The sequence below is a fragment of the Wolffia australiana genome, chromosome 16 (assembly GCF_029677425.1).
Source record: "Wolffia australiana isolate 7733 chromosome 16, ASM2967742v1".
NCBI lineage: Eukaryota > Viridiplantae > Streptophyta > Magnoliopsida > Alismatales > Araceae > Wolffia > Wolffia australiana.
In genome coordinates this window covers 7,769,553-7,887,500 of record NC_135850.1, presented here as the reverse complement: position 1 = coordinate 7,887,500, position 117,948 = coordinate 7,769,553, and the positions used below count along the sequence as shown (strand labels likewise).

The 117,948-nt window shown below is 43.3% G+C and overlaps 5 protein-coding genes and 1 non-coding gene across 9 annotated transcripts in view; 3 read left to right on the top strand and 3 right to left on the bottom strand.

Annotated features, from left to right (window-relative positions):
• The window catches only part of GCL1 (GCR2-like 1), a 2,998-nt gene extending 1,436 nt beyond the window's left edge, over positions 1–1,562 (top strand). The window contains exons 4-6 of the mRNA XM_078588139.1: positions 1–204; positions 331–460; positions 1,124–1,562. The exon at positions 1–204 is cut by the window's left edge and continues 137 nt beyond it. Coding sequence (XP_078444265.1) covers positions 1–204; positions 331–460; positions 1,124–1,465 — 676 coding nt within the window. The 3' untranslated portion in view covers positions 1,466–1,562. The remainder of the gene's footprint in view (positions 205–330; positions 461–1,123) is intronic.
• A 20,643-nt stretch (positions 1,563–22,205) lies between these two features.
• Positions 22,206–25,067, top strand: LOC144714022 (pentatricopeptide repeat-containing protein At4g21300-like). 2 transcript variants are annotated; one of them, XM_078588765.1, is made up of 2 exons: positions 22,206–23,464; positions 23,751–25,067. In XM_078588765.1, the coding sequence occupies exons 1-2, from the start codon at positions 22,639–22,641 to the stop codon at positions 24,719–24,721; spliced, it is 1,797 nt and encodes a 598-aa protein (XP_078444891.1). In that variant the 5' UTR covers positions 22,206–22,638; the 3' UTR covers positions 24,722–25,067. The 2 variants fall into 2 exon arrangements, with proteins under 2 accessions (XP_078444891.1, XP_078444892.1); XM_078588766.1 differs by having other exon boundaries at positions 22,211–23,404.
• A 630-nt stretch (positions 25,068–25,697) lies between these two features.
• On the bottom strand, positions 25,698–28,652 carry ABC4 (UbiA prenyltransferase family protein). The gene is made up of 10 exons (XM_078588689.1): positions 28,241–28,652; positions 27,259–27,362; positions 27,107–27,178; positions 26,883–27,021; positions 26,669–26,781; positions 26,517–26,589; positions 26,390–26,428; positions 26,211–26,321; positions 26,067–26,132; positions 25,698–25,980 (listed from the first exon to the last, which is right to left on the bottom strand). The coding sequence occupies exons 1-10, from the start codon at positions 28,547–28,549 to the stop codon at positions 25,852–25,854; spliced, it is 1,155 nt and encodes a 384-aa protein (XP_078444815.1). The 5' UTR covers positions 28,550–28,652; the 3' UTR covers positions 25,698–25,851.
• Positions 28,653–31,203: 2,551 nt separating this feature from the next.
• On the top strand, positions 31,204–31,303 carry LOC144714063 (U6 spliceosomal RNA). The gene has a single exon (XR_013584224.1). It is a non-coding gene; the product is annotated as a U6 spliceosomal RNA (small nuclear RNA).
• Positions 31,304–33,003: 1,700 nt separating this feature from the next.
• Positions 33,004–64,063, bottom strand: LOC144713481 (uncharacterized). 3 transcript variants are annotated; one of them, XM_078588073.1, is made up of 17 exons: positions 63,937–63,992; positions 63,771–63,830; positions 62,182–62,375; positions 44,370–44,458; positions 43,928–43,994; positions 43,739–43,854; positions 38,897–38,963; positions 38,738–38,786; positions 37,870–37,955; positions 37,459–37,721; positions 37,316–37,371; positions 36,991–37,076; positions 35,532–35,624; positions 34,493–34,794; positions 34,038–34,422; positions 33,434–33,671; positions 33,004–33,350 (listed from the first exon to the last, which is right to left on the bottom strand). In XM_078588073.1, the coding sequence occupies exons 3-17, from the start codon at positions 62,365–62,367 to the stop codon at positions 33,100–33,102; spliced, it is 2,334 nt and encodes a 777-aa protein (XP_078444199.1). In that variant the 5' UTR covers positions 62,368–62,375; positions 63,771–63,830; positions 63,937–63,992; the 3' UTR covers positions 33,004–33,099. The 3 variants fall into 3 exon arrangements, with proteins under 3 accessions (XP_078444199.1, XP_078444197.1, XP_078444198.1); XM_078588071.1 differs by lacking the exon at positions 63,771–63,830 and having other exon boundaries at positions 63,937–64,063; XM_078588072.1 differs by lacking the exon at positions 63,937–63,992 and having other exon boundaries at positions 63,737–63,830.
• Positions 64,064–94,131: 30,068 nt separating this feature from the next.
• LOC144713780 (protein-protein interaction regulator family protein) lies at positions 94,132–98,855 on the bottom strand. The gene is made up of 10 exons (XM_078588463.1): positions 98,713–98,855; positions 98,516–98,620; positions 98,367–98,432; positions 98,096–98,287; positions 97,899–98,012; positions 96,570–96,641; positions 95,673–95,756; positions 95,032–95,132; positions 94,659–94,743; positions 94,132–94,573 (listed from the first exon to the last, which is right to left on the bottom strand). The coding sequence occupies exons 1-10, from the start codon at positions 98,806–98,808 to the stop codon at positions 94,193–94,195; spliced, it is 1,296 nt and encodes a 431-aa protein (XP_078444589.1). The 5' UTR covers positions 98,809–98,855; the 3' UTR covers positions 94,132–94,192.
• Positions 98,856–117,948: the final 19,093 nt, after the last annotated feature.

Here is a 117,948-nt window from a genome sequence, read left to right as displayed (position 1 = left end):
GGACGAGCTCGTGGCGCCGGTGGTGGAGGCCGTGCTGGCCGGCGGGCGCGCCGGCGCGGCGAACACGCCGGGCTGCCCGCTGGTCTACCGCCGGCACGGTACATGCTACTGGGGAGCCGCCCACGGCCTCGCAGGAATCCTTCACGTCCTCCTCCACTTCCCTCTCTCCGCCTGCGACCAGGACGCCGTTAAGGAAACTCTGCGGTAACTAAGCTCTAAGAGAAGAAGAGAGATTATCTACTATTCACCGACGGAGGGAAGATTATAAGTAATAATAAACATTATTCGTGGAGGTCGGTTTGAGCTTTGAGCCGGCTTCCTTCTTGGCAGCTACATGGCGAAGAACAAGTTTGCGAGCTCCGGGAATTATCCAGCCAGCGAAGGGAGTCCCCGGGATAGGCTCGTCCAGTGGGCTCATGGCGCCGGTGGGATGACTCTTGTCCTTTGCAAGGCCTGCGAGGTTAGGACCCCCTCCCCCTTGCTACAAGAAAGTGATTAGTGTTGGAGAACAACGTAATGCATGATAGGAAAAGTAGCAACGTTGCTATTAGCTATAGTTTTTAGCAAACAGTGATAAATGTTGACTTAAGAGGAAAACTAGCTACCTTGCTATTAGCTGTGTCCTTTAGCGCAGTGATAAGAGTTGAAGAACAACATCCTGCCTAATAGGAAAAGTAGCAACCTTGCTATTAGCTACAGGTTAGTGTACTATGATAAATGTTAGCTTAAGAGGAAAACTAGCTACCTCACTATTAGCTGTGTCTTTTAGCGCAGTGATAAGAGTCGAAGAACAACATCCTGCCTAAGAGGAAAGTTAGAGGCCTTAGCATTAGCTATAGCTTTTAGCGCAGCGTTAAGTTTTGAAGAACCACATCCTACCTAAGAGAAAAGTTAGATACCTTAGTGTTAACTAAAGCTTTTCGCGTAGTGATAAGGGTTGGCAAACAACATCCTGCCGAAGAGTAAAAGTAGCTACCTTACTATTATTTATAGTTTTAGCGCATTGATAAGTGTTGAAGGTCAACATTCTGCCTAAGAGAAAAAGTTGCCAGCTTGTTATTAGCTATAGCTTTTAACGCAGTTGGTATGCTCTCAAATTCTAACAGATGAGAGGGAATGTCAGGTTTTTCAAGGAGACACGGAGCTTAGAGACGCGGCAGTGGAGGCGGGGGATGTGGTGTGGAGAAGAGGGCTGGTGAGAGAGGTTGGCCTAGCCGACGGCACCGCAGGAAATGCCTACAGCTTCCTTTCGCTGTATAGGTTGACGGGGGAGAGCGTTTTCTTGGACAGAGCAAGGGCATTCGCCGGTTTTCTCTTCCACAATGCAGACAAGCTCATTGGCCATCGTCGGACATATGAAGAGGAGGAAGAGTTTTCTCTCTTCCATGGCGTCGCGGGAGTAGCATGCCTCTGGTTCGACATGATTGCTCCTGAAGAAGCCAGGTTTCCTGGCTTTGAGATATAACCGTACCTGAGTTTATAACGACGCCATGCTTGATGCAGAGTTTCGCCTTGTATATTTTGGTTTTTTTATATCATTTTAAGACGAGTAAAACTGGATCAGTCGATATGCCCATGGTCAACCTATATTAGCTCTACGCCGAAGCAAGTTTGCAGCACCCCTTCAAGATTTAAGGCAACATAAATGGACAAAAACAGTAAGAAATGATGAATCAACAAAATGCAAGAGTTCCTGAGGCAAGGTTTTCATTGCTCTGTCATGCCAAGTCCATTTCAATTTCTTAAGCTACCTGGTTAAAATAAGTGCAAGAGAGTTTGAAATTCATCTAGGTACCCTAGGGATGACCATAGAAACGTGACTGAGGCGGAAGGCCCAACATGGAGGTTGTACCTCCCTGCGACGACCTGAACCATCGCATGAAGAGAGAGGCAACCCCACGGCCCTCTCGGAACTCTGTCCCGCGATGCCCGTAGCTGGTCCATCAAAACCGCCTACAGAGCCCGTGCTGACCGCACCCGCCGATGCGGGTGCCCCGAATCGTCCGGCTTGTGTGCACACACCCATGCCTTCCGTGGACGCCGACGATCCCCACATGGTTCCCCACGGTCACTAGGTGTCACGGCACCTACTGACATTGAGGATAGGGCGACGATGAGTCGTCATCCACATGGGAAAGCTCCCATTGACGAGACTACACCCTAAACTGCTGCCGCATGTGGCCTAGGAGCAGGACGTGGCCGAGAAGGACTGCGCCGACAGCACTGACCCCGAGAAGACCTGTCCGAAGAGCAAGGGGCGTATCTCGGCACCATGGCCGCCATGGTTGAACACGTGGAGCAGATGCTCTCACGCCCACGATCTCTAGTACCCAACGCCATACCGACGCCCGTGGCTCGAGAGCGAGCCCGCGACCCGGCCCTAGTCGCGCGACCCCCGGATTGTCCAAGGAGCCCCTACGAAGATGATGAGTACGTGGAGCACGACGAAAGGCCAGACGAGGGGCTACAAGATTGGCCCCCGCCCGACACCCAACACATGTCCTACAAGGCACCCGTACTTGAGATAGACGATACCCACGGGACAACTATGACCGTGAATATGAGGCCGACCGACTGGCCAACCCGGATGACTACATCCAGCGCTATGATCATGAGTACAACGCCGACCCACCCGCCCGCCGTGACGACCATGTCCAGCCCCACGATTGCAGGTACGATGTCAACCCACCGACCCACCATGAGGCCTACGTCCGGCCCCACAACCGCCGGTAGGAGGAGCCTAACGAGGTTCCTCGATACCCCCTGCGTGCGATGCCCGACATCCATGCGCCGTGCAATGGTCGTCCCCAGAAATGGGATGATCACTATCGCAACCCGACCCCGCCTCGACGACGCATTGACCCGTGTTACGAAGAACACTCAGTGCCCGAATGGCGCCCAGACTACGACGAAGGCCGAGGAGAGGAGCACCGCGCTCGGACCCAGAGAAGCATGTGTGCCGATGTTGCCATTTTCGAGGGGTCGAGAAAACCCAAGGAGTTCATCGACTGGGAGTCGAGCATGAATTCCTACTTCCAGTGGTACCGCATGGATGACGACTTGTACGTCAAATATGGGGAGACAAGACTTGGCGGACAGGCCAAGATCTTTTGGGAGAACGAGCGTGTCACCGTCGAGCGACGAGGACGACCTATCTCATCATGGCCTGATATGGTGCAAAAGCTGAGGAGCAAACACATCCCTCGGTAGTATCAGATGTCCCTATTCCTCACACGGGTCGACCTTAGGCAAGGTCGGCTCATGTGACAGAATACATAGAGGCATTTGAGGAGTGCCGGATGCGTTGTTGATTCGTGGAGGACCTGCGAGTCATCATTGATCTATTTGCCCATGGGCTACGGTCGGCCCTGTGCAACGAGGTTCTTAAATACAACCCGTTAGAGGTTGACGAGGCATACCATATGGTGGAGTACATGGCACATCCGAGCGATGAGACCACCGCACCGAGCGCCCACACTATGCCCTAAACCCCATCTGCTCGACCCACACCAGCTCAAGTTACACTACTACGACCGTAAGGACTTTCCAGACCACCGAGGGGCAAGGAACCGCCCTCGCTACCACCGTGGGATCTACCCCACATGCTCGGGCCATCACAAACGACACTCCGCACCGTAGCACCACCATAAGCCAAGCGCATGTAAAGTGCTTCAAACGCCAGGGAAGGGGGCATCGAGCCAACCAGTGCCCCTCGTCAGCACTATTGATCAGCGTGGGATATGTCGACCCCGGACAGTTGAACAATATGGAGCCGCCACACGACGACCACTACCATGTGGATGAAGCGATCGCACAAGAATATGAGGAGCCGGATGGACAGGTCGGGTATATACAAATCACCGTACCTTGTGCAACCCCACCCCTCACTTCGCGAGCTGTCGGCCGACCATTAGCCAACATTATTGTTGATCAACCCAACACTAGTAGGGCACGACCACCACTCTGGACCGCCCCACCTGCTTGATCGGCCTGCACCAATAGAGCAGAGACCAGAGCTGAAGGCTGACGTTGTTGGGTTCTATAGGCCTTGACATGCATGCGCAAAATAAAATGATACGCATCGGAAGACTTTTGCGAATCGAATGGCATCAATAGAACCATTGAAATGAGATACCTTTCCACTGATCGCATCCGTGATTTCTTGCATCTCGGAGTGACATAAGTCGAGCTGCTCTTGTGTGCAGCCTCTAGACATTTCCACGTGGTCCTCGGCACGCCGGATCTCCTCCTTTTCATTGACGAGCCCCGTTCTTTCTGCGTCGGTGTCATTACGTCGTCCCGATCACATCAGGGATGGAGAGGGGGTGTGGGGGGAGTGGAGAAGAAGGGGAAGGCCCCTGAAAAATTCTGGCCTAGGTGAATTTCGTTTAGTGCCTTCCCCTATTTATACTAAGTGGGTAATTTTTAGAAAAAACTCCAAAACTTAAGTATATCTTCTGACGTCCAAAAGACCATTTGTGTGTGACCCTTTAGGCCCATGTATCAGTCTACTTAACGACTCCAACGGCCCGATAACCTTTATTGATCTTCTAAGTTAATTAACTATATCATCATATAGATTAATTAAAGTTAGATAGATTTAACCCAGTCGATAGGTCGAGACTCCGACACGTGGGGTGCCAAGCTACACCTCGTGTCGTAGAAGATACAAAGGAGTGTGTATCGATTCACTCATGGAACCTGTTCGTCATCGGTTACCGTGTATGTATAATCCCTCATCCACTTGACGCTCCTTGGACGACTTAGGGCATGGTCAACTGTCAAACCCTAATTGGTCATCCGAGTTAGTACTGATGCATTCGGAAATCATCGGAGAACTCTTCTCCGATATTTCACTACCTTGGCCAAGGACTTCATCGCATCATCTTCCTTGAGTTGTCACCTCTTATACCAAGGATGGACGATCCCATCTTGACCACTCAATCATCTTCGTGAACTTCTTGTTGTACCCGAACTAAGACCATTTAGAATCCCATGATTAGAAACTCGTTGGCCATCGCCAAAGTACAATCGTCCATCCACAAGACGTCTTTGGTGTCTCACGTCTAAGGACCACTTACACAACCGTGACATGAATCAACCTGTTTGACAGTTTGGTATAATACCATTCAGGGATTCGTACAGATCAATTCAGTTAACTCTTCACAAAAGAGCACCCACTATCTATCCTTAGTGTCTCCACACTAATGGCTATGAGACCGGCCATACTTATCATATGAGTGAGGGTAGATAGTGATATTCTATCCGGATCCTTCGATGTCCTTCTCTTGTATCCTTCGAATAGGAATGTTTAGAGCACATGCTTAAAGACTAGTGATCTATGTATTACAATCTCATCATAGTTCACTAAGTCCAATCATGTATTCACGGACTTCATTATAAGCATCACACATGCACTATAATGAATATGTTATATTAATGAACATGAAACGAGAAGTGGAATGTGTGATTGGCTTTCCGGTCCCACATATATTTCCATCAGACAAGTCACTTCGCACCTCAATCTTCTATACCTACGTCAAGATCGATGACAAAGTGTGTAAGTTGATCATGGACACTAGTAGCTGCATTAATGCCTTTTTCGATACAATGGTTACCCGACTAGGGTTAGCCACCATTCCACATCCGACTCCCTACGATGTGTCGTGGATAGACGCTTCATCGCTACCGGTGAAACGTTAGTGTTGCGTTCCGTTGAAGGTGAGTGGCTATGATGAAAGTGTTCTATGTGACGTACTCCCTATGAAAGTAGGGATCATCATCTTAGGCCGTCCCTGGCTGTATGAACACAACTTCACTCTAGCGGGAAGGACAAATATGTGTTCGTTCATCTACTAGGGATGAAGGGTTACATGGTGCCCGTACACCATGAAGCCGGCAAACAAGCCGATCACGACCAACCTAATAGGGCTAGTGGTCATTCGAGGCCCCTTTTTCGCTTGAGATTTGGGCCGCACGAGGGATGACATGCTGCTGTGCCTTGTCGTCACCCTCAACATTCCTACAAAACTGCCTATAGCCCCCTGACCACCCGAGGTCGAGGCCCTCGTATCAGAATTCGGTGACGTTGTCCCAGATGAGTTACTCATCGGGTTACCATTGATGCGTAATATTCAGCACGCGATCGATCTTGTGCCGGGCGAGACATTACCGAATCTGTCCCATTACCAAATGGAGCCGCAGAAATATGAGGAGCTGTTACTACAGGTCCAGGAACTTCTTGCAGAGGGTCTCATCCAGGAGAGCCTCAGCCCATGCATGGTTCCCATTCTCCTGGCTCTAAAGAAGGATGGCACGTGGCGCATGTGGTGCCACAGCCATGCCATCAACAAAATAACGGTCAAGTACCATTTTTGCCATTCCCAATATACATGACCTTTTTGATATGATGGCCGGATCCACTATCTTCTCGAAGATAGCCGTCCCAAGTGAGCATCTTGACCATCTCTAGTAGGTTTGCACCGTCCTTCAGCGTGAACAGCTATATGCACATCCTAAGAAGTGTAGCTTCTTCACCTCGGAGGTTGCCTTCCTCAGATTCTTTGTATCTGCCTAGGACGTTGCCGCAGATCTGGAATAGGTCCGAGCCATCACGTCATGGCTACCGCCGGTTAACATCAATGATGTACGGAGCTTCATAGGACTCCCTACTTTCTACCGGCATTTTATACAGAACTTTAGTTCTGTCACGGCTCCAATTACAGATTGCCTTAAAGTGGAGCCATTCCCTTGGACGCAAGCAGCAGAACGAGTTTTCTAGCACGTGAAGCTCATGATGATCCAAAGGCCCATCCTCCGTCTACCTGATGTTGCGAAGGTCTTCGAGGTTACCTGTGATGTTTCGGGCGTCGGAATCGGTGGTGTACTCAACCAGGAGGAACACCCCATCTATTATTTTAGTGAGAAGGTGAATGACACAAGGATGCGCTACTCCACCTACGATAAGGAGTTCTATGTGGTCATCTAGGTGCTAACACTCGCGGCCTATCTCTTGTCAAAGGAGTTCATGCTCTTTTTGGACCACAAAGTGTTCAAACACCTGCACTCTCAGTAGAAATTGAGCGATCTGCTCGTGAGGTGGGTCGAGTATCTATAGGACTTCTCTTTCGTCATCAAGTACAAGAAGGGCAGGGATAATGTCATCGCTGACGCGCTCAGCTGGAGAGCCCACATGCTCAACATAATGAAGGTGAAGATCCTCTGATTTGAGACCATCTGGGAAGGGTATGCGAGCTGCCCCGACTTCGGGCCTATCATCACAGAGGTCCAACGAGGACCGTCACATGAGTCACAGGATTACGCCATCATCGTTGGTTTTCTATTCTGCCAGAACAGGTTATGCATGCCTCGCACATCCCTTCAAGACTTCCTCTTGTGGGAACGTCACGCTGGCAATCTTAGCAGCCACTTCAAAGGCGATGTTGGCAACATTGTGCCCCAATGCTGCATGTGTGCCTTGGGCAAATGGGTCAAGAAGAGCGTCGGGTTATATACCCCGCTGTTGGTGTCCAAGCATCCATGGGACGATGTCAGCATGGACTTCGTCCTAGGGTTACCCCGGACCGCACGACGCCACAATTCCATCATTGTCGACATCAACAGATTTTTGAAGATGGCTCACTTCGTGCCTTGCGCGAAGACGTCTGATGCCACACAGGTTGCACAATTTTTATTTTGAGAAATTTTGCGCCTCCACGGCCTGCCAACTTCGATCGTATCTGACCGAGATGAATGCTTCACAAGCTACTTCTGGAAGACTTTGTGGAGCCTCCTTGGTACGAATCTCAAATTCTAGACGGCCTACCACCCTCAGACGGAGGGTCAGACGGAGGCGGTCAATCAAAGTTTGGGTAACCTACTCCCGTTCCTAGTCAGCAACCACCTTGCGACATGGGATTTGATAATCTCTCGTGCCAAGTTTGCGTATAACTCCTCAGTGAACAGAGCCAACGGGTTGAGCCCCTGTGAGATTGCATATGGCCAATCCCCTCGTTGCCCATTCAATCTAGCACCTATAGACCTTCATGTTAGGGTAACCGAGGACAGTCTCACATTTGCCTAGCATGTTTCAACTTTGCAGAAGCATATCCATGGTTGGATCACTAGTCAAAATGCATTGTACAAGCAAGCTGCCGACTTGCACCGCCGACCCCAAATCTTCAATGTGGGAGACCTAATAATGGTAAGGCTCAGGCCAGAGAGATACTCTCCCGGGATTGATGGGGGACCAATGCGTCAACATCGGGACAGAACGTATCCAACCACACCGAGTCGCTCGTGCCGATGCTTGCAACCCCGACTTCAAGTATTCGGCTTAAAATTGCTCGTAAGTTTTCTATATTGTTTTGGTTGTATTTCTTTCTTTGGACAATCGGATTGGGCCATTATGTGTTGGGCCTTGTCTGTTCATCTTTGTTTTCTCGTTGTAATGCTTGTCTAGGGGGGACTTCGTCTCGCGATGGTTTCTTCCCTTAGGATCGTCCGCTTGGCACTCATCCTCCCTATATAAGGGGTTGTCATGCCCAAGCGAGGCAGGATTTTGAAAATTGAAAGATTGAAAGTTTTGTCCTTGTTCTCATAGAGATAATTTAGATAGGGGTTAGATTTCTAGAGAGTAGAGATCGTGGATCCTCATCGACATCTCGGCCCACATTGAGATCACTCTGTGGTTCGTCTCACCACTTATTGGTCTCCTCCACGCCCCAGTTTTCTTGGAAGAATCACGATTCAAGAAACCTGAAGTCGTTTCGGTTACTCGCCCAAGAATCATCAAGAATCAACCTTAGGGCTAAGCCTTTAAAGGATTCTGGCCGATATCGCCACTCGTGCACGCTATGTCCTAATCTTGTCCAGCGCTGCTGCCATTGCCGCCACCGCCGACACCATTGCCGCCGCTGTGCGCCACACCCGCCGCATGCCGTACCCTTGAGTGCCATGCGCCGCATCCCGCCGCGCGTCGCGTGCCATCCCTCGCCGCGCGTCATGCCCGCCGACTCCGCGCCCATCGCGCACGTGGATAGCTGGGCCTGCTACGCGCTGCACGCCACCCACTGTGCCCAGTCGAGCGCCAAGCCCGACACTCGCAACATGCCACCGCGCGCCGCGCCCTGCTACATGCCGCATCCCGCTGCGCACTGCATTCCTCTATGCGCTGCACCCCGCCGTGCTCCGCACGTCTACCGTGTGCCGCGCCCCCTCCGCATACCGCCCTGCCTCGCACGCCATCCTGGTCTGCCCATGCATCTTCTGCCGCTGACAGCATCCTACCACGTGCCACCCCTTCCAGCCATATGCGCATCATGGTCGGTCTTCACGTCATCAAACATCTGAGGCCCAACGGTTGCCTACTACCAGGTCTTACCCTCATCTTCTCCCTTTTAATCCAGTATTATTACGTCTTTGCAGTGTCGTCTTCCCCTATCAGTTCCTTTGCCGTTTACTTGACATCTGATTGAGTAGGATAGCCACATCTTGTCGAGAGGTAGGATAATCACTGTGATAGAAGAATAAATTTTCTGATATTAAAGTGCAGACAACCACAAGCCGTAAAATGCTCCTTACGTCATAGGTGTTCTAGTAGTCTCAAGGGTCATTGAAAGTCTATCTTGATTCATTCCCTCCTTCGAGAACTTAGTAGATTGTTCACTTAGTCTGACGGTATACTTTGTTGCTCATTGAGGGGTTTTCTTACTAGCACTTGCACGAATACATAATTGCCATTTAGTACCTCGCCTTTCTAACTATGTTGTAATACGAGCCGTCGATCCCGACATTCTCATATTACATCAGGGATGGCTACCAAGCTACACGTTCGTAGTGTCGGCCCATTCTCCATCCTCCGAAGAGTGCGCGATAATGCCTACGTCGTCGAAATTCCCCCTACGTAGAAAATAAGCTCCACGTACAACGTGGCGGACTTAGCTCCATACTGAACCCCTTCTCACCCCCTTGACCTATCCTCTCTAGACCCCATCAATGTGAGTTAGTTTGCAGCGAACACTCCCCTGATTGTTTCACCCGATTGGCACGAGGCAATCGATTGTGTACTGTAGGAGATAATTGACTATGCAGGGGATGAGGTATCGAGAAGGTTCCTGGTGCGGTGAATGGAACAGACCAGTGCGGACAACTCATGGATCACAGAAGCAGAGCTCCGCCGCCTTCAACTGGATCTACTACAGCCACTACCATTTATCCCCCCCCCCAACACGTCAGAGTAGAGTTCTTCCAACCCTAGGAGGATTGATGGCACGAAGCAGCCCGAACCCCAAGGAACATCTTTAGAGATGCCGCCATCATCAAGGACATCCCCGCCGGCTCACGTTCAGCCTGCCCGGCAAGCCAAGGCGACCATGCGAATGCCCGCATTCAGATATTCAGGTAAAGTGCACACCGTATTTGTTTTCTCGTTGTTTTTGTCCGTGTATTTTGAGTTTGTGTTTTCGTCCGCGTTTCTTACGTTTCCCACTTTCAATTCCATCAGTGGCGGGAAGAGAAACTCTGGTTTTAGCCCCCTCTTTCTCGTCCCCTCCTGCCCCTCCATCCCAATCTTCCCTTTTATTTTCCTTTTTTCCCCTTCTCTTTGCTTTGTAATGAGGGGGGAGTCGATTCTACAAGGACTTCCCCTTAAATGGGCCATACCTCCCCCCACTCACTCCCTATTATGGTACTACTAGGGGCCCATTCACGTCCCCCCCTTTATAAGGGAAAGGATGGGCGCCCTAGCCACCCTTGGACTTGTTTGTTAAAGAATTATGTTGAGGAAGAAAAGGTCCTGTTCTAGCAGAAGAAGGAGAGTGGAAGAAGGTGGAAAAGAAGAGGAGAGGAATCAGCATGGAGAAAGGGTCAAGGTTGCTCAATTCATCATGCCCCCCCCTCTTCACCCCTCGCCACACCGACTCCCCTATAGTAGCGCGGTGCAATACGGCCGTCGCGTCCTTCTCCATTATCGTTGCTGGCGTCGCCTGACGACGATCGAACGGCATTTGGAGACTTGCAATCTCCTGTCCCTATGTGGAGCGTCCAGGGCGTGCCAACAACTCACATGAGCTCCCCACGTCGGTCCGGCTGAGCTCTCAGCCACCCTGCGTGCCACTCCCAGTCCACCAGGATGCCCTGGCCACCGGCTATCTCATGTTGACCGGGACTCGCACTGACTGTGACCTGGTTGACCTACCGAGGGGATATAATTCCTTTGATCAGGTTGCTCTGGTTGAGGATCTTTGGCCATGCGGACCCGGTAATAGCCTTTGAACGGGATCCCTGAACCCAGGCAATGCTCAACCGGGATTCCCCGCGCGACGTCTCTCTGACCAAGTCCCTATCTTGGTCGGGGTTGTTAGGACGGTGCTCCTCCCCTTCTGAGATATCGCTCGGTCGCTGCTGCCACCTCGACCCTCCCGTTTATCCGTTCCAGCCCCCATGGCTGTCACACCTCACCGGCCCTTTCTCCGGCATCTCTCGACACTGACATCGCCCGCGCTTGATCCAGACGTAACGAAGCAGAAGATACTGGCACACAGACAATGACGAGGTACGTCACCTCTCTCTGCCCACCCGTCTCTTATTTTCTGCTATATACTTTCTGATTGTCTCCACCGCACTCGGGTTAAAGATAGGTGAGAGAGAAAGGTTGAGCATGGGCTATGACAATACTTGAGTGTCTTATTGGTACGAGTTGGGTCCTCCCGCCACGTGTGGGTCCCTACGGATTCAATCCGTTTGGCACCATAGTCGACCTCGTCACTTCCGACGAGGCTCGAGAGGTCACCCTTCCCCTACCTGGCGACTCCGTCAGATTTGGAATTTGACACCTCTTGTTAGTCGGCACTTGCATGTACAAAATTTAGACACATCACACTTTGCATCTTAGAATATTACCCATTTCGGTTCTGTCAGAGGACGACGCCGTCGACGTACAATACCACTACCCTTTATCGGCATCGAGCCATCATACTCGGTGTCGACCGGTGATAAATTGCAAATTAACAGGATTAATTGATGAATTTTACATTATATTTATGTGCTTTAATGACCATATTTGCATGATATCATATAAAAATGAAGATTAATGACTTACACTTTGATTGTATTATTATTTCTAATTTTTTATCATTTTTACATGGTATTTAACCTCATTTCATTGAAGAAATATTTTTTACAGGGCTCTAAATACTTGGCTAAAGGTTGGTAAGGGCTCTCATGATTTTTCTGGAATTTATCCATATTTTTATATAATTTTGTGACCAATATTTAGCCAAGAAATGATTTTTTCCTATTTAAATAATACATATTTTATTTATATGACATTTTAGAAAGTTTTTATTTATTTATCAAGGGTCATCCACGTCATTCGCCCAAAATTCAGGCGAATAAGTGGATAAATATTATTAAAATCATTAAGAAAGAGAGAATGACCATTATTGGCTCATTATGGCATCGCAAATCGCGATGCCATAACGAGCCAATCATTAAATCGAAAACCTTTACGATGTGGCGCCGGCAAAGAAGAAAAGGTACGTTTTTTCTGTGCATTTATGATTACTTTTTAGTCGTTAGCGCATACATTTAATGTACGTGCTAACAACACACGTAAATCCATGCACATGCAGTGTCGATTCACTCTGTGCATTTAATGCATGCGGCAACCGACACACGTGTGTTAAAAAATCAAAAATTGCGGCTGATTTCGTCATTTTATGCTTTTTTTAAGAAAAATAAAATGAAGGGCGACGTGGCTTCTTTATAGCCGTTCAAAGAGACGAATCATTCTCCAATGATTGTGGGCGGTGGACGCGAACAATCACGTGTCAGAACACGATCCGAGAAGGCGAAAAACGAGAAAAATAATGCAGACCAATCAGAAAATGCCAATTTTTGAAATATTTTGAAGAGAGATAAATGATTAAATGGTGGAGATTAAGCGCCAGTAAAACCTTGATATCTTGAGATCTAGACGTCTGATTGGGCTGAATGTTTGGGAGCATGTTTGTTTTCTTCCCCCCTACATTTGCTAAGGTTGGATCTTTAAATAGAGGTCTGGAAAAGGGCAAAATTCAATTTTCGAAGCTCTCTCCAAGGATTTGGTCAGGAAGGACACAAGAGTTGCTTTGGAAGTCGACAGTTCTTGATTCTGCACTCAAATCTGTAAGTTTCTGATTTGTATTTCAACCTTCTTCTTGAACGATTCTAAAATGCAAAGGCACGGGCGAAATGTACATGCCCTAGAAGTGGTTTTGAATGAAAATTAGCATTGCATTTTGATTCTGATTCAAGATCTGGTTTTTAATCTTTAGTTCCGCATCAATTTTGAACATTTTTGCATTATTAGATTTTTAATTTAGGGTCGGATTTCATCTTTTACCCAAATTCTTTAATTTCTCTCTCTAGGTTTATTTGTCTAGTTTCTCTCTCTAGATTTCAATTTTTATTATTTTGAAATTTAATTTAATATATAAAAAACCTGAAAATAAATTTTTTTTTGAAAATTCGTCCATCTTGAACTCCAATTTCAAAATCTCTTTCTTGATTATTAAATTCCCAATTTTTAATTCATAAAAATTGTCTTAACATTTTATAATAATTGGGAAATTAATAATCCCAATAAATCCAATCTTATAATTGAAATATTTGTATCTTGAGCTTTTTGACCAAAATATTTAAAATCAAAATTAAATTGTTTTACTTGTTTTTGATTAATTAAAAAACATTATTAAGTATAATTAAGGCTTATTAATTGAAAATTTAATTCTTCCTTGAATTAATTCATTAAAATTTGGACAAAATTCTGGCTTGCTTCCTTCCTGTGGTTCGACCCTTGCTTGCTCTATATTCTATATTTAGTGATTAAGGGTATTTATAAATTTTATTGTATAAGTCTAAACGTCAAATCAATGACATATTTACACGCATTTTAGGCTTATCAACCGGACGACGTCCCAGGCGACGTCTGACTTCAGTTATTGATAAATGGGGGTTAAAATTCAATAAATAGAAAAAATAGTAGTTTTATTTTTCTAAAATTACTAACACATGTGAACAATGATTCTCGCGTCATGATCTTTCAATGAATAAAGGGATGATCGATGATGCCTCTCCAAACCGTTAAAGAGTATGAAGAGAGGTGGCATGGCCATAACTATTACTTCGAATTTAATAGCTATAACTTAGTGCAAACAATAAGCATAACCCCCAACTAAATTTGGACCCAATAACTTCATGTCATCAATAGCTACACACATGGTTCAAAGGCCTAATGATGTCAATTCCTTCAGGGAACGAGGGCATTATGTTAGAAAACAAGGATAATTAGCCATATCATAGGTTTGTATATTCGATGACCCCAAACTCTAAGGCATACCACATTGGAGTATAAAAATGGGAGTAAGATATAAATTCAGATAATGGTTTAGACTATAATACCTCACGGTGGTGGGAGCGCCCAAGTATAAACCTTAAATCTCTATTGACACAGCTGTAATAAAGTAGTTGTTGAAAATATTCACTTTAAAACCATAAATCTTGAGTATGATAGAAGAAAATAAGTTTTTGAGTCCTCCAAATCACATGCTTCCACCTCTCTCACAAAGAACTCAAAGAAAATAAACTTCTCTTAATAAATAAATATATTGAGTGTGCCTAACAGAGTACACTAGATGCCTTTAGAAATACTAGAAGAAAATATAGCATTATAAAATTAATATGTGACTTAAAGAAGATTACCCATGAGCGCAAGAGACACAAAAACATATGTTGCAACAGACTCAAAAGACTTGATAGGAATAAATTTGATGTCAAACGTCGTCTAGGACGTCGTCCAATCGGCACCGAGTATGATGGCTCGGTACCGATAAGAGATGGTGGTATCCAACGTCGACGGTGGGTGGTTTTATTTTTTCACTGAGTTTCATGTGACCTGAGCTAGTAAATGTTTGGCGGCGAGCGCCAACTTGAGCTGAAGTTAATGTCACTACACCGTCTAAGGTCGTTGTCTGACGGATAAACCCTAACGGGTCGATGTGACTACGATGCAATAAATGAATGCCCTATGTGTCGTGCGTCAAGCTCTGACTCGAGGGAGGCAATGAGTTCCAAGCTTGGATGGAGTCGCCGGTGACGGCGACGGTGGCCTCTCGAACTTTGTCGGAGCGACGAAGGCGTCTATGGCCGAACAAAGTCAATCCGCAGGGCTCGCACGTAACAGACAGTCTCGCCTGTATCGGTAAGACACTCAAATATGTCGTAGTTTCTGTCAAAACTCTCTCACCTGCAATAGATAAGTAAATGAGAGATGAGAGAGGACGTCCTACCTTGTTGGCAGGCTCATGGTGCAAAATTCGATGACAGTCGGCGGCGGTCGAAGCGGGTGCGGCGCAGAGGAGCATAAGAGCGGGCAGCTGCTCGATGGGTGATTGATGATGTCGGAGCTATAGATAAAAGGTTGGAGGAGAGGAGGACAGAGGTGCCAACGCGGTAACAAGCGTTGCAGCCCACAAAGGCACCTGACCGAACAGGTGGAGTGCGTTAAGCAAGGGCAACTCCGGCCGCGGCTAGGTCACAGATGCGGCTATGGCGTCAACAGCTAGGTGGCACGGGGCGTGAAATTTGTTGCACCACGCCTACGGGATTGTCCAATCAATGAAAGAGACTTCATGCATCCGAGACATGATCGAACGGAGGGCATTGTCCTGCATGCTAAGGAACTGCGCGATGTGCAGGCTACATGGCCAAGACGTCTGTCGTAACACCACGGCGGTCAACTGTGTGATTTGACCAAGATGCAGGGAGACAGGTAATATGCAGAGCCTATCGCACGATGGTGGCAGACTCCCAAACGGGAAGGCGTCGACGTCTTGCAATTCTGTCGTGCGCTGTGGAAGGGAATCCGTCGACTGAAGTGTACCACGCCAGTCTGGTGATGCCCAACATACGTGGGAAAAAGGCTTCGCGAAGGTGCTGGGCCACGGGTTGCTACGCCTGGGCTGTGATCACCGGAACAACCGGGGGTATTCCACCAAGCTTCAAGTAATGGTGGATGGAGGTGCAATTCCCCCTACTTGTTCTACTCCTCTCCTTCCTCCTTTTTTCTTCTTGTTCCTGGTGAGACCTGGACGCTGATAACTTTCAATACACAAATTCCAGAACAAAGCAAGAATGTGGGACCATCATGGCCTTATATAGGGCCATGATGGTTCCTTACAATGGGTCCAACAAGGGGGAATCTGGTCCATTATGGGGCCCTTATATAATGGCCCCCCCATTACAAAGAAAGAAGGGAAATTAAAAAAAACATAAAAGAAAAGACAAAGGGACAAAGGAGGGAGTCCAAAATGACTAAGGGCCCCTCCCCAAAGACAAAAAAATACGGACATGGGACGCGTCGCAATGCGAGGAAAACCAGAGGACGAGAATGGAAAAACACAAAACACAACAAAGAAGCAGTGAAAATCAAACTACGATAATCAAGCACTATCACCCGGCTGTTAGCAACGGTGGCGGGTGGCGCAGACGACGTCATCGAGGATCTTTGATGGCATGTGACACCAAAAATAAGCTGCCAAGACAGATGTGCCTGACTAATAAGTGGATTGCTAATCATTAATTTTTTAAAAAATAAATTCAACATTATCTGAGATCTCTGATCATGCAGTTACATAAAAAAAATGTAGAATTTTTTGTAAAATTTACGAATGCAGAAAACCTTAGGCAGAACGCACCGTTGATAAAATGTGTTTCATAATCATAGACCCATTATAGTTAGTACCACAAATCATAAGTGGAGCTCATATTGGGCGTTCTGAGTCTACATTGATAGAGGTACCGGCCGGCGCCCGTGCATTGTCACTTGCGCCTGCGGGCCCCTCATCCGTGCATTATCGTGCGCCCGCAGCCGGTCCCTCGAGCCTTATGAAAACGCCACCAAATTCAGTCGTCTCTGATATCCTGCAAGCAGACTAGCTTCACTCAAGGTATCTTCTCGTCTTCCCCTTTTACACATCAGCTTGATTACTTAGTGCAGTGCAGTCTTCCCCTATCAGTTCCTCTGTCTAGATTGAAAATGTTCCAGGTTCACCACAAAAAAAACCTGTATTTTGATCTGGTAATAGGCCAGTTTTCTATCCAATTTAGAAATTATGTTCTTTTCATAGAGCTCCTCTAGCCATGCATCCATCATAATAATTCTAAAAGGTTTGGAACTGTGAGGCTCTTCGATGCATGGTAATCGACACACTTCAATGGAATCACAAACTTTCATATTTCTTGTTGAGTAGTGTGTCTGGGCAGGTTTTAAAAAAATTTCAATATCAGACAAGGCTTTCTTATAACAGGTCACACACAAACGTTTCAAAGGTATTGTTATGAAAGGAGTTTTCCATGGGATGTGTCTTGTTGATGCACTAGCGCCCAGCTTAATGGGCTTTCAAAGATATTCGTGAAAAAATATAGTTGGCCTAAAATTCATGTATCAGCCTGTGTAAAATGGATGTAGAAATTTTAACTTGAGGGAAATTGAGTAACTTTATCAGGTGTTTTAGCCAACTAAACAGATTTAGGGATTTAATACTTTATTGAGGACTCTGGTTTATGCAACAAAATTTATGTTATTTTACTTAGTATTGTTTGTTGAATTTTTTTATATTTTAATTAATTTATAATATTATTACTGTATTCAGTAATAGGAAAATAAATACTCAAAATATTTTGTTACTGTATATTCAGGCGTTTTATTATTAAATACAATAAAAGTAAGGCAATTTGACTTCTCCCTGCACTCTGGAAGTGTCAGGGGATATTTGAGTTGTGATCTAGCATGGTTGGTGCACTAACTAATTGTAGCATGGCCTGCAAGCATGTGGCAAGCAGTGCCTGGGTTCTCAGGCCATTGGATTATGGGTCGTGGATACTAGCTTGTTGGGCAGCCTGATTGATTGCAGTTGCATCCATCAGATGGTCACACACGCTCCACAATGGTGGAGCAGTTGCATGATGAAAATTTGAAAAATTCACGTCCATTATGAATATCAGAACAGTGTGTTGTGTCTCAGCTAAGATGTGGTAGGTAGAATCCATGGAATTGTTTTTGCAAGATTTTATTGGCTTATTTCCTATGGATCTTAGCTATCACTAGGATATTTTCTAAACTGAGGCAAATATCATGACACTCAAGGAGAAGGATTACTCAAGCCTCATTTTTTATCAGCATCTTGAAAATATTTATCAAAACTCCATGAACAATAATGGATCAACGGAAACATTATTGCACAAGCGTGGACAATGTTTGGTAAAAATAAGAAGTTAAAGAAGAAATATAAAGGGAAAATAGGATTGTTAGGCTCCTTGAATTCTCTGGACACCTTCTAATTTGATACAAGTGGTTAAAATGGGAATAATTTGTTCCCCAAGTCCACATCTATACTATAAGTACCAAATCAAAAGAATGTGATCGACAAAAGTTGTCTCTTTTTAATTCATTCATGGGCTTCTAAACAAAATTTATTGAGGCTTCAAATCCTCTATTTTGTGTCATGGCCCTGTTTTTCTGGTCCAGTCATGTCTTCAGCTTCAGTTTTCTCCCATTTTCCCTAAGAATTTCTTATTACATTCACTGAAGTGTCTGCATTCATGTTAACTTTAAGAATATGTGAGAGAACTACCACTTGACTTTAAGAAATTCAAACAAGGTTAATATCATTAATATCCATAAATACATAAAATAATCCAATTTAGTCTGGACAGGTGAATGTTTTGAAGACATTATTCTAGGAAATAACTCAAGGGTGGAATTAGTTCTATATAAGGTGATGAGATCATCTACTGTTGCATATATCAATGGTGCTCTGAGTTTTATCTTTCGCCACATGAAATATGATTTCCAAATAACTCAATATTACCTATTATCCATACACCCAATACTAGCAGTTAAATTATTACTCCACTCTACATCAGGGACTACCACCCATATTCACACACCTAGTGCCGATCATTGTCCTAGAATAATACACTCCATGAGAGTCCTTATGTATCTCTCCATATCAGCCATGTGAAGGCTCAAATCCTATCATGAAGGGACTCTCATTATTGCTCTTAAGTGCTTGATGCTTCACCTCCATGTAGGGGTAGAGTGCAAAGTCCTCTAAAGTAAAGTCCTATAAAGTTCATTAGGCTTATTTATATGCATCTCTCAGAATCTCTTCGACTCATTCATCCCCTACTGGATATTTCGCTAGTGTTTGTCTTAGGCCTACATAAAGGCATTTTTATCTCATTTCTAGATTGATCAATTTTAATATATTATTTTAATCCCTGAACTCTCTTTTCCCTTGGGTTTTCCTTATGGTGCTCTCATTGATGCACACAGGGCTCTTCTTGTCACGTTCCCTGCATTTCCATTAATTTACTATGCTTGCCAATGGATTAAATTCAATATGGTTTCAAATAGGTACATCAAATTATATATGTATATATATATATTTATCAATAAGGACATTATAAGTAGAGGAAATAGACTCAGATTTACCCTTAAAATTTTTATGCGAAACTTCTTGTGAAACATTATGAAGTAGGATAGTTTTGAACTGTTGATGCTTTCTCCTATTCATCAACAATGTGCCAGATTACCCACATGTCAGCTGGATATTTTAATTTGATTTTCCTTTGGTGAATAGTGGATTCTCAACTTCTACAAACCGGAGAAAAATTTTGGCACAAAATCTTGAGTATTCTTCAATCCATTATTTATGCATGTCTTTGTAAGATAGTTTAAATATAAGTCCCCATTATTGCATTTAATATGGTGGCGACCATGACAACGCATCAGCACCAGACGTGCTTCCACCTTCACACGAGACATCCCGCGTCATGACATATCGTCAATGCCAGCTTTAGAACTGTCCTTTGACGTGACATGGCGACACCATGCCGACATCATTTAAATATTGCATCGTTTAAATATTACAGTTATCCTACTTTCTCTTTCCTCCATGGCCTATACATAGGCCAATGTTTTAAAAAACACTTGGTTAATTTTCTTAAGGATTGAAGTGTTCTTCTTCTCAAGGAAATTTGGCCCTAGCTATCTTCCCTTCCAAGCCGCCGCCGATGCTACTTGCCGCTACTGCCGCTGTCAAGGGAAGGTCATCTTCACTGCTCACACCCGCGTGTGCACGGCAGCTGCTCCTACCTTCGACTCGTAGGGCTGCCCCCTGGCCCCACCACACACAAGGCTATCCGCCCCACTCTGCCAACAGTTTGCACACGCGCGCGCACACCCGCCGCTCATCGCCGCACGCGCACAGCCGCCGCTCACGCCTGTGCGTGCACGGCCACCACGCGCATCGCGCGCGTACGCTCGCTGCCCTCGCCGACTGCACGCCGGGCTGTCCCTTGCCCCCGCGCGCGTAGGGTTGCCCCTTGCCTTGCTGCGCCAGTCACTCGCGCCCACGCGTGCAGGGCTATTGCCTAGCCTGTCACCCACACAGCCACTCGTCACCACGCATATAGTTTCGGGGCACTGCCCCAAACCCTGCAAGGGGGTGACTCCCCCATGGACCCCCTGCCAACTGACCCCGCTGTAGGATCTGTGACACCCTATCGAAGCGCATGCCACTGGCCCCAGCCAACATCGCGTCGAGAATTTCCCCCATCGCCATGATGCACTACCCTAGTACTGAGGCACTTTCTACCCTCTTTGGTGTTAGTGTTCTTCGTCCAGTGTTCTTCGATTGTTTGTCCACCGCCATCGAAATTAGCTTTGGGCTTTTGAATCTTCTAGCGATTAGTTGATTAGGCCTTTGAATCTTCTAGTGATCGATCGTTTGAATTTATTCAAATTGTTACTTTGTTTTCACCGCGGTAGTTCTAAGATAGTACTCCCGCCCTCGAACAAGGAAATGGGCTGCACCATCAGTATTTACAACGGACTTTAAATCTTCATATTTGATCGTGTGACTTGTGGTTTTGTTTATCACACCCTACAAGAGATAATCTTTCCTACCTGATCTCCCCTATTCATCCTGCATCATAATACCTTTTTTTTTTTGAAATTTCCCATGTCTACATGCATGTGAAAACCCTCACATTTGCATTTCTTGAAATTTTAAAAGCTGACTTTCTTCTATTGCCATGTATCCTACTGTCTAATCTCATTTAATATGATATTAATCACATGCTTTTCTTACCTCGTCACGTCTGAACACATTATGTTAATTTTTTGTGAATTTAATTCCTCAAATTTTACCTTACAGCCATGTCTTCACATGGAAAATACTTGATAAATGATTGACACATTATGGCATCACAAATTCCAACGCCATCATGGCCTTTGTCGTATTAAATCTGAGTCTCCTCTAGACTTCTATTTCTTCATCAGACAATTTGACTCAATAGTGCTAGGTGAAGATCCAACCTGGTGCTGATACCAATTTTCACTCAATTAAGTTTGGAGTTAAGAACAATGGTTGAATTGAACAAGCACTAGCCTCAACGCTTGGGCAGGAACATTGAGCAGCCTTCACTTGTGCAGTGGAAGTCTCTTTGGAATGCTTGAAATTGTTTGGGGCTTAAGCTCTTAGAAGAACTTCAAGATGTTTTATTGCCACACAAGTAAAGATACATTGGTGGCCGCAACCATTACATTGGCACAAGGTCAGAACAAGAAAGTTGAGAAGAGGTGCAGTCCGCGCCTATGGGTAGTGACGCTCTAGGGTCTTGTAGCAGCAATGCCTTAGGCCACACACTCATGGGCCATGGTCCTTAGCTCATCTGTCCATACACACCCTGACATTCACCCCTACCATCACCATACTTTGGGCCCAGCCTTGATGTTCCATATTCACCCATGGTAACACCTCCACTACTTTGGTCCACATCGGCGTCACAATGATCGTGCCCCAAGCATTAATGACTGTGCGCAACGGCACTAAACATAAGGATATGCCAAGTGATCAAGCAACTATCTCGGAGCTCCGAGTGCCATGGCTACCCGCTGTGGTAGCCCTCGCGCACACGACCTACCCTGATTTACACGCGAGTTCGAGCACTGTGTGGGCGTTGGGTTTAAATATCATGGATGAGTGTCATCACCCATAATGCGTCTGGCTTACATGTGATGAGCTCGGCTTCCTATCCCGGGTCCAAGTCTGCGGGGTTTCCCCACTGATAAGTGTGCACTCACACTCTCTTTTATTCTCTTTTATTCCCTTTTATTCGCACTGATAAGTGTGCACTGATAAGTGTGCACTGATAAGAGAGAGAGCAGTTAGTACGGAGGCCTTACACTCTCTCTATCTGCATATATGTCTCTCTCCCCAACTCTATCTCTATTTCTCTCTATATATGTATGTCCCTCTCTCTCTCACTCTCCTTTTTTGCATTCTGTCCCTCCTCTCTCTCTCTCTCTCTCTCTCTCTCTCTCTCTCTCTCTCTTTTATTCTCTTTCTGTCTGTCTGGCCATCTCTCCCTCTGTTTCTTTCTCTTTCTGTCTGTCTGGCCATCTCTCCCTCTGTTTCTTTCTCTCTCTGTCTGTATGTCCCTCTCTCTCTCTTATGGGATTGCACTTGCTATCTAGGAAAGCTTAAGTTAAATCAATCATTCTCTTTGATGTTCTTAGCCTGGAAGTAGATGCCCATCTCCATCCGTTCACACATCAAAGGGGCAGCCTTTCACTTGCTCCGAGGCCTCTCCCGTCGCAGTAAATCATCATCCAAGATATACGAATCCAATCTGAATATCAACAAGCTAGTGCGAGATGGCGACATGGATGGCGCTTGCAAGCTGTTCGAAGAAATGCCTATGAGAGATGCGGTGTCCTGGAACACCATGATCGCTGCCTACTGTGGTAGAAGAGATTTCAACAAGTCGAAGTCTCTCTTCCAGCAGATGCCTGAAAAAACTATAATCTCCTGGAATTCCATGATCTCGGCATCCTTCCAAAGCGGAGACGTCGACCAGGCTTTTCAGTACTTCCGCCAAATGCCCAGAAGAAACACATCTTCTTGGAACGGTATGATCTCCGGTCTGGTTAAATGCGATCGAATTGATGAAGCGGAGAGACTTTTCCTAGAGATGCCATTAAGAAATGTGATCTCTTACACTTCGTTGATCGATGGGTTTTGTCGATGTGGGAATATCCGCCGTGCCCGCCACCTGTTTGATAAAATGAAGAGGAGAAATTCCGTTTCCTGGGCAGTGATGATAAATGGGTACGTTCAGAATGGACTGATTGAGGAAGCAGGGAGCTTGTCTTGCCAGATGCCTGGGGAGAACGTGGTCGCAGCGACAGCCATGGTAGCGGGTTATTGCAGGGAAGGAAGACTAGAGGATGCGAGGGAGATTTTCATGGCCATGCATGGGAAAGACGTTGTTTCCTGGAATGCCATGATGTCTGGTGAGAAGAACTCCATGGTTGCTCTTTTTACTGTGATTTTTGGTCCCTTTTGTTCCATGGGTAATTTTTCTTCTCTCTTTAATCATTAAAACTTTAAAAATAGATTTATTGATTTATATTTGTGGGTAGATGATAGATAGAGGAGGATACATTAATAGATGCAGATAGATGGATAGATAAATAGAGGGAGAGTTGATAGGCTGATTGGTACACTAGATTGATGAAAAAGTATATTGGTATATAGATTCACATAAATTGGTAGATAAATAAATAGACCTATAAACTTTTTGATTCAAAGAAAGAATTTAAAATCTAAACATCAAAGTTTCCTAATTTCATCAAGCAGGTTATGTAAACAATGAGCGGGGTCAAGAAGCTCTCAGGCTGTATGTGCAAATGCTGCAGTTGGGTATCAGACAAGACTGTTCCACTCTTCTCATTCTCTTGATGGCATGTTCAATTATTTCATCCATAAGTTCTGGAAGGCAAATCCATGCCACTGGAATTAAGACTGGGCTCAACTCAGACATTTCAGTGAGCAACACATGCATCACCATGTACAGCAAGTGCGGTAGTATTGGAGACTCAAATTTAATCTTCAAAACAATTCAAACTCCAGATCTAGTTTCCTGGAACAACATCATCAGCGCATTTGGCCAGCATGGTCTTTATGAGGAGGCCTGCACAATGTTGCACAAATTGACAGCCAGTGGATTCATCCCAGATAATGTGACATTTCTATCAATATTGTCTGCATGTGGGCGTGCTGGGAAGGTTAATGATAGCATTATCTGGTTCAAGAAGATGGTCTGTGACTATGGGATGTCGCCGAGGTCGGAGCATTTCTCTTGCTTGGTTGACAGTTTGAGCAGAGCAGGGCTGTTGACCAGGGCATGTGAGGTGATCAAGAGAATGCCTTTTGAAGCGGATGGATCAGTATGGAGTGCTTTGCTAGGAGCATGTCAGGGATATCTGAACATAGATCTCGCTGAAGCAGTGGCAAAGAGGCTTGCTGAGCTAAAGCCACTAGATTCAGGGACTTATGTGATGCTGTCAAACATCTATGCTGCTGTCGGAGAATGGGCAGAGGTTATGAAAGTGCGGAGATTGATGAAGAAACAGGGAGTTCAGAAGCAACCCGGGCACAGTTGGATTGAGTTAGGGGGTTCTGTGCATGTGTTCTTGGGTGGTGATACATCACATCCAGATACCAACAGGATACACTCAGACCTGGAGGTTTTACATCTACAAATGACCTTGGAGAATGTAGAATATATAGATCTTGCAGATTTTTCTAAAATTTCAAATCAAAATTAAAATTATGCTATAAGTAGTGCTATCAAGGATTGCCTTGTTACAACCACTCCACTAGTGTGCTAATTTATCTATTAATCGCTATAATTTATACAGATTATATCAAACACTCTCTAGGACTTGATACAATTTAGTTTCCTCTAAACCTGCAAAACCTTATTCATCTATGTATTTTGCCCTAGGGTTAGAGGTTGGTTTTAGTCAGCTGAGCCAACCCTTGAGTCAACCAACCCTAAGGCCTACACATGTATTGAGAGAAATTGATTAACAACATAAATTACTGTTATAAGTTGAGAATATATAGAAGAATAGAGTCTAAAATAAGATATAAACACAATGAATAAAAAATATGCACAACATTGGTTATAACTTTTATTGATTAAGCTCAAATCAACAACATACTTTTAACCACAAATTTGAGTTTATCACCATCCACTTCATCATAAATCACTATCTCTATCCTTCATCCTCCATCTCTTTCTTACTCATTTGCTTCTTTAATCACCGTTTTATAGTTTCTATTCTTCATATTACTTGCCTCAATTTTACAATATAGTAACTTGCACCAACTCGCCTCTCCATTTTCATAGTCCCATTATCTTGTATAATACCATCTATTGTTGAAAATTGCCTTATTTATAATTGATGTATAGCACCATCTATCTTTCTATAATGTCTCCACAGGAATGGTTACAAGATCAACCATTCTCATCATGTGAATGTGAATAGATAATGATATTTCTATTCTGATATTTTGATGTCATTATTGTAAATCATATGAATAGGATTTTTATAACATTAGTCAAAAGATAACTAGTCATTGTGTTATGATATTATCATTATTCTGTCATCCTTGCACATATTCTTGGACTTCATTATAAACATCAAATGTAAACATTAATGTTCATGATTTCTTTCAACGAACTTAAGCAAGATAGAGGAGTGTGACTGCATTATTGGCCACATAATTCTATCATGATTGACCATCAAATTGAATTAAATATTGCTCATCTGGCAGGGTAAAACATACAGGGGCGCCAGAAAAATCACAACTTCGAAACTTTTTGTCAAGACGACCAACCCACCTCTTAATGAGTGGATTGGTTTAATTTCTATACGTTGTTATACTTTATCTATGATGGGAAGGGAAATCGAAAATCCCAAGGTCTTCTGGCCAGCACCAATCCAAGCGCCAAGAGAGTACCAAACATTATATGCAGACGAACGCAGAAGTATTTCCCCATGAAGATTCTAACTTTATCCTGTTGTGGCACACCAGAGGCAACAAAAATATTTTAAAAATATAAAATCTTAGCATAACGAAGAGAATTCTTACTTTCTCACTTACATCATGGTTCTCGTTCACAAAATCTGCCACTAATTTGCCAACAGGTAGGGAGAAAGCGCCAAGGAACTGCCATAAAAAATCAGGAGCATGAACTAAGTTTGAATCAGAAACGGCGGTTGATGGTTGTTCTAGAGATGGTCTCACCACACAAGATGGTGGAAGAGCTTTTCCGATGCAGAAGACAATCAAGAGAAAGTAGAGCAAGTAAACGGCCACCATCACAACTTTTGATCCCGTCAATGTGCCAATCCTCACCTGTGATTGTATTTCTCACATCTTTCAGTAAATTCTTACAATCAAAGAGAGAAAGTAAGAACGGATACCAAAGGAGACATCTTTCCAACAGCTAAGTCGCCCTCAATCTGACAAAACAAGCATAAAAATAAGAAAATTCATACATTGGTTGCAGAAAAAAATTATGAATTAAAATGGGTCAATAAAAACACTTACCTGATGAAAATGACTGCAGAAGAGAATCAGCGTTGTGGTTATCCCCACGAGGAGTGATGCAGACAAAACTGACCTGATAGAGCAAAAAGATTATCTTTAAATTTTAATCATTAAAAATGGGATGACAATTTTTATTTTTAAAAAGCATTTACCCGGACAAAATACCTCCCATGGACAAGGAAAAAGCTGAAGTAGCAAACGGCCCAAACGCTGCAAAACACAGCGGTTCTCCAAGGCCTTTGTACCCAAGTCTAAATGGCGGGCACTGAAAAGAAAAATAGAAATACTCCCTATTTCAGTTAATGGCAGCCTCAACTTAAAGTAGAAAATAAGAACCCATGAATGACAAGGATAACAAGGTTGTACCTGATAAATATAACCGCAAAAAATCGAAAAACCCAGTAAAAAAATTGACCGGATATCTCCAGATTCGATGCACGCTTTCACGAGGCCGGCGAGGCCAAGCACAAGAGAAACGTTGGCAGCAGCGAGAACCCACTCCCGGCTTTTTCATGGAGAGATTAATCAGAAACTCCAGGAAAAAATTAAAACCTCAATTAACTTATTTAATGAAAAGAAAGGGGTTAAACCTGCCAGTCATGTTGACCACAGACTCTTTCTTCTGCTTATCTACTCCAGTGATGGAATCATAGACATCATTGCTAAATCACCAGAAAAGTTGGAGGTCGGGCATCAGTAGGTAATTCCACCAAGCTAAATGAAGCAATTGAGTTGATTTTACCTCAGATTTAACCAAGCAATTATAAGAACTGATGCGCCCAATAGCATAAGATAACGCTTCCCCAAGAAAACTCCACTCTGAAGATAAGCAGCACAGCTCCCCACCTGCAGCGGAAGATCAACTGTTTCAATGGAAAAGAAAATAAATAATTCTGTTCATTGTTCTCCGCTCTTAGGCCAAGGCACAAAAAAACCATCCAGATTAAAGGCAATATCTTCGGAATTAAGACATTAAAGACAGTCTCTTCTAATTTTGTTCATTGTTCTCCACTCTTTGACCAGGAAACAAAAAACCCACAAGATTAAACACAATCTCTTTGAAACTGAGAGAGCAAAAGCATCCCTTCGAATTTTGTACATTGCTCGTCGCTCTTTGGCAGCGGAAAAAACACCCACCTAATTAAAGGCAAAATCTTGGTAACTCAGAGATTAAAGACAATCTCTTCGAATCGTGTTCATTGTTCTCAGCTCTTTCGACACGGAACACAAAACCCACCAAATTAAAACCAAAATATACACAAGTGAGAGATCAAGGACAATCTCTTCCAATTTTTTTTATTGTTCGCCGCTGTTGGGCAACGGAAAAAAAACCCGCCAAATTAAAGACATTATATTCGAAACTAAAAGATTAAAGACAATCTCTTCGAATTTTGTTCATTGTTCTCCGCTCCTTGCCACGGTTCAAAAACCCCACCAAATTAAAGACAATATCTTCGAAACTGAGAGATTAAAGACAATCTCTTCCAATTTTGTTCATTGTTCTCGATTTCTTGGCCACGGAACAAAAACCCCCACCAAATTAAAGACAATATCTTCGAAACTGAGAGATTAGAGATAATCTCTTCGAATTTTGTTCAGTATTCGTCGCTCCTTGACCACGAACAAAAACCCATCCAGATTAAAGACAATCTCTACGAAACTCAGATACCCAAATGACAATTCAGCAAAAAACAATAAGAAGAGCATGCGGTAAAAACACTCACAGTGAGGGGGACGAGGGCGACGGAGTAGATGGGCAGCTTGACGGCCCTCCAAACGAGCACCGACTTTGGAAGATCTTCCCTATCTTCTTCTTCCTCTACCTCGCTCGGCAGCTCATGTTCTTCCGCTCTCGAGAGAGCGAGTCTGGCGTGGCGTTGTAAGAGCCTCGTCGACCTCAAAATGGGGGGTTTTATCCAGTTCGCCTTCCGAGCTTTCCTGAGAGAAGAATGGCAGCAGAGAAGCGTTGAAAATGGGAGCAAAGGCGTAGTCTGAGCCGCCGTTGAAGCCGAGACGAGCCAGGGAGAAGTCATCCGTTCGTTCTTTCCTCGCTTTCTCCTTGCCCAGCTTGCTGATTCGATTCGCTATTCAGGATTTTAGCATTCCCGTTGAGATTCGGAGGAGTTTTTTTTGGTGGGTACCCACGAAACTCGTCAGGATTGGCTTTGCTGCCATGGAATTGGTCGGCGTTCTTGCATCATCTTCTAATGATGGTGATGGATGATTATGGATTCATGTTTGGTGCATGAAAGTAACAGTTTTGGATCTTAAATCGTTGACTTGAAGAACTATGAATCGGTATGGATGACGAAATTATTGCGGCCTAAACGTCAACAGCTGTCTGCCTTGACGTCAACTGTCTGCAGAGTCTCAAGTATAGTTCAGGACTGCCAGCGGCATGGACTATGGATGGGACGGGACGAATTTTGTGCCATCCGACGTCCGGATTCAGTGCACGGACAAAACACGGGACAAATTTTTTGTCTGATGGTACAAAAACCGTCCCATCCAGTCCTCCCGAGACTAATTTTCGTCCGGTCCCTTGTCCTGGACGAAAAAAACCCGTTCTATATTTTTAATATATTAATATAGTTTTTTCTAAGTTTTTAAGGGAAATACGAAGAGAGAATGCAAAGCGACATGTACAATTATTTCTGAGCGGCGTCAGTTTGCACGCGCATAAAAACACAGGGACTTTGATGCAAATTGTCATAGCGAGGCCACGTGGCTACATCTCAACTGTCAGATCTGAATCCTGCGGTTTTTCGTCCAGATTCGTCCGTCCATCGTCCGAGACCTTCGGACTGATGGTTTTTCGTTCCACGAGACAAAAACCATCAAGTTCGGTGCTTCCCAGGACGAATTTGAGTCCCAAATTTCGTTCAAACCCTTGGACGGGACGATTTTTTTATCCTGGGACGAAAAAATCATCCCGTCCAAGGCCCTGCACTATAGTCCCAAGACTTCAACATCAACATCAATGTTTTCACCGCCATCATCATCATCTTCCTCCGTCATCGTCATCGTCATCATCAACATCAACATCATTAGTGGAGTCATCATTGTTGTCCCCGTTGGCGTTAACTGTCTGCAGAGACCCAAAACTTCAATATTTACATTAATGTTGTCACCAACATCATCATCATCATCATCCTCCATCGTCATCATCATCATCATCAACGTCGACATCATTAGTGGCATCATCATTGTTGTCCCTGTTGGCATTAACTGACTGCAAAGTCTCAAAACTTCAACATCTAAATCAATATTGTCACCACCACCATCATCATCTTCCTCATTGTTGTCGTCATCATCATCGTCAACATCGAAATCATTAGTGGTGTCATCATTGTCGTCCCCATTGGCGTTAACTGTCTGCAGAGTCCCAAAACCTCAACATCTACATCAATGTTGTCACCATCATCATCATCATCATCTTTCTCATTGTCGTCATCGTCATCATCAACATCGACATCATTAGTGGTGTCATCATTGTTGTCGCCATTCTCATAATCATCGTTGTTGACTTCATCTTCATCATCATTGTTGACATAGTCATCAACGTCATCATCGTCCTTATTATTATTATCATCATCACCATTGTTGTAATAATAATAACCATCGTCATCATCATTGTCATCATTATGTTATGCTCCCAATGAATATGAAGAATTTGAAATGAAACTTGGCTCAAGAATTCAAGATAGTAGCTTGAAATGGTCTCGAGTGATCTATGCAATCACAATCGTAGTTCGTAGAATAAGGATGCAAGGAAAATGAAACAATGCGGCGAACCGAATCAGTCGGTTGTCCTCTGGAAGGGAGTATCTCCCTGGTCCAGCCCTCAAAGCGTCGGCGAGTCCAGAGGTCCTCCTCATGAAAGTCTGTTTTACTTGCTCGATCCCCCGCCTTCTTGCTCAATCTTGATTCTAATAGTCTCCCCCGCGCGGCTCCGCACGGGTGGTCCTGGTGCGTTTCTTGCGTCACGTATGTATGTGGAAGAGTCGTATCACATTATTGTTGTCATCATAGTCATGCTTCAACATTGATGTCATCATCACCATTAAAGCATCGTTGTCATTATCGCCATTTGTCGACAAAGCCATCATTGTCGCCATCATCGTTTTCATTGACATTGAAGTTGTCACCATCGTCGTCATCATCACCATCATCGTTGTTATTGACATTATAGGCTGCATCATTATCATCATCATTTTCGTTGACATTGAAATCATTGTTGTTGCTGCCATCATCGCCGCCATCGTCAATATCAACATTCTAATCATTGTTATTGTCACCACTGTTCATGTTGTTGTCAATGACCTTCATAGAGAACAGAAAGATGTAACTGACTGATAGTACATTTTTAAAAATAATATGATTTCAAGGGAGTGATTTGTAAAGAGAGTGAAGGTGATGAGAGGAGACATTATTTGTTCAATCCGTGGGACTTTAAACATGCCTGAAAGTATAATGTTTGGCTGCGAGTCAATTACTCTCACGACTTGAAGGGCAGAATATTTAGGTGACTTAATTCCAATAATTTGACTTCTAGTATTATCGGAAATATGCTTGATGTATTTCATTGGTCATTGCTCTCCAATTTAATCGATCAATAAGTAAAAGATGTGTTTTATGTAGTTTTATTGTAAACCATTGCTTGCACTTAATCTAATAATTTAGCTAATTCCTTGTGGAAATCTGATAAATTTGGAATGATGCAGAGAAGATTGGCATGGCTCTGCACAAGAATGATACATACAAATCAAGAAGTGGTCCAACAATTTAAATCAATAAATTACTTTCTTCTTAATTCCAAATTCAAAGTGGTATTGTTATAGTATTGTCATAGTCCAAATATTAAATCCTTAACAGAAAAGAGTCTTTACCATATTACTAGTAAAAACACCTAAAATAATTATTCTTGGAATCTTCAATGTAGTGTCGAGGCTTTTTGATTTGTTTCCTCAAAGTTTAACCAGGTCAGTCATACAAAAAAAAATTCAGATCAGATCGGATCTTCTTTTATTAGTCTGTTTGTTTTCATTATGAATTACCAAATTGCCTCCTGCTACTGGTAACTCCATATTCTTCTGAGTTGACTCACATAAATATTCATTTTTTTGAAAAGATAAAAATGAAAGAATTCACAAAGATATTCATTTTTTAAAAGATAAAAATAAAAGAATTCACATATAAATTCATTTTTCAAAAATGGAGAAAATGAAAGAATTCATATATATATTCATTTTTAAAAAATGGATAAAATGAAAGACTTCACGTAGATATTCATTTTTGTAAAGATAAATGAAAGAATTCATATAGATATTCATATACTACGATAGCGTAAAGATTATATTCTTAGTTGTATGTCAACCAACAATAAAAGTTCAAACGGTTACTCTTTAATATTGAGCCATATTATTGTCATTGACTCTCAAGTGGATTGTATAACATGCCATTTCGGGTTTGTTAGGTGTTTTACAAAAATATTTACACAACACTGGCATTATACATTTCACTTTACTAGTGTTTCCGAAAAAAAACATGATTTCTTTCATGTGGGATTGACATAACCTTAGTACACAAATAATGGGAACAGGACTTGAATCCACAAGCGTTGCTCTACTTGAAGGAGCAAAGTCCTGAATCAACAGAACTAGCTTCTCCAACCGTTGAGCCCACAAGGGATTATGTTTAAATCCACAAATACTAAAGAACTCTCTAGCAAAGAGAACACTCAAAAGGGAGAAACAGCAGTTTCAACAAAACAATATACTTCAATAATGCCCCTTCAAGGGTGCATGAGGGCCTTATATAGGCCACAACAAGTGCAGGGTTGTCCATAGTGACTATACCCATGAAATGAAAAGTCAAATCATTGAGAAAACAATTCTGACAAAGCTAAAACAGAGGATAAGCAGTTTGACAGCCCTGAGCAGAGATATCCTGCGGATTCTAGGGCCTGTAAAAGCTGTCAGGAGATATTTGTGTGGCTTATGAAGATCCTAATGAGACATGACAGAAGATATGCAGCTCTGACAAGTTAGAGTAGATATCCTGACAAAAGAACAATCTGCCAGAGGATTCTGTCATGTATGAATTTGTTAGAAAATCCTATTAAAGAAAATCCTATCAGTGGATTTTGAGGGGCTCTAGGTAATTTTCTGCAGATCTTGTTAATCTAGAAGAATCTCCTTCTTGGGTCACAAGTTGCTAATGGGCCTCAAAAAATAGGCTACTGCGCTACATCGGGGATAAACATAAAAATCATTTCAACTTTCGAGATGGATTCAAAATCCTTCCATGTATATAAAAATGTTTTCAGTTTGGCCCACAAGTAGTCTGAAAATTTCAGCATTTTATTTAAGCATTTGTGCTTGAAATTCTCTACTAACTACGACCATAGCCTTTACTGCCTATAGCTGAATCCCACAATTGACCTTAGACTTTATCATTCCTCAAATCTAATGAAAATGCACAACCCTGAGAATAAAAATTCCTTGACATAAATATAACAAAAAAATCATCTACAAAGATTAAATAAGTCCAAATGAAGAATACATAAGAAATCGTCTACGCTTCAGGCCCTATCATCAGTCTTCTCTTCTTCATCATATTCTATAACTTGGGCCGCCTCATCGACATCCTCAGTGTTGCCAATGTTAGTCGTAAATTCCACTCCATTGATGCCTTCAAACTTATAAGATAACCTCCCCAACAGTTCTTTAGAATCTGTTTCGGAAACCATTACGCTCAGGCTTGCCTTACCCTTCCAACATCCAATCGCAACCGTCGATGCATCCACTATAAAGTTCTCTACTGCCTGATCACCTGTACATATTCACAGCAAAATAAACATAGTCATTTTAAAATGCCAATAAATTTTAAGTATAAAGATCTGTTCATGAACCCACCATTGTTCAAAACCACAACGCAACACCCCGGCATCAAATCTGACGCCTTTTGCGCCATATCACTGTCAATGAAGTCAGAAAGTTTTACGCTCCTGTTCTTGAGGAGGTTATCAAAGTCCGCCAACGAAGAATATAAAATCTGCTTCTTTATGTAGGGCAGAAGCAGCGGCAATCCTTCAGAGGATATCCGGAATGCACATGATGAATCGGCATAGGCTTCTTTTGATGTTTGTCTCTCCTGAAACGTAAGTCAGAGTCATGATACACATCAATACAGTAAGCCTGTTCAAACATGTAGATTCTGAAAGAAAATTACCCATGTGATGCAACTGTAACAGATAGTATGTACAATTCGAAAATGGACTTTACCAATAATTTCCAAAAATGGGTACAACTATAAAACAACTATTATAAGGAAATACACAAATACATTTAGAAAAAAACTTTTACCAATAATTTTAAAAATGTAATTCGGAAATAGAATCCCTTCCTAGTGCACCTTTAACATAAATATTATAAGGAATATATATATATATGTCTAGAAAAGAATTACCCATCGGATAATAGGGCGAAAAATATACGATGTAATTAGAGGGGAACTTACAAAAATCTTCAAGCCAAGAGATGTTATCTTGAGTGCTTGATCTGCCATGAAATTCAACTTGACGGTATTAATAGCTGATGTCGATAAGTAGTAAATCCTTTTAACATGATTCAAATCAAAGTTCCTTGTCACAAGGTGGCCCTCAAGTGGAAATGATTCATCAATGCCGTAGAACGTTCTGATGGCCTTGATGACATGTTCATCTTCAAAGAGAACAACAGGATCAATCCCCTTCCATTTTCTTTCATTCTGAGACATGCACGAAGCCAAGTTTCCAGACTTAGCCTCTGAGAGATTTTGTTCACTCTGGGAATCTCCCTTGGCAATTTCTTCAGACGCACTTTCAGCTGGTTTCTTCTTCTGTTGAGGAGGATTATTCTCCGAGCTGACTGAAAAATGGTGAAATATTCATTGTCATGAAGGAAAAAGGAAAAATAAGATGAAAGGTAGTTTACTTGCCTTGCAAGGGTGCCAGTTTCTGAAGCACGGCTATAAAGAAAGCACCAGTATTTTGATCATGAGGGACAATCCTCATGCAGCGTTCAAGGGGAAGATGTTCATGCGCCTTAGTTTCTGACTTGGAATTGTGAGTCAGGGATGAAAATTCAACAGAAGTATCAGCCCTTGGTTCGTCCTCTTCCTCAACTGGCATATCAGATGAACGTTGAAGTGGAGGGAACATGCTTTCCACAATTATTCCTCTCCTAGATGAGGGAACATCCTCGAAAGCACCCAACCAAACCCCTTTGTCCTTAACCTGGGCCAGCAGAACAATTACATATCTATCAGGTATTTATTTTAAGATTAAAGAATAAAAAATTTTCTAATACAGACCAGGCAAGAAATCCCAAGTTTGCAGCAAAGATGCTTTAAGCTTTAAAGCTAATACAGGTTTTATTGTTTCACTTGTCGAGTTCTCATGAAACTTGTTACTTAAATAGCATAAATGGACCAAACTGCACAATGGGCCAATTTAGAAGGGGCAAGAAACCAGGTGTTTTGGTGTTAAAACTATAGGTTTAGGTGCCTTTTTAAGGAGGAGCTGGAGAAGTTTACTTTGTAAGCGATTTTTAGGATTGGTTCATGTGAATTTACCTTCTCAAATCTGTAGTTTGCATTTTTCATAAAATATAAAATATCTAAATCAACAGCTACAGGTTTAAATGCCAGGATTAAATATATCATACGTATGTCTCTCTGATACCAATTTATTGCAACCCTAGGGTTACTATAGGGAAGAGAGGTATCAAAGACGAAGAGAACTAGATGAAAGAGATTGATGAGCTGAACACAGTTTATATTAACTTCCTTTTTGTCCTCCAAGGGAAGAGGGCCACCTAATTTCAAGGAAAATACAAGAGAAACGGAAAAAGACAGATATACTCCTGGAGGGGTATATTACCGTATGGGAAAAATAAAGATAATTTTAGAGCTTAAATATATTCCTATATTTAACGAAAATCCCTTACAGAATAAGAAGGAAAGCAGAAATACCTTCCAGGTCTTCAGGCCTTGACGACGAATCAATTGTGGGAGACCTTCCGATACATCAAGAAGTTCCACAGAATTGCCAGACCTCCGAAGAATCTGATCACAAATGAAAAGGTGGATTATGGCTAAGAAGAGAATCAATCCACAGATGCTGATTAGTGGGCAAATACAAAAATTAAACATTAAGAAAGGATAGCAGCCTCTCTTAATCTTGTTAACATGACTAGTATGTGCAACATGTAGGGTTGGACATTTAGGACCAAGGACCAGTTTGACCAGACCGAACCGGGACCGTTGGTCCTCCACTTGAGGGTGGACCGGTTGGTCAAATAGGCTTAGGTCCAAGGGACAAACTGGACCGGAAGTAAATTATTAACTATTACTAAGTATTTTCCCTAAAATTCTAAAAATATCAAATCCAACCTGCCGGAGAGGTTTCTATTGAGCCCAACATAGCCACCATATATTTGACCATCCGTGGGCATTGATGTAGAGTATATTTAACATAACCAAGACAATAAATTTTATACTTTGACTTTGACATTGACCAGTCAACCTGACCAGACCAGGACCAGTCCAGATTAGAGATGGTCGTGCGGTGCGGTGCGAAAATTCGCACGGAGCGTGCGAATTTTCGCATGCACAAAATGCCCTGCGCGGTGTGCAGTGCGCTTTTGTGCGGAAAAGCGCACCGCACGGCGCACTAAATTCGCACATTTAGAAGGAGGAGGAGGAGGAGGCAGTCACACTGAAAATTCGCATAACGGCGAATTTTCGCACCGCACCGACCCCTGTGCGATGTGCGGTGCGGTGTGCGAAAATCCTGTGCGATTGACCGCACAATCGCACCGCACATGCGCCCAACCGCACGAACGGGATTCGCTTGCACGGTTTGGATCATGTCTAGTCCAGATTGAACCTGGTCCGAACAAGAAAAGATTAGAACCAGACTGAAGTTAAGGTAAGTTTTAGGTCTTTGCTAAAAATTCGGACAGTACTGGGACCATCAAACCATAGCAACACGTTTCTCAAGAAGGCATACGATCGTTGTCTTTGTTATGGGTTCACCCAGACGTATTACTGGACTGTTGCCCATCTCAAGGGCTTAATAGTCATACAACCAAATTCTGTCTCTGTATATCTATAGCACATTCCCGTAATTCATTTTTTGCCCTATTCTTGTCTCTCTTCCCGAACATGCTCGGGAAACTTGACAAACCTAAATAATGGCATTTAGCTCGCAAACTATAACATCGAGAGCATAAGAAACGACAAAAATTCATCCACTTAAGAAGGATTACAACAAATGCTTTCACAGAGACAATTCGTTGGCAGTCTTTCTCCATTCAGAGAGAGAATCACTGAAACCAGTCATTCTGTATTCATCAAACCTTTTTATTTTGAAAGAGTGTATTCATCAAACCTTACAAAGCAGAGAATAAATCTCCAGTAACTATCGCACCTCAGCCACAACAGCCTCATTTTCAACAGGATTCATGGAACAGGTTGAGTAAACCATTCTTCCTCCAACTTTAAGTAATGCAAGGCCTGCACGAAATGATTTCATTGTTTTCTGTTAACAATAACTAAGGAAGAATCTATGGGAACAGATCTCAGGTAGAAGAAAAAGAATGTTACTCAAAGAGATTTAGCCTAGAGAACTTCTATAAAATGATTCCATTTAGAAAGAAATAAACTAACGATGGACATGAATCCCAAAAAGCAAATGCCTACAATAAAAACTTTGGATAATGAATTAACAAGTTCTTGAGAGACCAACAATTTACCTCGCATTGCAATTTGGATCTGAAGGCGATGTAGCCCATTACCCATTCCCGAATTCCTGCAATACAATATTCATCTCTTTGTTCAAAATGTTGCAATGTGGGATAAAAAGCCCATCAATTTAAAGGGAAGTTTCTGCAGTAACCATTTTCGCCAAATATCTGGAGCTTTGCGAAGTGTTCCATCTCCACTACAAGGGACATCACAAAGAACCCGATCAAACAGCAACTGGTTAATCATTGTCTCTTCTGTGGCACACAACTTGAAATATTTTTTTTCTTGGTTAAAACGGCAACTAGGGAAATTTTGCGCTTCATGATTGGTCACTATTAAATTGGCACTGCACATTCTTTTGGTCTGATGGATCAAGAGATTGCATCTCTGGACATCAACGTCATTTGCTATCACCTACACGATGGGGAACAACGAATTTAACAAACTTCGTAGACAAGTTTTTTTTTTTTAAGAAACTTGTTAGACAAGTTTCCTCCAGTTAATTGCTAACACAGAAATTAACCTAAACGAAAAAATAGGATAAAGAGATGAGAAATGCAACCAGGCCTCTGGGAAGCAATCCAACATCAGACGGCTGATGCATCATCTCGAGTAACTGAAAAGTTTTTGACCCGGGAGCGGCGCACACTGCATTTAGAATAAGCAAAAGTATAACCAAAAGATTTCAGCCACCGTAATGTTTTCTTCCCAAACAAGCACAGTAAGAGAGATTAAATAACAATCCGGTTCTCTTCACGGAGTCATACAAGAAGAGTCTGATTGTTTTTGATCAAATAGAAGAATCATCTGATTCTTTTTTTTGAATAAGCAAAAGTATAACCAAAAGATTTCCGCCACCCTAACGCTTTCTTCCCAAATAAGCACAGTAAGAGAGATTAAATAACAATCCGGTTCTCTTCACGGAGCCATACATGAACAGTCTGATTTTTTTTGAACAAATAGAAGAACCATCTGATACATTTCCACAATGTATAGAACAACTATTGCGGTAATCCATAGGAGACTTCTGATTCGCTGTGAATTGTTTTTGATATACATCAAAGATGTCATGTTTCGGTCAGGGTTTGCCCTAGGTGAACTTTTTAGTACTGTTTGGACATTGAATTTACACATGTTGAGAGACGATGTAAATTTTGACCATGCAACAGTGTTGCCAGTGGACTCTCCAAATGGAAGAGCAATCATTGAGGAAGACAATTATTTCAAAGATTTTTTCCATTTTTTTGGTTAATTAATAAAGTTTTTGACGTTCTACAGGATTCAAGGAAACAGTTCAGGATTCATTTGTCTTGCCTTGTCTTGAAAGGCCATTGCAGACCCTTCTAACCATGAAACAAAGGCCTCGCCGAGATCCATAAAAACGAGAAATACCAAAGTAATGATCATAATTAAGTTCCAAGAGGGCTTACTATCAAGTATATGATGATCTGGCAAAACATCCAAGAACAGAGGAGGAACCTACGTCGACCACCAAGAGAAACGAAATAATGCAAGTCCACGGGGTCAATAAATATCCTTGCTTAGATACAAAACGAAAAAAAAGGAAGAATAGACAAGATAAACTTTACCATGCTGACAGCTTCTTGTCTGGTAATATTACCCGTTTCATTTTCAAGCTTAAGAAATTCATGAAACCTGCAATTAAGGATCAGTATCTATGGCTTACAACAAGGAAACATTATATGGAATGGAAATGAAATACCCTAAGAACCTCATGCTCAAACTTCAACTTTTAGACGATCAGGTAAAAAATAACTGGGTTCACCATAGAAACTTAATGCAAGCTACAAAAAAAATGGGTCTGAACCTCTAAAACTACAATTATTTCCCGTTCTTTTTCACAAAACGCAAAATGACTTGCCATGAGTCAGGCACTGAGAAAAATCTCATAGATACTTGACAACATACAAAATTCTAGCTCATTAAGAATGAATCTAGTCAAGCTGCGACACTTCTCCTATTTCTTCTAACCTCTCCGTTATAATTTGTACTTTCCTGCAAATACCGGCATTTATATTTGTATCTTCTAAGTGGATTTCAAGGCTTCAACATTGTGAGGTCTTCGATAAGACTTCCAATACTTCTGTCTAGTATTGCTTCCCCGTCCACGCTAATCAAGAGCCCCTCGATGGATCTTGATGCTGTAGATCTGAGAGTTACCAGAAAAGGTAACAAATTTAAGAACGTGCTGAGTTCCAAAAAGAGAGATACGAATGAAGAAGTACAACATCTGATAGAAGATACAAGAAGGTGCGGGATGTCGAGAGTCATGCAGTATCAGTCATGCTCTCTTTGCCCAGGAGAATCTCCTAGCCAAGCCAAAATTGCCACCACAAACTTCAAATAAAATTCAGTGCCTGGCGCCTTCTCTTCTTTTGCAAAAGCCCTCTGATAGAGACCTTGAAATAGTTTTCTATCAAGGAAAGGAGTTTTGAGGAAAGATAGAGAACGACGGATCAGGAAAGTAGGAAGATAAAAAGGTAACATGACGGGTTACCAGCCCATACTGGCACATGTAGTTCTCAAAGGAGCATCTCCCATACCAAACCAGCCTCTTTCCTGCATCTTTTCTCCTTTATTGCCAAATAAGTCAACTGACTACTTCTTGAAAATGGTATCCATGTCAAGGGTATCAGAGTGGTACATCATAGAAGTCTGAAGGGGATTATAGAATGTTATCAGAGTGGCAATCAGGTCTGTCCTTACCATTTCTTGTCTTCTTTTTCAAACGCTTATCCCAAACCGCATTCCCTGAACATTGACTAACGGGAACAAAGGGAGAGTTACAGAGTTAACCACCAGGCAACAACAACAAGCGTTGTCAGCAGAAGGTGTTGGAGCTCAGGTATTAACCAAGCCAATGCCCTCAGGAACCACAGTGTCACAGTAATCTGCTTCTGAACTAGAGATATTTCTTCAGATGATTCCCCCGAGTACTCAGGAGCAACTGAAGTACAATGGGAAGAATCTCATTGACTGGACAATCCAGAACATCAATGGGGAGGGAACTAATGTTCATCTCACAAAGGAAACTGATCCGTTGGATGCGAAATAGACCACCCGGAACGCGGATAATGCAGAGAATACATTTTTATTCCGAGGATGTCGATGAGATTAGAAAAAAATAAATGAACTTTGGGATTAGAAAAAAGGTCATTGTTTTCATGGAATTGTTATCAATTTTCACAGAAAAACTAATGACAAAATAAAAGTCAGAAGTTCCTGAAGTTCAACTCCTCCATTCGCTAGAGTAAATAAGTACCCTGGAAGTCGCCAAACTGCCCCAGGAAAAAATAAATGCACCAAAATATCTCTTCCAAATGCTGTCGATGACTGTATCTTCTAAGTCACTGATACAATCCAGTAAGCCCACTAGGGGCATTTCCGTCTTTAGACAGTTCCTTTACGTTTCCTATAAGTATGTAGCCCTCCTTGTGGGAGGGCAGGAGAGGAGTTAAGTGTTTCCTTCCAGTAATATCTCTCTCTCTCGCTCTCTCTCGACGACGTCCACCCCGTCGAACCCTCCAGCGACGTCCACTCTGCCGGTCCTCCGACCACTCTTGACCCTCCGGCAACGTCCACTCCGCTAGGGTTCACCCCGTCTTCGATACGATCCTGGTTGGGATCCTATCACTGGTATCAGAGCCATTCTGCACCGCCGTCATGGCACCGGCGCCGCCATTCCAGGCCCAATGTCGTCGCTTGCGGTGCCTGCCCCGGCCTCCACGGGATCCGGCGAAATCCCACCCCCGACCTTGGAAGCTCTGGCGGCCAAGGTGGCCGCCCTCGATGTGGCTCAGACCACCACCCTCGAAGGTCTCGAGCGCCACCGAGAGGTCTGGTCGGAGCAGCTTAAAGCCGTGGTGGGGGCCGTCACCCACGAGCTCGTGGCAGTCATCTCCGCTCAGCTGGAGACGGCTATGTTGATGCTCCAACTGCCCCTGCCGGCAGAACCCCCACCGCCCACGCCTCTTCCGCCCTTGGAGCCCTACCCGGCTGGCGAGGCTCCGGCGCTGCTTGTCTTTGTGCCGTCCTCCTCCACCGCCCTCTGGCCATCGCTCGCCGAAAGGGCACCTGCAAGCACGACCCCTGCCGATCTGGAAGTCGAGGGTGAAGCTGCTGCCACCCTTACGAGAGCCGCCGCCGCCACTCCGGGAGCCTTGGGCTGCGCCACGGCTGCCCCCCAGGAGGGGAAGGAAGAAGGGCGGCAACGGTGGCGACCACCGCCATGGGTGGCATTCCCCACCCCTCGACGGCCGCTGCCGCTGGGGTCTCGCCCTGGGGGCCACTCGACCAGGGCATCTGCCTTTGGCCGAGTCGGGCCCCGGAGAGGGCCCATCCGGCCCATCCCGCAGTGAGAAAGCCCGCCAGCGTGAAGCTGGCAGGCCTGATCCACGGAAAAATGGGCCGGCCATGGGGTTTCTCTCCCTGACCAGCCTGCCTCTCCCTCAGGCGGGCCCGTTTCTGGCGGGCGACCCTGAAAACGGGTCCGACAGGGGGTATTTGCCCACAACGGACCCGTTCTGAGCCCCCGAGAACCCAGATCGAGAGGGTGACCCTCTGAACGGGCCGGCAATGGGTCTAACGCCAGAGACCAACCCCATTGGCCCTCTGGCCGGTCTGTACCCGAGGGACGACCTCAGTTACACTCGTCAAGACATCGTCCACTCCCGCCCCGGTGGCTTCGCCCGGACAGAGCCGCCACTGGCGCGATCCATCTCCCCATACCGCCGACCTGGTCAACCAGGACTCCAAGCAACCCGCTTCAACCCACGCGGGGACAATGCCCTCGATATCCGGCCACGACATCAGGGGCCCCGCCAGCCACCTCGCCTCCCACCGGTCATGCCCCGCCATGATCGTGGACTAGTGCACACCATGGAGGACGACATAGGGGACGACGACTACGAGTTTGACTACCACACCTAGGACATCCAGTTCACGGCCGCCGAGGACGTGTCGGCCACCCACCTTTGGGACACCGCCACCGCATGGCTGACCTTCCCGTCTTTTTGGACGGTGATCCGGAGCGCTGGCTGCAACGCGTGGAACAGTATTTTCAAGCTTACCCCGCGGATGATGCGGAACAGATTCGCATGATCTCATCTTACTTGGACGGGACCGCATCTGCCTGGTTCTGCTACCTCGACAATCGCATCGGTTTCCAGAGTTGGGGGGACTTTAAACATCAATTCAACCGGCGTTTCAGCACTGTGGATGAGCTTGTGTCCGAGTTCATGAGCCTACTGCCGCCTGGTCAACCTGCGCCAAACCGGCACTGTGGATGAGCTTGTGTCCGAGTTCATGAGCCTAGTTGGCTACCTCCCCGCCCTTGCCGAAGAAACGGCCATGTATGCCCTCTATGCCGCCTTGCAGCCCAAGATCCGATGTGAGATCAACCGCTATGCTCCTCAGACCACCAACGACCTCATTGACTGTGCATTTGAAGCCGAAGCAATCCTCCGGGAAATTGCAGATGACCCAGCCGCCACCTCCGACACCGGCGCCCTCAAGGATTCCACGGCTTCAACACTCACGACAGCGACCAGCAACCACAGCCTGTCCAACCGCCCTTGCTGGCTCAACCTGACTTAAGGGGAATTCCTCGCCTGCAAGGCTCAAGGTCTGTGCTATCAGTGCAATGAGAAGTTCTTGCCAGGGCATCAATGCTTCAAAACGCTCAACATCCACATTGTCATGCTCGACGACGCCCCGCACGCCGATGACATCCCGGCCGAACCGACAACGGATGACGACCCACCAGCTTGAGGACAAGCTGTGTCTTGAAGGGGGGAGTAATTGATACGATCCAGTAAGCCCACCAAGGGCATTTCCATCTTTAGACAGTTCCTTTACGTTTCCTTTATGTAGCCCTCCTTGTGGGAGGGCAGGAGAGGAGTTAAGTGTTTCCTTCCAGTAATATCTCTCTCTCTCGCTCTCTCTCGACGACGTCCACCCCGTCGAACCCTCCAGCGACGTCCACTCTGCCGGTCCTCCGACCACTCTTGACCCTCCGGCAACGTCCACTCCGCTAGGGTTCACCCCGTCTTCGATACGATCCCGGTTGGGATCCTATCAATCACCTTTCAGAAAACAGAGAGTTAATTTTAAGCATGCAAAAACCAGGTTTTGCTGTTTCCCTCAAATCATGGCGGATAACAAGTAATAAAAATTAAAAAGCCAGAAGGAGATCCATGAAATCATAATTAACAAAACTATGGTTAACTAAATAAACTCAGGGGCACTTCAAGCAAAAAATGCAACGATAAATGGACTGCTGTAGTGCCATCAAATTCGATGAAAAAATCAAGCAAACAAAATGTAATGTGATGCAATCGTACTCTTTCAAAGGAAAAATATTTAAGTTCAAATGTAATGGTTGTGATCATTAGTCGTACAAAAAATTTCACCTCTCAAGTGTCTGAGTTTTTCGAAGCTGCATGCGCGAAAAGTTGGAATGCCAGGCTAGATTCCCAGGATACCAGGGCAAAGGCATGATAGACTTTGCACCAAGCTCATGCTCAAGCTGCCAACGACATATAAAATAAGCAAAAAACTGAAGGAAAGGGAAAAAAATTGTGGAATCACCCGACACATACATCACCCTCTGGCAACTTTGAGAAGTCATTCTCCAACTGCGATTGAATATCTTCATAAAACTGAGAGCTGAGAGACAAATAAATGTTAAAAACATTATATTAGAGATCTTAGAGGAAAAACTAAACCCTGGAACATAATCTAAGAGTATATGTCAGAAGTAAAAGCCTAAGTAATTATTTCTTGAACTGAACAAAAATCAGAAATGAATTATTTACCAAGAAATCACAAATATTATGGTAAGTGTGTGGATATATTCAGCAAAGCAGAAATGAGAATTATGGAAAGAAGTCCTACACGGATCAAACAAAATGATAAATGATCAAGGAGGAACTTTTGTATAATTCAGTGGTTAAAAGTCATCCCCAATCATTAAACAAAATATTCAAGGATCAAACATGGATATCTACGGCTTACGAGAAAAGTAAAATATTTTTCAAATACCTAGAATTGATCCTGAATGCAGCCGGTAAAGGCGTCCGGAGAAAAGATATAAACTTGTCCCACTCCTCTTCAGATACAATGCTTTGTTCCTGTCAGCGGAAACATGAAACAAGTAGAAGACTTTCAACTTCGTATACAATACAATGAGATACTATGGTGGAGAGAGAGAGAGAGAAATAAAGGAATAGATAACTAGGAAAGCCTAGAAGAGTATGGGAGAGACTGCACAAGCTATGTCCACTATGTTTTTCACAAAACGTTAACGGCCCTCACAGCAACCTCTCCCAAACACATTCAAGCTGACACGACCTTCTGGAAGGGCTAAATGACAATGCTTTGCCAAGGCATCTAAAAGATTTTGCCCGAGAAGAATGACAGGAAGCACTTGAGAGTATGACAATAAGCAAATATGAAACATCTAAATAGCATGAATCCGATACGAACATAACCAGATAATACTTAAGGAGAACATGTGGGAGACATAAACATGCCGACTCAAACAGCATGTGAGAAAGACACGGTGATGAGCAAGATCTTTTGTCTATATATACAAGGGAAGGGAACTGAGAATTCTCTGTTCCTGAAGACTACTTCTATTGCTGGAAATTCTTGGAGTTCTTGGCTCAGATCCACACTGTGTATGTTCAATCTCCAGAGGGTGTCAACTTGTATCAGAGTCTCAGATCTTCAGAATATTTCATGGAAGATTACAGTTCCGAGTTTGGGCAAATCATACAAGATCAAGGCAACAGTCAGATGATCTACATCGTGTAATGGAACAGAAGCAGCTCTCAAGGAAAAATAGGAAGGTAAACTTTCTACCTCAGTTCCATTGATAAAATTGGAAACACATCAGTCCGCTCAAGATTATTGAAGTGCACGAGATAATCATTTCAAGAAAGATATTCTACCGCCATTCTGTGGCTTTCAACTGAAAGCTTGGATAGAACACATGGAAAGATTCTTCCAACTCCACACTATAACTTATAAAGACAAGTTGCATCTGGTTAGGTTGTACCTAGAAGACTGTGTTGGACTGATTCTTCTTCTCCAAAAGGCATTTCAGAATACAGAATTCAGAGTTCACAAGATTATAAAGTTCAATTTGAAAAACAGTATGGCTTATCTACTTGTTCTATTAGAGATGCATTATTCAATTTGCATCAGCAAGACGTTATTCAAGAATACCAATTTGACTTCAAAAGATTGGCAAGGAGTATTTCACATTTGGGATCTAATGACTTAGAAGATGCGTACATCAAGTTATAGAAACCAGAAGTCAGGATGGAGGTCATTAGGCACATACCATATGGCATGCAAAGAATTATCCATTTATCAGCTCAGTCTGGCAAGAGCGACAATTCTTTCTTTCTTGTTATACTCATCGAGCACAGACCAGTGGCAGTACCATTAGACAACATGATCAAATTAACAGATCAAGGAGGCAAAGCAAATTCAAGAATTCTTGAGCCACGATCAAGATCACAATAATGTGGATAATGGTGAAATTCAGCAGTTTCTCCAGAAGAAGAAGCATGTAAAAGGCAGTTGGACCCATAAAAACATTGTTGAAGTGTTGAGAATCAGGCTCCACATTCAACAAAGAGGATTTGAGCACTCATTTTATTTTACAAATTGAACACAGCTTGCATCATCTTGTGGCAGAGCTACCGACTTTGCAAAAAAGATGTTGAAGGAGGTTGAAGCTTGTTTGGATGCAAAAGGTACAGAGATTGCTGAAATTGAGGAGCATAGGGAAATGCAGAAAAAATTTGACTCAACCATGAAAAGAAGCACGTCAAAATGGATAAATTGATGAATGTAATGTCGGCACATTTTGATGCCCTATATATTCCAATCCATGTTTGAAGGTATATAATTTCAGATTCTATCAGCACTTCGACACTTCTTATAGTACCTTCCTATGCTGACTAAATCGATGGTATGAGAAAATTTTGCATTATCAGTGGCCTGCGAGTCTAGAACCCATGGGGGGTCTTTACTGACCATACAGCTTCTGGAAGTCAAGGAAGAATGATTAATCATAGGAGAGATGAGATAAATCATTCACCCGAACGTGTCAAAGGAGTGGAACTTAATATTATCTTCAGCTGATCCAGATCTTCTTTGAGCTTTATGAATTCATCTTCCCAGCACATAATGTGTAACGACCCTCAATATTCTGGCTCAGATATACGCGATTGATGAAGATATATTCAAATCCCAATGAGAGAAATGAGCTCCCATAACTCCCGATCCAGAGAAATCAAGAACCAGGTGTCATACAAGGTAGATGTGGAGAAGAACAGAGGAAAAAGAGAATAGAGTAGACATTCCAAATAGAAAGAGTACACCTAGAGACACCAGATCTGTAATCCCCTTCTGGACAAGAGGATCTCTCTGCTCCAGTCAAGTCAAGTAACTGCTTCTTGGAGATTCTTTTTATCTGAAAAATGATTTATGGCAATCACCTGACTAAGCGTTAACCACCCAAAGTTACAGGTGAAGAGAGCTAAAGCTCTCCTCTTACATGGTCAACCCTTCCCTTAACTGTTTACACCTTGAGGGAACCATGATGCCATGAGACCCTCGACCTCTTGGGCGAGCCGTCATTGGACACCTTACTCCCGCCTAAAAATTGCCCCATTGCGGTGTAGACAGATTGCCTAGAGCACTGTCATTGCTTGGCCCCCATCATCCCTCATCCTAGAGACACCTGTCCTTATGAACTCCCAAAAGACCACCTTCGACGTCACATTCGTTTCCAGCTATGCTTGGGAGGCCCAAAGAGAAGAATAAATGGTTGCAGTCTTCATCGCCTCTTGTGCATAAAGTGCATGTCGCATCCTCTTGCAATAGATGTATGTCACCAGTTTCTTGCGCAGTAAAAGCCTTCCAAAGATCTTAACCTTTAGAGGAACCTTAAGGCGCCAAATGGTCCGGCATGCCTGGATAGTTGATTGGTCCTCATTTCCCTGACGTAACCTTGTGTAGGCTTTCCGAACTGAAAAGGGAGTGCATGTTCAAACCCATCCGTCTTTTCTCCATGGCTTGGCCGGCACTGAATCAAAGCTTGCTGCATGCCTAACAGGGCACCTGCTTCTTCGAGATTTTTCGAAGTCCAGTCGCCAGAGTTGATCTCCTCTTTATTTAAAGGACAAATGCGGCCAGTCCCACATTTATTTGGATTGGTCCATGTGGGATTAATTTGTACTGTGCTGGCAGCTTCATCTTGCCCTTTTGGAGTGACAAGTCCTGGGAAGGACCTTATCATGATGGCAGGAGGAGTTATCTCAGTTGTCGAGGATGCTAGAGTTCACTAGCTGTTGGCTTGGTTGACCCAACCCTAGGTCGTGAGGTGAAGAGAGAGAGAGAGGGCAGAACAGAACAAAGAACACAACTTTCATTAAAGATGTCTCCCGAGTACCCTAAATATAAGGGGTGCACGGATTGGGTACAGTTAATGGGCCCATTACTTATTACACAGATTGGGCCCATTACTCATTAAGTAATACAAGATAAAGGAAAATAAAAGAAAACTCTCCAGTTAACACCGAGCTATTAGGGGTAGAACCAACATGTTGCAATAATGTACGGGATGCATTAGTTGCACTCAGATGTCTTTGACTCTGCATCTTGGACTTATTATGTAACTTCCAGAGCTGATATTTTGGACTGATTATTCTTTCTTCTCACAGTAAGAACACCAGAATAGACTACACAGCTCTCTTTCCGTGCTTCTTATGTGTTACAAATTTTTCCTTGAGATGCATGTGAGAGAGGAAAAAGAGAGAGAAAGAGAGCGAGGGAGACAGCAAGATCCAGGATATTTCTCCTCCTAGATGGGCCCTGTCGTTACAGTAAATCAATCAACTGCGCTGTTTGCTCCATGAACATAGATGATTGATCCACAGGACCCCCCTCGAAGTTCGGGACCAAAGTAGATTGGACCAATCTATGGACAGATAGGATCATACGGATCATTTTTTTTTGAAATATAAAAGGGGTGAACACCCGATGAATCAGTGAACCCCCCATCAGGACCTTACAGTCCCCTCACCATATATCCGATCAAATTTGAATCCTTCCCTCTCAGCTAATCGCTTGCTGGACCCATGTTGCTTTTAAACCCTCCACTTTGTGTATCGAGGATTGTCAGCTTCCAGCTGATCTTGCAGTCGTGGAGCTTCTCCGCCTGTTCAAACCCTAGCCGCCAGAGAGAAAGAGGGAGGGAGAGAGAGATTCAACTCAAACATCCAAAAAACCCTTAATGATTCAAAAAGACATACCAGTATTTAAACTGGGTTTACAGTTATTGGGTCTCACAGATCCAATATGACGGATCTGCCATCATAAGGGCATTTCTACAATAACCAGAATTATAGGGTTTAATAAAATAAAGTAAAAAAGGAAAAAATTAAACGAGGAAAGTGGTGGCTGTCAGCTGACAACCCCCCTCAAGAGAGGGAGGGAGAGAGAGATTCAACTCAAACATCCAAAAAACCCTTGATGATTCAAAAAGACATACCAGTATTTAAACTGGGTTTACAGTTATTGGGTCTCACAGACCCAATATGATGGATCTGCCATCATAAGGGCATTTCTACAATAAGCAGAATTATAGGGTTTAATAAAATAAAGTAAAAAAGGAAAAAATTAAACGAGGAAAGTGGTGGCTGTCTGCTGACAACCCCCCTCAAGCTGGGAGATATATATTCTTCATGCCCAGCTTGCTAGTCAGCCTTTGAAATATGCTTCCAGGTAAGCCTTTGGTAAGAATGTCTGCTGCCTGATCTACTAACTGGACATACTTTGTCTTGATTATGCCTTCATCAATTTACTTCCAGATGAAATGTCTGTCAATCTCGACATACTTTGTGCGATCATGTTGAACAGGATTAAGTGCAATATCTGTCAAGAGAGGAAGGAAGAAGATAATGACATAACTCAATAGAGTACATGGCTGGGTATACATATACCCTAGGAGGGAGAGAATGATAAGAGGGCTAATAGGCTTATAGAATAGGGCCCATTAGCCCATAAGGCTGACTATCTCACTAACACCCCCCCGCAAGCGAAGTATGGATGTCATCCATGCCGAGCTTGGACACTGCACGTTGCAGGAGAGGTCGAGATAGTCCTTTGGTAAGGACATCAGCAGCTTGATCAGCGGATGGAACAAATTCCAAGTCAAAGATGCCCTCGTCCACGCGCTCCTTGAAGAAGTAGCGGTGGAGTTCCATATGCTTGATCCGTCCCTGTTGGCCAGGGTTCTTTGCCAAGGCGATTGCCGACTTGTTGTCGCAGTAGAAGTGGATCGGGCCGGAATACTCCACACAAAGGTCATGGAGAATTCCGTATATCCACTGGCCTTCAGAGGCCCCATCGGCAAGTGCCCGGTATTCGGCTTCAGCACTGGAGCGGGACACTTTGTCCTGCTTGCTGCTCTTCCAACTGACAAGACTGCCGAAGACAAAAGTGCAGTACCCCGTGGTGGAACGACAGTTCACAACTGAGCCGGCAAAGTCCGCATCAGTGTACACCTTCACGGTCCGCTCCATACTCCGAGGAAAGAACAAGCCCTTCCCGGGGCAGCCCTTTAGGTACGCAAGTACCCGGTTGGCCGCCTGACGATGAATCTCCCGCGGAGAGTGCATGAACTGACTGAGGAGGTTGACGGCGAAACTGATGTCGGAGCGGGTGTGGGTCAAGTACAGGAGTTTCCCCACCACCTGCTGGTATTGATATGCGTTCACCGGTGCTGAGTCCTCCCCCTTACCCAACTTGACGTTAGGGTCGATGAGAGTAGTAACCGGTGCACACTCAGTCATTCCGGTCAAGGCCAGTAGGTCAATACTTCTGCCGTGACACAAAGATCCCCCGGGGGGAGTAGGCCACCTCAAGGCCGAGGAAGTAGCGAAGAGGCCCGAGGGCCTTGATTTTGAACTCCTTGGCCAACGCAGAGCTGAGGCAGCCGGCCTCTGCAGAATCGGACCCCGTGATGAGGATGTCGTCGACGTACACGGCCAAGATGGAGACACCCGCGGAACTGTGACGGAAGAATAGGGAGGCATCCCCATTGCTCTGAGTGTAGCCCTCGGTCTTCATGACCGAAGAGAACCGACCGAACCACATCCTCGGTGACTGTTTCAGTCCATAGAGAGACTTCCGCAGCCGGCAAAACGGTGCCCGGGGGGCCAAGGGTATACCCGGGAGGTGGCTGCATGTACACCTCCTCCGTCAAGTCACCGTGGAGAAAAGCATTCTTCACATTGAACTGTCGTATCGGCCAGTCGGAATGAGCCGCAAGCGCCAAGAGGAGACGGACTGTTTCCATCTTCGCCACAGGAGAGAAGGTCTCGAAGTAGTCCACGCCATACGACTGAGTAAACCCCCGAGCCACAAGTCGAGACTTGAGGCGCTCGAGAGTACCATCAACATGATGCTTCTTGGCATGAATCCACTTGCAATCCACCGCCCTCTTGCCAGGAGGAAGTGGGACGACTTCCCAAGTGTGGTTCTTGAGCAAGGACTGCATCTCCTCATCCATCGCCGCTTTCCAATGAGGAGAAGCAAGAGCATCAGATAGGCGACGAGGGAGGGGATGCGACTCGATGTGAGAAAGAAAGGACCGGTAGGAAGGGCTTAGCCGATCAAAAGAGAGATAGTGAGATAAGGGGTAGAGAGGTGTGCGAGTGCACTGACGAACCCCTTTCCGAAGGGCGATAGGCCATCCCAACTGAGCATCATCATCAGTAGACGAGGGTGACGCATCGTCCGACGGAGGAGCGGAAGCAAAGGAGGGAGAAGAAGATAGCTCCCCGGGGGTAGGGGGAGGCTTCCCGGGGGAAGATGGTGCACTAGGAGAAGGATACGGTGCACCAAGAGTAGGAGGTAGCTCCCCGGGGTGAGAGATGGACTTCCCAGGGTTAGGAGGTGCACTAGGGGGAGGATACGGTGCACAGGGAGGTGAGACGGTAGGAGGCAAGGGAGAGAAGGTGGCTGGGGACGGCGACGGTAGAGGAATGGGTCCCACAAACGGAAAGGGTTCCAAGGAAGGAGTCGAAGACGCCTCAACCAGCAGAAGGCGTGGCGAGGTAGAATCACCGAAGTAAGACTCATGCTCGGCAAAGGTGACGTTTGCCGAGATGAAAAATCTCCGAGACGGAGGGTGGTAGCAACGGTAACCTTTCTGGAGAGAAGCGTACCCGACGAAGACGCACCGGAGAGCTCGAGCATCGAGCTTCGTGCGAGTGGGAGCCGTATCGTGGACGTACGTCGTGCACCCGAAGATGCGAGGGAGAAGTCCAGTCCGCAGTGAGAGATGGGGGAACGCCGTGGAGAGACGATCCAGTGGGCTGACAAACCCGAGGGGCTGGGAGGGGAGACGGTTTACGAGATGGGTACTCGTTAAGACCGCCTCACCCCAATACGCCCACGGAACAGAATAGTTCAGCAGAAGGGTACGGGCGGTCGACGTGACATACCCGATCCGACATTCTGCCATACTGTTCTGTTCAGCAGAGGACTCGTGGAGAATCCCATGGTCAGCAAAGTACGTGGCCAGCTCGGTGTTGACGAAGTCCCGGGCGTTATCGGAGCGGAAGCGCTGAATACCTCGGCCAAACTGAGTACGAACCATGGTGCAGAAGTGACGGACCGTCAGAGCAACCTCAGATTTGGCGGTCAACAAGTAGACCCATGTGTAGCGGGTGGCCTCGTCAACAAAGATCTGAAAGTATCGGTGGCCCTTTAGGCTAGCCTGCGGGGCGGGTCCCCAAACATCACTATGGATGCGAAATAATGGAGTGGAGGAGTGCGAGGTGGACGGAGAGAAAGATGAACGACGGTGCTTCGCCAGTTGACAGGCATCACACACGATAGTCTGAAGGTCCAATCCAGTACACATCGAAGGAAAGAGACGCTGTAAAACTGAAAATGGCGGGTGACCCAGCCGTTGGTGAGCCAACTGGAGACGTCCCATACGCTGCACATCCGCCGGTCGGAGTTGGCGGTGAAGCAGGAAGCACCGAGAGCGCCCCCCATCGTCCAACAACAGCAACCCGTTCTCCCGCCTAATCGGTGTAGTCCGACCCACCTTGTCAGATAGAAACATCCCGTCAGGCTGGAGGTGAAAAGAACAGGACAAACTGTCAACCAAACGCTGAGGAGACATAAGTATAGCTCGCAGGGCGGGGACATGAAGAACATTGCTGACCACTCCGAGGCCGTCTACAAACACTGCCCCAATTCCAGCAACACGCAACCGTCCACCACCGGCTGTAAGAACTGTACGGTCCCCACTATGCCTTTCGTAGGATACAAACCGGTCATTGAACGGGGTCATGTGTTCGGTTGCCCCCGAATCAAGAACCCAGCTCGTATCCGATACGAGAGGCGAGTAAGAAGCCGTACCACAATGCCACTGTTCAGACTGAGGGAGAGAGAACGCACCAAATCCACCAAAATGTGCCGTCGACTGAGTCGGAGTCTGCATAGTAGCCACTTGGTCACGGAGACGGGCCAAGTCGGCTTGGAGCTGCTCAATAGTCGCCGGGCTGGTAGAAGAGGTAGAGGAGGAGGCAACCATAGCTTTCCCTTCGGTAGCCTCCTTTTTCCGGTTGTCGTACTGACGCTTCTTGCACCACTTGCGGAGATGTCCAGGCTTGCTGCAGTAGGAGCAAATCAGCCCAGAGGGGGCCGCCTCCGCGGGGGGAGCAGGAGCGGGCGAGGGAGGCCGGGCGAGGAGGGCAGTCGAGTCACGAGCTGCCTCCGAGGAGAGAGTGCCAATGACATGAAAATGACTCTCCTCTTCCTGGAGTTCCTTCACCAAGTCATCAATGGAAGGAAGGCCTTCCTTGCGATGGAGGGCACTGCGCCGAGTGTCGTCATACTCCTTGTTTAGGCCATAAAGAAACCCCAAGAGGCGTAGGCGAAGAGTGTTCTGGAATGACTTGCACGTCGGATCATCCGTCGGCAAGTACTAGTCCACCTCGTCCCACAGCTTCTTGTGTTCCAGCACATTCCGAGATGGACAGTGCGCCTTTGCGAAAGTTGCTGGCTTTAGCAACGAGCATAAAGAGGCGCCAGTTGTCCCCTTCGCGGCCGCAAAATTTGTTGGCCTGGTCCCAAAAACCCTTCACGGTGGAGCAGCGAGGGAACCTTTCACGGAATGAGGGTGCCAGGGAGGTTATGTAGAGCCATCCAAGGACGAAGTGTTCCTCGGCTTCCCACGCCGCATAGTGTGGATGGGTCGATGGAAGCGGGGCTTGCGTGCAATGCTTGAACAGTTGGCGAGCCTTGAGAGTAGTCTCGACAAAGTGACGCCACTGTAACAAATTCGGGCCCTGGAGACACGTCGTGTCGGGAACCGCCGGCAGAGAATGAGTAACCTTGTGTGACAAGGGTTCTCGTTGAAAGTCTGCATCGGTGAAACCATCATCTGGGACGGCCGGTTGACGCGTCTGGCCCGTGGAGTAAAGTTCCTCCGACATCAGAGCTGTGGTCTCTACGGAGACGGCTGTTGTGACTGAGGTTGCGGCCCGTGCTGCGGCTGCGGCTGCGGCTGCAAGCTGCGGCTGCAGCGGCGGCTGCGGTTGCTGGCAGTGGCTGCGGCTGCTGCTTCGGCGGCGGCTGCGGCTGTTGGCTGTGGCTGCTGCTTCGGCGGCGGCTGCGGCTGCTGGCTGCGGCTGCGGCGGCTGCTTCGGCGGCTGCTGCGGCTTTTGCTGCTGCTTCGGCGGCGACTGAGGCAGCTGGCTGCTGCTGCGCGCGGCTTCGGCTGGCGCGCGGCTGCGGCTGCGGCTGTGCGCGGTTGCAGCTGGCGAGCGGCTGCGGCTGTGCGCGGCTGCGGCTACGGCTGTGCGCGGCTGCGGCTGTGCGCGGTTGCGGCTGTGGCTGGCGCGCGGCTGCGGCTGTGCGCGGCTGTGGCTGGCGCGCGGCTGCGGCTGTGCGCGGCTGCGGCTGCGGCTGCGGCTGTGCGCGGCTGCGGCTGTGCGTGGCTGCTGGCGAGCGGCTGCGGCTGCGGCTGTGCGCGGCTGCGGCTGGCACTCGGCTGCGGTTCCGGCTAGGGCTGCGGCTGCGGCTGGCGCTCGGCTGCGGCTGGCGCTCGGCTGCGGCTGCGGCTAGGGTTTTGGCTGCGGCTGGTTCTCCGGAAGCTCCGCGGGCTGGCTACAGCTCGCGCTGTGGCTGATCCGTCGGTCACGCTCCGGGTTCGCTAGACAGCGAGAGGGTGATGTCAAACCCTAGATGGAAGAGCTCTGGAGCTCTGATACCATGTCAAGAGAGGAAGGAAGAAGATAATGACATAACTCAATAGAGTACATGGCTGGGTATACATATACCCTAGGAGGGAGAGAATGATAAGAGGGCTAATGGGCTTATAGAATAGGGCCCATTAGCCCATAAGGCTGACTATCTCACTAACAATATCGATAGCTGACTTGTTGTCGTAGTGAAGTACAATCGGTCCCTCTTGGTAAGCTCTCAGGTCTTCAAGGACTCCGCTTATCCAAAGTGCTTCGCATATTCCTTTGGCTAATGCCCTGAGTTCGGCCTCAGAGCTCGATCTTGACACAACATCTTGCTTTTTACTTCTCCATGTAGTAAGGCTTCCTCCAATAAAGGAACAATATCCTGATCTCGATCATCTATCTAGGATTGATCCTCCATAGTCTGCATCGGTGTACATTTCTAGAGACGTATATCCCCCTCTTCTAAACAGTAGGCCTTGTCCAGCTGTACCTTTTAAATATGACAGGATTCTGTGTGCCGCAATCAGATGAGGTTCCCTTGGGATATGCATGAATTGGCTCAGAATCCCCGTCGCAAATGCTATGTCTGGTCTAGTATGACTCAGATATATCAGCTTACCAACTAAATGTTGGTACTGATCTTTGTTGACCAGAGCAGCATCCTCACAAGGACCAAGCTTGCTGTTTGGATCAATTGGAGTACGCGAAGGTTTGCACTCAGCCATCCCTGTCTCATGTAAAAGATCTACAGTATATTTCCTCTGTGAAATAAAGATCCCTTCATCAGAGTAAGCAATTTCAATTCCCAGAAAATACCGTAGTTGACCAAGAGATTTAATATCAAAGAGCTTGCTCAGCTGGCTGCTAGGTGCTGGATCTCTTCATAATTATCACCTGAAATTATGATATCATCAACATACACCAAGAGGACCACAATTCCTCCCGAGGTGGAATGCTTGACACAGAGAGTATGATCCCAGTTATTTTACCTATAACCCATTTCTTTCATAGACGTAGAGAATCTTCCAAACCAGGCTCTGGGTGATTGTTTTAACCCATATAGAGCTTTCTTCAGTCGGCACACCTTTCTTCCCCCTTGTTCACTATTATACCATGGGGTTAAGTCCATATATACTTCTTTGAGATCACCATGTAGAAACGCATTTTTAATGCTATCCCTTCCTGCAAAACATCCTGTGGAAAAAATAATGACATAGAGAAATTTTTATTTTATTTATTTGACTTCATAACGTTGGATAACCTCAGAACCTTAGAATGAATTTTTCCCGTTCCCAGTGGTATCAAGATGCCGATGTGCCTGGATATCTTATCTGTCTCTCCAGGAAAATGGATATCCCCAGAAAGAGGAGTTCAATACTTTTTTCTCTCCACTTCACCTACTCGGCTTCTTGTATTTAAAGTGAGTATTTGGTACATCTGCCATCCCAACTTCGCAGCTGCTGCTATGAGAATTCTCACAGTGTTTAACTTCGCCACAGGAGCAAATGTCTCTTTGTAGTCAATTCCATAGGATTGAGTATAGCCTTTGGCGACCAGTCTAGCCTTATAGCGTTCAATTGAGCCATCTGAATTATATTTGATCATATATACCCATCTACAGCCTACTATCTTCTGGTTGTTTGGCACAGGCACTACCTCCCATGTGTCATTCTTTCGTAATGCTTCCATTTCTACTTCCATTGCTTCTCTCCATCTTGGCATCTTCATTGCCTCTTCAACATTAATTGGTGTATCTTCTTTGTCAACATTGGTAAGGAAAGGACAATTGCTTAGAGTGACTCTTTCATAGCTAACAGCATATGATAGGGGATACCTGCCATGCTGAGTGAATGTTCGCTTCCCTTTTCTAAGGGCAACTGGCCAGCCCAGATCTTCATCCTGTAACTCTTCTTCGACCGATATCTCCTCATCAACGCTGGGACTTTCTGCTCCTCCTCCAGGCAGCGAAATATGTGTAGGAGAACTCTCTACATTATCGTCTTCAGAAATAATTGGACAAGATCCTTGTCCTGATGCTTGAGTTTTATTCTGCCATTGGCTCTCCTGACCTGATGTAGATCCCATGTTGTAGTCATCTTCTTTTTCATGACCCTTTTGTTGTAAGAGAATCTGGAATATGCCCCAACTTCACTTCATTGTTGTTGCTTAATGGACTGTAGTATATATTATCTTCATTGGAGGTCACATCTGCAGAGATGAAGAACTTCCTCAAGGTTGGGCTGTTGCATTTGTAACCTTTCTGGGTAGGTGAGGATAGCAAAAATACACACTTAATTGATCTTGGAGTGAGCTTGCTACCAGGGCTATGAACATGAACAAAAGCTGTACATCCAAAGACTCTTAGTGGAATGGATGAACTTATCTTGACCTCTGGAATACTTTGACATCAATTCAGGGGGACTTTTATATTCTAGTTTTCTGGACAGAATCCGGTTAATCAAATATACAGCTGTAAGGATGGCATTTCCCCAGAATTGACGTGGAACATGGCCTTGGAAGAGTAATGTCCTGGTAGTTGGAATCACATGCCCAATTTTCCGATCTGCAATCCCATTCTGCTGGGGAGAATTTAGACAAGAAGACTCATGAATTATACCTTGATCGCTAAAATAGGTGGTCAATGAACTGTTAAAATAATCTTTGGCATTGTCAGATCGAAATTTCTTAATAGTGATAGAATACTGATTCTTTATCAATGACCAGAAATCTTGAATAATCTTGGATACTTCAAACTTGTATTTAAATAAGTGTGCCCCTGTCAGACTGGTACAATCATCAATGAGAATAAGAAACCAGCTCTTCCCGGTAATAGATGGATTTCTGCACGGTCCCCAAATATCACTATGAATCATATCAAACGGACGATGCCTCCTTTCGTTACTGCCAGAAAAAGAGGCTTGCTTATGTTTTCCAAATTGACATGCATCAGAAAATAAGTTTGATAAACCACTGGTTTTTACACAACTAGGAAACATCTTTTCCAAAATATCAAAAGACGAATGTCCAGTACTAGAATGCAAAAGTTCGACTTCTTTATGCTTCTCAGGTTCTGCGACTATGCTCCCTTTTGGTGTAGACTTGGAGCTGCCCACCATCAGCGCATCTCCAGGATTATCTTCCACTTGAATAAGCCCATTCTTCATCTTAACAGATCCAATCCTTCGGTTGAGTACCTTGTCAAATAAGAAACACTCATTAGAATTTAAGATCATAGCACATTTAATATCTTTCACTAGCCGCTGAGGAGAGATGAGTTGAGCTCGCAGTTCTGGCACATGCAATACTTCTCTAAGAAGCCCCAGGTGATTGATGTGGACTGTTCCAATTCCGGTTACAGGAAGTACCTCTCCACCGGCAGTGATAACCTTCCTTGGAGTACAACACAAGGAGTATGTGGTGAAAATATGCCAGCTTGGGGTCATGTGATATGTTGCCCCTGAATCGACTATCCAGTCTAGATGGAGAGGATAAGTGTAAAATACTGTTGAAATTAGATGATCACCTGATCTCGCCATAGACGTAGACCCGAGCATACTCTTCAGCCTTTCAACTTCTCCTTTTAGGATGCTTTGTTCGCTTCCTGGGGTAGCTTGAGAGATTTTTCGATCTTCTGAGCTTGTTTCTTCAAAATCGTCCTTGGTTTCTTTCTGGGAGGTAGCATTGTTTGCTTGACCTGTGCGTGCTGGTCTTCCATGTAGCTTCCAGCATTGGTCAATGTTGTGATTCCGTCTCTTGCAGTGCTTGCAGAATAATCCATCCTTTGGTTGGAATTTTTTATTCTTCTGACTGTTCTGGGTCGGTTGAGTCTTTTGTAGCACCGTCTCGGACATAAGACTTGTGCCGCTATCTCCCGCCAGCAGTTCTGAAGCCACACCGAATCTCTCTTCTTCTTCCCGAATAAGTCGAATAGCTTCTTCGAGGTCCGGCACTTTTTCTCGGTTTAGAATTTGGCTACTCACAGCTTCATATTCACTATCAAACCCATAAGGAATTTATATAATCTGTCCTTCAATACATAAGCCCACCCCTCAGAATTTGGATTCCTCATAGGACGATAGTGGTTGATTTCTCTCCATATAGATTGCAGCCCATTAACATAGGACGTTACATTTCTCTCGCCCTGAGTCAGATTGGCTGCCTTGGTCACCAAGCGATAAATCCTCCAGTCTCTACCTTTGGAGCTTCCTGTCTGTGCATGATCCAAAATGTCTTTTGCTGTCTTGAGGAGCAGAAAATTTTTGTACTCTTCTCCAGCCATACTTCGTAGGAGCCATGCACGAATCAATGCATCCTCCTGTTTCCAGACTTTGTATCCCGGATCTGTAGGATTCCTGGAAACAAAAAAATGATCTGAGAGATCCATACCTTCTAAATTGAGCTCAATGTATTGGCCCCAATGTAATGTGTTGAGTCCATCATATCACAGCTGTTATGGGACTCCAGGAAAAATGATTTGAGTTGACCGATCATATTCTTGGAACAACTCTGGCATTCTTCTGATGCCTTGTGTTGTCCGGGAGCTAGCTCGATCTTCCAAGTCAGCCATAGGTTGATCCTTCTCCTTCCTTGCAGATGAATCCTACTCTGTCACGTTTCGGACAGGGTGGAAGAATAGTTTGGCAGTCAATGTAGGGTCTCGCCTGTAGAATGTAGATCCTTGCGAGGCTCTGATACCATGTCAGCTTCCAGCTGATCTTGCAGTCGTGGAGCTTCTCCACCCGTTCAAACCCTAGCCGACAGAGAGAGAGAGAGAGGGAGAGACAGATTCAACTCAAACATCCAAAAAACCCTTAACGATTCAAAAAGATATCCCAGTATTTAAACTGGGTTTACAGTTATTGGGTCTCGCAGACCCAATACGATGGATCCGCCATCATAAGGCATTTATACAATAACCAGAACTATAGGGTTTAATAAAAGAAAGTAAAAAAGGAAAAATTAAACGAGGAAAGTGGTGGCTATCTAGGATCATACGGATCATATAGCTGCTTAACCACTCAACCATTTTGATTAAATCTCCGACTTCTCCGCCTGACTCTATCATTTGTCAAACTTTTTCAAGAATGCATACTCGCAGAAATATACGACTTTAATCAAAATAGTTTTAGAAGAGGAATCCAAACAAGATCAGAAGAATCCAGTTGGATTTTCCCCTCCACCGGCTCAGCTGACTCGTCCCTGCTGCCCTAGCCCTCAGCTGCCATGCAACCACCCATCCTTGAAAGTCTTCGAGGTAAGATAACAAATGAGTCCCCCCTCTTTCTCTGTCTATTTAGAGGTTGTTCACAATGCGTCTTGGAAAGCACGTGACTGCAATCGACAATTCGTCCCTTTATCCTTTCTTTGGTAACATCTTGAATAGACTGTATCATTTTCAATTACTCTTGACTTTAGCTAATGCTAATAAGTGACTTTCATCAAGTTTTCAAATACCAACTCCTTTCAAATCCAGACAAATTCATGATTAATCAATTGGATAATCAATGTCCAAACTTGGAATTAAATCCTACCAGAAAACATAATGCAAGAAATTAGATCTTTATCTGATACGAACCTGGTTGGTTCGTATCGGGAGAAGACGAGAAGGTAGAGAGAGGGCGCCGGGATGGACTACGGCGTGCCGGGATAGACAATGGCAGGTGGGGGCAGGCGGAGTGGACGTCGCCTACGTGAGGGGTCCGGCGGAGTGGACGTCGCCTACGTGAGGGGTCCGGCGGAGTGGACATCGCCTACGTGAGCCAAACACATTTCTAGCGTACTTCTTGGCTGGCTGCCTCTCCTCAAGGGAGGGCTGTTCTATTTAAAGGAATTACAAAGAGGTCCAAATGACCTAAATGCCCCTACTGGGCTAAATGATGAAAAGCCTAGATACGTCGGGGTTGTATCATTATATAAGATCTTCATATGCTATTTGATAAAAAAGATCTTAATGCTAAATTTATCACCACAGATCTTCCAATTCAAAAGAATATTCAAAAGTAAATTCAGTAATTTGCACTTAAGTCTGTTACTTTGCCAATATATTACATATCTGGATCACATAATGTTTTTTTTAAGCAGCTCATGGGCTTTATCCTGTATCTCTACAACAAAAATAATATGCAAAAAATAGACCACTGATTAATGGGTCTGAATCTTTATAAAAAAAATCTAAGGGTCTTATATGATCTCAGCACTCTTTGGGTCAGTCCTGTCTTTCGGCCACTAGAGGCATTCACGGTGTTTCCCTACTCATGTTTCCTTTAATAGTGCATCCCTTTCTTTAGGAGGACATCCAAGAAGAAGTATGAAGTTAAAGCTCCTCATCTCTTCTCCCCTCAACATCTCACTCCAATCTCTCTCCCTCCACGATCCTTGCCCTCATAAACGTTTCCTTTTCACCGTACCTTCAGGTGGTTCATCCCTGGTCAATCCCTTCCTCGGCCATTCAACTTCTCCTCCAACCATTCCCGTTCAACTCTCAACCCCAACCCATGGAACCTCTCAATCTCGCATCCCACTCAGCTTCTCGATTGCTGAACATGGAATGGAACCAAATTGAAGCACTTCATTACTCGTTATTGTGGAATTACATAGAAGAAGACGATATGATCTACTGAGATCATATCAGGGTCCATAGGCTCCCACAATTATACCTTGATGAGTGCATCTTTTTCTCCCCAAATAGAATATGCACAAAATTTTGTCAACCCATAAGGATCATCTCATAATAACCACCATTGAAGCTGGTTAGACACGTTGAATCAAAACTTATCCAGAATCATGTGATGCTATTGCAACAAGTGAGGCACTGTATCAGGCATGGCAGGGACAGATGGCCTCAGTGTCTTCTCAAACTTTGTCACAACCTTTTTGGCCTCCATGATTTTGAGGCAAGATAATGTGGGCAATAATAGGAGACTAGTCAACCAGAAAGTTTGCCTAAAATAGCATTCACCGGCACCAACAGCATTCAAGCCCTAATGCTAGAATACAGCCAGAAGGCCTGGCAATTTATGGTCAGAAATATCATTTCTGCAAGGCAAGGACGTACCTCCAACACATGGTTGCACTGCCGACTGAATTCAGACGCAAATAGTGGTTTTTATACCATTTACCATTAGGCATAGCAATGCCCGACTGGCTGCTCCACCAAGAAGACTGAAAACTAAAAGGAGAAAAATATTCCCTATAGTTCATCCATTTAGGGTACCCACAGCTGGAAGTGTAACTCATGATTTATTGGGACAGTTACTGGGCTAATGGGTTGACCCAATAATATGAAAAGAAAAGAAAGATGAAGAAGAACAAATAATAAGAATATATGAGTAAAAAAATAGAACATGGCTGAACTGTTACATTTTTAGAAAAAAATCATGCAAACAAACAAAGATGAAATCAAGTTCTGTAATTCCACAGGAAAGATTGGTTAACGAGAAGATGGAGTAAAAAAGATAAGTATCTTCATAGAAACATTTTTTTGAAAGAAATCTCCGCAAAAATGTTAATATTCAACCATCGGTTAAGAGCGAGTTATACGTAAAGACAACTAAGATGGTTACTTTATAGTACTCATCAAATGCTGAATTCTCGGTGTTGAAGGGCTCCCATGGTGAATGTTGCTTCTTGTTTTCAGAGTCAGCACCCCCAGCTCTCTTATCATCATCATTGTTGTACTTCCAAACATTTTCCCTGTTCTCCTTGAAGTGCTTTCTCTGTGTTCTCCCCCGCTTCTGACCTCTCCCCATCTATTACCCTGCACACGCGTTAAAATGTTGAAGAATTAGAAGGAACGACAACTTTTCCAACCTGAAAGATCATGGAGGCATATTTAAAACTACGTTTAAAATTACACCAAAAGAACAAGCAAAGTGTCGAGATAAAAGAATCATAAAATGTATTTCATGTTCTGATACAGAGCGAGAAACCTCTTGGGTATAACCATCATTTTATTCTTCAAAAAAAGGTACAGCCGCCATACTTGTATAATGACAAGAAACATCACGCAAAAAATGCCTCACAGTAAAAGAAAAAAGCAAGAACTTTTGATTGGAAAAAGACACTTCAAATGCCTCGGTCAAGAATTTAAAAAATGGAAAGGAAATATTGTCATTATTCAATGTGAATTTGTTTCATAGGAAGTGGCCAAGGGAGGCTCCCAAATTAAGGGTGACCTTCAAGATATACTTCCAAAGGCACCACATGAACAGCTATCAATTAGTATCCCAGCCAGGACAGACACTTCAATAAAAAAATACCACAAACGAGCATATCAGAAGTTATCAGAATAGGAGTTTTCCAATCCATCCAAACCCAACAAGAAAAACTAATCATGGAAGTTATTGTTGCAGATGACTTTAGTCAGAAAATGAGTTTTCCGAACTGCCCAAAACCATTAAGAACAACAATTGTTATAATAGATGACGCAACTCTCAGTGTATTTGGTAGTTGAGTAGATTTTTCAATACATCGGAAAACGACAGAGAAAATCTAATTTATCACACAATAGTTCATCGATTACCGCCCAAGAAATAGATAAGTTTCAGTGATTATGATCATCCGTCGCCCAAATTCTAAAAAAAATCTGCTAAAGACTGTCACCCTCTTTCTGACTAATTTCAATCCAAAGTGACAATAATTTCAAATTCAATCAGAGCCCATGCTCTGAAACCTTCTGTATATAGATAATAATTTCATTCAGCACTAAGCACATTTTTATATGTTCTTGAATGCGGCAAAGCATTGGGTTCCTTTCTGTACAGGATTTTGGCCCCCATCTATTTAAGATTTCGCCTTATTTGGTCCAAAGAAAGTGGAGAATTAGGCAAGGGTTAATGCGTATCGTAACTGACCTTGTACAGGAAAAGCAGAGAGACGCTTTAGAAGAAGAAGTTCAATGACTGTTCTTCCTTTGGATTTGAATACGAAGAAGAATATTACGAATTTGATATTCGACAGTGTTCATCTTTGGAAAACAAGGATTCAAACGCCATCCACCAACGAGAAAAATGTGTATTTACGAATTAAAAAGTAAACAACCATTGAATCACAAATATGAAAGCCTAGGATCATCCACACAAACAACTAACTGAGAATGATAAAACTAAAAAGCTGAACCCGTGATAAGACAAGGCTGGGAGGCTTTCGTTACTATTCTTTGTCTATGAGGCAACACGATCAGGGACAACGAAATTACTTCGAACAACGATACCTTTCAAATTTACAAATAACAGATAGTGAGAGAAGAATCAACGAAACAAGCCCTCACAAAAACCGTGCAATCCAGCAGATTTAAATCACAGGTACCGTGATCAGACCTTGATCTGTTCGTATAATGGCGAAGAATCTGGCAGCACAAGGACAGCGCCGGCAAACTCCGGAGAGGCGAACAAGCCGGGTTGTGAAGAGCGGGAAGGTTGAAATATCCTACGAACAAATATAGATTGAGAGAGGTGGACGTAATGGGCCGGATAGCCAGCCCAATGTTTATTGGGCGGGCTTGATATTTGGCCCACTTCGAGTTTGACCTGGCCAGGCCTGCTATCAACTTGCTTAGAGTTTGCTCCGGGTACAGTCCTGTCTTCTCTGCTCTGGTCAGGTTGACTACTAAATGTCAAAGTAAATATAGGAGAGTCCATGTTTATGCTTATGTTGACCATCAAGGGAACCAGTTATTGAATGGCTGGTTATGAATACGCCTTCTTCCCTTACTCTCTCTTAGGCATCGGGGATCGGATCGGATCGTTCGAATCTTGATCAACAGATTCGAACGAACAAAAGCCGATTCGAAAGATTTTTTCGAATCTTTCGATCGAATAGACCCTTTGTTTGTGTTCGATCGAAAGTTTCGAACGAACAATTTAGTTCGTTCATGTTTGATTGCCATTTGTTCGACCTTGTTCGAACAATTTCGAACAAATGGCCAGTGACCGCCAGCGACTCTCTCTGGCAGCCGCTGGCACCGATGGCAGTCGCTGGCGACCGTTGGCGGCTGCTAGCCGGCGTAGGCGGCTGCTGGCCGGCGCTGGCGACCGCTGGCAGGTGCTGGCGGCCGCTTGCCGGCGCTGGTGGCCGCTGGATGGTCGATGGCTGGTGCTGGGCGGCCGCTGGCCTGCACTGGGCGCCGCTGGCGCCGCCAGATTCAAACATTCAATTCGATTCGATTCGAACAACGTGTTCGAATCAGATCTTATTCGAACATTCGATCCGAACAGCCACCTTGTTCGAACAATCCAATCCGAACATATGCTTAGATCGGGTTCGGATCGGATTTGAACGGGGCAGATTGGTGTTCGGATTCGATCATTCGAATGCCCGATCTGATCGAACATTCGAACGATCTGTCCGAATCCCCGAAGCCTACTCTCTCTCTCTCTCTGACTCTCGGTCTCTCTCTCTTTGTCTCTCTGTCTTTCTCTCTCTCTCTGTCTCTCTCTCTCTATCTCTCTCTCTCTCTATCTCTCTGTTTCTCTGTCTTGCTCTATGCCTCTCCTTGTCTCTCTCTCTCTCTATCTCTCTATCTCTATCTCGTTCTATGTCTCTCCTCTCTCTCTCTATCTATCTCTCTGCGTCTCTCTGTCTCGCTCTCTGTCTCTCCTTGTCTCTCTTTCTCTCTATCTCTCTGTCTCTCTCTATGTCTATATCTCTCTCTATTTCTATCTCTCTCTATGTCTATCTCTCTCTCTCTATGTCTCTCTCTATGTCTCTCTCTCTCTGTCTCTCTCTCTCTCTCTCTCTCTCTCTCTCTCTCTCTCTCTCTCTCTCTCTCTCTCTCTCTCTCTCTCTCTCTCTCTCTCTCTCTCTCTCTCTCTCTCTCTCTCTCTCTCTCTCTCTCTCTCTCTCTCTCTCTCTCTCTCTCTCTCTCTCTCTCTCTCTCTCTCTCTGTCTCTCTCTGTCTCTCTCTCTCTGTTCTCTCTCTATGTCTCTCTCTGTGTCTCTCTCTCTATGTCTCTCTCTCTGTCTCTCGCTCTATGTCTCTCTCCCTGTCTCTCTCTCTATGTCTCTCTTCTTCTGTCTCTCTCTCTCTGTCTCTCTCTCTATGTCTCTCTCTCTATGTCTCTCTCTCTGTCTCTCTCTTTGTCTCTCTCTCTGTCTCTCTCTTTGTCTCTCTCTCTTAGGCATCGAGGATCGGATCGGATCGTTCGAAACTTGATCAACAGATTCGAACGAACAAATGCCGATTCGAATAATCTGTAAGAATCTTTTGATCGAACAGACCCTTTGTTCGTGTTTGATCGAAAGTTTCAAACGAACAATTTGGTTCGTTGGTGTTCGATTGCCATTTGTTCGACTTGTTCGAACAAGTTCGAACAATTTCGAACAAATGGCCAGCGGTGCCAGCGATCGCCACCAACTCTCTCCGGCGGTGGCTGGCAGCTGTTGGCATCCGCTAGCCTCCGCTGGCGGTCGCTGGCGTCTACTGGCCGGGGCTAGGGGCCACTCGGCGGCGTTGGGCGGCGCTGAGCGGCGCTGGCGGCCGCTGGCCAGAGCTAGCGACCACTAGCCTGTGTTGGGCGTCCACTGGCCTGTGCTGCGGCCGTTGGCCGCTGCCCGGCGCTGGCGTCCGTTGGCCGGAGCTGGGCAGGCGCTGGCCGGCACTAGTGGCAGCTCTCCGAAGCTGCCAGCCGTTGGGCGGCGCTGGTGGCTGGTGGCCGCTGGCATGCGTTGGCTGCCGCTGATCGGCTGTTGGGCGCCGCTGACCTGCATTGGCCGCTGGCTGCTGGCGGCCGCTGAGCGGTCGTTGGTTGGCGCTGGCCGGCCATTGGTCGCCGCTAGCGGCCGCTAGTGCCGCCGGATTTGAACATTCGATTCGATCCGATTCGAACAACGTGTTCGAATCGGATCTTATTCGAACATCCGATCCGAACTGCTATCTTGTTCGAACAATTCGATCCGAACAGATGCAGAGATCGTATTCGGATCGGATATGAAGTGGACAGATCGGTGTTTGGATTCGTTCGTTCGAATGCCCGATCCGGTCAAACATTCGAACAATCTGTCTGAATCCCTATTCCCTACTCTCTCTATGTCTCTCTCTATATGTCTCTCTCAATCTCTCATGTCTCTCTCTATGTCTCTCTCTCTATGTCTCTCTCTATCTCTCTCTGTCTATCTCTGTCTATCTCTCTCTCTCTATCTCTCCTGTCTCTCTCTCTATGTCTCTCTCTATCTCTCTCTATGTCTCTCTCAATCTCTCTCTGTCTATCTGTGTCTATCTCTCTCTCTATCTCTCCTGTCTCTCTCTCTATGTCTCTCTCTATCTCTCTCTCTATCTCTCTCTATGTCTCTCTCTCTCTACCTCTCTCTCTATGTCTCTCTCTATGTCTCTCTCTCTTTATGTCTCTCTCTCTACCTCTCTCTCTATGTCTATCTCTATGTCTCTCTCTCTCTTTATGTCTCTCTCTCTACCTCTCTCTCTATCTCTCACTATGTCTCTCTCTCTGTCTCTCTTTATTGCTCTCTCTCTGTCTCTGTCTCTGCCTCTCGATCTATGTCTCTCTGTCTATCTATCTATCTATCTATATATCTATCTATCTATCCAAATATAGAGAGAGATATGTCTCCTTGTATGAGTTCGGGGCGGGGTTTTAACAATCCCGACCATAAACTCATACATAGACAGTGGCAATGTGGGTGCATGCATGTGGCACATATACATGATGATAATACACGAGTTCATGCACTATCATCATGTAACTTATACCTAATTGTGATGTGTATTAAGTCTAGTATTCATTATATCATATGATTTAATGGGTTCTTTCATGTTTACACAATTTAATGACATTGTTCTAGACCTAAAATATATTAACATACAACATATGTTTGAAACATGTATCAATCGTTGGATATAGCCCATAAGCAGGTGCTTTTATACATACAATATTGTCATGATTATAGGCAGGCATAAGAAATATTAAGTGAATGTAGGCAAGTGTAACACCACAACCAAACATAAAGGGAAACCAGGAGACCTTTGCATCATTGGAACATCACAATTAACGACTAGTAATGCATACCTCAACATGAATATGAAAATGTCCAAAAGAAAGACACACACAATGTGATTCCCTGATAAAGCCCATGAGGGTAAAATGGTTCAGGAGAGTTTCTCTCCTTTCTAGCACATCTAACTCCATATAGAGTAATGAAAAATAATTTAATTGACACTTTGGAACCCACCCCAATAGTGGTTAGCCTGGATTAGCACACCAAGTTGCTGAGGTGAAAAACCTTATTTCATTTATTAGACTAAATTATGAGTTTATTTTTTACTCTATAAATTTTCCTCAAATGCTTGTTACCAAAATTCCAAGCAAAATCAGTAAGAACATAGTGTTCTCTAAAGATCAATATATTCATGATAGAAGAAAAAATATTTAAGTGAGATTTAGATAAGATTACCAAGAGAAAATGCATTGGATTAAGATAAAAATTTTTAAATGTTTCATCATAAATTGAATATGTTATGATTAAAAAAGTCTCCACAAGATCCTGCATAGTGTTTTAGGAGTTTGAATGCTTGACATTAAGTTGTTCGCCTATCTATAGCATCTTTCATGTGGCCACCAACTCCCGCCATAAGTTCCAAATATGGGGAGAGATAAATGAGGTACTTTTAAATATTGGGTCTTCTAGTGAAATTTCAGCTCAAACACTGGTTTCTCTCCCTTACATTATCATGAAACCCCCTTGGATCAATGCTCCAACTGCTTTTCAGTCTTGGAGTCCATTCATTCTTTATATAGCCCATCAACAGCTCACGTAATTTACTTTCACATTTTGCAGGTGAAAAAATCAGATGTGGTTTTTGTCCCCTTGATAATGTTCTTGATCAGATATGAAAGGCCTGGATAAGTCCTGAAGAGATTTTCCACATTTTCCAAGCCCAGCCTAGAAATTCAGGTCCATCATCCTTCTAGGCCAGCTGGTCATGGATCATTTGGTAGCATGTGTGCATAGCTCTGCGGCATTCTTCAATTGTCACCCAATGGCATACTCACAGCTCCTAGCAGCAGTCACACTGCTCCTAGAAATGCTTCACTAGAAATCCACTTGAGATTTCTCCTTCATTACCGCCCAAGTCCTTAACATCATTAAAACTTGAGATAATTTCAGATATCAAACATTTGGCATCTAAAGTACCAAATGGAGTTAGTGAAAGCAATCCAAAATAGTAATAGATGTCCAATCATTTCATTTTAGGTCAAATACTTTGATGATGCATGATTAAATTTTTACCTAAGTTCAAAGGTGATACAAGTATCTTGGCAAAGATAGATTTGAGCATGGATAATTTTAGGTGGAATGGAGAGAGATGGAGGGCTGGAAAGCAAGGGAATTTAAGGAAAGAAGTGTTGGGTTCTAGGGGCCTTGACTTGGATGAATAAATCTAAAACGATGCGCAGCAGAAGTCTTTTTGCGAGTCGAACGGCATCCACAAAAACATTGAAATGGCGTACCTTGCACGAATCTCATTCGTGATTTCTTCGATCAAGGAGCGAGACGAGTCGAGCTGCTCAAGTGTGCAGCCTCTAGACGTATCCATGCGGTCCTCGGCACGTCGGATCTCCTCCTTCTCGTTGACGAGCCCCATTCTTTCTCCGTCGGCGTCGTTACGTCGTCCTGATCACATCAAGGATGGAGAGGGGGTGTGGGGAGAGTGGAGAAGAAGGGGAAAGGCCCCTGAACAATTCTGGCCTGGGTGAATTTCGTTCAGGGCCTTCCCCTATTTATACTAAGTGGGTATTTTTCATAAAAACCCCCAAAACTTAAGTATATCTTCCAACGTCCAATAGACCATTTGCGTGTGACCCTCTAGGCCCATGTATCAGTCTAGTTAACCACTCCAGCGGCCCAATAACATTTATTGGACATCCAAATTAATTAACTATATCATCATATAGATTAATTAACGTCGGATCGATTTAACCCAATCGATAGGTTGAGACTCCGACACGTGGGGTGCCAAGCTACACCTCATGTACTAGAAGATACAAAGGAGTGTGTATCGACTAACTTATGGAACCTGTTCATCATCAGTTACCGTGTATGTATAATCCCTCATCCACTTGACGCTCCTTGGATGACTTAGGGTATGGTCAACTGTCAAACCCTAATCGATCATCTGAGTCAGTATTGATGCATTCGGAAATCATCGGAGAACTCTTCTATGATATTTTACTGCCTTGGCCAAGGACTTCGTTGCATCATCTTCCTTAAGCTGTCACCTCTTATACCGAGGGTGGACGATCCCATCTTGACCACTCAATCGCCTTTGTGTACTTCCTGATGCACCCGAACTAATACCGTTTAGAATCCCATGATTAGAGACTCGTTGGCCATAGCCAAAGTACAACCGTCCGTCCACAAGACGTCTTTGGTGTCTCAGGTCTAAGGACCACTTACACAACCGTGACGTGAATCAACCTGATTGACAGTTTGGTATAATACCATTCAGGGATTCGTACGAATCAATTCAGTGAACTCCTTCCACTAAAGAGCACCCACTATCTATCCTTAGTGTCGCCACACTAATGGCTACGGGACCGACCATACTCATCATATGAGTGAGGCTAGATAGTGCTATTCTATTCGAATACTTTGATGTCCTTCTCGAGTATCCTTTGAATAGGAATGTTTAGAACACATGCTTAAAGACTTGTGATCTTCGTATTACGATCTCATCATAATTCACTAAGTCCGATCATGTATTCATAGACTTCAATATGAGCATCACACGTGCACTATAATGAATATGTTTTATTAATGAATATGGAACGAGATGCGGAATGTGTGATTGGCTTGCCGGCCACATATATTTCCATCAAGAAGATGGAGGTTAGAAGAATATGTACATATTAATAAATATAGTCTATCTTGAGAAGTAGATGACGGAACCCAAAACAGATCAGAACTGCAGAAAGAGTGAAGATTATTGACATGAATGTGAAAGGAAGAAATGTAGCAAAAATATTAGGAAGATGTAGCTGAAATGATCTCAATATTTATTTCAAAGAACTTATAATGACATGGAAGTGTGATTATATTCATTGCCACATGATACCCATCAATCATATCTGTAAGATAACCTAAAAGTAGAGACCATAACAAAACATCTCAGTTGAACTTTGAATTGTAGAACAAAGGCTACAAACTCACGTGCAGTCCTACTTTATTATAATCTCAGGATCAGAATTCATGTAAGTTGGATTGGTGAAATAGACCCCAGGCCCACTTATTCATGAGGAGAACTAAGCACTAGAGTATGACGTGAGGCTGGGAAGGAGAGCCGTGTAGTTTGGTGGAGCAAACTCTAAGGCTACATGTAAATCTAACCCCATTAAGTAACAAAAGTACAAAGCAAAGCAATTGTTGGTGGAGCAAAATTTTGGTCGTAGGAACATGGCAGACTGAACTATGATCACATATTGTAATATCTTGCAGGTCCCATGAGACGCTCTACAATACATTATGGTTTCTGGAGAAGACTCCAAGCTGTTGTATGGTTACTGAGATTTCGGCATAGTTACTGTAGTATAATAATCAGAGATTTTCGTTCAATTACTGTTGTATAGTATATTGTAATAACTTGCAGGTCCCATGAGACACTAAAAAATATATTAAGGTTGCTGGACAAGACTCCAAGCTGTAGTATACTTACTGAGATTTTGGTTTAGTTACTGTACTATAGTTATTGAGATTTTTACTCTCAATAATATAATTTTGGTTTATCATTTCCATGCATTTGAGGGTTCAACAGAATGATCATTTTTAGCAATAACAAAGTTCTTCAATGAGTGAAAATGTACTAGTCATATTTCCTATGTCCTAGGGAGTATTGGCCTTACTATGCAAGAAAATACCACCAAATGGTATATTTTAGAGTACTAGAAGTGGAATGATGATTCTATCATGATCCATTGCTTCATAATAGCTACTTTAGCAATCATGTTGAAGAGTAAAAAATGTGGATATGGACACAAGAACACTACTATTGAGCTGCTAATCATTCTTACACTATCAGGTGAACCTTCAGGAGGACTACTCATTTTATTTTCATGTTAAGACTACTCATTTTATTTACATGTTTTACAAGCCTAATCATTTTTATGCAAATAAACTTTTAACATGATAATATAAATGGATTCAATAATTCTCCTTAGTTTATTATTTTATTACAGGGCTTAAAGTAAATAAAAATATAGAAAATGAAGATGTGTTTTATGGGTGCGGCAACGGTGGAAGCACTCAAGCCACCCATAGGCGAGCGAGTACAAGAGCACTAAAGCCTACCCATAGCTGGCAAGTGCCATTGCTTAGGCACCTGTTGATAGAACCTAACATAGAGCCCAAGGATCCGACAAGCGAGCCCACAAGTAGCCACCTAGGCCCATTGGTAGAGCCCACCACCAATGGTATGAATAAATCATAACACATTTTTTATTTAATTTTAGAAGAGTTTAAGAATCTGGGTCAAGAGAAAGAGAATAAGAGAATATAGAAGGCACTAATAGGAGGGCTTGAGAAGTAATTATGTTATTTTTTATGAATAAGAGGTTGGTAATTGATGGCGAGGACGCCAACACATCACCGTCGAACGCGTCGCCACGGTCAACCGGAGTCAACACGCCTGCTATGGACCCAACGACACAGTCAACCGGAGTCAACCCGCCACGGTCAACCGAAGTCAACACCAAAGTCAACACGCCACAACCGTCGACAAGCACGTCTCCACCCGCGCACGTCCCTACGCGCGTCATGACACGACGCCAGAGGCAGATCCACAACTGCCCTTTGACGTGACATAAAGCACGTCTTTAATTTCTCATCTTCAATTTCTCGTCATTTTCTCTTTCCACCAAGGCCTATATATAGCCCATTGTTTTCAAGAAACATTTAGGCAGTCATAATTCAAGAATCGAGTTTTTGTTTAACTCTTCTTGGAGGACTGCCCAGCCTCCCCTATCCTTCTTCTTACCCTAGTGCCACCGCCACCGCCGCCGCCACCGCCGCCGCCGTCGTCCTTGCCGACCATCCACCCGATCGTCTCCTCCACCCTCTTCGTCCCTTCTCTCTCTCCCTCCCTCCTTCTCTCTCTCCCTCTCTCTCTTTCTCTCTCTCCTTCACCCTCCTGGGTTACCCTAGAATGTCCAAGGTCGCCCATCAAGGTCCGCCCAGGGTCGCCTCAGGCCGCCCATGCAAGGCTGCCGAAGGCCGCCCAGAGCTGCCCATCAAGGCCTGCCCTAGGTTGCCATAGGCCGCCCACACAGGGCTGCCCACGCGCGCACAGAGCCGCCCATCAAGACCCACCCAGGGTTGCCTCAGGCCGCCCACGCAGGGCTGCCCAAGGCCGCCTAGAGCCGCCCATCAAGCCCGCCCAGGGTTGCCGCAGGCCGCCCACGTAGGGCTGCCCAAGGCCGCCAGAGCCGTCCATCAAGGCCCGCCCAGGGCCGCCCCAAGCCGCCCACGCAGGGCCGCCCAAGGCCGCCCACGACTGCCCATCAAGGCCGTCCAGAGCCGCCTCAGACTGGCCACGCAAGGCCGCCCAAGGCCGCCCAGAACCGCCATCTAGGGCTGCCCCAGTGCCGCCCTTGGCCGCCCACGCAGGGCCGCCCAAGGCCATCCCCAGGCAGCCGCCTAGAGTGCCACATGCTGCCGGTCAGAGGCGCGTGCTTGTGCCCCGACGTCGGTCATCGTCGACGCCGTCTAACGCTTCGAGCCGCGCGCGCTACGCGCGCTCTAGGTGCGATGTGCGCCCTCCATGCACTCCGCGCGTTCAGCGCCCGCACGCGCTGCTCTGCGCACTCCGTGCGCTCCGCGCACCCTACGCGCGCTTCACGCGCGCGGGTATTCGCCTACGCTTGACTCTGCGACAATGACAACTACTCACTACCGGTGTCGTTCAACGCCCGGAACGTCCAGATCTTGTCATCCAGTGGGCCTCTCAACGCTCGGACTCGCCAAGCCTCGTCACGATCAGAATTTCCCGCATCCTCTTCATGCACCACGGTGCCGAGGTACGCCTGAACTCTTTGGTGTCAAAGTGTTCCCCACTCAGTATTTTCTCGAGAATTTTCCACCGCCGTCAGAATTAGATTTGGTTTGGGATTTTCTACTTCTTCTCTCTCTTTCTCGAGTGTATCCTTGCGACGCTAATTCGGATATTGATTTCGGTGCTTAGGCATCGTCGCGGTGGGGGAAGACAGTACTCCCCCCATCGATAAGGGTCAGAGCTGCACCACCAGATTTTCATCGATTTTAAATTCCGAATTTGATCGTGTGATTTCTGTGGCTGTTTTATTCCTTGTCGTCCCTCTACTCGTAGTTTGCCCCGTCAACCCAATCGTCCACTCCTTCGTCGTCCACTCCCTAGTCGATCACTTCGTAGTCGTCCTACGTGAGTAATAGTAAAATACAACTTATATCTGATAAGTATTTTTAATATTTTTTATCAGATAAAATCAAAGGAAAATCATATAAAATTGGGAAATTACACAATGCAAGGTACATGTTTGATTGAATGGCTCAATGAGGCTGGTCTATGAAATCTCTTGGAAATTCAACTCGATACGTGATTCTATCAGAACAAGTGTAATCTAACATGTTCTAATATGTGTTATCATCCATCTCGAGTAAGGGGGAGGTACTGAATCTTCATTGATTTAGGCAAGTAGGGGTAGGCGAGCCGATCGCTGCCCCCTAGCTTTGGTATGTGTCCCTGCTTATCTTCCTCTATTCTGGTGAAGATCTTGGTCTTCCTCTACGTTCCCTGGTGCTGTCCTAAGTGTTTGGAACCATTGGAGAAGTCTCATGCCTCGTCTTGTTCGCCCAGCCGCCGGAAGGGTCTACCATGATTGTTGAAACTCCTGAGAAGAGGTGTGTCCAGTTAGTCATAAAAATCAATGGATCCTGTCCAATAAGAAAACATTGTCACTATGCTCAACATATTGTTGACAAATACAATGTTTTCAAAGCAAGAAGTTGACCATGACAACACACTTTTGTCAATTTCCATGATTCAGTCAATCAGAATCCTTCTCACCATACCTGCATACTATTTCTATGTGATCTGTAAAATGGATGCAAAGATTAGTTCACGTAATCAAAACCTTGAGACAGAGGAGTATATCATGCAACAATCCATGGATTTTCCAGAAAAACAATGTGTAAGATGCAAAGATCCATTTATCATTTTTAATAAGTTTCCATAATTAGGAATCTTAGATTTGTGATGCCATCAAATCTGATGTGTCTATAAGAGTAATGGGAGTGTAATCACTTGAGTGCTTTTATATGTAGATGACATTCAAAACATTGTTGATTACACATTATGTAGCAATGCTGTGATGACTAAATTTTTGATTTTTCAATAAATTTTGTATGTAATATTTGGGACAAACAATCAAATGTATTAGGAATATGTATACATAAAGAAATATCAAGGATTTTGTTGTAATTATCTCAATCTATTTACATTTATGGCATTGTTAAATTTTTTGGCATGGAGCACTTCAAGAGAGGCCTTGTACCAATGAGACATTATGTTCATGTATCTAAGGAGTGGTCACCTTAGACTCTTGAAGTCAGAGTCTAAGTGTTACAGTAAAGAATGATGGACCAAGTCCCGTATGCTCAGGTATTGGATCCATCATTATGCAATGTTATACACTAGACCTGATTTTACATTTGATCAAAGTCTTACAAGTAGATTTGAGGCAGGCCTAGGAGAGGAATATTGGATAGCGGTGAAATACAATTGTAAGTACTTGAGAAGAACCAAGGATTTATATCTAGTTATGGAGGAGAGGAGCTGAAGCTTTAGGGTTACATAGACTCAAGGTTAGAGTTAGACCCACATGATATTACATTAATATTTGGATTCATGTCCACATTAAATGGAGGCACGATATCTTGGAAGGTTTACATGTAGAGCACTTCTTATGAGTCAATGATAGAAGCTCTCTATATTGTAGTAGACGAAGTTGCTATGGAAGTAGTGTGGTCAATAAAATTATCACCAAACTTGGCATTGTCCCTTTGGTCTCAAAACCTATTCATTTATTGTGTGACAACAATGGTACAATGCCACGAGTGAACGAGAGATAGTCTTATCAAATGTTAATGCACATTATTGGATGCTTTGACATGATTATGGAAATCATTTGCCTAGGAGATATTGTGATGGAAAGGGTTATTGGGTTCTATAGGGCTTGATCTGGAAGAGCATGATGCTTCCATGTAATACAAGACTTATGACGGAATGGTTACAATATCACTAAAATCATGAAATGAAGAACCTGTGCATGGATCACATTGTGATCCCTTCAATCCTTAAATGAGTCGTGTGGAGCTGCTCATGTTTGCAACCTCTAGAAGTGTCCACGTGGTCTTTGGCACATTGAATATCCTCCACCTTGTTAAGCTCTAATCAACCTCCATTGTTGTTGTTACATCATCATGATCACATCAGAAATGGATAGGAGCTATGGGGAGAAGGGAGAAGAAGGAGAAGGCCCTGAAAAATTCTAGCTTGGGTGAATTTTGTTCATGGCCTTCCCCTATTTATACTAAGTGGGTATTTTTTATAAAACCCCCCAAAACTTAAGTATATCTTCTAACATCCAAAAGACCATTTGTGTGTGACCCTCTAGGCTTATGCATCAGTCTAGTTAAAAACTTGAGATGCCCAATAATATTTATTGACCTTTCAAATTAATGACAGAAAGAAAGACCAAGGAAAGGAAGAAGAATGCACCAAAATGTTAGGGATGCACTGAACGCTGGTGGTTCTTTCTTGTTGTAAGTGAATGCAATGAAAAGACCTGGAAAGAATGAATAATGAGAAATGCTTTTATTGACATGACATTTATTTCTCCTAAAGTCTTAAATATTTCATCATATAGATTAATTAACGTCAGATTGATTTGACCTGATTGATAAGTTGAGTCTCCAACACGTGGGCTGCTAAGCTAGATGCATGATGACTACAACTGACACGGTGAAAACAAACCTCCAAATCCAATAAGGATGGATAAACTCAACCAAGTATGGATAAAACAAACCACAAATCAACATGATTGAATGTTTAAAGTTGGAGAAAATGTTGATGCTGCAGCCCCTTTCCACGGTCGAGGGCGGGAGGACTGTCTTACAACCACCGCAGTGAAAACAAAACTTCAAATCCAATATATTGAATGGTCAATTATGAAAAGACACACAACAATTCTACCAAGTCCGACGGCGGTGAAAAAACACATGAGAAACACTTGAGGACATAATGTAGCACACCGAAGAGGGAAGAGTGGACCTATAGCACCAGCGTAGTGCGATGGCGCGATGCATAAAGTTGTCAACGCATCGATGGTGGGAGCAGGTGACGTGCGCTTCGACAAGACGGATGAGTAGGGGCGACGAGTGGCGGCTGCATAGGGGGTCGCGTGACTGGGCAGCTGCACAAGCGGTCGTGGGGATGGGCGGCTGCGCAAGCGATCGTAGGGTTGGGTGGCTGCGTAGGCTACCGTGGGGGCTGGACGGCTGCGCACGGTGGCCATGTAGGCAGGGAGCTGCACACGACGGTGAAGTGGGCAGGCGACTGCATGCGACTGCATGTGACTGCATGCGGCAGCGGAACGAGCAAGCAGCTGGGCGCAGCGGCTGTAGGGCCAAGTGGTAGCGCACGGCGGCCGCGTGGGCAGGCAGTTGCACGCAGGGAGCAACGGCGCGGGCGGCTACGCGCAACAGGCACTAGCGCCAACAGTAACGTGTGGCGAGCAATGCACAGGCAGTTGAACGCGGTGGGCGACAGCACAAGGGGGCGACGGTGCATGCTGCTGCATGCGACATGCGATGGCGTGGGCGGTTGTGAGCGACGGGCAACAATGGTGGTGCACTAAAAACACTTGGGCTTGGGGAGGACAACCTCCTCTCAGTAGCAGCGACAACGACAATAGTGGCTACGGCAGCGGCAACGACAATAGAGAGAAAACTAGGGCAAATTCTTTAGAAGAAAACTTCGATTCCAAAGATAATCACTAAGAAGTTTAGTACATCATTGGCCTATTTATAGGCCTTGGAGGGAAGAGAAAATTTATATAACAATAAAAATTTAAATCTAATTTTAAATGACACTCGGATCCCTAGTCTGAAGTTGGCGTTGGTGACATATCATGACACGAGACGTCTCTTGCGGTAGTGGCATAACGTCCGGTGATGGTGTGTGGTCGTGTGCACCACCAAAGTTACACCACGTCCTCTAGAATAAGAAAGAAGTGTGTATCCACTCACTCATGGAACATGGTCATTATCGGTTACCTATGTGTATAGTCCGTTATCCACTTGACGATCTTAATATGACTTAGGATATGGTCAACTATCAAATCCTAGTCGGTCATTCAAGTTAGTATTGATGCATTCAGAAATCATCTTAGAAATCTTCTTTGATATTTCATTGTCTTGGCCAAGGACTTCATCGCATGGTCTTCCTTGAGCTGTCACCTCTTACACTGAGGGTGGATGATTCCATCTTGAACACTAAATTGCCTTCATGAACTTTTTGAGGCACTTGAACTAAGACTATTTAGAATCCCATGATTAGAGACTCGTAGGTCATAGTCAAAGTACAACTGTCCGTCCACAAGATGTATTTGGTGTTCAAGTCTAAGGTCCACTTACACAACCATGACATGAATCAACTTGATTGACATTTTGATATAATACCATTCAGGGATTCATACGGATCAATTCAATGAACTCTTTCCACTAAAGAGCACCCACTATTTATCCTTAGTGTCTCGACACTAATGGCCACGAAACTGGCTATACTCGATATGAGTGAGGCTAGATAGTGATATTCCATCTAGATACTTCAATTTCCTTCTCTAGTAACCGTAAAGACTAGTGATCTCCGTATTATAATCTCATCATTTAGAAAATGTTTTGGAATTATTAGGGCATTAAGATTTCAGTGCATTCAACAAATAAAAAAACAGAAGACAATAATATCAATAACAAAGGGGGTTTTTAAGTGGCCTGTTGAAGGAGCTAGTGGCACTCAAGCCAGCTGCCAGCTAGCGAGCGCCTCACACTCATGCAAGCTAGTAGTTGACAAGCACAGATGCACAAGGAACCCCAAAGGCTGTCACATAGAGGCCCACAAAGTCCCCCACAGAAAGACCCATAGAGAGGTCCATGCCTGCACACAAAAGATATTAAGTGATTTAAAAGGATAAAGAAGCAAGGCCAATATATAGTAAGGTTTCTTTTTAATTTTCCGATATGGGATTAGATTCGTCTTTTCAAGCTTTAGCTCTGCATCAGGCCGAGCCAAGAAGCATACAAGTGATTGCGCCCCGAGGGCCGTGATCTTAAGAAATGGGAAAAAGAAATTATGTGCGAGATTCAAACCAACATAGCCCCAAGCCCGTGTCATAATGGGCCAGTTTAAGCAAAGAGAAATGATCTCAACTGTCAAATCTTCTTAAGGAAGATTAGACATGAGATCTGTCTTGTAATATCTAATCCTTTTCTTCCTTTTCAAGCTCTTTGATTGGCTATGATGAATGATGAGGACAGGGGGACCCATCTAAAAGTGAATCGTGCATGTGAATGCTGACGGAAAGGCTGACGAGGCAGTTGATGGAGCAACTGATGTGGTGAAGAGGGTATAACATTAATAATGGGTCCACAATTGTGATTTAATCACAGCTGTTGAACCCATTCAAAGGGGGATCAGACACCGGGAGTAATCTCATCCTTCTCCACCCCCCACCTTCATTCTTTGTTAACTAACTAGCGGAGGCCGACGACGAGGGGATCAGAGTGTAATCCAATGGCTCCAAGATAGCCGTTGGATCAATCCTGAGGCATCAGAGGGTTGAGAGAACCTCTCTCAACCCTTTAAAGAGAAAACTTGAAGGCTCTAATTGCATCTCTTGTCCCAGGAAGAAATCACGATGGAGGAGGTCCCTTTTGAAGTTTGAAGTTTGCTGCAGCGTCATGCCAGCTCTAGTGATGTGCAGACAGCTCAGGGAGACTTCAAGGAAGAGCGATGAAGTGAGAAACATGTGCCACCAAGGAAGAGAGGAAAGGGGAAAAAACACACTGAAGTTAGATGGTGGCGATCGGCATCGCCACCCCGTTCGTCAATTGAGAGCGTGTCTGGTAAGTTCTTATGCTCATCCTGAACGAGAATCATCCAGTTAGGGTACAACATTACTCAAATTTAACTTGATTTAGAGAAGTTTTTTTGTTGATTGTGTTCTTTTCTACTGGCCTCGTTGAGGCGTTATGTCGAACAACAGCTAGGCGTCAACAAAAACCTCTATATTTCCAATAATTTTCGTACAATAAAAAAATACTAAAAACATATTTCATAGATATATTTATTTTATAGACTATATTCTTAACTACCTAGGATAATTATAAATATAAAATCATAACAACTCCATAAAATCCATCTTCCCTTTGCTCTTAATATTTCTCCCTTTATATCTATCTATCTAACTAAATAACCCTTTAACTCTCTCCTGAATTATATAACCCTTCTCATTTCTCTCTCCTTTTATTGTTATCTTCTTTTGCCTAAATTCTTGTAAAATAAATCAAGAATTTAATTTCTGTACCTATTTAGTTAAGTCAAATATCTCGTATCTTCTTGTTCTTCTTTATTTACTTAATTCTCTTACTAATCAAATAACATAAATACTTCTACTTATCTCCTATTTATAAAATGTAAGCATACATATACATGTTCTCATATACTCCAATCCATCACTCAACTTATAATACTCCCTTTCCCCAATCTTTATAATACTTCTTCTCTCTTTTATTCTTCTTTCCACCTCTTCCTAAAGTAAATACCTCTATAAATTAACTACTTACATCTTATTTCTGTAACCTCTTATTCCCTATCTAACTAAAATCTTAATCTCATTATCCTTATATCTACTTTCTACTTTCCATACAGGTTACTACTAATTAAATATGGAATCTCCTAGATCCTATTGATAGTATTTAACCACTCTATCTTATTAATCTTCTTTGCTTCCTCCACTACCTATATTAACATCACCTACAACTATTACTCCATTCAAATCTCTGGCTCCTTTATTATTTCTAGTCTCTATAAAAAATATAATAATATCTGATTTTTTTCTCTCATATCCAGTTCTCTCATCCCTCCACTTACTAACTACTTATCCCTTCTTACATTCACTATCTTTAGTACTATTATTACTGCTCCTTAACTATAACTCAATCATTAAATTCACATATAAAGGCCAGTCCCTTTGGAGATGAACTTTCTCTAACAATACATTTGAGTGTGTTTCTACATTTTAACAAATTTATTTGATTTAGGCAAATTAAAATTACAACGACACAAAAATTACTTACGTAATTTGCCTTCATCACAGAGCTAGGTTGTGAAGGCTTTAAATGAAGAATAAAATTGGAAATTCTCCAAGACTATGACCAATTTTTATTTTTGGATATTTTTGTGGCATTTTACAGCACCAAATGCAGCACTAGGCTGTTGTGTTAGCGTCAATGCCTGCTCCAATTACAACGACACAAAAATTACTTACTCGTGTGGCCCACTACCCCTTATCGTGGATCCTGCAATCCCTTATAAGCAACAGATGTCTGATAAAGGATTTTTAGTTGTGAAAACATACACATTTTAGAGTTAGAATATGCATGATATTATTAATTTTATCTTTATTTTACTACAAATTGGTCCTCCATGCACTTATTCTTTAAAACCTTCATTATGTTTGTTTATCCTCATTAAATTCTATCTTATGTTAAAGGCCATTTGATTTATTCCATTTAGAAAATATTTTTGAATTGATATGTCTGTATAAAGAAAAATATAAAAAGGTTTGTAAGCGACCAGCTCACGATCAGCTGGTGGTACTCAAGCTAGCCACCAACCAGCGAGCGTACAACGTTTGAGCCGGCCAGCAGCCGGTGAGCACCGCCGCACAACATCCCACCTGTTTGCACACTTAGCACTTAGCACATAGATTGGCCCCGTAGGAGAGCCCTAAAAGCAGGCCCAAAGAGGGCCATGGAGTTCAATCGTAGGAGAGGGGAGTGTTTTATTTTCAATCTATATGGATTGGTGAAATTTTTATATATCGATAGTTTTTTAAATTTTTCGAGAATGGGCTGCAATCTAATGAATTTTTTCAAGGAAATCATGACTGGGCTTCGAACCTACCTGGCCTGACAGGCGTGTCATTTCGGGCTTATTTTAATAGGCCGACATGATCTCATGCATCCGATTTTATTAAAGAAGATCAGACGGTAAGATTTATCTCGTCTTATTTAATTGGTTTTTCTTTATTTTTCAGGCCCTTTGGTTGGCCATGATGGCTGATGCCGACCGGGGCCACAACAAACGGACGAATGAGAGCATGCATAGCTATCGGGACTGCTGACAGGGCATGCTGACATGGCGAAGAAAGGGGTACACTGATTATAATGTGTCCATAGCTGTGATTTAATTGCAGTCGTTGACCCATATCAAGGGAGGATCAGTCAGACCTGAGGCCTTCCCATCCTTATTCACCCTCATTTGTCATCCTCGTCTGCTGATCGATGGAGGCCGTCCACGAGGGAACCATTGGCCAATCCAACGGCCCTCCAGGGGTCGTTGGATCAAGTCCCACCTCTTGTGGGGTTGAGAGAACCCTTCTCAACCCCTTAAAAACGAGAATTGAATGCATTTCCTCTCATCTATCATCTCAATAAGAAAGAAAAGATAAGCAAATGAAATATAATAGCATATAATAAGTAGACACATTTGGTTGAACATCTCCAAGGTGTTGAACTAAATTACCCCTGTAACTTCCAAAATTGACCTTAAAATATATATATATAACTATAAAGTAACTACTAAGCCCATATAAATCCTATTCTACTCTTATAATTAACTAAGTAATTATAATAGTCATCCTTAAATTTCTTATTAGTGCCTTTACTTTCTCCAAAACTTCTTCTATTCTCTTATTACTATCTTTTTCTTGATCTTTTATAAATTAGACCAAAAATATTAAATCCTCTAACTCTCTAGTTAACTATACTACCTTACAGATTCTTCTAACATATCTATTTAGTTCTCTTAGTAACTAAATAATCTCTAGACATACACCAATCTTTACTATCTTTTTCTTGATCTTTTATAAATTAGACCAAAAATATTAAATCCTCTAACTCTCTAGTTAACTATACTACCTTACAGATTCTTCTAACATATCTATTTAGTTCTCTTAGTAACTAAATAATCTCTAGACATACACCAATCTTCTCTACTCTATAAAGTAAATGCATACACACACACACATCTCTAGACTTACACCAATCTTCTCTACTCTATAAAGTAGATACACATACACACACACACACACACATCTTTTCATCTACTCCCATCTATTATCCAACTTATATTACTTGCTTCCCTTTATCTTTACAATACTTATTCTCTCTTTCTACTTTCATTTCTACCTATTACTAAACTAAAGACCTCTATAAACTAACTTATTATCTCTTATTACTATGCCTCTTATTTCTCATCTCATTAAAATATTAGTCCCACTATCCTTAGAATCTACTCATATTCTCATATAGCTTACTAATAATTAATTAACCCTAGCCTTTATTCATAGAACTTTACTATTTTTATATCTTATTAAACTTCTCTACTTAGCGCATGATTCAAACAAATATTTCTCAAAACTCTTACTACATCTCTCATTTATTTATTATATCTAGTATCTATATGTATAAATAGTATCTAATATTCTACCATTTACTAGTTACTTATAATTTACTACACTCACCATCTTCATTAGTATTTTTACTATCATCAAAACTCAATTTCCATTAGTATTTTACCTCTAAAGGCTAGTACCTGTGGAGACGACCTTACTCTTACAATACATTCGATTTTGATTTTACATATTTTTTCAAATTTATATGATTTTAGAAAACTAAATTGAAACAACAATTAAAATTACTACGCAATTTGCCTGCATCAATGACTGGTCAGTAGCTGTTGTATTCATGGTTCCTTTAGGCAAGAAATCTTTGGGATTCACACAAGGACTATCTGAAATGGCATAAATAAATCCACCCATTGCCCATTAATGGTCACCTTCTAGGAAACCTCAATATAGGGATTTAATAGCTTTTCAGGTTATCTAACTGTACCTAAAATCATGTTCAATAAAAATACTATGTAGATACTTGATCTAATCCCATTAATTTCATCAATTGTTGACTATGGAGAAAAAAAATATGATGATAGGAATTTTAGGTAACGCAGATTCATGTTTTGAAGATCAAAGAGATTATGTGGTGACATAGAAAGAATGACCAGGTCCAAAAAAAGAATATTCTAGAGAATAAGGCAATGTTTTTGCTTCAACATCTGATAAAGTTAGTACATGTGCATAATGAAAATCAAACTAATCATAATTTTTTGGATCAAAATAAAAATTCCCCTTTTCCAGGAAACTCAAAAAAATTACATCCTCCCTAGAATCTTAATTGTATATTATTTTAAATGTGAGAAAATAATTCTTTGATGTACCTGCTTGAGGTTCAATGTTTGTCTTTATGCCAATCTAAAATGGTTATAACTGTGAATAGAAAGAGCCTGGACAAGATAATGGGTACATGAGTAAGGTTTCTTATGATTTTCATGTCTACATTGTTGAATTCCAGATTAAAATTCAAAATCTAAATTAACCATCACGTCCTCTAGCTTCCTCGCAGGTTGCCTAGTATACCCATTAATTGGTTTGAACTTGAAGAAAAATAGCTTTGAAGCCCAATTTTAAATTTATAAAATAGGGGTTTTGGTATGATATTTACACTAGGTTTAGGATCTTAATGTTATATGTTAAACTTTAAACTTATTTCACATTTAGCAAATAGATATCCTAATGGATATTATGTGGCCTACAAGCTAATCACACTACCATGTCTCCACCATTCTGTTTTGTTTTGTTTATAATGAAGTCCTTGGATATAAACAATTAGAGAGTAAATTATAATATAATCATAATACAGATTTCACTGGACATTAAATATCTGTGCTTAATATTCTTATGGGTAGGACACTCAAGATGGATATCAAAAAATCTGGTTAGATAACATTATCTAATCTCAGTTATATGATTTGTATTGCTGGTATTGTATCCCTTAGTGTGGATGCACTAAGGATAAATAATGAGTACTCTTGGTATAAAAGAAGAAAACTCAACATTTCTTCCAAAATGTGATTATGTGATCTTCTACCTTCGGTATAAAAGGATAACCAAGGAATTTAAAATGTCTTCACTTGCATGCATGATGGGGGACCATCGTGACAACACCGACTCGGGACATATTCAACAGCATCGAGCCACTCGCGCCGACGTTCGCAACCCCGCCTTCAAGTATCCAGCGTAGATGGTTCCTTCATTTCACATATTATTTTGTTGTATTTCGTTACAGTTTAATTTTGCTTAACTACTGGACCGGGCCAGTGTGTTTGGGCCTTGTCCATGTAATTTTCACTTTTCTAATTGTAACAGTTGTCTAGGGAAAGGACTTCGTCTCGCTATGATTTCTTCCCTTAGAGTCGTTCACTTGGCACCTATCCTCCCTATATAAGGGGATAGCATTCCCAAGTGTAGTCAGGATTTGATGAAATTGGAAAAAGTTGAATGTTTCTTTCTTGTTGTCTTTAGAGAGAATAGATAGCATTTAGTTCCTAGAGAGTGGAGAATGTGTTTCTACGTCATTTTCCTTGCCACCCACATCGAGATCACTAAGTGGAGCGCCTCGCCGCTGACCTGTCCCCTCCCTGCCCTGTTTCGTGAAGAACCTTCCAAGAATCAGAGTTCTTGTTTGTTTCATCGTCCAAGAATCATCAAGAATCAATATCCTTCGCCTTTGACTGCATCGTGGAGGAATTGATTGATGCACATCTCACCGCCAGTTGCTCGTCGCTCACAGTCATGCACTGTGCTCTGCTCGAGCCCGTCGGCGCCCCGCCCACGTGCCATGTTTGCTCACCTCTTCGCCCTAGCTATGCGCCGTGCCAGATCGGTGTGGTGTGTCTTGTCGCACGCTTTTCCAACAACCCCTACATCTGCCGCTCGCCAACCCCCACCCCTGATAACGCACCCCCACCGCTTGCCTCAGCGAGGTGTTCAGCCGCGCGTACCACGCCTTGCAGTGTGCCGCTATTGGGCCGCTCAGTGCTCCTGCCCGCACTCACTGCTGTGCGTAGCGCCCTGCTACGCGCCGCTCCTGCCCGTGCGCCATTCTTTCCTGCGCACGTTGTGTTTGGTCGCGCTCGTCCATCTGACTTCTCATGCTTGCCTTCTCGACCATATCATCGGCGCTTGATCTCTACGACCACGACTTAATACACCCACGGCTTGTTGATTTCCCGCCAGGTTCTTCCCCGTTCTCCCCTTTACGCTTCAGTATTATTACGTCTTACAGTGCCGTCTTCCCCTATCATTTCCTCTGCCCATTTACTTGAAGACTGATCAAACAGGATAGCCACCACTCGTCGAGAGGTAGGGTATTCCTTGTGGTAGGAGATTGGTTTTCTGATATAAAGGTGTGAACATCTTAGAACCGTAAACACTCCTTGCGTCCTAGGTGTCTAGTGATTTCGAGGGTCATTGGGAGTATAATTTTGATTAACCTTTTCATTCGAGAATTTACTAGATTGTTCATCTAAAATCAACTGCACCTTTTATTGCTTGATTAAGAGTTTTCTTAAAAAATCTGCACGTCTTCATAATCATCATCTCGTTGAGCATCCTACTGTGTTGTAATGCGAGCCGCCGATCCCGGCACCCGTCATATTACATCAATGCACCAATTCCATAAATATGATATAGGGATCAAGATGGGGTTGTCTACCCTCGATATAAAAGGAGAAAACTCAAGAGAGGCAATGCGATGAAGTACTTGGCCAATGTAGTGGAATATTAGAGAAGCACGCCTATAATAATTTTCTAAATGCATCAATACTACCTGAGATCACCAAATAGGGTTTGATGGGTATTAAGAGCGTCAAGCAAATGGACTATATACACATGATAATCAATGAAATCAATATTCTAGAGAGAGTTATCGTACTATTTTGTATCTTCTAGATCTTAAGGTGTAGCCTATCGCTCCAATGGCTATAAACTTCACCAATCAATTAGGCTTGTTCCATTTTTTATTAATTAATATATACCTTGATATAGTTAACTAATAGGGTTGCCCAATAAAAGGTTATTAGGCCCCTATTAACTTGTCTAATACATGGGGTGTTGAAAAAGGTTACACACTTAAGATTATGTAAGTGCTGCTAGAAACACTCTAATTTTGGGGTGGGTTATAAAACGTTCTGAGGTATAGGGACTCTTCAAAAATATTATATAAGAAGTTTTTAAAAATTTCTAAAAGATTGTATTTAAAGGCGACAGACTCATTTCATACCCATGTGAGCCATTGTTGTGTGGCCGCTCTTTTACTCTGACTCTTTATTTCTGAGTGTTGCTTCTAGTGAGACTAGATTGTTAGAAATCCTCTTAGATTTATGTAAATTTAGTTTTGGGGGAATGAATAGGAGTTCCAATGTTCTAAAGGTCGTGTTGATATATATAGAGGTGAAGCAATGAATGGCTTGAAGAAACTCATTTGAATATAAGTTTTTTATTTGCTGGGTGTTATGATCATTTATGTTTTTTTCATAAGATCAGTTTTTCATTCAGTATTATGTTACGTGATTATTTTGGATTGTTGAAAACATCTAAAATCTTATGGGTCCCTTATATTTCTTAGATTATTTTATATTTCAATAAATGTGAACTCGGTGGGTGAGGATGCTGTGAACATGGGCGTCGCGGGCGCGGGCGCAAAGAGCACGGATGCGGTGGTTGTGGGCGCAGGTGCGTGGGTGGGGGGCGTCTGCGTGTTGGCGCTGGGCGGCGGTGGGTGTGGCAATTGCGATAGAGACGTCACTGGTGGCGGCGATAGTGAAGATGGACAGAACACCAAGAAAAACACTAAGAAAGGCAGTTATTGGCGGTTCCCACCCCAAGAACCAGGTTCTTGGCAAGGAGATCAGGACGTCGATCGTTCGAGGCGATGGCGGAGCATCAGCTGGCAAGCAAGTTGTCGGATGAAGACTTCTTGCATGATCAGGCAACCAAGAAGACGACTTCTTGATGTTGCTCCAAGAAACCAATGCAAGGCGGCCGTGACGACGACAAGCAGTTCCTCACAGAGTGATCTCAACGTGTGGAAGAGCTTCACGTCGTGGGGCGATTCTCACGTTCTACTCTAGAAAATGATAAACTTCCTCGAAGAGGAGGGCAGAAACCCAAATGAGCAAGAACACTCAATTTCAATTCAATTTTCTCTCTAAGGCTTCCGTGGGCATGGCATCCCTTTATATAGGAGGGTGGATGCCTAAGTGAGCCGAAATAGGGGAACACTGTCTCGTGATGAGGTTTCCCCTTAAGCATTTACCCAACATTAAGAAACAAAAAATAACAACGGATGAGCCCAAAACACAGCAGCCCAATCAAAATACACGAAATGAAAATACACGAAATGAAAGTGCATGACTCACAGTCATTGTCTATGCCTAGTACGTGAAACCGGGGTTACGGATGTTGGCGCGAGCTGCGCGGCGAGGTTGTTGATGTCCCGAGTCCTGGGTGGCACAATGGCCCACCATCAGATTTCCACCTCAATGGTTTCCTCAACTATTATTAATTCTACTCACATGATTTTGCTCATTTTTATTTCATTTTATTATATTATTAATTGCATGCACAAATTGAAGCCCAAAAGCATTATCAATATAATGAAGGATAATATTTACATTTTCACAAGAATACCACTAGTGGAAGCGTTAATACTATTAACAAAAGTTAAATTTGTAGGATTTGCAAGGAGTTATGTTGAAAAATTACAAGAGTTGTGTTCATTGAAAAAGGTTTATCTACTTTAACTTTCATTGCTTCAGTTCTTAATCTCTGTCTTTTCTCTTGCAATGCTGCACTTTGCCTCTTGATAAATGCATTCTTCAAATCAAGATTCATTTTCTGATTCTTCTTGTCATCTTGGAATTACATGATAAATATAATATAGGTGAATTTTTGGCCTAAAAATGTGGATGGATTTCCTTGAGGAACCTGCATGAAGGACCTGAAATATTCAATTAGTTCCTCTGTAGCATTCCCCATTCCTCCAATGTATCTTTCTACCTTGTCCATCCTGAATTCCAGCTCCACTATTTTGACATTAATGAGTCCCCGAGACTTAGTCCTATATTTTTCTCATTATGAGAAAACCCTTTCTAACAGCCCCAGTTGTCCCCATACCTTTTCAATAACTTCATATATTCATCTGTATGTGTTTCTAAAAACATACCCCAACTATGTTCGCCATGCTCCTCTCATTATCAGTAAGCTCACCATGAAATGTTTTAAATAGTTTCCAATGTGGAATAACTTGATGAGGGAATTTCCAAGAGATTTCATGAATATCTAATATGCCCCACTAAATAAATCATTTCCAAGGTCATCTTCTAAGTGAAAAAATAATGAGGAAGAAGTTCTTCATCAAATTATAAGATTGAAAATATTGCACCAAAAATTTGAACCAATCCTTGGATATATCTTTCAGTGAAAATGAGAAGATTCTAATCTTCAGAACTTCTTGGGATATCCTGAGTAGTCATACGTTGCAAAAATTTCCATTAACTCCTCAAGACATTCACAGCGTCATTAATATTTCCATATTAGTGTATACTTTGCACTAATCATTCTCAGCTATAGATGCAGCAGTACTGGTTAGGTCTGGATCTCAGATGGTCCAAATACTCCTTTGGTATCATGCTTCTTCATCCTTAGTTTTGTGGTGGTTTTGATATTCTCCAGTTCTGCCCACAAGGAATTGTCTCCCCTCTGAATTCTTAACAAGAGACTCTAAAGTTGGTATTTTTCTATATTATAATATTTTTTCAATGACAATTAGATGAGGACTGTAGGGATCTCCCACTATCCATTTAATAAAAACAGCTCTAGACAATGAACTAAAGAGACAATTTTTTGTATGGCAATCAGAAAAGTTGATATCAAGTTAATTAAGTAAAGAGAAAAATATTAAAAATAATAAAATAATGTGGTACGACATAACTATTTTTACTTGTTCAATTTTCTGATTTATAGGACACCTGCCTCCATGACAGGGACCGTAAGTGATTACTTTAATTTCAGAGGATAAATATAGAAATCGGGTAAAACATTAAAACAATAATATTATGATATTTGTTTCTTAGATGCTTAATAATATGTTTATAGTAAGGGGTGAGTTATCAAGGAGTTGGGGATTTTTTTATTTTTACTTAAAAGTGAAGAATTTTGGTGTGACGAGAAGACACAAAAAGGGGATAAGATCAAAAGAAAATGCAGTTTATACCACGGGAACATGGAGTTGAATTCTGAATCTGGTGTGAGTGCATGAAGTGCACACTAGAGCAGGCATTCTAAAGTGTGCGGCTATATGCTGGTACGGTTTGCAGGCTCAAGTAGTGTGTACAAGGTCATGTGCCTGTTTGCACATGGGAATGGGTTTAGGCTTGATTGCAAGGTTGTTAATATTAGAGGTTTAAGGTGTGCAGGATAGCATGTGGGATGTAGCCAAATATGTGCTCCTAGTAGTGTGAGCCACATGTGACGCGCGTATGTAAACACAGATGTGGGCTCATGTGTTATCCCAATTGCATTGATCTTCATGGAATTATGCTTCCTAAAAACTAATCAAACTCAAATGTCTTCTTGAAGTAAATGAAATAAATATAAAATTTGTTATTACTCAAGTGTGATAATTGAAATGAATTCTGAAAATATATACATTGATTAGTTAATTTTGATGAGATCATCATATGGCGATAAATTATTTTTAATTGTATCCTGAATCTTTTAATTTGAATGATACTCAAGATGGACGTTGAAGGCCAAGACTTAGCTGCCTCAAATATTCCAATTCGATCTCTATGGCTGATGACATCAAATATGTAGTGATAAATATGTATTTTAATGATTTATCTTACTATTTATATCAAGAATATGCACAAAATTATCACTTATTCATGTTGAAAATGAAATTAATGCTCAGTTTTGTAATCGGTCCTAACTAATGGGGTTTAACAATTTATGAAATAACCCCACTTGATTCCCTTGAATCAAGTGGTTTATTTTTCTCATTATTTCCTTGGAACTTCATTTATAACAGGACTCATGTAATTAGAATATTAACGGTGGAGAAGAGAGAGACCTAAAGCACAATGAAGCCCACTATGGAGCAGGTCCAGTCCAGATCCCAAAAGGAGCTTAAGCCCATTCAAAGGAGAGACCTATTTTTAAGGAGAAATTCAAGTGGGTGGTTGATGTTTACTTCCTAAAAAGGGGGGCACAAAATTGACTGGCCAAATTGAGAATCCTGGCCGCACATTCTAGCTTTCTCACATTGAGAATATAGTATCTTCATTTATACCGCTTTTCTCCCACATTGTAATGATTCCTGAATTTCTGTCCCAAACAATGTTTTGGAAGCCTTGAGTGCTGCAGTGTTTCTTGGATCTACTCTGTTTGAGTGTCAGGCTGACTGAAGAAGGGAATCAAACCATCAGGTTTGGAGAAAACTGAAGAAGAATGCATCCTTGGCCGGAAAGGGAGTGACATTAGAGATTCATGCATTATCAGACATTCCTGCCTTCCGCACTCAATTTTTCTGACTTGATTATTATAAGACATGATAGCCAAGACCCAAGGCTTTCCAACACAGAAAACGGTGCTCAACAATTCATCCTACAACTCAAATTATTAGATTTTACTGAACCAAAAAATCAGAGATCCACCACACATTTTTCGGCGCCACCACATCAAGTCACATGTGCTCCTGTGTTGAAACCCTTGCGCCCTCTGCTAAAACAGATACTGTAAGCTATTTTCAGTAGTTATTATTTGATTTCTTAATATTACAAGATTGAAATAAAGTTTATCTTTGAGGTTATTCTCAACATTATTTAGTTTTTCTTTCATTGCATTTGCTTAAGAAATAAGAAAACTATTCCCTTTCTTAGAGTTAATTTTCTATTTTTATCTAAAAGACTATAAATATATAATCATGTAAAAAATATTCTAATTGATTTCTGTCTCTCTGTGGTTTGACCCTTACTCAAATCTATACTTAGTAAGGAAACATAACAACTTCGTTGTTTAATCCAAGAATTAACGACAACTTATATTCTTTTTTTGGGTTATCAATGGCACAAATTTTTGATACCCTATTAGGGTAGGAATTTAAAGGTACACAGTTTAACCTGACATAAAAATTGGGTTTCTATTTAATGATGGATATCATAAGGAACAAAAAATAATTAGATGTTTGGATTAGTACGTGGTTAAAAACCATCTTCTATCAGCAAAAATAATTGCCCTCAGTGCTCCAAATTAACCATTCTCTACATAAGGAAAAAAAATATGAAACATTGTCTTATCAAAGGAATTCTATGAGATGATAATGTTGGTTATGGCATTATGTCATTTTTATATTTTACTAAATTTGATTTAAGACATTAATGAGGAATATAATTAAGAAAGTTAACCAGTACATATGTTTTGAAGATCACACAACCGATATCATGCAAAGTTAAACGTTGGAACATTAAAGATCACATCAGAATGATGGCACATAATTTCTTCAGGGAATGAGATAGAAAACTCAAATACAATATCAATAAAGTTATAATCAACTCGAAATTCTTGGGACTCAAATTTTAGAACTAGTTCTCTAAATCATCTATTCACTTCTATGTAGGCTAAGCATATAAACATGCCTTGGTCTGTCCTTAGGAGATTTAATATTTCCTCACAAAATAGTTGCCGACATGTACCTCAAATCACTTCAATATTATATGAAAACAAATACTTCCATTGAATCTCATCAGAGCGATCAATAATATTTTCTCAAAAACTCAACTATTTTCCTGAAGGGGTCTATATTTCTCTATAACTCAATCTTGAATCAGATCTAATATCAAATCAGTTTTTACTCTCACCTGGAATAATAATCGAACTGAATCTTCAAGTAATATGTCACAAACTATTCAACCCAGGCTCCTAATCTTGTTTCATTATTTCTGCACATGAACTACTTTTAATTTTGGTACTTCAAATTCGAAGTAGAACAATTTTTCAAAATGATTCGTACCATCAATTTTCGATTTTTCTTCAATCCAAAAAACCACCCATTGAGGGCGCGACAGAGGACTGATTAAGTTTGAACAAATCTCCTGAAAGATTTTTAATTGTTACGACCCTTGAAATTCAGATTTTTAGAACCCTGATCGTTGTTTCTCCAATGTAGTTTCAGACTCTTTATTCTCATTGGCTGTTTAGAGATTTGTTTCTATTTCTGTTGCCCAAGTAACGGATCAACAATATCAGCTGAAAATAGTATAATTGTATATCAGTAAAATGCTAAAACTACTCGTAGCTTAAACACAAACTAAATTAATGTCATTATAGACCCAGCCATAAGCTAATGGTGCAAGCGCTGAAGTTTCTTCCACTCCTACACTTCCAATCTTTAAGAAAAGTCATTACATAGAACAGATGATGATTATTTGGTTATTATCTTTGTCTTCATGTTCGATCCCCAAAAAAGTCAATAACACTCCAAAAGACCTAAGTCAATAAACGCCAGAAAGAACTGGCTAGAGAGAAAATATAAATTCTCCCAATTTAATCGAGATGGTGATGCAAATGATTAGTTGACGACAATTGGTACTTTTTGGTCCAAAATGAGATTCGACCGATTAACAACTTAAATAGTTAAATTTCTTTTGATTAATATCCTAATGGAAACTTTATTCCATAAACATGTTAATCCTTTTATTCAAGTCTATATTTGAGAAAGAAACTAAATCATCCTGATTTGTATCCAACTCTTCAGCCTTTGTCAAATGCATTCTGGTTTCCACGGCAGCATGAAGCATTAATTTTTCAGACTGATTCAACTATTCCAATAAAATCCGGGAGAAAATAAACCCGTGTTCAATTACAACAAAATCATCATTTTTTATAGTAAAGAATTAGAGCCAAATACCTAGAAACTAGACATGGTCGTTCTGTTCTTTTTGTGAGAATTTGTGCGAATTGTCAGTTCTGTTTGGTTTTCCGAACAGAACAAAAACAAATTCGAACAGAGCATCGCACGGACCCGTGTGCGGTTCTTTTGTTCGCTTTGTGTGAATTTGTGCGAATGTGCAAATTTTGTTCATTTTTGAAAGAAAAAAAAGAACAAGGCCCCATGCGGTTGTTTTGTGCGAATTTTGTGTTTGTTTAAACCATGCCAACTAGAAACCATGCCATTCTTAACATGAAACGTTGAGCAAGGAAGTAAACAAACGAGTAAAATATTCAGGCAGAGGCTAGAAATAAAAATTTAGCAGAATATAGAGATCAAAATTTAAAGACAGAAAGGAGTGGTTATCTACTGGACCTGTTGCAGAGGAGGGATGGTATCAGCGGCGACGTCTACGGCGGGTGCGTCCTCATTGGCTACCCTGTTCTCGCCATTGCCGAGCACATCGTCCAGGGCGTCGTCCTCTGCTGCAATGTCCTCAACGTCCTCCTCGATGGTATCGTCACCGCCCGGAAGACGTCTCGTCTTCGGGCCGTGCTCGAGCTGGTGGCTCTCGAGCTCTTTGTCCATCGTCTCCTGCAGGTTCTCCAAAGTGCCCTTGTTCCTCCCATTACCCCCATTCTGCCACCTCTCCAACTCCACCTCCACATTCGCCATGCACTGATCACTGATCTGCTTCTGGAACTCTGTCAGCTCTGCTCTTCGGCGGTTCTTCCACTCCGTAAACACCTGTCATGAATATTCTTATTCTCTGTTATTACTTTTTAATATAGCTTTATAAGAATAAAGAAAATGGATTAAATCATTAATCTACCTCCTGCTTTCTCTGGTCAGATGTGGTTGAATCACTCTCCATTGGTCTGGTCGGTAGGTAGTATATTTGAGGTTCCGTCTTTGTCCTAAGAAACAAATACAAGTTCGGTAAAGATCGAGACTGCATCCATTACCAAATCAGTATGACTTATGTGGAACGGTGTGGAGATACTTCTGACATTATATACTATGATTTAAATGCATGGCACATGCAAACGGAAACTTATCTGTCGCAATTAAATGTCAATATGGACACTTTGGGCCAAAAATAAAAATAACCTGCAATACAAGAAAATAATCAAGCCCGCTAAAACCACATAACTTGGATCAGATTGAGTAATTGGGAAGAGTACGGAACATGATTATAGTTTTACCTTAAAAAATTGCACAGCCTCTTGTGATGCTCAGACCATCGAATAAAAAGTAGCTCCAACTTTTTTTCCTCTGCCTTGGCTGCAATACGTGCTCGAAGCGTCTGATGATGAAACAGACAGCTCGTCACTCTTTGATTGTGCAGTAAAACTAGGAAGAAATATCGATGATAATGATGATGAAAAGAGGACAATGAGCAATCATCATTCCTCCAAGCTCAAATATGGATGAAGATGACGATGACAAAAACAAATTCATCATCACCTGTCAAGGTGTGAAGCCTAACTCAGTCAAATGACAGCCAGTAACCCTGGAATGGGGATGGTGAGTGGGTGATGAGGATGACTAATCTTTGTTGATACCATCTGGTTTAGCAGAATTCTATTTGATATCATTTTCCATCGGTCAATGAATAATCGTCAAGTCATCATTATTTGTCCAAGACCAAACATTGGTATGATGATGATGAGATATCTGAGGATGACAATGATGATGACAATAACAAATTCCTCATTGGCCGCCAATCAGAGAGAACAATAGATATTTCCAAGGAAAATCTTCGGCAGAGAATTTCAACAAAATGACAAAGCGATCAAAATAAAAGTCACGCCTGCAAAGCCTCATATAAGGAACAGAATCTCACAAGATCACGTCGACGTTTGATTGCAATTTGTTCACGTTCTTGTTGCCTCAATCTTTCGCTTTCCTCTTTTGCTCTTTGCTCAGCCTAATGAAAAAAGAATCGTAAGATAATACGTCAAAGGCTGAGAATATAAAGTAATTAATAAAAGGGAAAAGTGTTAACATAAATAAAGTTACATTTGTACGCATTATTTAAGAGGATATTATATTTATGGAGTTTTTCACAATATTCCTAGAGCTGAACTTGGTTGTTGGTACAGCACTGAGAGATAACTCTGAAGTGTATCCCTCCCAAGATAGATCGTCTTTTCCACTATGCTTCCCACAAGAAAATTATTGTTCTGACATGAGATTAAAACAATCGCCGCACTAATTATGATCAAATGCGGCTGCTCCCTTCTAAACCAAGTCAAATCATTAAGGGGAGTTAGATTTCCCATTGAACCTTATAAGTGGAAAAGTTGTCGGAGAAAAAATAAGAAGAGTCTTCAACTAATAAAAACTGCTAAAATTCAAGACGGATGCTACATCATTCCTCTATCTTTAGAGTACTTGACGGGCTCATCTTTTAAACCAAATAATGTTTATTCCAAAACAGCTGAAATATTACGAAATGGAAATATAATATATTGTAAGAAAAATGAAAAGTTAATTTTGATTTATTGAACAGGGAAAATAACTCAATATATCTCCTCTCACTGTATTTCAGTCATCAAAATACCGACAGAATCCACAGATTTCGAGAAACTAGAAAATATGAATTCAAGAGTTTAGGAATCTTGATAATCATGAAATCGAGCTCGTTAAGCCTGTGTAACTCGCAACACTTCATCAAACAGAGATATGGCCGCTCTTTTGACCTAATCTATGGTCATTATATGAATGGAAAAAAGCTCACCCTCTGTAAAGAATCAGAACGTCTCATGTATGCCTCCGAAGTGGATAGTTTTTTGTCCTCCTGTTGGAATTTCTGGCATCCAAAACAGCTAGCTTAGTTATTGACATGATTCAATTTCGTACCAGAATAATAGAAATGAAGCTTTAAAACTTCAGCAGTCCATCGGTTGACAAGAAAGACTAGCTGGGTATCTGTAGACTGAATGAACTCATTTTCCAAGCAACCTGATTTAAAGACTAAAAGCCTATTCTACCATTTACGAGAAAAATGCATTTGCAGAAAATATAATCACAAACAGACCCGAAAAATTCCTTCCTTTATTTGTTCTACTGAAATGAATATTAACTAGTCTGAATAATTACATCTGGTTGACAGAGTCTACCAGACTAGAGCACAACAAAAAGGGAATGGTGAAGCAACATGTGTCTCAAGGTTCTCTAGATGATCATGGCTACTGAAATGAATATTAACTAGTCTGAATAATTACACCTGGTTGACAAAGTCTACCAGACTAGGTACAACAAAAAGGGAATGGCGAAGCAACATGTATCTCAAGGTTCTCTAGATGATCATGGCGACGGAAATGAATATTAACTACACTGAATAATTACATCTGGTTGACAAAGTCTACCAGACTACAGTACAACAAAAAGGGAATTGTGAAGCAACATGTGTCTCAAGGTTCTCTAGATGATCATGGCAAATTTCCTTCCTTTATTTGTTCTATTGGACGATGAAAAATTCGTAGCCATCATCAGCATCCACACAGATGGCCATCTTCACCCTAGCCACGACAAAATGAGGATGAAGATGACTTATCATCATCGTGCTGGACTGATACATCCATTATCAAGAACACAATGAAATTTACCTTGAAATATTTCAAAGAAAGACCAATGGATAGGAGACAGAAAGGAGAAGAGAGAGGTCCACAGAATGGGACGTCGCAAAGAGAGGAAGATGGGGCCTTGAGTGTGCCAAGCAAACAGTGAGTTCTAGAAGAATCTTCAAAACCCATAAAGCCATAACTATGTATCAAATATGGAAACGAGTTTTTTGAAGAAAAAAAATATGGAAAAGAGTTAATATTGGAGCCGGTCCGTCCAATAAACAAATTTTCAATATAAGAAACTTTAAAAACCCACTCTAAAAAGTGGCTCCGGTTACCATCAATTGAAAATGCGCGCAAAATATATAAAGTAGCTTTAGACGATCACAACACAACTGATAGGAGTTTCTGGTGGCCATAAAATTAAAATATGATAACCAGAAGACGACCCCAATTGAAGAATTTCCAAGAAGTGTTTATTAATTCAATCAGAGATATACCTCTAAAGTACCGAGAAGCTGCCCAAGCATTCTTCTGTTCCTCTTCACCAGACTCGGGTCCTCATCCTTTGGCAGGACTCTGGGCACATGCTCTGATGTTGGCACACTGTAATCCTGAGACCCATTCACAAAAAACGAACAATATGAGGGCGGCTAAAACACAATGGGAAAAAAATCAAAGATTCAAAGACAATTACCAATCTCGAAAACCTCGGATTCCCCCGTCTCTTCAATCCGTCTACTCCTTGAGAGTCTGCCACTGATGATGCCCAATGAGAGTTTGCATCAGCGTTGCTTCCCACACCAGCCTCATCGGCGGTTATATTCACATCCTGAATCTTAGAACGATTCTCCCCGTCATCCCGATTATCAGTCGCCAGATCCCCGACCTACTTTGACAAAAAATTGGGAATCTAAGGAAACTTCTGTAAGACGTAGACAAAGAAGGAAGTTTCATGAATCAATCACCTTAACAACAGCGGAAGAGAGTCGCCTCTTCGCCGGAGGCTGGTCCTCGTTCTCGTTGCGATCCGCCTGAATCAAATTTTCAACAAAAAACCATGAAATTAGACGAAAACAGGCGATAGAATAGGCCGAACAGAGTAATTCAAACTCACAGGCCGCACAACTCCTCTCGAGCGGACGCCTGTAAGGGAACGCGGTCCATTTTGGACCAACCCGGCTCGACGAAGACCTCTGGGATCTCGCAGACGATCCGTTATCTGCGGCCATGAGAGACACCATGAACACCACGGATTGCTCAAACTAGGCACCAAGAAGAAGCGTAAGATCGAGGGAAGGGGAGAAATACGACCTCGCGCTGCTGGCGATGGAGCTCGTCGATCTCTCTGCGGAGTTCTTCGGCCGTCTTCTCGACGATCGTCGGGCCGTCGCCGTCGCCATTAGCCATGCTTCGCTCCCCCCGCCAAACCCTTGGCAATCAAATCTGAAAGTTACAGCTGTTCTAAATTACCCCCACTTTGGGTAATTTATAAAGCTCCGGATCTTCCGGGACGCGGACGATAGACGGGACGGGACGAAGTTCGTCCCGTCCAAGAAATTCTCATCCCGTCCTACGTCCCTAGACGAAACAGGGCATGCGTCAGCATTAGACCACTCAGAAATTGACACGTGGCCCAGCACGTGCCTCGGAACAGTCCCGTCCCTCGTCCAAGGCCCCAGACAGAATGGTTATTTCATCCATGGACGAAACGGTTATTTCGTCGTGGCCGAAACCTACATATACTCCCACAGGATGAAATAACCATCCCGTCCCCCGTCCAAGGCCCCAGACGGAACGGTTATTTCATCCATGGATGAAGCAATTGTCCCGTCAATCGTTAGGAATCCTGAACAGGAAGATTTTTTCGTCCACGGATGAAATCACCGTCCCGTCCGTGTCTTTGCACGATATGGGTAAATTTAGAGACCAGTATTTTTAGGACACTCACCCTTTGGCGGTAGCCTTGGTGGACATTGGATGCTGCTATCAGGGATGGATGCTGGACCAGATGTCCGAAGAGGGAATCTAATATCCGTCTAGACCAAGACCTGGTTAACGGCTGACGATATTGGATATTGGTTGTTGTAGTGCCGAAATCATGTATCTATATGTTTGATGACAATATTGGATATCGGTGGTGGAGATGGGGTTTTTCTGTTTCCAACTAAATGTTTTAAATTTTTTTTCTTAGGTTATTATATTATATTGTAGGGATTGCCCGTCCCAATACCGGTATCAGATTACTGTATCAGTACGGATGCTGTACTGGATACTGAAAATCAAATTTGTTGTATCCGTTTTTTCCGATCTATAGATATAGGATACCGATATCGGATATCTGTTACTACAGTACTGATATCCGATATCGGTATCCGTCAAGATGTCGTCATCCACCTCGTCTCACAGAGAGGATGACGATATGGGATATCGGAGTTGGATATTGAATTTTGATATCCAATTTAGAAGGGTCGTGTAAAAATATAATTTTATCCTTAGGAGTCACGGTCGAAGAGGATTTACATGGGCCAATGGGTAAGCATTTCTAATTTAGTAAGAAAATCCTTTAATAAATAAAGCTCAAACTTTTTTTTCTTCCATATGCGATAACAGGCTTCAGAGTTTAACATTAAACTCCAAATCCTTCTGTCCCATATGGAAAAAATAGAAATTTTGAACTGTATTTATTGATGTAGGATGACTAGGGGAAACTGGTTAAGAAGACTATCTAGTGTGGGGTGGGATAATACAGACCACAAATCACACGTTCGAATTTGAAGATTTAAGTCTGGTGGAAATACTGATGGTGCAGTCCCTTTCCTCGTCGAGGGCGGGAGTATTGTCTTACCACGGTGAAATCAAAGCAACAATTTCAATAAATTCAAACTAGCGATTGCTAGAAGATTCAAAGGCCTGTTTAGTCTAATCGCTTGAAGATTAAAAATCCAAAACTAATCCGATGGCAGTGGATAAACACTCGAAAAATATTGGATGAAGAACACGATCATCAAAGAGTGCAGAAAGTACCTCGGCACTAGAGTACTGCGTCGTGGCGATGCGAGAAATTCTTGACGCGTCGTTTTGGCGGGACGACTGACATGCGCTTCGACAGGTGTCACGGATCCAACTGCGCAGACAATTGGCGGAGGGTCAAGGGAGGACTCGTCCCCTTGCGGAGTTCGGGGCAGCGCCTCGAAACCTACACGGTAATCAGGGCATGCGCTTGTAGTATGAAGGATCTGAAGCCTGGATGCTAATCGTAGGGATTGTGTGGGCGCGAGGAGGCTACGTGGGCGAGCGGCAAGGCAATCACACATTCCACATCTCGTTCCATATTCATTAATAGAACATATTCATTATAGTGCACGTGTGATGCGTATAATGAAGTCCACGAATACATGATCGGACTTAGTGAATTATGATGAGATCGTAATACGGAGATCACTAGTCTTTAAGCATGTGTTCTAAACATTCCTATTCAAAGGAAACGCGAGAAGGACATCAAAGTATCCATATAGAATAGCACTATCTAGCCTCACTCATATGATGAGTATGGCCGATCCCGTAGCCATTAGTGTGGCGACACTAAGGATAGATAGCGGGTGCTCTTTAGCGGAAAGAGTTCACTGAATTGATCCGTATGAATCCCTGAATGGTATTATACCGAAGTGTCAATCAGGTTGATTCACGTCACGATCGTGTAAGTGGTCCTTAGACCTGAGACACCAAAGACGTCTTGTGGACGAACGGTTGTACTTTGGCTATGGCCAACGAGTCTCTAATCATGGGATTCTAAACGGTCTTAGTTCGGGTGCATCAAGAAGTACACGAAGGCGATTGAGTGGTCAAGATGGGATCGGCCACCCTCGTTATAAGAGGTGACAGCTTAAGGAAGATGATGCAACGAAGTCCTTGGCCAAGGCAGTAAAATATCAGAGAAGAGTTCTCTGATGATTTCCGAATGCATCAATACTGACTCGGATGATCGATTAGGGTTTGACAGTTGACCATACCCTAAGTCGTCCAAGGAGCGTCAAGTGGATGAGGGATTATACATACACGGTAACTGATGATGAACAGGTTCCATAAGTTAGTCGATACACACTCCTTTGTATCTTCTAGTACATGAGGTGTAGCTTGGCACCCCACGTGTCGGAGTCTCAACCTATCGATTGGGTTAAATCGATCCGACGTTAATTAATCTATATGATGATATAGTTAATTAATTTGGATGTCCAATAAATGTTATTGGGCCGCTGGAGTGGTTAACTAGACTGATACATGGGCCTAGAGGGTCACACGCAAATGGTCTATTGGACGTTGGAAGATATACTTAAGTTTTGGGGGTTTTTATGAAAAATACCCACTTAGTATAAATAGGGGAAGGCCCTGAACGAAATTCACCCAGGCCAGAATTGTTCAGGGGCCTTTCCCCTTCTTCTCCACTCTCCCCACATCCCTCTCCATCCCTGATGTGATCAGGATGACATAACGACGTCGACGGAGAAAGAACGGGGCTCGTCAACAAGAAGGAGGAGATCCGACGCGCTGAGGACCGCATGGATACGTCTAGAGGCTGCACACTTGAGCAGCTTGACTCGTCTCACTCTTGGATCGAAGAAATCACAAATGAGATTCGTGCAAAGGTACTTCGTTTAATGTTTTTGTCGATGCTATTCGATTTGCAAAAGTCTTCCGCTGCGCATCGTTTTCATTTGTTCATCCATGTCAAGGCCTCTAGAACCCAAATTTTTTTAGTATAATTGGAAATGGACTTTGACCCAATATTTTATATTGACATCTGAAATCACATTGAATTTACCTAGATGTATAGTATATGTTTGTCCACTATCAGATATTGGTTGGGTGAACACTGCCTGTTAAGGGATTAAATGTATGTGCTGATCTCATCAACAGAAAAATATTTCAAGTTCAAATATGAGTTTTTCAAATGATGTGTCCACGATAAAAAGATATATTATAAGGGTTTTTGTAATCAATTTTACAGTAAGAAAGGGGACAAAAGTTATGATTTTTGTATACCTCTAAATTGATATACACATTATCTTCCTATTTAACATTTTTCATGAGGTTTGCAAAAGTTTTTTTTTCAAGTTTTATGTCATCCACTCTTCTATTTCAGCACCCATCCTTTTGATGAATCTAATATATTAAAAATATCAATGATAATATTTGAAACAATTCTGATTCAGTTATTCGCCTATGTCTCCGCATGTGAATACACATTAATAAACACACATTTATAAAAATTTTAAAATTCGAAGATTAATCGAGTATAAAAATGATAAAAGTAGAACTTATCACACAATAATAATACATTTTAGCTATAAGTATGCTTTAGCACAAATGATGCCTTATGAAATTCCTTGTAATTATGATTTAAGACAAATAAGTTAGAATTTTACATTATAGCTACAATTTAAGAGAAAATAATACCTTATTAGTTAAGTACCATGTGAAATTCCAAATAGAGTAACGACAAATAATGGTAGGGATAAATATGCTTAAGAATTAGGGAAAATAAGTACGTAATATCATTTCATGAGTTTTTGGTAATAATATTTTGGATAAAATAATCAAATTAGATGAGATTTTGTTTATTTTATTTTATTTCTTATTTTTTTGGCAGAAAAAACACAGTGGCGGGTATGGCCAACTGCAAGGTTGTGCCCGCAGACAGACCCAGCCGTGCCTAGACGCCACTCAAAGGGTTTTTATTTATTAAGCGGATTGTTCATCAACGTTTACAGGCGTGGAGCGAGTGTGAATGTCCCACTTTCACACGGAGCCTGCTCGCCCATGCCCAGGGAGCAGTAAAAAAAAAATACATGAGTGATACCTAGGTAGTGCTCGGAGAAGTTCGCTCGTGCCGGTAGCATGCTCGGCCCCGGTCGTAGTGGTGGTGCATGGAGTGTGCGGAGCTCTTCCCACCTTCATTAGGTGTCACCATGGAGGTGCGCGTGGATACAACAATCAGGCGAGAGGGCGAGTGCTCCTGCCTCCAATGCTCCATGCAATGCGCCAGTCACGGGGGCCATCCTTCAGTAGGGAGCGACGCGTACGAAGAGTCGGCAGGCCGAGGCACTCTATCCGGTGACATCCGTGACCTTCTCGAGGAAGGTCCTACCAAGAGAGGTAAAGAGAGGAAGGGGCTCGAGTGCATACTGCATGGGTTGTAAAGGCATGTGTTGTCTGGTTGCCCTCGCGCAGTTGGTGGTTGATAGTAGTTAGTGGGGGAGACACAACATGATGTCCTACCACATGCTCTACAGGCGCCATTAGGAGCACGTACCTGCATGAAGCATATCTACTAACAAATGTGAGTCTGATTCTATGACGATATTGCGAAGGTTTTGCTCCTCGTAGAGGAACAAGCCATCATGTATCACCATAGCCTCGACTGTTGTATTAGTTTGTATGTCGTAAAAAGATGAGAAAGCAAAAAGAATACTCCCTGTATGATCTCGAAAAATATCGCCGCCTTCGGTCGGTCTTGAGTTCCCTTTGGCCACACCATCCTAATGTTGGATGTTGTAGATGGCATTGTCTGACGGGTAATTTACCATGAGATGTAACTACGTGATGACATGAATCCTATGTAGAAGTACGTGCAGGCCCCGACTCGTGGGGAAATTTGCCGAGCTTCGAGATCTAAGTGGATGGCCGGTGACAATGACGGTGACCTTCTGGCCCTTGTCGGGCGATGACGAGGACTACGACGTCGAACAGAAGATTTTTCGTTGGCGCGCACACATTACGAACGGGCTCGACCTGTGCCAAAGAATTCACTCAATTCATAATTTTCTCAATAAATTCTCTCACCTAATCTAACCCGAGCGCGGTGGAGTGCAGTCAAAAGTATACTATAGAAGATAAAATAACAGGCGGGCAGGGGGACGATGTACCTTGTCAGAGTGGGGCTCGTCGTCAAGATCTTCAGTGATGCAGCAGTTAATGTTGTCGATGGCGGAGATGGGCCGAGAAAGAATCCAACGTAGCTCAACTTGTGACAGGAGCAGGAGAGGAGTGGTGAAGATTGGAGCCCTCGAGGATGAAGAGGGAGAGGGCTGGCTGGAGGATGTGCAAGTAGAAGTTGCACAGCAAGCTCGGTCCATGTGGTCGGACCGCGTGAGTAGGATGGATCGTCCATGTGAGTCAGCTTAGTTCAGCAACTGAGCGACAGACTTGAAGCAAGCGTCGTGGGTCCGAAGCCATCGAGATGCTGGTTCAAGTATGGGCGACAGCTGTGACGAAGGCACGGTGCGCCAGCTCAAACCTCTCGTCTGTTGAGTTGATAGGAATGAGCAATGAACTACCCAAGAAGGACACAGTCGAGCCATTTGTTGATGTTGCCAAGAAGTTGGTGATCCAGCAACACACGTCCCAGAGCAACCCAAACGTAGGGAAGGTTCAAATCTCTAATTTGCAAGGGCATAGGACCACAACAAGTCCCCTTGAGCTGATCGACCAATGGATCAAGTTGTCTGTTGTAACGATGCAGTCGTTGAACGCTGTCCAACCCCTTTGTGTGATCATGCAAGATCAAAGGGAGAACATGTCATAGTGCGTCGACCGAAAGGGGTCCTGACCGTTGGGGTCGGTCAACAGTACCGGAGTGCACAAACGCGATGATTCAAATCATCCATGCTTATCAAATTCCCCAGGTGCTTCTGGAATGGTCAAACGACCGAGGGTGGAGTAGATCGTGGAGCAGGACTGTGAATCGACCCGGTGCGGGCGCCCGCTTCTGCGTTGACCGTTCGAGGGAAGGGTAGAGCGTCCACGCGGTGATAAGGATCTGGGGCGCATGAGCGAGGAAGATTCGATACATTGTGGTTCTCAAACGATGCAGGATGTGTGGGAGAACAGTTCTTCGGGGAAGGCACACCCACATATTTCATGATGCATAGTTGGATGCCTTGGTGAGCGGAATTGCCTTTATGCAGCCAAACACGGTGAATGCATGGCCTGTGCGACAGCTTGCTGGTCAGAACGGGTGACCAAAAGCAGGATGCTTGACTGTGAGACTGGTGTGAGAGAACGGGGGGCACAACCTCGGCAATGGCTAGCGCAGGCATTGTTTGAGTAGGCAACGATCCGGTGAGGCGCAAGAGCCTCTATTGTGTCCTTCTCTCCTTCTCCTCTCCTTTCTTCTCGTCTTTCTCTATTCTTATCCCTCTCTGCTTCTTCCTCTCTTCTTCTTCCTCTCGTGACATCTGAACACACAAAATAACTTCCACATGGTTTAAATTCCAAATATGAGATCTAGACATGCCCATCATGGCCTTATATAGGGCCATATGGGCCCATTACAATCAGCTCACAAAAGGCCCAACAAGGGACCCCTTTTACAACAATTAAATAAAAATGACGAATACAACACTTAAAATGGACATGTGAATACAAAAAAAATTAAAACAACAAACACATCGTGGACTTGCCTTACGTGGGGTATTTAAACCGGAGGATCTTCACAGACGCTTTGGCGTGCCGATCGGACTGGACATGTGATGGGGGACCATCAAGCTTTGAAGACACCATCAAACCAGTTCATTGAGTGAGGGCTCACGCGCGAGACCCAGCCTTCGGAGTACCCGGCCTCGTCAATGGGCCACAAAGGTTTGATGTTGTCTTTCCTTATATTTTCTTTGTTTAGTAGGCCTTGTATGTCAGCCGCATATGTGTTTGTTTTTGTTTACTCGCATGTGTTTTGATCGCTGTACGGACCTACACGTTTACATGTGTGTTAGCGCATGTGTGGGCGTGTTCGTGTGCCTCTCTCTCCTATTAGGGGAGCCTAATTACTTTTAATTAGGCCTTCTCACCCTTTATTTCTAAGGGGGAGGCCCATATTTGCCCCTATAAAAGGTGGGATTGGCCCATAGGAAGAGAAGAGAAGAAAATATTGAAAAATGTGATTTTTTACTGATTTTCCTATATTTTTTAGTGTTTTTGAGTTTTGACATATCTACAAAAATGCCACTACCAAGTTAGGAGAGAGAAAAAAACCCCTAGAGTTCGCTGGAAATCGTTGCCGTCTTTGATGGAGACCGCCGCCGCCGTTGTCGCCTTCACTAGAGTTCTGACGTCGCTCTTGAGGATTCCTAGCGCCGCCCAGCGCTGCCAGTGGCCGCCCAGGGCTGCCAGCAGTCACTCACGGCTACCAGCCGAGGGGGGAGCGGCCGCCCAGGGCTGCTAGTAGCTGCCTAGGGCCGCTTGCGGCCGCCAAGGGCTGCCCTTGATCGCCCGCGATTTCCCAGGCCGCCCGGGCCGCTCACGCCTACCTGGGCCGCCCAGGCTGACCTAAGGCCGCTGGCGACGCGAGGTCGCCACGCCTTGCCGCTGACCTGAGGCCGCCACGCCCCATGATCGACCTGAGCCCACCGCCGACACCAGGCCGCCGCACCCCGTGGCCGACCTGAGGCCTACACGCCTCATAGCTGATCAAAAACCGATGCGCCTCGTGGCCGACCGAGGGCCATTGCTCCCTGCGGCTAACCTAAGGCAGCTGCGCCCCCCTCGGTTGACCTGAGGCTGTCGTCCTATCGCCACCCTGCCACTGATCGGAAACTGCCGCCCTGCCACTGACCGGAGGTTGTCAATTGGAGGCCGCCGCCCCACCACCGACTTGAGGCCAATGCCCCACACCAACCGACCTGAAGCCGCCCCGTCGCCAATCGGAGGCCGCTGCCCCACCACCGGCCAGAGGTCGCCGCCCCACGATCGACCTGAGGCTGCCATCCCTCGGCCGTCTTGCGGCCATTCTCTCAGTTGACCCCGGCAAATCGTGCGGCCGCCCTACGGCCTCCCTTTGGATGCCCCCGTGGCCACCCCGCCGCTGGGCTTAGGCTGCCGACGTAGCCGCCCCTTCGGTCCCCTCCCTTGGCCGCCTCGCGGCCGCCCCTACGGTCGCCTCTTTGGCCGACCTCAACTGATTCGGCCGCTCCTTGGCCGCCCCTGGCATCCAGCCTTGGCTGATCGTGTTGCCCGCCGCACCCTCGTGCCTTGACGTCGCCGTGCCCTATTTCTCACCTTTCACTACTGCCGAATCAGACAATGCTTGCGCTTAGCGCTACTGGTACACTCAACAATCCCCTTCTCGGCGTTATATTATTTCCTTTAGTGCCTCCGAACATTTTCTCCATCGTCGGGTTTAGATTAGTGATAGATAGGATTCACCATCTGAGGATTAGAATTTCATTCGATATGTCCTTGGTTGAGACTGTCGAAGGCGTGCGCAAAAGTGGCAGTAACGGAGCTCACACCATCGGCCTTCAACTCGACGTTCGGATCATTGATAGCCTAATGGCATTCCTAGGTCGCACTTACTGTAGCGTAGTGATCGTTGGTGTTCATCAAAGTTGAACTTGTAAGAATTGGTGGCCTAAAGAACCAATCAAAGTACATTCTTGAGTTTATAGTTAATTCTATCGAGACTCTTGTTTTCATTATTTCTATATTGTACATATATGATTAATGAAGTCCCAGGTAATGTCCATATGTTTGAGTGAATTATGAAGAGTTCATAATTTAGGGATCACTAGACTCAAAGGACATTAACCTAAACAACCCCATTCGAAGGAAGTCTAGTAAGGGACACTAGATATTCCGGAAAGAGTGGTGACATCTTTCATGATCACTTGGATGATGATAATGGCCGTTCCCAATAGCCATTTGTGTGATGACACTAATGATGGATGTCAGGTGCTTCTTGGTAAGAAGAAGTTCACTGTATTGATCCGTATGAATCACCTGGATGGTTAAACATCTAAGTCAACCAGGAAGATTCATGTTGTCATAGTATCAATGGTCCTTTGACCTAAGGTATCAAAGATATCTTGTGGTACGAAAGTTGTGCTTTGATCATGTTGACAAAGGCTTCTATTTAGAGGCCCGGTATAAATATGATTGGGCACTTCTAGAGTATCATGGAGGTAATTGAATAGCCGATTAGGAATCATTCAACTTCGATGAATAGAAGTCATGGTCTCACTAATAGATTGCAGTGAATCTCTGGCCAGAGTAATAAAGGAGATTCCAATGATGTGATTCATTGGAGATCTCTTATGCAATCATATTAAAATTGATTCATATGATTGGGATTTGACTGAACCACCATATCCCAGATATCAATCATGAGATCATTAATGAATGAAGGACTATATTGATATGGTATTGATAACAGAAAGGTTTTCATGAAGCAAAATGCATGGATGAAATTCATTTGTCTTCTAGGCCAATGCAAGTGAAGCTTGTCCTTATGGCATGGCAGGAGACTCAACTAACCAATTAGGTTAAATTGGTCAAGGTCAATTAAATTATAAGTGAGTTATGAATTTAATTGACTGGTAAAGTTGATTGGATGATTATCAACTATTAGAGTCATTAAACTAGAATGATAAGTGAACCTATAGGGTCACACACATAAGATCTTATGAGGTGAAGTTATAATTAATTGATGGCATAATGGAAATTAATGCCAAAGGACATGTGGAGAGCCCTATTTAAGGAAATGTGGGCCCTGGGCACAAGCAACCAACTCCAGGTGGAATTTGGTTCTCTCTCTCATCTTTTCTCATCCCCTTCCTCTCCTACTCACTTGGAATTGGAAGAATTCCAAAGAGCATGCAAAGGAGAACAGGGAGGGGTCAAAGAGAAGGATCTGTGAGAGCACCAGTGAACTCACCTCCAAGGGAAGATCGTGTGGATACCGGTAGAGGCCAAACACAAGGGAGGCTCAAAAGTCCATCATCTTCTTCAAGAGGAAAGCTTCTTGGATCAACTTCAACCATTTCATCATTACCAATGGCAATGGTATGTTATTTATTTGCTTTATTATAGAAATGTGTTTCATACAATCATACTATGAATAGATGATTGTAATCCAGTTGAGTTTGAGGTTCAAGAAAAAGTTTCAAACCCCTAGAACTCATAAGAGAATCATAGAACGCTTCCGCTTAAGTCAAGTTTTTGACCAAGTTAGATATCAGAATTCTTTCAGAACTTATACTTCTCACTGATTTCCTCGTTACATCTTCACTTGAATTACATCCACCTTAGTCGCTCCACTACATTACATGATTGCCTTCGCCTCCTGTGGTATAACATGAGCAGTTCGATCCCGGCGTGCGTGTTACATCAACACGGACCAGCAGTGATACTAATGACAATGATGGTAGCTTCAAAGACGCCCCCGAGGGTCGCTTTGGGTATGCTCCATCACATCCGCTGGTGGCGACAACATCAACACACCATCTTCGGATGCGCCCATCGTCATCCGAGACATCCCGCATCATGATGCGTCATCAATGCCAATCTGCAGGACCGCCGATGGCGACCACGTCAACGCACCGGCATCGGACACACCTCCACCGTCATCCAAGATATCCCGCATCATTACTCGCCATCAACACCAATTGCAGGACCGCCCGGATAACAAACCGTTTTTTAAATTTCAAAGGGACGTGGGCCCCACCGGTTATATTAAAATAACCTCCACCATGCCACGTCATGTCCGCGTCGGTGACGGTCATTCGCGGACAATGACGTGGCATGGTGCCACATGGACAGATGATGTGGACGGTGCCACATCATCGAAAACCCTAAATTTCAAAAAAAAAAAAAAATTGATTGATTGTTTTTGATTTCATTAAGTTGTTAATGAAGATCAAAGCGAATTTAAAAAAAAATTAATTAAACACGAGATCGCAGATTTTGAATCTGCGATCGTCGTGATAAACTCGCTGCGCGCGGTGACCACGCTGAAGGTGCTGCTACAAGCAGCGCTGCGTACAAGACAAGCGCTGCTGGGCGCGCGCACAGGCGCCTCACACAAGACATGCGCTGCGGCGCGCGCGCACAGGCGCTACACGGCGCGCGGCAGCGACACACGTGCACTATGCAGCGCACGCGCTGGCGCAACTTCGCGCGCGCACAGTCGCCGAAGCGCGGTGCGCAGTAGGCGCCAGGCGCGTGCGCGACGGCACCGCAGACACAGGCGCTGCGCACAGGCACTGCACGCGCGCAAGATGCCCTGGGCACGGCAAGACAGGCGCGGCATGACAAGCAGACGGGCACAAACACCAAATTAGAAAATTTTAAAATAAATTTTTATGATTTATTGTTTCAATTTTCATGAGATTTTTCATTTGTGACTTCATTGTTAAATGAAAAATGTATTGTTTTAAAATAAATCCCTCAATTTTAAAAATCAATGACTTAAATGCATGATTAACAAATCTTGCATGGTCCTCCTATGTTATAATCAATATTACATCTTGTGCATTGAGGGAATGATTGGAGTTACCCCAAATTCTCTTCCTAAGTGCTTGATGGTAATTATGATTAAGTATGTGATACAAGGCTTAACGATGAGGTAGCATGAATCTGATTGGAGTTACCCCAGGGTTCTTGTGAACTCATCGGAAAGCAAGTAACATGGGTATGTCTTGACTGAAATCGATGGTTGTTTGGAGCTACCCAGGCCATTCGAAAGTAAGGGACCGAATATGATTGGATGTCATAGGTGTATGAATCTTATAAGATAAGTTCCTCTGGAACATAATGTAATTGTTTGGAGTTACCCCAGATTACATTATGAGAAGGAGGATTCCGATCCCCACGAGAAGATAATCAGAGTCTTCGAGTAGAAAACATACTATTGAGGGTTATGTTTCTTAGTGGGAGAATTAATGATTGAATTGACTATTTTTCTGCCTAATATAAATTTGTATGGTTTTCTCTATGTTTGATAGGATACCATGATGGGCCCTAGTCCTCTACGAGGGATTATGGAATCGCAAAAGTTGACGGGTCCAAATTTCGCTGACTGGCTTCGTAATCTCAGAATCATTCTGAGGAACGGACGCCGCCTCTCTATGTCCTTGATGAAGATGAACCCGAAATGCCGCCAGCCGGTGCCCTGATGAAGAACTTATGAAGTTCGAAAGATACAAGCTAGATGTTGACATAGTTCAATGTTACATGCTTGGAACCATGTCAAATGAGTTGCAAAGGCAACATGAGGACATGCACCCTCGGACAATGTTGGCTCACTTACGTGAATTATATGCCAAGAATAGCCGAACAGAACGCTATGAACTTGCAAAGAATTTGTTCCGAGCAAGGATGCCCGAGGGGTCTTCGGTAGAAGCTCATGTTCTTAAAATGATCGGACTCATTGAAAGAATGGCTTCTTTGGGTTTCACATTCACTCCAGGACTTGATATCGATCTCATCTTGCAATCACTCCCTAAGACTTTCTCCTCTTTTGTTATGCAGTATAACATGGGCAAGTATGAAAATACTCGCTCGGAACTCCTCAATATGCTAAAGGAGGCTGAGGGAAACATCCTATCGGATAAATCCCAGGTTCTTCTTGTTGGTGAGACTAGCAAGAAGAAAAGAAAGCCCAATTCGAACTTTGTAAAGTACAAAGGGAAGAAAGCAAAGAAGGAGAACCTCAAAAGAGGAAGAATGCTAATGTCTCAAAGGACAAGGAGAATGTTTCCATTGTGGCATCAAAGGCCATTGGAAACGAAATTGCAAGAAGTATCTTGAAGAGATAGCCGCCAAGAAGAAGCATGCCAATGCTTCGGGAGGTAAAATCAATATGATTGATTGTTACTTGTCTTCTTGTGATTGTTCATTGTGGGTAATAGATACCGGATGCACAACTCACATATGTAATGACATGCAGGTGATGACAAGTAAACGCAAGTTAGCGCACGGGGAGATGGTGATGAGGCTTGGCAATGGGGCAAAAGTTGCTGCTATGCATGTGGGAAGAGCCAAGCTATCATTATCTCCTGATTTCTCGTTTTTCATAGATGACTGTTATTATGCTCCGATATCGTATCGAACATCATTTCAGTTTCATGTCTAGACCTTGCTGGTTTCTGTTTAACCTTTGGAAACAAATGTTGTTTGATTTACTTTCAAAGTAAATTGGTTGCTACAGCTCCTTTAGTGAAAGGGTTGTATCTTCTAGACACGTCGAAAAACGAAATAAATCTAAATGTGACTTCTAAGAGAAGTGAACATGAGGTGAACCCCACTTATCTATGGCATTGTAGATTGGGTCACATTAGCACAAAAAGAGTTCAAAAGTTGCATCAAGACAAAAGGTTGGGTGAGTTTGATTATGAATCATTTGACACCTGCGAACCTTGTCTTATGGGCAAGTTGCCAAAGCAACCTTTCAAAGGAAAGGGAACTCGTGCTAATGACATATTGGAACTAGTACATACTGATGTATGTGGTCCAATGTCCACACAAGCAAGGGGTGGATATTCCTACTTCATCACATTCACGGATGATGTGTCAAGATACGGATATGTCTACTTGATGAGACATAAATCCGAATCCCTTGAAAAGTTTAAGGAATATAAGCTTGAAGTAGAGAAGCAAACCGGGAAAAGTATAAAGACTCTTCGATCCGATCGGGGAGGAGAATACTTAAGTACCGAGTTCACCAACTTCCTAAAGGATAATGGGATCCTTGCGCAACTTACGCCTCCCTATACCCCACAATTGAATGGAGTTTCGGAGCGTCGGAATCGAACTTTGTTAGACATGGTTCGATCCATGATGAGCGCTGCCGAGGCACCACGTTTTCTATGGGGATATGCGCTGGAAACAGCAGCATATTATATCAACATATTGCCTAGCAAATCCGTATCTTCTTCACCTTATGAGATTTGGTGGGAGAAGAAACCAAGTTATAATCATATTAAAATTTGGGGATGCTTGGCTCATGTTAAGAAACATGATCCGAATAAGCTAGAGTCTACTTTGAAAGGTGCATGTTTGTTGGTTATCCTAAGAATTCTTATGGATATTATTTCTATCGTTCTCAAGAGCAAAATGTTTTTGTCTCGAGAAGGGCAATTTTCTTAGAACAAGATTTCATCTTGAATAAGAAAGTTGGAAGTAAATTTGAGCTTGAAGAAGCTCAAGACCAACAAACGGAATTGAGATCTTCAGAAGATTCTCAATTGACAGAATATGTTGATCCCGATACGCAAGAACCACGAAGGTCTACAAGGGTGACTAGAATCCCTGATCGATACATTGGACGTATTGATGTAGAGGATGAGGAGTCAATCACCACTATGAGTGGAGATCCCTTGAGCTTTAAAGAAGCTATAAATTGTTCTGATTCCATGAAATGGAAAGAAGCTATGGATTCTGAAATCCAATCCATGTACACCAACCAAGTTTGGAACTTGGTCGACATTCCAAAAGGTAAGACACCCATTGGATGTAAATGGATCTTCAAGAAGAAGATTGGTGTAGATGGATCCGTTGAGACTTATAAGGCCCGGCTAGTTGCGAAAGGGTATCGTCAAAGGCAAGGAATTGACTATGACGAAACCTTCTCTCCGTGGCAATGATTAAGTCGATACGGATACTTCTTGCAATAGCTGCATACTATGATTATGAGGTATGGCAAATGGATGTCAAAACAGCTTTCCTTAATGGAGACCTAGAAGAGGAAGTGTATATGACACAACCTGAAGGTTACACATCCAAGTCCCATCCAAACAAAGTATGTCATTTGCGTAAGTCCATTTATGGACTCAAACAAGCTTCAAGAAGCTGGAACAAGAAGTTTGATCATGCGATCAAGACCTTCGACTTCATTCAGAATGGAGATGAACCTTGTGTGTACAAGAAGACTAGTGGGAGCTCCATTACTTTCTTGGTATTATATGTAGATGATATTCTTATCATTGGGAATGATAAAGTGATGTTGAATTCAGTAAAATCATGGTTGTCTAAGAACTTCTCCATGAAAGATCTGGGAGAAGCAACTTATGTATTGGGAATACGGATCTATAGAGATAGATCAAGGAAGTTGCTTGGATTAACACAATCCATGTACATAGACACGATAGTCAAAAGGTTTGGCTTGTCGAATTCCAAAGGCGGGTATCTACCAATACGCCATGGAGTTAAATTATCCAAAAGGGATTGTCCAAACAATCCTGAAGAGATAAAAGCATCTGAATCGATTCCTTATGCTTCGGCTATAGGATCGATTATGTATGCCATGTTATGTACACGACCAGATGTAGCATATGCTCTAAGTGTTACGAGCAGGTTTCAATCTAATCCAGGTTTCAAACATTGGATTACAGTCAAGAATATTCTTAAGTATTTGAGAAATACAAAGAATGATTTTCTTGTTTATGGAGGAGGTGAACTCAAAGTTCAAGGATTCACTGACTCTAGCTTCCAGTCTGATCCAGATGACTCTAAGTCAACATCTGGATTCATTTTCATGTTGAATGGAGGAGTTGTTTGTTGGAAGAGTTCCAAACAACCAACAGTCGCTGATTCAACTACGGAAGCGGAGTATATAGCGGCTGTTGAGGCGGCTAAGGAAGCGGTATGGTGAAAGAAATTTGTTTCTGACCTAGGTGTGGTTCCTTCAATAGAAGAACCCATTCCTTTATTGTGTGACAACAATGGGGCGATTGCACAATCAAAGGATCCAAGGTCTGGACCAAGATCAAGACATGTCTTGAGACGCTTCCATCTCATTCGTGAGATCATAGAGAGAAAGGACATAGTCATACAAAAGGTTGACACATCTGACAATGTGGCAGATCCACTTACCAAGCCAATGACGAAGAACGTGCTAGACGAGCATAGAAGATCTATGGGTCTCAAATGCAAACCTGATTGGCTTTAGTCCAAGTGGGAGATTGTAAGAATTGGTGGCCTAAAGAACCAATCAAAGTACATTCTTGAGTTTATAGTTAATTCTATCGAGACTCTTGTTTTCATTATTTCTATATTGTACATATATGATTAATGAAGTCCCAGGTAATGTCCATATGTTTGAGTGAATTATGAAGAGTTCATAATTTAGGGATCACTAGACTCAAAGGACATTAACCTAAACAACCCCATTCGAAGGAAGTCTAGTAAGGGACACTAGATATTCCGGAAAGAGTGGTGACATCTTTCATGATCACTTGGATGATGATAATGGCCGTTCCCAATAGCCATTTGTGTGATGACACTAATGATGGATGTCAGGTGCTTCTTGGTAAGAAGAAGTTCACTGTATTGATCCGTATGAATCACCTGGATGGTTAAACATCTAAGTCAACCAGGAAGATTCATGTTGTCATAGTATCAATGGTCCTTTGACCTAAGGTATCAAAGATATCTTGTGGTACGAAAGTTGTGCTTTGATCATGTTGACAAAGGCTTCTGTTTAGAGTGCCGGTATAAATATGATTGGGCACTTCTAGAGTATCATGGAGGTAATTGAATAGCCGATTAGGAATCATTCAACTTCGATGAATAGAAGTCATGGTCTCACTAATAGATTGCAGTGAATCTCTGGCCAGAGTAATAAAGGAGATTCCAATGATGTGATTCATTGGAGATCTCTTATGCAATCATATTAAAATTGATTCATATGATTGGGATTTGACTGAACCACCATATCCCAGATATCAATCATGAGATCATTAATGAATGAAGGACTATATTGATATGGTATTGATAACAGAAAGGTTTTCATGAAGCAAAATGCATGGATGAAATTCATTTGTCTTCTAGGCCAATGCAAGTGAAGCTTGTCCTTATGGCATGGCAGGAGACTCAACTAACCAATTAGGTTAAATTGGTCAAGGTCAATTAAATTATAAGTGAGTTATGAATTTAATTGACTGGTAAAGTTGATTGGATGATTATCAACTATTAGAGTCATTAAACTAGAATGATAAGTGAACCTATAGGTCACACACATAAGATCTTATGAGGTGAAGTTATAATTAATTGATGGCATAATGGAAATTAATGCCAAAGGACATGTGGAGAGCCCTATTTAAGGAAATGTGGGCCCTGGGCACAAGCAACCAACTCCAGGTGGAATTTGGTTCTCTCTCTCATCTTTTCTCATCCCCTTCCTCTCCTACTCACTTGGAATTGGAAGAATTCCAAAGAGCATGCAAAGGAGAACAAGGAGGGGTCAAAGAGAAGGATCTGTGAGAGCACCAGTGAACTCACCTCCAAGGGAAGATCGTGTGGATACCGGTAGAGGCCAAACACAAGGGAGGCTCAAAAGTCCATCATCTTCTTCAAGAGGAAAGCTTCTTGGATCAACTTCAACCATTTCATCATTACCAATGGCAATGGTATGTTATTTATTTGCTTTATGATAGAAATGTGTTTCATACAATCATACTATGAATAGATGATTGTAATCCAGTTGAGTTTGAGGTTCAAGAAAAAGTTTCAAACCCCTAGAACTCATAAGAGAATCATAGAACGCTTCCGCTTAAGTCAAGTTTTTGACCAAGTTAGATATCAGAATTCTTTCAGAACTTATACTTCTCACTGATTTCCTCGTTACATCTTCACTTGAATTACATCCACCTTAGTCGTCTCCACTACATTACATGATTGCCTTCGCCCTCCCTGTGGTATAACATGAGCAGTTCGATCCCGGCGTGCGTCGTGTTACATCAACACGGACCAGCAGTGATACTAATGACAATGATGGTAGCTTCAAAGACGTCCCCTGAGGGTCGTTTGGGTATGCTCCATCACATCCGCTGGTGGCGACAACATCAACACACCATCTTCGGATGCGCCTCCATCGTCATCCGAGACATCCCGCATCATGATGCGTCATCAATGCCAACTGCAGGACCGCCCGGATGGCGACCACGTCAACGCACCGGCATCGGACACACCTCCACCGTCATCCAAGATATCCCGCATCATTACTCGCCATCAACACCAATTGCAGGACCGCCCGGATAACAAACCGTTTTTTTTAAATTTCAAAGGGACGTGGGCCCCACCGGTTATATTAAAATAACCTCCACCATGCCACGTCATGTCCGCGTCGGTGACGGTCATTCGCGGACAATGACGTGGCATGGTGCCACATGGACAGATGATGTGGACGGTGCCACATCATCCAAACCTTAAATTTCAAAAAAAAAAAAAAAAATTGATTGATTGTTTTTGATTTCATTAAGTTGTTAATGAAGATCAAAGCGAATTTAAAAAAAAAAAATTAATTAAAACACGAGATCGCAGATTTTGAATCGCGATCGTCGTGAACTTTCGCTGCGCGTGAGGTGACGCTGAGCAGGTGCTGCGGCAGCTGCAGCGCGGCGCTGGCAGCGCTGCGCTGCGCGCCTGGCGCCCAGCGCGCGCGCTGCGCAGCGCGCGCACAGGCGCTGCACGCGCACGCGCGGCGACGGCGTGCACAGGCACTATGCGCGCAGCGCACGCCGCTGGCGCAACTTCGCGGCGCGCACAGTCGCCCGAAGCGCGGTGCGTGCAGCGCTGTGCGCGACGGCACCGCACACAGGCGCTGCGCCACGAGCACTGCACGCGGCGCACGCATGCGGCCCCAAGCTGGCGCACAGGCGCTAGCGCGCTGCCAGCGCATGCGGGCACAAACACAAATTAGAAAATTTTAAAATAAATTTTTATGATTTATTGTTTCAATTTTCATGAGATTTTCATTTGTGACTTCATTGTTAAATGAAA

What these genes read in the sequence shown, in the direction of transcription:
- LOC144714022 (XM_078588765.1), top strand. Translation starts at nt 22,639, where the DNA reads ATGCCCATCTCCATCCGTTCACACATCAAAGGGGCAGCCTTTCACTTG. An exon ending in TGGTCCCTTTTGTTCCATGG is followed by an intron (nt 23,465 to 23,750) that starts GTAATTTTTCTT and finishes TTCATCAAGCAG; the next exon opens with GTTATGTAAACAATGAGCGG.
- ABC4 (XM_078588689.1), bottom strand. Translation starts at nt 28,549, where the DNA reads ATGACTTCTCCCTGGCTCGTCTCGGCTTCAACGGCGGCTCAGACTACG. An exon ending in GTGGTCAACATGACTGGCAG is followed by an intron (nt 27,022 to 27,106) that starts GTTTAACCCCTT and finishes TCCATGAAAAAG; the next exon opens with CCGGGAGTGGGTTCTCGCTG. An exon ending in TTGTGAACGAGAACCATGAT is followed by an intron (nt 25,981 to 26,066) that starts GTAAGTGAGAAA and finishes GTGCCACAACAG; the next exon opens with GATAAAGTTAGAATCTTCAT.
- LOC144713481 (XM_078588071.1), bottom strand. Translation starts at nt 62,367, where the DNA reads ATGGGGAGAGGTCAGAAGCGGGGGAGAACACAGAGAAAGCACTTCAAG. An exon ending in GATTGCTTCCCAGAGGCCTG is followed by an intron (nt 37,722 to 37,869) that starts GTTGCATTTCTC and finishes CCCATCGTGTAG; the next exon opens with GTGATAGCAAATGACGTTGA. An exon ending in CTCTTGGCTTGAAGATTTTT is followed by an intron (nt 33,672 to 34,037) that starts GTAAGTTCCCCT and finishes CTTACGTTTCAG; the next exon opens with GAGAGACAAACATCAAAAGA.
- LOC144713780 (XM_078588463.1), bottom strand. Translation starts at nt 98,808, where the DNA reads ATGGCTAATGGCGACGGCGACGGCCCGACGATCGTCGAGAAGACGGCC. An exon ending in CGAGAGGAGTTGTGCGGCCT is followed by an intron (nt 98,433 to 98,515) that starts GTGAGTTTGAAT and finishes AATTTGATTCAG; the next exon opens with GCGGATCGCAACGAGAACGA. An exon ending in TCTCTTCCGCTGTTGTTAAG is followed by an intron (nt 98,288 to 98,366) that starts GTGATTGATTCA and finishes TTGTCAAAGTAG; the next exon opens with GTCGGGGATCTGGCGACTGA.